We start from the raw sequence: 140,806 nt of genomic DNA, 5'->3' as shown, positions 1-140,806 counted from the left end.
TTATCTGAAATTGCATAAGCTTCTTCCTCAGTTGCTAGGGCAGGTGGGAGTTCTGGGGATAAAGGCAGGGAGAGCAGGCCTGTTCTCTACCTCTGCTCCAGGAAACCACAGCTCTGTAGCTGGCACAGGATGCCCCAGTGCTCCTTTCTCCTCAGCTGCCAGCCCTGTGCCATTCCCAGTCCAAAAGATGAACCCTTGCCCTACACAGTGCCCTGAGAGAAAAGCCAATCTCACCTCAGGGGACCCACAATCAGGTGGATGAAAGGGAATTTCCTTTCTCTTTAAAATTCTACATGGGGTTATATATTACGTTCGGAGCACTCTGTAGGTCGGATTGCTGGTTCCTTAATAGTGTTGCTGCAATTAGCTTTTTCTTAAAAATAAAACAAACACAAATACTTTTTCTTATCAGAATGGCAGAGACAACATTCAAAGGAGTTTTCAGTATTAAAAAGAACTCCCGAACTCCCCAAATCAGTAAGCATCAAAAAGAAGCACTGCATTTCCCTGTGCAGCAAACTCAACCATGAGTGTCAGGGGTCAGGGAGCGCACCCCCTCACCCAGTTGTAGGCAGGCAGCCCCACCCCCACTCCGTCGCAAAACCACAGAGCATCCTGTCAGAACCTATCTAGAAAGGATCCATTCCAGCTAGGCATCTTGAATGCTGAAGAGAATCCTCTCAAAACTAACAATAGATTGAAAGATTGATGGGGCATTCAACTCTTTCACATGTTTGTAAAACCCATTAAAAAATCTCTTCAAAAGTAAGACATATAGCAATAAATACAAAATGGGTTCTTTTAGAACTGATTTGCAGTCATGATTACCGAGACTGCAAACTCAACAGAGAACACAGGAACATTAGTATGGGCACCTTGGCTGGAAAGGAAAGATGGGGGATCCCAGGAGCTTTTGTGTCATTGGGAATCTTCAGAAACCAGGGTGCTCCATCCTCTCTGGGAGAAGATATAATGATGAGGTCAGGTATCAGCTTTCCTTCCAGAACTGCAACTATAAATCTAAATAACTGATTGAAACCTGAACTTCAAGCTAGGCTTCTGAGTTGGTGGCTATAACGAAGGACTCGGTGATGTGGCCCCAGCTTTATTATGCTTCTGGGGGGTATCTGCCTCTAAACTGAGATCCCTCCAGGCACAATCTCCTTCAAAACACACTTTCCATTGCACTTCCTAACTCCCTCCCTGGAGGGAAGAAACTTTGGTGGAGAGGCCTCAGGATCCTTTCCTTCCTGAGTGACTGTTCCAAGTCTCCACAGTCAATTCCGCAAGAACAAATTCTGCGTGGTGGGGTGGGACTTTCTTCCTTAGGGTAAGGGCCTTGGTTATCTGGAGTAAGAATTTGGGAAGCCCTCCCTCATAGTTTTGGGGGGAGTTATTAGGGTGTCTTCCTAGTTCTGATATTTCACAAATGTGAATGAAAATAAAAGCCTGTGGCAGCGATAGGACCTGTGACCGTCAGGGATAGCTGCTTTCTAATTTGCTTTCTAAGCCAGGAAATTGAGAAATGTCAAAACAAGTGTGTTCTGGGAATGGGGTGTCCTCCAATTCCTGGGGTGACTGTAGGGAAAACAGTCAGGGATTTCCAATGCACAGGGGTAGTCTGCAGGCTCTAACCAGAGCACCAATGTGGGAAATGGAATTAAAGCATGTCAGCATCTCTAGTTGTGCTTATGGCAACAGGCTTTAACCCTTTTGGTGCCACTGCCCTCCTCATGAGTCCTCTGTCTATGGAGTGCTTCTTCTGTTAGCTGACTGCTGTTGGTTTGGGGTATTCATAGTGAGGTAATTCTTGCAGCTTCAAGAAGGAGCTTCCGTGTAAACCGCAGCATAGTTCTTTTATAGAGACCGGGATACTTGTGTGTGGTGTAGGACCTGGAGGAGAAGCAGGGTTCTTCCTGACCACCTGCCCTAGCCCCCTCCACTTGCCTTCTGTCAATTACCTCTTCTGTAATCTATAAAGGGTGGTTGAGAAAACGGAATTCCTGGGTCCGGAGGTTTCTTTTCAGTGATGGAAAAGATAAAGTGTTAACCAATGTATGTCAGAAAGCCCTTGGATAACTGATGAGGAGAAAGATAAGGCCACTGCTTCATCATTTTGGTTTTCCAAAGTCCCTTGAAACCATCACATCCTAAAATCACCCAAACAGTCCCCACACAAACCGGGTTGCAGAGGGCTGCGGCGCCCTAGAGAGGGGGTCTGGTCCTGGGGGAGACCTACAGGTGAGGTGCGGGAACCTTCCCTCTCCTGCAGCCCAGTGGACGGCGCGCACCTGGGACTGGCGGCCGGCAGACAGCGCCCCCCGCCGCCCTCGCGCCCCCGCCGGCCTTGGGGAAACGCCTGGGAGCTACTTACCGAGCATGCAAGCCCGAGAACAGGCAGAGGAGAAGCAGCAGCTTTGCAGCCATGGCTCTCCGGGCGCGGGTCCGAGGCCTCTGCCGGGCTTGGTTTCCACTCGCTCGGGCGCTTACTAGACTACCACGGGCTGCAGCGCCCTGGTTCTGCGGACCGAGAGGGACAGGTGTCTGCTCCGAGCGCCGCGCCCCCGACGGTCCGGCTCTGCGGGGCGCACACGAGCTGGGGTGCGTCCACTCTCGGGAGTGATCAGCACCGGGAGGGGGGACAGCAGGTGGCCGGGCGCCCTCCTCCCGAAGCACCAGCCCGCGGGGCGGCCCGGACCGGCTCGGGGCTCTGCACTGGGGCAGCTGCGCTCCGAAGCGGGCGGGAGGTCGCGGCTGCCTCGGTGGTGCCCGCCAGCCGCGGCGGGGAGGAGTTTCCCCAATTAACACGCTTGGCAACGCCAGGCGAAGGCAGCGAGGTTTGAATGGACTCGGAGTTGGGAGGTCGGGAAGGGGGCGGGGCTGGGGGTGGGAAGGAGAGCTTGGGGATCCCACAGGGAGGCGCAGAAGGGGCCTGGGGACTGGCCCGAGTCATGGATGGAGTCATGGGCACTGGTAGTTTTACTGCAGCGCACCCACCCTGCTTGTCCCCTGTGCCTTGTGCCTTCTCTTAGGGACGCCATTGCAAGTAAGTGAGAGGGTTTGCCAAAAGGAGATCTTCTCTAGGGTGGTGCTTGCTTACCTGAACTCCCCCTGGTGCTCGTAACTGTGGCTTGCTGGGGAAGTCCCAACAATGTCCCCTTTTCTCAGAAAAGAAAGACTAAAACATCATCAGTAATTAGTAGAAGTGAAATGTTTGAGTCCAGAGAGAAGGCTCCAGAGCCAGAAAGCAAGGTTGGGTAGGACTGACACTATTTTCATGTTCCAAACCGAAAATTGCCTGTTTTTATATGTATAATCATTTAGAAAGCTAATCTTTTGACATGCAAGTATTAACTTTAAAACAAATAGCAATTTTACTTCCATATTTGAAAAACATTCTAGGAAATACATTTTCAACTACTATTCATAGAAACACGACAACTTCATTAACACTGGCTCTTATAAGTACTAGCCTTGTAGCCAATTTTCGACCATCACTATAAGTAGCTGTGCCTGTTTGCAGGAATCCATCAGTTTTGGGGCTGTGGATTGCTGGCTTTCTTTCAGAGAAGGAGGGGTTGGGAAGGTCATTGGATTCCCCACCTGGCATTCAGACACTTCTCCCAGTCATTTGTTTGCAGTTTTGCTCCCATTGCCAATAGTCTGTGTCTAGGGGAAGGAGGTAGTAGAATTTATTATAGGCTTGGAAAAACTAGAGGAAGGAGATGGGGAAGCCATTAACCATGTTAAGTGACGTTGTGTTGTTTTGTGATCACCCAAGATCCTGTCAGCAACCTCTTACCTCTGTAGGTATGGCCAATAAACTCCGGGTCCACAAGCTGAACTGTGTGGGGGTGAGCTTTGTTTTGTTGTTGGGGCCCAGGAGGAGGGTGTTGACAATGTTCCTTCCCCAAGAGGAGGGATTTTAGCAACACTAACAGTAATTTTTTTTCATAAAATACACAGAAGCAGGATGAAGCTCTTGGGAATTCCCTCCCTTGTCTCTAGATTCACGGGTAAGAAATGTGAACCAGCAGGAGGCTGGAGACTGTTCTTGGTACCAGTATTGCTTTTAACTAAGGATTGTGCTATCTTGGTTAACATGAAGTCACTGCCTTCTTCCTGCCTCAGTTCACCCCAATCAGGAGATTTTCTATCACCCTTCTTTACCTGCACTTATGTAATTAGTTTGAATGCCCGTGTTCTGTGGAGATTCCTAACAGCCAGCATCTACCTTTCTCCTTCAAGTTTCTACCAAACTCTCATTCATCTCTAATTTCTGTACCATACAAGGGGACCCTTCAAAAGCTAGTCAAAGGATAGTGCAGAATTATCTTGAGTCTCTATACACATGCAATCCTGTCTCAAATTTTTACTCCAAGGACTGGTTTCCAGGATCCCTGGGAAGGCCAAATCTGTCATAGAAAATGTATTGCAATTTTCATAGACCTCTGGTATGGTTTAATCCATCTCTAGATTATTTGTAATGCCTACTATGTATAAATGTGATGTAAATAGTTGTTATGATTGTTTAGGGAATAAGATAAATGCCAGTCTGGTAGTGATATACATTTTAAAGACAATATTTTTATTCAAGTTTGTTTGAACCCAGGGATGTAGAATACATAGATATAGGAGAGCCACCTGCATGTTATCATCATGCAAATTTTGAAAATAATCTGTAAGAAAACTAAAGGTATATGTAGGAGTCCCTACATGCTTCCCTTTTTGACAATAGTTATGGGAACATGGATGATAATAATGTCAGGCATGTTTCCATGGGAGCCAAGAGTCAGTGTTGTTGATTCATTTAAATTCTTACCACATAATTCCACTGCACAATTAGGGAAAAGTCCCAGAAGGTTAAATACCACCCCCAAGTTGTGTCCACTGTCTCTTGGAACATGAAGCAGGGCAGAAACTCATGGCTTCTTCCTGTGATACTGTATTCTCATATTTTTTTTTTAATTTTCAGAACATGAGTTGTTTACAATCCATTATACAGTACAGACAGACTGGCATTTGGATGGCTTTGTAAAATGTCAGCATAATGAGAGGTGTCCTGGGATTATATGTGTCTGTGTTTATCACAACCTGTCAGTGGGATAGATGTGAGACCTTTGTACGGCCCCATGCTGGTGGAGTTTATTCTTTTCTTTTCTGCATAGATTTGATGTGCTATTATTATGAATGAGTGCGACCTGACCTCTTCTGAAGTTTGGAATGCTTTGCTCCACTTATTGGACACAATGGGCCGGCTTTACAGAGCTGAATATTTTACTGTAGAAAGCCTCCATGGTACAGCCTGGGGGGAAAATATTTTATGCTAAATGAGTCAGGAGGGATGAGGTATTCAAAGCAAGCTTTCTGAACATAAGTATGAAAGCAAAATGCAAGGTCAAGATTCTTCAAAGCGCCAGCTGTTAGCCTTTGATTTTCCTCCTTTGCCTAAACTGACCAGGCTGGGGTGCTTTGCTGAGCATGCACACTCCACTGCATAGCCTCGCTGCTGGCCAGCCTTTCCGGCTTCAGCACCTGAGAAACTTGACAGCTCCATTTGGGTGAGCAAAATTCACTTTCCTTTTCCTGGGCAGGAAAATAAAGGGGGCGGTGGGAAGAAAAGAAAGAAAATTCTGAAGAAAAACACAGTACTTTCTCCTAACGATCTAAGGCTTGCCAGTCAATATGCAAACCTCAAAAACCAACAGTGCACTTGTTCAGACAGCTACAATGCTGGGGGAAGACCTAGAGGTCTGTTGCAGTTTGTGGGCTCAGCTACAGCTCCTCTAGGCAGGAGGTGGGGATGCTTGAAAACAGAAGCTGGCTGCCTTAGCTTGGAGATCCTCTTGTGGCTTCTTGGAGAAATACCTCTCAGGATTCCCTCTGCAGCCTCACTTCACCTCCTACCAGCGCCAGCCGTACATTCCGGGTACCTAAACCACATCATCTGCTCATCTTTGCTTTGTGGCTTTCTGAGGTCTTCGTTTTAAACAAAACCTCTCTTGTTCCAAAATTATACTTCTAAATTGTATTGTGATGTTTCAGGCTTCATGAACAAATGTTCAACTCAATCAAAAATTACTAGTGAAGATAAGATTCATACCAGAAATGCACTAATATTTATAGCATGCTCCTGTGGCCTTTTAATTCATATTTACACTGTAAGTATAAAAGTACCATCTGCCCATCACCCTCATGGCCCTGTCAGAGTTGACCATCCCAGTTCCTGAGCTCCAAAGACTAACCACTATTCAATCTGCCACAAGGGACTGACTTGCATGCTTTTGCACTTGACATTATACACCCAATAATCATGTTTTAAATAACCTCTCATTTAGTATCCTGTGAGTTGTGCCCATACTATTGAACAGCCAGTCATGATTTTTATCCTTATAAATAGTATTAGTTGACTATGAGAGTATTCTATCCCTTATTTACAAGGATGAAGGACATTCCTGTGTCTGACCTCGAGTGCAAATACATGCTCATTTTTCTTACTTGTTTGACTCAAACAAAATCTCCAGGTTAAAAAGGCATTTGTTTACTGGTAATTAAAACAGTTTTCACCCAAAATGCGTAAGGCGGTATGTCCCTGAACCACCACTTTGTGTCAGTTTTTGAGAAATGTAACCTTGCTATTCTTATTTTTATAATTTTAACTTTTTTTTAAAAGATTTTATTTATTTATTTATTATATATAGGTACATTGTAGCTGTCTTTAGACACACCAGAAGAGGGCATCGGATCTCATTACAGATGGTTGTGAGCCACCATGTGGTTGCTGGGATTTGAACTCAGGACCTCTGGAAGAGCATTCAGTGCTCTTAACCACTGAGCCGTCTCTCCAGCCCCCTAATTTTAACTTTTATTGAAAATAGTTTTTTCATATGGTTTATTCTGATCGTAGTTCTCTCCCAATTCATAATTGCCATTCTTCCAGTGACCCAAATCCACATCCTTTATTCTGTCTCATTAAAATACAAACAGAAATGTAAAAAAATAACAACATGAAAACAAACAAGTATAGGACTAAACAAACAAATTAAAAAAATAAAAAGAGCCAAAAGAAAAGGCATGAGAAACACAGGCACAGAGATGCATACCTTTTCACATATGGAAAAATACTTAAAAATACAAAATAATGGATGGATGGATGGATGGATGGATGGATGGATGGATGGATGGATGGATAAAAATAATACAGTACACATAAACATTAGGCAGAGATTAGGGAATCCCAAGGAAGATGGGAAGAGTGATTGTAGAAGCCAGAGGGGTCAAGGACACCACAAAAACACAGTCCACAGAAACAACGAGGCAGGTCTCATAGGAGCTCACAGAACCGGAAGCAACAATGAGAGTGCCTACATGGGTCTGTCCTCGTACTTTGCATATATGTTATGGTTGGTAAGCTGTGGAAGCTGTCTTTAACTCTTGCCTGAATTTGAGATCCCTTTCCTCCTACTGGGTGGCCTCTTGTCCAGCCTTGATAAGAGTGCATGCCTAGGCTTATTGTAACTTCTTATGCCATGTTTGGTTGCTATCCCTAGGAAGCCTACTGTTTTTTTAAGGGAAAAAATGGGGAGTTGTGGTAGACACACTGGGAGGGGAGGAAGGAAGGGACACTGTGGCCAGGATGTATTCATGAGAGAAGAATTTTTGAAAAAGCTGTATATTTACACAATGGAATATTACTCAGCTGTTAAAAAATGCAATTGTGAAATCACAGGTAAATGGATGGAGCTAGAAAATAATCATCCAGAGTGAAGTAACTGAGACCCCAAAAGACAAATATAGTATGTATTCGTTTATATGTGAATGCTAACTTTTAAGTCTTCAATGAGCAGGCTACAATTTCTATAACCATAGCAGTTAGGGAGTAGGCAGAGGGAAGAATCTCCCTAGGAAAAGGGAGACAAGGCCCCAACTAGACATCTCCCATGACCAAATGAAACTTCCAGTTCTGGAAATGGGTTACATCTAATTGAGCTGTTGGCTGAAAGAGGCCCATGGAAACCCCCAAACAACTTGGGCTATTGTCAAGGGTATTAGTTACTTGCCACAAATTGATGGTAACGCCTTATTTATTGCTGAGGACAATACCTACATATCTCACTGAACATGGAGAAGGTCAACTTGTACCTAGCAAGAGCCTACACCCCTACTAGTGTTCAGTCTACTGGAAGATACTCTACACACTACCAAAGGAGAAAAGACACAAGCTCTTTCTTCTACAATGGTGACCTGACTGTAAGATATGCAGGCACGATAGTAGATTAAAACTTGTAATAATAGTTGGCTACTATCTAATTGGAATTTGGGCCCAATTTATGAGATGGCATCTATCCCTAATACAGCTCAAGTGGCTAAGAATTTGAGACAAGATAAGCCTTAGACCTAGCAGAAAACCTAATAGTACTGTTCTGCTGAAGGAATGTAAAAATAAAATGATTCCAAATGGCGTTTCTTCTATACTCATTGATCGGCCTGTGGCCCAGGTCTTATCAGCAAAGCTTCTTCCGTCAGATGGGGACAAATACAGAGAGCCCCAACTAGACCAAGTGCAGAGGGTGAAAGGCCTCGGAATACTTAGTCTTAAATAGAATGTCTCCCTCAAACCCATCCCCTCAGGGTTCAATGAACTCTTCTCAGAAAAAGAGGGGACAGACTGTAAGAGTCAAATGGGACAGAGTACACCAAGGAGACAAGACCAGCTAGACTCAACAGAACTGACTAATGTATGGACTCATAAGGACTTTGGCAGCATCCATGGGGCATGCACAGGTCCAAGCCAGGTGATTTACCAGGCTGAGAGAAGACATGGACACAAACCCCCATCCCTAAACCAGATGCTATCTCTAAGTGTCCCACAAAAGGAAAATTAAATGTCCTCCAATGGAGTCTCACTGGATAGACACACCACTCTTAAGAGCAGTAGATGGCCTACACTAAATAAGCTCATGTCATTTTGGAGGTTCTTTGTCACCTAAAGCTTTTTCAGGTATACTTTTTTCTTTTCAAATTTTTCTGGTTTTGTTTTTATGGGGTTTCTGTATGTGACTATATGTCGGTTTTTTTTGTTGTTGTTGTTGTTTTGTGCTTCTTTGTCTCTTCTGATTGTTTTGTACTATTCCTGTTTATTTTTACTTTATTTTATTATTCTTTAAGTGTCATTAGTTTTCCTTCTTTTTAATTTTAGATTTATTTATTTTATTTATAAGAGTACACTGTAGCTGTCTTCAGACACACCAGAAAGAGGGCATTGGATCCCACTACAGATGGTTGTGAGCGACCATGTGGTTGCTGGGAATCAAACTCAGGATGTCTGGAAGAGCAGTGAATGTTCTCAACTGCTGAGCCATCTCTCCAGCCCCACCATTAGTTTACAAATTAGAGAGAGAAAGAGGGTATGACTATAGGTCATTGGGAAGCTTAGGAGGAACTGGAAGAAAGTGAAGAAGGGAAAGACATAATCAGAATATATTGTATGAAAAATATCTATTTTCAATTAAAAACTGACCACTCCAAAAACAATAACAATGACAACAAAAACAAAAACAACAAAAGGTTAAAGATACTGGAAGCAAGAAGACAAAGAATAACTTTCAGGGATACATTAGCTTTACTCATTACTTCTCATGCAGCATGTGATATAACACTCCTATTACAATGTATGGCTGCATAATCGAGCACTGCTGTCTAAAGTCTCCAAACAGCCAGTGTGGGTTCAGAACCAGATTTAGATCTTTTTTGTAAATTATTCTTCATGGAAACAAAACAAAGGGATAATTTTTAATTGAAAGAGTTAAAAGAAAGCATGAAGGATCCTGGGAAGTCTTTCAATATAGGACAAAGGAGGAAGACAACTGAAAGTGAACGCCATGTTAGCCAGTTTTGTTGTGGCTGTCATGTGATGGTGTATAGGAATTTCAAGTCACCAGGATTTACGCCCTAGATATGTACATTTTTTTTGTTTGTTGTATCTAAATAAAGTGGGGAAGTGTGTTTAGATTAAAAATAGAGAAGAACATAAATTCTAAAGTCTGTAGTCAGCTTGATGAGGCTCTTGTCTAAATCTTGTATAAGATCAGAATAAAAATAAATAATGACAATTTCTGAATTTGAAACAATAAAGCACAAGTCTAAACTACAGATAATAACAGAGATGAGAGAAAGTACCTCCCAATTATACCATAACCCACTAATAAATACTGAGTAGCATTTGAGCTAGAAGATCGCTGTTTTACAGCCAGCTGCAAGAGTTGCTATTGCATAAAACTAAAGTAGTTAAGTGCTCTCAAATAATTTCCCCAAAGAACAGTTAACATTTAAAGGAATAAAAGAGTAGCTGTATAGTGGAGAAAGCTGGCAGACTGAACCTTAATGCAAAGATCAATGCTATCCAACAGGACATATTTAGCAATGGGCAACACTAAGAAAAGCAATACTGTCCAAAAATACATAACCTGGACCCCTGAGAGTTCTCAGACACTGAGCCACCACCCAGGCAGCATACAGGAGCTGATATGAGGCACCTGACACACATACAGCAGAGGACTACCTGCTCTGTCCTTAGTGGGAGAAGATGCGCTTAACCTTCAAGAGATTTGAGGACCCAAAGAATGGGAAGGACTGGTGGAGGGAGCATCCTGTTGGAGACAGGAGGGAGGAGGGACGGGATGAGGAACTGTGAAAGGGCAGACTGGGAGGGGGACAATGACTGGACTGTAAAAAAAAAAGTAATAATTAACAAAAAAACGACATACTTCTTTCATTTAAGTTGATGAATTGTAGACATTTGTTAGAATGATATAAAGCTGAGCAACATACAAGGCAAATTGCCGGAAGGAAGAGGTTTGCCATCCTGCACTAAAGAAACACTTCAATAACCAAAAAGAGGCCTAGTACAGTAGTGCACACCTTTAATCCCAGCACCCCAGAGCAGAAGCAGGCCGATCTCGGTCAGTTCAAGGTCAATATGGTGGACATAGGAAGTTCTAAGCCAGCTATGTCTACATAATGAAACTCATTCTCAATATCAAATTTGCAAAAGAACCACAAATGCAAAGACAAGCCAGTATGTTTAAAGCTGTGCAGTCTCAGATGACTGATCTCATAGAAGAAAATACTCCAGTTTCTTGCATGAATCTGAAGAGCACTGGATGAAATCAAGACCACAGTTAAATATCAGAATGGCTACAATTTTAAAAGGCAGTAAAGTCACATTTTTTTTTCAGATTGGTAACTGACTTCTTAGTAGGAACATTAAAATCCAGAAGAGCTGGGGACAATGAACTCCAAGTTCTAAAGACTAATGAGGCCATCCTAGACAACAAAACTGTCTACCATAGTTAAAAGAAAAAGAAGACTTTTTATTATTTAACAGGCTAAAAGAATTCATGTTTATTAAACCAGCCGTACACAAAGTACAGGAAGCAATAATCCAAGAGGCTATAGGGGAAAAAAAGCTATAATCTCTGAAATATAAGATAAGACTAAGAACATAAACAATAATAATAAAATAAAATTTATATTCCAATAATAACTCTAGTATTAGTAACTGCAACTCCTCCATCAAAAAGCATGGATTGATTTAATGGATTAAGAAACAAAATCTAACCAGGCATGATGGTATAAACCTTTAACTCAGTACTTCGGAGATAAAGGCCTGAGAATATCTGAGAATTAAAGGCAAGTTTGTTCCACACAGCAAGTTCCAGGATGGCCAGAAATACAGAGAGGCCATGTCTTAAAAATCATTGTTTTGTTGTCCTGAATAAAATCACTTATTAAAAGATTTGTACAACATTGGAGTGAATGGATAGAAAAAGTGTTCCAAGCAAATAGGACCAGGAAGCAAGCCTCTCTTGTTGTCCCAATATCAGATAAAATCGACTTCAAATAAAAACTAATTAGAAGAGATAAATAAAGACACTTCATGCTCATCAAGGGAACAGTTAGCCAAGGAGACATTGCTATCCCAAACATAGGCACCAAATTCTGGCATATCAACTTCATAAAAGGCATGCTATTATACCATTATTAGTCTTTAAAACACACACTAATTACAACTCAGTATTAGTAGCAATTACATCAATCCAATTTCTTCAATAGACATATAGAGAAAAGTAAGCAGAAAAACATTGGAATTAAATAACTTCATACAACAAATGGCCCTAACAGAAGCCTACAAAATATTTCTCACAAACACCAAGGAAAGCTCATTCTACTCAGAAGCCCAACCAAACCTCTCTAAAATAAGCCATATCCTGAGTCAAGAAACCAACTTTAACAAATTCAGAATGCCATGTATTCTATCTGTCCACAGAGCAATAAAACACAAAATCACCAGCAAGAAAAACTCTGGTAATAATGAAAGCTCATTACTGAATGACAAATGAGTCAAAGAAGAAATTAAGGAAGATATCAGAAGCATTTCCAGAGCTAAATGAAAACAGAGCAATACCTCTGGGACACAGTAACAGAAGTCCTATGAGGGAAATGTGTAGCTCTAAATATCTGCACTTGAAAATTAGAAAAAGCTCAAATAAAATGACCTCATGATATGACTCAACAGTTTGGAAAAACAAGAACCAATCAAACCCAAATCTAGTAGACAGAAATAAATACTAAAAATCAGAGCAGGAATTAGTGAAATAGAAACAAGGGGGGATTGAAATCGACTAATTTAAGAACCGACTCTTTTGAGAAGATAAACAAAATTGCCAGACCTTTTGCCCAATTAGCCAAAAGAAAGGTAACTCAAATGAACAGAGTCAGAAATAACTAGGAAAATATTACATTAGCCATGGAAATTCAGTTATAAGGAAATACTTCATACACTCATAATGCTGAAGATGAAAAAGAAATGAATTTCTACATTCATTCCTCCAACCCCTCCCCCCAAATTAGACCAAAATGAGATGAACAATATAAGCCAGCCTGTCTCAAATAAGGAGATCAAAACCAATAAAACGCCTTGCCTGGATAGATTAACAGCAGAATTTTATGATATTTTTCTGTTATATTTTCTTAGTTCTTTGAGACTTATGTACAACGTGCTTTGATAATATTTGCACCTTCCCTCAGTTCTAAGAAAGTCCATCTTCTCTTCCCAACCTGTCAGTGCCTTCATTTGCTTTTAAAACCATCCAGTCTACTTTGTGCTGTCCACATACTCTTGTATATGTGGCTTTCCCTGAAGAGTGGTCAACACATCAGGTAGCACATGTTTAATGAAAACTGGCTCTTCCATTCCTATCAGTGGTCAATTGTCAATAGCTTCTTACCTAGGAGTGGGACTTCAGGGCCAATTCTCATCTCTCTGCTGGAATTTTTCTGGCTTGAGCTTAAATCTCCTTGTGTATGCTGTTTCAATTGCTGTGAAGTCAGATGTGCACTTATCTTACATTGTGCAGTAAAGCACTGTTTTCTTGTAGTCATCTATCACCTCTGGCTTTTACTATGTTTCTACTCTGTTTTCAACAATGATGCATAACCTTGGAAGAAAGGATTGATTGTGATATAAACATCTTCTTTAGGACAGAGCATTCCCTAGTCTCTTATTCTCTGCACATGGACCATTTGTGGGTCTCTGTTAATTGTCATGTACTGCAAAAAGAAGTTTCTCTGGTGAGGGCTATGCTTTGTGACAGACTTCTCCTGGAGAGCTTCAGCACCAATAGTCTATTCACTATAGAAAGGGAACCCACAATACACCAAAGAAATGGAGATGATTGGACAATGTCCAACTTGGTGAGCCAATAGGTTTTATTGGGGTTACTTAAAGGAATATGGGTGAGTGGTTATTTACAAGATCAAAAATGACTGAGAAAGCTGTATCATCAAAGCCCACCACAACCTGAGTGACAGCTCACAAAAGCTGGAAATCTGGAGCACACTGTACAGCCTGAAGGCATTTTAACAGGTTGGAGAGTGTCCTATCTAAGTGGCTTAGTTGTTCTGAGCCTCCTCTGGTAGGTCTGGTGGTTCCTGCTTCTTACAGAGAATCTTCAGAACTTGGCTTGTCTGAGTGTGACTCTTAGTAGTTTTTTCTGTATATACACCATGAGGGGAGGGAGTCTAGTGAATCTGGTTAGCTTCAGGAACTTCCTGAAGGTAATTTGGGATGTTTATATCATGTTTTAACAAGCTTTGGTTCAGGATGTAAGGTTTCAACTTCAGGTTAAAACTGCTATATAACAGATTGTCTTCGTTTACTTTCTGCTACTGGGGTAAAGGGCATGATCAAAAGTGGCTTGGGAAGGAAAAGGTTTATTTCATATTAAAGTTTATAATCCAGGCCAGGAAGTAAAAATTGAAACCTGGAGTCAAGAACTGCAGCAGAGGCTGTACAAGAATGTTGCCTACTGGCTTGGTGTCCATGGCTTGATCCACTTGCTTATTAATAGGCACTTTCTCTCACTTGGTGACATATATATAGGCCAGAATAGGCCAAATTAAAAGTAGATTAAGGCAGGTTTTTTTTTTTAATTTTTTCTCCATCTTTATTAAACTGGGTATTTCTTATTTACATTTCAACTGTTATTACCTTTCCCGGTTTCAAGGCAAACATCCCCGAAACCCCTCCCTTTCCCCTTCTATATGGGTGTTCCCCTCCCCATCCTCCCCTCATTAATGCCCTCCCCCCCTCAACAATCCCTTTCACTGGGGGTTCAGTCTTGGCAAGACCAAGGGCTTCTGCTTCCACTGGAGCCCTTACTAGGCTATTCATTGCTACCTATGAGGTTGGAGCCCAGGGTCACAGTCCATGTATAGTCTTTGGGTAGTGGCTTAGTCCCTGGAAGCTCTGGTTGCTTGGCATTGTTGTTCATATAGCGTCTCAAGCCACTTCAAGTTCATATGGGGTCTCGAGCCCCTTCAAGCTCTTCCAGTCCTTTCTCTGATTCCTTCAACTGGGGTCCCATTCTCAGTTCAGTGGTTTGCTGCTGGCATTCGCCTCTGTATTTGCTGTATTCTGGCTGTGTCTCTCAGGAGAGATCTACATCTGGTTCCTGTCGGCCTGCACTTCTTTGCTTCATCCATCTTGTCTAATTGGGTGGCTGTATATGTATGGGCCACATGTGGGGCAGGCTCTGAATGGGTGTCCTTCTGCCTCTGTTTTAAACTTTGCCTCCCTATTCCCTGTCAAGGGTATTCGTGTTCCCCTTTAAAAGAAGGAGTGAAGCATTCACATTTTGGTCATCCTTGAGTTTCACGTGTTCTTTGCATCTAGGGTAATTAAAGCATTTGGGCTAATATCCACTTATCCCTGAGTGCATACCATGTGTGTTTTTCTGTGATTGAGTTACCTCACATAGGATGATATTTTTCCAGTTCCATCCATTTGCCTATGAATTTCATAAAGTCATTGTTTTTGATAGCTGAGTAGTATTCCATTGTGTAGATGTACCACATTTTCTGTATCCATTCCTCTGTTGAAGGGCATCTGGGTTCTTTCCAGTTTCTGGTTATTATAAATAAGGCTGCTATGAACATAGTGGACCTTGTGTCTTTGTTATATCTTGGAGCATCTTTTGGGTATATGCCCAAGAAAGGTATAGCTGGGTCCTCAGGTAGTGCAATGTCCAATTTTCTGAGGAATCTCCAGACTGATTTCCAGAATGGTTGCACCAGTCTGCAACCCCACCAACAATGGAGGAGTGTTCCTCTTTCTCCACATCCTGGCCAGCATCTGCTGTTGCCGGAGTGTTTGATTTTAGCCATTCTGACTGATGTGAGGTGGAATCTCAGGGTTGTTTTGATTTGCATTTCCCTTATGACTAAAGATGTTGAACATTTCTTTAGGTGCTTTTCAGCCATATGGCATTCCTAAGCTGTGAATTCTTTGTTTAGCTCTGAACCCATTTTTTAATAGGGTTATTTGTCTCCCTGCCATCTAACTTCATGAGTTCCTTGTATATTTTGGATATGAGCCCTCTATCAGTTGTAGGATTGGTAAAGATCTTTTCCCAATCTGTTGGTTGCTGTTTTGTCCTAACAACAGTGTCCTTTGCCTTACAGAAGTTTTGCAGTTTTATGAGATCCCACTTGTTGATTCTTGATCTTAGAGCATAAGCCATTGCACACTTTTTCTTCTATTAGTTTGAGTGTATCTGGTTTGATGTGGAGGTCCTTGAGCCACTTTGGCTTATGCTTTGTACAGGGTGATAAGAATGGATCCATCTGTATTCTTCTACATGCTGACCTCCAGTGGAACCAGCACCATTTGCTAAAAATGCTATCTTTTTTCCATTGGATGGTTTTGGCTCCTTTGTCAAAAATCAAGTGACCATAGGTGTGTGGGTTCATGTCTGGGTCTTCAATTCTATTCCATTGGTCTATCTGCCTGTCTCTGTACCAATAACATACAGTTTTTATCACTATTGCTCTGTAATACTGCTTGGGTTCAGGAATAATGATTCCCCAGGAAGTCCTTTTATTGTTGAGGATAGTTTTAGCTATCCTGGGTTTTTTGTTATTCCAGATGAATTTGGAAATTGTTCTGTCTAACTCTCTGAAGAATTGGATTGGTATTTTGATGGGGATTGCATTGAATCTGTAGATTGCTTTTGGCAAAATGGCCATTTTTACTATACTAATCCTGCCAATCAATGAGCATGGGAGATCTTTCCATCTTCTGAGATCCTCTTCAATTTCTTTCTTCAGAGGCTTGATGTTCTTATCATACAGATCTTTCACTTGCTTGGCTAAAGTCACACCGAGGTATTTTATATTATTTAGGACTATTATGAAGGGTGTTGTTTCCCTAATTTCTTTCTCGGCTCATTTCTCTTTTTTGTAGAGGAAGGCTACTGATTTATTTGAGTTAATTTTATACCCAGCCACTTTGCTGAAGGTGTTTATCAGCTTTAGTAGTTCTCTGGTGGGACATTTGGGATCACTTAAATATACTATCATATCATCTGCAAATAGTGATATTTTAACTTCTTCCTTTCCAATCTGTATCCCTTTGATCTCTTTTTTTTTGTCTGATTGCTCTGGCTAGAACTTCGAGAACTATATTGAATAAGTAGGGAGAGAGTGGGCAGCCTTGTCTAGTCCCTGATTTTAGTGGGATTGCTTCAAGTTTCTCTCCATTTAGTTTAATGTTAGCAACTGGTTTGCTGTATATGGTTTTTACTGTGTTTAGGTATGGACCTTGAATTCCTATTCTTTCCATACTTTTATCATGAAGGGGTGTTGAATTTTGTCAAATGCTTTCTCAGCATCTAATGAAATGATCATGTGGTTTTTATCTTTCAGTTTGTTTATATAGTGGATTATGCTGATGCTTTTCCATATATTAAACAATCCGTACATCCCTGGGATGAAACCTACTTGATCATGGTTAATGATTGTTTTGACGTGCTCTTGGATTCAGTTTGCCAGAATGTTATTGAGTATTTTTGCGTCGATATTCATAAGAGAAATTGGTCTGAAGTTCTCTTTCTTTGCTGGGACTTTGTGTGGTTTAGGTGTAAGAGTAATTGCGGCTTCATAGAAGGAATTCGGTAGCGCTCCATCAGTTTCAATTTTGTGGAATACTTTAGATAGTATTGGTATGAGGTCTTCTATAATGGTCTGATAGAATTCTGCAGTGAACCCATCTGGACCTGGACTCTTTTTGATTGGGAGACTTTTAATGACTGCTTCTATTTCTTTAGGAGTTATGGGGTTGTTTAAATGGTTTATCTGTTCCTGATTTAACTTTGGTACCTGGTATCTGTCTAGGAAATTGTCCATTTCCTTCAGATTTTAAAGTTTTATTGAATATAGGCCTTTGTAGTAGGACCTGATGATTTTTTGTTAATTTCTTCTGATTCTGTAGTTATGTCTCCCTTTTCTTTTCTGATTTTGTTGATTTGGGCACACTCTCTGTGTCCTCTCATTAGTCTGGTTAAGGGTTTATCTATCTTGTTGATTTTCTCAAAGAACCAGCTTTTGGTCCTGTTGATTCTTTGTATGGTCCTTTTTGTTTCTACTTGGTTGATTTCAGCTCTGAGTTTGATTATTTCCTGAAAGACAGGTTTTTTTAAGAGGCAGTTCTCTGGTAGGTTCACTGACCTCACACTTGGAGATCAGAGAAGTCACACATCCAGGCTAAAGCAAGGCAGTTTATGGGTCTCAGGCACAGGGTGAAGACACGTCAGCTAGGAGTTAAGATTGTGTCCATATGACGCTCAACCCTTTGCTGGGCACCCCATGGGTGAGCTGCTGAATATTCCTGGAGTTTTCTTCTTGTGGGCAAAGTTGGGGGAGGAATTGCAATGGCATTTCTTAGCTTGTTCAGGGAATGAGAAGTATCATCTTGTACTATCCAAGTCCACCTGCCCAGTGGTGGCACTGTTCTCAGTGAGTGGGACATTCCACATCAGTCATTAATTAAGAAAGCATCCTACAGACTTGGCTACAGTCTAATCTGATCAAGGTATTTGTTCTGCTGAAGTTTCTCCTAGAAGATGACTTCAGCTTGTGTCAAGTTGACAAAAATGTAAACAGAACAAATGTTGACAGATGGGCTAATCTGTGGGTAAAATGATGAGTCATTAGGAGTTGACTTTATTTTTTTCTTTATGAATCAAGTCCCTGTTCTTTAAGCAGAGATGTTTACATTTTTCAAGGATGGACTAATTCATTGCAGGGTTGGGATCAGTAATTCTTTTTCTTCTGGTGTTTGGGACACACGCTTTATCCAGCTTTTCTGTTTGCTCTAAGTGTGTTACTTTCAGCAGTTTGGTTAAGGAGGCTCGGACGTGTTTTTCATGGCTCTATGGACTAAGTCCAAGGTCCCGAGTCTCAGAATAGATGGGAAAACTGCAATGTTTTAGTCTGGCTACTGTGAGGGTTTTGGCGCTCAGAATTACATGTGCTGGCTAGAGGGTCCCGGCTAGGGATCGAGCTGGTATCTGACCAATCCTATAAGAAAGGAGACAGAAATAGGAAGTAGCTGTTCTTAGTGGGTAGAAGAGACATTTAGGTAACCCAAATAGAAGGGCTAATCTCAGTGGGAACCTCCCTGAGTCGAAGCCTACCTGAGTGGGAATTGGGGAACAAAGGAGGAGTTAGAGGGGAAAGGGAAGTGTGGAAATGATGTAAACACAGTATTAGTTTAGGGTTACTATTGCTGTGATAAAACTCAATAAACAAAGCAACTTGGGGAAGAAAAGGCCTATTTGGCTTATACTTCCATACCCTGTTCATCACTGAACAAAGTTAGGACAAGAAGAACAGGGCAGGAGCCTAGATGCCAGAGCTAATGAAGAAGCAATGGAAGAGTTCTCCTCATGGCTTGCTCATCCTGCTTTCTAATAAAACACAGGACACCCATAATGCGCAATAAAAGCCCAGGGATGGCACCACCCATAATGGGCAATAAAATACACTGATGACCTGCCTACAGCCCAATTTTATGGAGTCATTTCCTAATTTCTTTCTTCTGAATGACTTAGTTTGCATCAGGTTGACACAAAACCAAACTGGCACATGTACTGCTGTACAAAATTATCAGGAAGATTTTTTTTAAATATATCTTTCTAGTCAAATTTATCACCTTCTTATTGCACCTTGATTAAAGACAGAAAAAAACCCCATGCTCCCACATGATAAAAACACATCAGTATTCAATCTGATGTCTATTTAATTTCCCTCTTAATGATTGTGTTTCTGAATTGTGGTTTGGACATAACTATAAGATCCTCGAGTGGCTGCCTATACATCACACAACTCAAAAGTTCCACTTTGTGCTCCTGATTTGAAATGCCACCTTTTCTACTTCTTTCTTGTCTCTGCGCTGTGGCAGAAAGTTCTTGTCTGTGATTCCATGTTGAGTGTGTATTCCTATGCTTAGCTTCAACAATTTCAGTATTTTGGATTTTCAAATAAAATCTTTCATCTACTATACAGAATGACATATAGATAACTATTTTCATTCTTCTACAGAAAACAAAAAACAATTTTAACAGCACTATTTTACTTTTCCCAATGTATGTTTCAGATATCTTCACAGAAATTTTTAGTGAGCATACTCTTTTCGGTTTATGGCAAGGTCCTCTATCCTGTTCTTTGTGTCTATGAGTCTGTTTTCATGGTAATGCCTTCCTGTCTTCATCACTGTACTTCTGTAGTATAATGGGTGACCTGGTGATGTGATGCCTCCTGCTGTGTTACTTGGCTTTAGGATTTTACTTCAGCCATTTGTGTGACTTTTGTGTTTTTAATATGGATTTCTGGATTGAAAATTCTAATTCTCGAAGTGTCATTAAACTATTGACAGAGACTGTACTAAAGCTGTAGATTTCTTTTTTCAGTACAGCTATTTTTACAGTATTGATTTTGTCAGTATAGAAGCATCTTTCCGTCATCTAGTCTCTTTTTTAACTTCTGCTTTTCAGTGTCTTAGAGTTTTCATTGTGAAGGTCTTTCACTTCGCTCATTAGATTTTTCCCTGTAACTTTTAGTTTTGTTTTTTTTTTTTGTTGTTGTTGTTGTTTTGTTTTTTTCTTGAGCTCTTGTGAATGGGATATTTTTCAAAATTATTCCTCATGAAGTTCATTATTTGGATATATGAAGGCTACTGGGTTTTGTATGCTGTTTTTATTCATTTTGTGTTTTTTAACCTTTTAAAAATTAAAATATTCATCTTTCATCATCATCATCATCATCATCATCATCATCATCATCATCACCACCACAGATCCTCTCCCTGTATTCCTTGCAGTTCCCCCCACTCCCTGACACACTTCATCTCCCCTAGATATACTCCCTCTCTCTCGTGTTCCTTCAGGTTCCTTCCTGTTGTCCAAGAGACAACAGGACAAAACAAGAAACAATAAGGCAAAAACCTTCACATGAAGGCTGGGCAGGACAACCGAAGAGGATGAAGAGTCCCAAGAGCAGGTAAAAGAGTGAGAGAACCATCCAGTTCTCCCCCCAAGCCCCCATCCCCACCACGGGTCTCAGCAGTTCGTGTGGTGGGGGTTAGGCAGTGCAGCTCCATGACAGATCGCACGCATCTCCCACCCTGCACCGCCAGGATGCCCAAGAGGAAGGTTAGCACGTTTGGACCGGTGAAGGCGGAGCTCAAGCGCTGCTCTGCGAGGCTGTCGGCCAAGCCTGCCCCTGCCTAGGAGAACGCAAGCCAAAAAAGGCTGCAGAAGATGGCTCAGTGGTTTAAGAGCACTGACTGTTCTTCCAAAGGTCCTGAGTTCAATTCCCAGCAATCACATGGTGGCTCACAACCATCTATAATGAGATCTGGGGTCATCTTCTGGCCTGCAGGCACACTTGCAGACAGAAAGCCATATGATGTATACATAATATATAAATAAATATTTAAACAAAGCATCAGACAAAAAGTGCAGATAAAAGGGAAGAGGGGAGTGAAAAGGAAACATGCTGAAGTGGCTGACCAGCAAATTACAGATCTGCCTGAAGAAAATGAAGAGCGGGAAAACCAGAGCCCAGCCTCTTAAAGAAGAGAAAGAAGCAAAGTCGGACTAGGCATCCATCACGTCTGTCAGTGGTCCCTGCCTCCCTTTTTGTACAATCCAGAGGAATATTTTTATCAACTATTTTGTAAATGCAAGCTTTTTAGTAGCTCTGGAAACATTTTTAAAAGGTGAGGGAATCCCACCCCATCCCATTTTTTAAGTGTAATTTTTTTTAAAGAGGTTAAATCATTTGCTGGTTGTTTATTTTTTGGTAAAACCAGAAAATAGCAGGATACTGAGTCAGGAGAGGCTGTGACTGTCTCGAGGGTCACCATAACATTCCGCAGAGGGGTCTAGTTTTATATCCTACAGTACAAAGCATACTAAATGGCAATTTGGGGTCTCAGTCATGCATTGGTGTCTGGAATATGTTCAGTTATATCTGGTCCAGTGTTTCTAGTAGAACCATTTTGTAAGAAAGTCAATCTTTGGTCCTCGCCCTGTCAGAACTGTGATGTCTGTGGTCATGACAGTTCATTTTCCTAACAGTTGTGATAATGTGCTGTGAAAGATGTAGATTTTGAGTATGTTCTGTGTGTGACATAAAATTGTGAATTGGTGGAACCAAGCATTTGGTTGTTAGGAGAGGTCTTAAGGAAACTTGCCAAGTTTGCGGCTGGAGCATCATGGAATAAGTTCAAAGAAAAACAGTACGCAGCTTTTCCTTTGTGTACATGAACACAGGGTGACTCTTCAGAGTTTGGGTGCATGAGTAAACTCTTCAGAGTTTACGTACCTGTGATAAGAATTGGGATGTCTGTGTACTCTGCTCCTCGACCAATAAAATCTCAGTTGTGAAAGAGTAAAAAAGAAAAAAAAAAGAGTGGGAGATACACTGACATATCCATTCCTATTGTTAGGAGTTCAGAAAAACGCCAAGCTGTCAGCATAGCACATACTCTGGTACAGGCCCCATGTAGGCCCTGTGCTTTCCACCTCAGCCTCTGTAAGCCCATATGAGCCCTGCTTAGTTGATTCAGAAACCATGATCTCCTGGTATCCTCCACCCCCTCTAACTCCTAGAATCTTCCATGGGTTTAAAAGAAAAAGACATTAAGACTAGTTTTTAAATTTTTAAAAGACAGAGAAAACTGTATCATTTCCACATTCTCAAAGAAAGGGTTCTTTTGCTTTGAGACTAGGTCCTATGATAGAGGCTAATGTTGATTGAATGCTCTGTGACATCATTGTTGTTTTCCTTGAGGAAGTTGCTCCTGTAGCATCACCTTAATCATCCACACTAGAGCTCTGGAAAGAACAATCCAATGAAAGACATCAGGTCTCCCATATCTCATTATCTCATTCAGTGAAATTCTCTCCTCTCTCTGTGCACCTCTCTCTCTCTCTCTCTCTCTCTCTCTCTCTCTCTCTCTCTCTCTCTCTCTCTCCCTTCCTTCCTTTTTTTCTCCTTTCAGTACTCTTTGCCTCTCTCTGTTTACTTATGATAGGAGTGCTACACTAAACAGGGCATTAAGTTTGTGACATCGCAGAACCACAGATCTAAGAAAGAAAGTATGACTGGGTATGTTTTCAGTGAGAAAAATATCTAAGGCATATTTAATGTATAATCATTTACCCAGGCCCTGGAATCAATGCTTTCATCTTAGGTCATGTTTGATTCTAAAACATCACCCACATGAAGGAGTTTGAAGGTGTCATGAACTCAGGTTTAGGAACTGTGGGACACAGAAATAGAGGCCCGTGTTAATGCCTCACTGTCTGTAGGCTTTAAGGCAAAGAGTTAATGACTCTGGGTTGCAGTAATACTGTTTATAAGGTAGAATTTTTCTATTTGCTGCTCTTTCTCTTACCTTATCCTGAGCGAGAAATGCAGTGCAATTTCTCAGGTAGAATCAAAACAATGAATGAGTGGTTCACAGCCTCTTTCCTCTCTTCAACAGATTGCATTTGCTGGACAATTTTAGTTACTGCTCAAGCAGGTGAACAAAATCATTAAGAGCAAACGCATACTTTAATGTCAATATCACAGCTAGCTCTAGATAGACCTTTAGACTCATAAGAAAGGACATATGAAGAACTGATTGTGGACTGTTAAGAACATCCTCTTTTATATTGTGGTGATGTAAAAAGAGATGCATTTAAATATTCTTCTCTAAAAGTAGAGCAGTCTAATTTATAATTATCTTCAGAAATGTTATTGCTTGCCTTGTCATCATTCCCCCAAGGTGATTCTTTATTATGTTCTCATTAAAAATAACAAACTCTGTCAATGTCTACAACACAAAATCAGAGAATGGAAAACAATGTGATTATTTTTGTTAAATATTCATCAGATATTCAGCAGCATAAAATGGGCAGTCTCCAAGATGCTCAGCAAGGACTTTTGTGCAAAAGCCACACCTTAAGAAATTCACTACAACCTGGTGAAGAAGGTGTCACTGTCTATTGGGAGTAAGCGGTCCAGGATGGGCATTAACACATGTAAATACTTTAACATTCCTCTTCCAGCTTCTTACAACTGCAGTGTGATGCGGAGCGTTAAGGAGAGGATAACAATCCAGAACGAAAAAAGTAATGAAAATCAGACTCCATCCTGAACCTTAGCTTTGGTTTTCCTGGGGGACTTTCACACTGAGTTGTAATGGAAACATGTCATGCTGCAGATCCCATCGCCATATTTCAGGGAAATGCCTCCGTAGCATTTTAGAGTGGCCTGTCTGTCATTCTTTTTATGAGACACTGAGCATTGTTGTAGAAGGAATAGTAGAGGCGCCGGTGAGATGGTTGTGTCAGGAAAGTGCTTGCTGAACATTATTATTATTTAGTACAGCAGTAAGTATGTGCGCCAGTTGCTCTACTCTGTCTGACTATTGATGAACAATTGAAATCAGGTGCAGAGCTAGGACCAGCATTCACCAGGCCCTTAAAAGAGAATGATGCCATAAGAGAGGTCGTATGGCCAGGTCCTGCAATCATCTGACTGAAAATGAAGGACACAAAGCCAGAAATAGCTGGACCATAAGGGAGTTGTAAGGTCTGGATCTGTAGTCCTAATGTCTATAGAAAACACTAGAAATATGCTGAGGGAAACACATGGAGATCGTGGTAGGAAGACACACTGACTGTATCTGTCTACCCTTGCTATAACTAGAGTATCCTCTCTAAACATTCTTTAGCATAATTATATTGGAAGACTAGGGGGTCTCCCACTAGGTTTAAACTCTCTTTGATTGGGGTTTTTTTCCCCAAGCAAGTTCATATGAGATCATCTTACACCTTTTTTAGTAACTTAGTTAATCGAAAATTGAATCTAAATTATAAATTACATGACATGAGATCAGTGCAGTTTTACATTTTTTTAATGAACATTTAAGATTCATATACAAAAGCTAACAGAGCGATAATCCAATCATGAAATATGTACAGGGAAATAAAACAGAAAATAACTCAATTACAATTTCTCAGCGCTGAAGCGGCAGCAAGAGAACCCAGGGTCCAGAAACAAGGGCCACAGAATACCACCGCCAAAGACCAAGGCCTTGTTGCTTTAAGGTTTTAAGATTTTGCTTTCTTAGTCATTATTAAGGTTGTAGAGGTGTTGGGGGGGTGAGAAATAAATTTATTTTTCACAAAAAAACAACAAAATTAATTTTGAATCAGTTGATTTCTTTTCCTTGGGGAATTATTTGATCTACTAATCTAAGACACTATGGGCTTGTCATTAAATTTGTCTGCATAAATGTTTGCTTATTCTACTTCTTAATGTCAGTTCATGCAGTATTTTTCTAATTTCAGAACAAGAAGAATTGTTAAAGGCAATTCATACTGGACTTAAATGTCCACAGTTTGCTCTTCATGGACTGTGTGTACCCCAGGATCTTTGCTTTTTCACCTGTCAAGTGGTCATCACAGGGATTCCCTAAAATGTTCTGTTGGCTGGGAAAAATGGTACGAAATGGCATTCGAAGTATAAAAACATCATATACTCAGAACAGTTAAAAATATACTTATCTTGTTTGTAAACTATTGATGTTAGGACGCTGAGCATCTGAGAGTCAGTCATTGCCTCCCATTGTTGTAGAAGGCCATTTGCTTGGTTTATTAAGGGGACATCCTTGAAACATTTGAAGTTACACGTAGAAACATCAAGGCAATATTATTTGTACATATTATTAAACATGCAAAATTTCCTGAAAGACAGCGCCCAAATAGTCTCTGTGAGCTTGGCCTCTCCTCAGGTTCCTTTCTGTGAAAGTATGGTTTCCTGTCTTACTTTGGAGAGGTGGCCCCTTTTATCACGGGCTCCCTATTCAAATATGTTGCCCAGTAAACTAGATTGAAAGTGCCAAACAAAATGGGGAACACAATCCGGGACATTTTGTCGATCTTGCTGATGCTGTTGTAGGTCTTTTTACTCTCAGAAGTCTTCTCCTCAGATGCTTTGATTGAGGCTGTACCCACAGCATTCCCAGTCCCGCCTGGAAGCTGCTCCTTTGGGATGTTTGGAGGATGGGTCAACTTCCCAGTAGCAAAAGCATTTGTTGACTTATTTAGTATGAGTTCACGTTCTTTTTTCTGCAAAATATAATAAGGTAAAGACAGGTCATCTTTCAGTTCCTGGTTAAGATCTCACAGCCTTTCTTCAGAAAAGACAATGAACATGAACTCATCGCTGGGAGAAGACAAGGCTCTTGCAAGTCTAGAATCCCAGAGCAGGTAGGTGTGGATGAGCAAGAGTCTTTGATGTTAATATTTGATATTTCTCAGGAACCTATTGTAAACTGAATTAAGATCACAGTAACAATCATCACAGGTATGCCCTTGGGAGTGAATATTGTATGCAGTTTGCTATAAAAAATATTCTAGAGAATGACTGTTAGAGAATAGTTAAAAGGAGAACAATTTAAAATGCTGCCTACAGTAAGTAGTCCTTACTGCAAGGTGTATCTCAAAAAGGGCTGCCGGGAATCAGCCATGTCGCTGTTTCCAACAGCACAATGAAAATATCTTGTATTTTTGAGTGCCATTTCTTTTCAGAATGTATAATTACATTCTTTTGATGGGCATATGTGCAGTCTCCAATTCTGAGATTCTGGATCCAGCCAAATGTCTTGTGCACACTGTCTTGTTTTTTGGTTTGCTGGTTTGTTTGTTTTAATTATATATGGAACTCTAGAACAGTGAATGAACTTTATGTGGAAAACTCAGAAACATAGTAACATTTAGAGAGGTGAGGACAGGAGCTGTTGAGAAAGAGATGTATTAAATTTCCTAATTGTTAATGATATGATAGAAATTTGAGAGGCAAAAGAGTGTGTGCTTGCAGGAACTCAACAAAAACATGCCTAATGCTTGTGTACTTTATGTTGGATAAATTTTCCTCCAAAGGAATAAAAAAAGTAATAAATTACACTGAACTCTGGTGAATGATGTGCATGAAACTTGTTTTGATATGCATAAAATTTAAAATGGGGTTCCACAGTCCTTGAACACAAAACTTGCCTACAGAGAACTGGTCTAACAGGAGGACCCTTTCTCTAAGCCCACAGCCCACAGGTGGGACCCCACTTTTTCTCTGTTGACTGTCCAAAGAGAGACATACAAGGAGCACACAGGTGCAAGAGCCACAGGTCGGCCTAGGACAGGGCCTTTCTGGTCTCCATTTGCAAGCAGAGCTGGGGCTGAGCCACAGCTCTTGGACCCAAAACTTGCCTGAAGAGAGCTGTTCTGCTAAGAGCTCACAAGCCCAGATGAGCAACAACCTCCAGTCAGAAACAGCAAGACCAACTAACATCAGAGATAACCAGATGGTGAGAGGCAAGCACAAGAACGTAAGCAACAGAAACCAAGACTAGTTGGCATCACCAAAACTCAGTTCTCCCACTAAAGCAAATGGATATCCCAAAACACCAGAAAAGCAAGATTTGGATTTAAAATCACATATCATGATGATGATAGAGGACTTTACGAAGGACATAATAACTCCCTTAAAGAAATACAGGACAACACAGGCAAACAAGTAGAAGCCCTTAAAGAAAAAACACAAAAACCCCTTTAAGAGTTATAGGAAAACACAACCAAACAGGTGAAGAAATTGAACAAAATCATCCAGGATCTAAAAATGGAAATAGAAACAATAAAGAAATCACAAAGGAAAAAAAAACCCTGGAGATAGAAAAGCTAAGAAAGAGATAAGGAAACATAGACACAAACATCACCAAGAGAATACAGGAGATTAGAGAGAGAATCTCAGGGGCAGAAGATACCATAGAAAACACACAATAGTCGAAGAAAATGCAAAAGCAAAAAGCTCCTAATCCAAAATATCAGGAAATCCAGACACAATGAGAAGACCAAACCTAAGAATAATATGTTTAGAAGAGCATGAAGAATCCCAACTTAAAGGGCCAGTAAATATCTTCAATAAAACTATAGAAGAAAACTCCCCTAACCTAAAGAAAGAGATGCCCATGAACATACAAGAGGCCTACATAACTCCAAACAGATTGGACCAGAAAAGAAATTCCTCCCATCACATAATAGTCAAAAGACAAAATATACAAAACTAAGAAAGAATATTAAAAGCAGTAAGGGGAAAAGGTCAAGTAATATATACAGGCTGACCTATGATAATTATACTAGACTTCTCAGCACAGACTATGAAAGACAGAAGATTCTGGACAGATTCAAACTCTAAGACAACTGTCATACAAACTCTAAGAAAACATAAATGCCAATCCAGGCTACTATATCCAGCAAAACTATCAATTAACACAGATGGTGAAGTCAAGATATTCCATGACAAAATCAAATTTACACAAAATATTTCCACAAATCCAGCCCTACAAAGAATAATAGATAGAAAACTCCAATACAAGGAGGGAAACTACTCCCTGGAAAAAGCAAGAAAGTAATTCAACAAACCCAAAAGAAGATAGCCACACAAATATAATTCTACCTCTAACGACAAAAAATAACAGAAACAATCACTATTCCTTAATTTCTCTAAACAACAATAGACTCAATTGCCTAATAAAGATACATAAACTAACAGAAACAGGACCCAGCATTTTGCTGCATACAGGATACATACCTCAGTGATAAAGACAGGCACTACCTAAGAATAAAAGGCAGGGAGAAAATTTTTACAAGCAAATGGACCCAAGAAACAAGCTGGGATGGCCATTCCAATATTGAATAAAATTGATTTTCAATCAAAAGTTATCAAAAAAGATAAGGACTGACACTTCATACTCATCAAAGGAAAAATCTACCAAGATGTACTCCCCATTCTGTACATCTATTCACCAAATGCGATTGCAACCACATTAATAAAAAAAGTTCTAAAACTAAAAGCATACATTGAACCATACAAAATTATAGTAGGAGGCTTCAAGACACCACTCTAATCACTCTCATCAATGGACAGATTGGGGAAACAGAAACTAAACAGAGACACAGTAAAACTAGCAGAATTTATGAACTAAATGGAATTAAGAGACATCTATAGAACATTTTATCTTAAAACAAAAGAATAAACCTTCTTCTCAGCACATTATGGAACCTTCTCCAAAATTGACCATATAATTAATTTGTCACAAAACAGACCTCATAGACACAAGAAGTTTGAAATAATCCCATGCATCCTATCAGATCACCATGGACTAAGGCTGATCTTCAAAAACAACAAAAACAACAGAAAGCCCACATACACATGGAAGTTGAACAATGCTCTACTCATGATAACATAGTAAAAGGAGAAGTAATCAAACTTAGATCTAAGATCAATCAAGAGGAAAACAAAAGAACTATGAAAAGAATCAAGAAAACCAGGAGTTTTGAGAAAATCAACAAGATAGATAAACTCTTATCCAGACTAACCAGAGGGTACAGAGACAGTATCCGAATTAATAAAATTAGAAATGAAAAGAGACATAACAACAGTAACTGAGGAATTTAAAAAAATTATCAAATTTTTATCTCTTTGTACAAAGCTCAAGTCAAAGTGGATCAAGGACCTCCACATAAAACCAGATATACTCAAACTAATACAGAAAGTAGGAACGTGCCTTGAACACATGGACACGGGAAAATTTCCTGAATAGAACACCAATGGCTCATGCTCTAAGACCATAGACAAATGGGACCTCATAAAATTGCAAAGCTTCTGTAAGGCAAAGGACATTGTCATGAGGACAAAACAGCAACCAACAGATTGGGAAAAGGTATTTACCAATTGTACATCCAATAGAAGGCTAATATATAGTATATATACAATGAACTGAAGAAGTTAGACTTCAGAGAATCAAATAATCCTATTAAGAAATGGGGTACAGAGCTAAACAAAGAATTGTCAACTGAGAAATACTGAATTGCTGAGAAGCACCTAAAGAAATATTCAACATCCTTAGTCATCAGGGAAATGCAAATCAAAACGACCCTGAGATACCACCTCACACCAGTCAGAATGGTCAATATCAAAAACTCAGGTGAAAGTAGATCCTGGTGGGGATGTGGAGAAATAGGAACACTCCTCCATTGTTAGTGGGATTGTAAGCTGGTACTACCAATGTGGAAATCAGTTTGGCAGTTCCTCAGAAAATTGGACCTAATACTACCTGAGGACCCACCTATACTACTTGTGATGGTTTGCATATGCTTGGCCCAAGGAGTGGCACTCTTAGAAGATGTGGCCTTGTAGGAGGAAGTGTGTCACTGTGGGGGTGAGCTTGGAGACCCTCCTCCTAGCTGCCTTGGTATGCTGAGGATGTTCCTGGCTTCCTCTGGATGAAGATGTAGAACCCAGTTCCTCCTGCACCATGCCTGCCTGGATGCTGCCATTCTACCACCTTGGTGATAATGGACTGAACCTCTGAACCTGTAAGTCAGCCCCAATTAAATGTTGTCCTTTATAAAACTTGCATTGGTCATGGTATCTGTTCACAGCAATAAAACCCCAACTAAGATACCACTCCTGGGCATATACCCAAAGACGGTCCAACATATAGCAAAGACCCATGCTCCACTATGTTCATAGCAGCCTTATTTATAGTAGCCAGAAGCTGGAAAGAAGCCAGATGACCCTCGATAGAGAAATGGAAACAGAAAATATGATACATTTACACAATGGAGTACTACTCAGCTATTAAAAACAATGATTGCATGAAATTCTTAGGTAAGTGGATGGAACTAGGAAATATCTTGAGTGAGGTAACCCAGTCACAAAAGAACACACGTGGTATGCACTCACTAATAAGTGGATTAGCCCAAAAGCTTGGAATACCTAAGAAAAAATTCAGCGATCATATGAAGCTCAAGAAGGAAGACCAAAATGTGAATTCTCCATTCCTTCTTAGTAGGGAGAACAAAATACTCATGAGAGGAAATATAGGGACAGAGTGTTGAGCAGGGACTAAAGAAAAGGTCATTGAGAGACTGCCCCACCTGGGTATCCATGCTGTATGCAGCTATGAAATCCAGTCACTATTACTGGTCACAAGAAGTGCTTGCTGACAAGAGCCAGATATGGGTGTCTCCTAAGAAGCTCTGCCAGAGCCTTAGTGATACAGATGAAGATGGTTGCAGCCAACCATTAGACTGAACAAGGGGACTCCAGTGGGGGAGTTAGAGAAAAGCCTGAAGGAGCTGAAAGGGTTTGCAACCCCATAGGAAGAACAGCAATATCAATCAACAAGACTCAACCAGAGCTCCCAGGGACTAGACCACCAACCAATAAGTACACATGGAGGGAACAAAGGCTCCAGCACATACGTAGCAGAGGATGGCATTGTCCAGTATCAATAGGAGGAGAAGCCCTTGATCCTATGAATGCTCTTTTCTCCAATGTAGAGTAATGCCAGGGCATTGAGGCTAAAGTGGGTGGGTGGGAGTGGGAGCATCCTCAGATAAGTAGGGGTAGGGAGGAGGAGATATAAGAGAGGGGGGAAGGGGATAACATTTGAAATGTAAATACATTAAATATCCAAGAAAAATAAAATTAAAAAAATAAAATGGGTGATTGATGAAAAATAGATCAGTGGAAAGATGATAGTGTATGGATCATAAATGGACACATGGATAATAGATGGTTGGATAGATGACAGATGATAAATAGATTGGTGGATGAGTGGATGGATACTAGGTATAATGATGAATAGTTAGAAATGGTGCATAGATTGTTGTAAAAACCATAGTAAAATATTACCAGCAGAAACATTTTAAACATTACTGTATGCTTGAAAACATACCTAATAAAATATTAGTTTAATTCTCATTTCAATTGCATTATTAATATAATGTCATCCTATTAAATAAAATTTAAATAAAGCAGCATTGCTATTATGGAAAACATGTCAGCCAGGAAAGATATGGAAAGAAAACAAAAAGAGAGCAGAAGGAGGGAGGTGCAAGTGAGAATAAATGAAAATCAGGTGCTGAGCCAGATGCAAGGCGTATGAGACCCCTAGAGACTATGGGAGGGCAGATGGGCAGGAAGCAGTCCATGCTGCAGAAAACCATCATGTAGGCTTCATGGCAGTCTTCCAGAATATTAGTAAGTGTGACTAACTACTCTAAACAATTTTCATCTTTGAGAATCAGGGAAAGAACACAATAGGAAAAAATTCCCTCAATAGGCACACATTTATGAAGATCAGATGTTACCCAAGAATTATATATAAAATAGCTCACTGTTTGTTTGCCCATTGCCTGAGGGCATTCTCCCACATGCTTTAAATTCTTTAAATGACTTCTAATACCTAATGCAAGTTAACATTGTGTAAATACTTGTTCTTTTTGTATTGCTTAGTGAATGACCAAAAATCGAATTCTGTTCTTGTGCAGTACATACCTAATATTTTTCTCAAACATTTTGAACTGCAGTTAGCTGTATCAAAGATTTGGGACCTGCAGACATGGAAAGATGAACATCCTGTCCTTCATGCTGACATGAGCTTTAAACTAGGGGAGATGAGCATGAAGAGAGGGCAGAAACAGCACAAGACACAGTAAGGTTCAGGTGGGAGTGCCTCACATAGAGATCCCCATGGATCCCTCTTCCAGAAAGTGTTTGCTGTCCAGTTATCATCAACAAAAGCCAGCAGTCAGCTCCTTCAAAAACAGCATCAGCCATAGAAAGCTACCTGACCCTCTCTAGCCACAATTGTCCCTAGAATGCAGACCCCTGGCTGTGTAATAGTTTTCTTGAGAGATTTAAAACTTCCATGTTGGAGTTCTCTCATTAAGACAACAGCATGCTTACAGGGAGGGCAAGCCAGAAGTTACTGGAGCTTAGGAAGCAAACAACCCAAAATAACTCCAGCAAGTCCCTGAAGCTGACCAGGTTCACCAGCCCCACCTCTCCCAAGCAGATATAAGGTGGAAATATTGCCAAGAGTCACTCTCAGACAAGACAAGCTGCCTTCTCAAGAATCAGATCACACGAACCACCTAGAACAGTCAGGCTGTTCAGACAAGACTCCAGCAAACTGAGCTAACTGGAATGGACACCCCTCAGGCTGTTGAGGTGTCTGCAGTTTTGTACAGTGTTCTTCAGTTTTGTGATCCATTGGCTTTGGAAATTCAGCTGCATTTGAGTCAGTTGTGCTCCTATAACTCCTCACTTATATTCCTATAACCCCAGTCTAACTCATGAGTTCACTGTGTTGTGTTTTACAGTTATTGGTAGTCAATTCCCTGTCTTGGATGAGTGATGTTTGTTCATGATTCCCCATGAAGAATGTCACTCAGCACTCACATATTAGCCAGTGAGGCAGAAGCATCACTTCTGCAGCAAGTGCTCTGATTGCTTCAGAGTATGGATTATCTGAGGCTCTGCTAAGCCTACACACAGAGTGTCACCATCTCTGTCTTACCTTCTTCCTCCATTCTTGGGGATAGGCATGAAACAATGGAGAATTTTCTGAGTTCTAAAATTTTTCTCAAAAAAAAAAAAAATAAGAAAAGTTTTCTCCACTTCTAGTGATGATCACAATAACAGATTCCCAACAAGATGTTTGTTCTCACTTAGTCAGTGAGTCTGACGGAGTGTGTGATCTGCCAATAGCATTCTAATGGTACCACCACACAAAGAGCCTTTCCAGAATTGGGGTAGGGCACAGCACTGGGGAACAATTCATCATGTTGGCGTCCCATATGGCTGACCAGTGGGTCACACTGTGAGAGTGATTTGTCAAGCTATGATACTTTCTTTTGCCCCACAGACCTAGAAAAGAACAGTTACATGGAACCTGAAACAGTTCAAGAACATCCTGTTTCTACAAGTGTTTCTCCAGCACCCCACAGATCATCCTCAGCAGCCAGATCATTTGTGTCTCCCGAAACCCTGAAAACAAACTCAGATAGGCACTGTGAAGAAACAACAGGCATGGGGAAAAATATGATAGACAGGCAGACTTTAAGTGATGTCACTAAACTTTTAGACTTAGAAGGGGAAGCCAAGGGAGCCAAGGTTTTTTGTGGGGAAGAAACAGATAGTGTAGAAAGATGGGGTTAGCCCCAGCCCTCCTAATATATTACTAGGAGATAGATGCTGTGGTTGCCTGCACTCTAAAAGACCACCTGGTGATAACTTGCAGGAAGAAGCTCAGTGTTAGCCTATTTTCACAAACTTCCTCTTTGAGTAGAGAGAACTTAGCTATTAGGCTGTGCAACCCCTCTAAGCAGGGGTCCTATTGCCAGCCTTCTGTCTCCCAGTTCCTGTCACCCTGTCCTATCATGCAGCCAACTGGACTTGAATGTGTGACTCTGTGAGTAGCATAGGGCATGGGGAATGGACTTGGAAAAGAGGCAGTCCATGGCAAGGTCAGAATGAGATATGCAGTCCCAGACAAGCAAGGGCTGACCCAGACACCGTGGGGTAAAACCAAATAAACTCCATGGGATGGAAGTGCACAGGTTTGCCGTCTGGTGTGGTTCAGCACATCGAACTCTATTCATGGATGACTAGATTTTCCTTGGACTTATTTCACACACAAAGGATAGATTAAGATTTCCTTTCAATCTTTCCCTGAAAGCACTGACCTCACCTCTCAGTTCAAAGGACTTACTTAAACGTCTGTTCTGAGCATAGCGTAACTCATGGGTCATTATCTGTGGTTTTATTTTCTGTGCCTGTACATTTTCTCATCTCTGTGGAAGTGATTCAGCTCGGGACCTTGTGCTGCTTCTTTTCCTCAATTGTTCCTTACATTTGGGTGAAATCATGTATGAAGCATGCAATGGAAGATCACGTGAATGTGTGACATCACACACTACTATGCACGCTCACAGCTGAGTCGGCCGAATCATTCCCTAGAAGCACTGGGTCAGTTTGGCTGATGAGATAACATTCATTTATGCTGTCCACCCTCTCTGAGACATGATGGCTACCTCAAACAAGATATAATGCATGACCTAGGGATAAAAGAACATACTGCAGTGTGAACTGAGGCTAAATCCCAGACACATTATCTCTGGAGAGGATTGTTTCTGCAAAACTGGTCAGTTTGAATATAAGTAAGTTCAAACCATGCAGTGAACACCAGACCTTTTACTTGAACGAAATTGATTTAAAATAACTTAGACCATCTTTAAGACCCTGTAAAGAGCCTTGCAGGTAAGAGGGAAGATCATTCTAGAGGAAGAGACAGAAAGAGAAATGCCCTGTTGAATATTTGGATCCAGAATTAGACCCATTTTCCTCTCAGTGGACCCTAAAAGGAGCATAATAAGCCATCCCTTACCTTGATTTTAGCTGCTTCCAAGGCCTTCTTGCCATCCCAGGCCCATCCTCTCTTTGTAAAGTAGTTGACTGTGGCAAATTCAATCAGGGCAGAGAAGACAAATGCATAGCAGACAGCAATGAACCAGTCCATGGCTGTGGCATAGGCCACTTTGGGCAGCGAATTCCGGGCACTGATGCTGAGGGTTGTCATGGTCAGCACTGTGGTCACTCCTGCTCGACGAGGAGAGGGCAGAACACAACATGAGAAAAGAGATCAGTACCTCTTCCCAGAACTCCCTTCCCAAATATGACAGAACATAGGCCCTTTTCTTTATCCTTATCTAATTCCTTTCTCCCTGAATGTCCCTGTGGTTATCATATTTTCTGCAGTGAAAACATTGCTTATCTAATTTCCCCCACTGTCTTCATCTTCTATAATAAAAATTAAGAAGACCATGGATTGTAGTCTGATTTCTATATAACTATACCTGCTTTCTTTGGACAGGTTGGGAAAATTGTTGGTACCTGTTTGGATGAGTGGTTTGTCTCCGTGGGACTAAGGCAAGAACACATGAAGAGTGTCAGTGACCTTCACACAAGACTTAGCAGGGTGCTTCATAGAGATTTACTGAGTACTTTGTAAGCAGTGGGCTGAGACAGAATGGTGCAGTGTGTTCCTTCCTGGTGCATTGACCATAAAGAGACGTTGGCGATGCCTGAGCAGCAGGATGAGACCTTCTCTTCTAAGCAGGGGCAATATCCTTGAACCTGGTGTGGCTCTAGAGAAGCACTGCAGTTGTTCGGCTGGGAGGATGCATGTCTTTAAATTGGAAGATTTGTGTGTTATCAGCCAAGCTTCAGCCTCTGGTCTACGCTATTTTCTAGAAGACTGTGCTATGTTCACCATGCAGGAGAGCTGGAGATTTATAAGCACTTGCAATGTACTCAACCTCCCCTCGTGTGACGAAATGACCCATCTCTGGAGTCAGGACTGGGGACTCTTGCAGTCTACACAGTGTCTCTTTTTACACACTTCGGTGAACATGGACCTGTGTTTGGGATGTGTCAGGAATGTCCCTGTTATGTCTTGAACTGTGATGTTCGTCAACTTGGCACACTGAAGCCCGAATCTCAACTGTTTAAGATTGTGACCTTAAAAGGACCTAGGCTCTTAAGAAGTAATGACATCAGCAGACAATGTGCTCCTTAATTCATTGTGACTGATAGTCTTTAAAAGAGGAAATTCTCAGTTAACATGCACACACAGGAAACCCAGGAATGTGCAGCCATGAGCCCTAGACCCACCAAAGGCAAGAGTAGACTCCTGGATCAGAGTTTCCTTCACAAGCCTCAGAGATAAACCAATCCTGCCAGCCTCTTAATCTTGGGATCCCACCCTCCTGAGACTGCAACACTGTTTCTAAGCCAGCTGCTGGTAGAACTCTTATAGAGGCCATGGGGAACCAGTAACACATGGAGCACTAGGAGCCAATGGTGGTCCAGCATCTGGGAGACCTACAACTCACAGAACATGGAACTATGTGGAATGAATGCCTAAGGAGTCACTTTGATTTTATATTTTGATTTTTCTAAACAGTCAGTGACTTATGGTGAGTACATAGTTGAGTATAGACACTCAAATAGGCCTCTACTCAGGTCATTTAACATTTGAACATGTGCAGAGAACCTCGAGAGGAAATAGACTATCACAGGCAGTGTTGTCCATACTTTCACTTAACTAACTAATGAATGTCCACTCTCTAGTTCATTAGGCCCATCGACTTGCTGAGTGAGTGCCACCTGGCCATGAGTCAATCTCCACACCTTGATATAAATTCTACATTGAATCATGGTAAGGAACTTAGTTGGGAGTAGAGTGATGAGCAGGGGTGCTCTTGGGCTTCTTACATACTCTCATCAAGATAAGGTGTATGCAAATGCTTTACTATTGTGGAAGGAAAACTGGATGTAGAACTTCTGTGTGAACTGTATTTCACAGCATGCAAAAAATGAGCCTCTGTTGTCACAAAAGATCTGCAAATTGCCCTTAACATCCCTTCTCAACTGGGAGTAGAGTGCTGTGGTTCAGGTAGGTGACAGCCCAAACACCCCTAGTGTTAAAGGTTAGTTCTGCAGCTCCAGGTGGTGGAGAGTGTCATATAGTTTTCCAGTCACAGGGAGGGTCATAACCAAAAAGAGATGTTAGGATCCAGGCTGTGTTTGTCTCTCTCCTTTTTGTCTTCTAGCCTCTCTATGGCTATACCTTCTTCTACCACTGCCTTTGCCTCTGTCTTTGTCTCTACCTCACTTTTTCTCATGTATACTGGCCATGAGGTGAATGCTCATCATGATGTGTTGCTTTACCACAGGCCCAAAACAAACAGACAAATGACTTCACAGTAAAATATCTCTAAAACTCTGAGCCAAAATGGATATTTCTTCTTTTAAGATTGGATAACCCCGGTTAGATCAGTGAGATAGAATTGAAGACTAAGAAGTGAATCCACTTGCCTATGATCACTTGATCTTTGACAAAGGTGCTAAAATCATCCAATGGAAAACAAAAGATGGTGCTGGTTCAACTGGAGGTCAACGTGTAGAAGAATGCAAATCAACTCATTCTTATCACCCTGTACAAAGCTTAAAATTCCAAGTGGATCAAGGACCTCCACATAAAACCTGATACAATCAAACTAATAAAAGAAAAGTGGGGAAGAGTCTTCAATGACATGGGCACTGGGGAAAATTTCCTGAACAAAACACCAATGACTTATGCTCTAAAATCAAGAATCAACAAATGGGATCTCATAAAACTGCAAAGCTTCTGTAAGGCAAAGGACACTGTAATTAGGACAAAACAGCAACCAACAGATTAGAAAAAAATCTTTACCAATCCTACAACAGATAGAGGGCTAATATCCAAAATATACAAAAAAACTAAAGAAGTTAGACTCCAGAGAGCAAAATAATCCTATTAAAAATGGGGTACAGAGCTAAACAAAGAATTCTCAGCTGAGAAATATTGAATGGCTGAGAAGCACCTGAAGAAATGCTCAACATCCTTAGTCATCAGGGAAATGCAAATCAAAACAATCCTGAGATTCCACCTCACACCAGTCAGAATGGCTAAGATCAAAAACTTAAGTGACAACAGATGCTGGTGAGGATGTGGAGAAAGAGGAATACTCCACCATTGTTGGTGGGATTGCAAACTGGTAAAAGCACTCTGGAAATCAGTCTGGAGGTTCCTCAGAAAATTGGACATTGCACTACCTGAGGACCCAGCTATACCTCTCCTGGGCATATACCCAAAAGATGCTCCAACATACAACAAAGACACATGCTCCACTATGTTCATAGCAGCCTTATTTATAACTCAGATGCCCTTCAACAGAGGAATGGATACAGAAAAATTGGTACATCTACCCAATAGAGTGCTACTCAGCTATCAAAAACAATGAGTTCATGAAATTCATAGGCAAATGGGTTGAACTAGAAAATATTATCCTGAGTGAGAAAACCCAATCACATAAAAACACTTATGGTATGTACTCACTGATAAGTGCATATTAGCCCAAAAGCTTGATTTACCCAAGATACAATCCACAGACCACATGAGGCTCAAGAAGGACGACCAAAGCATGGTTGCTTCACTCCTTAAAAGGGGTAACAAAAATATTCATAGGAGGAGATATGGAGGCAAAGTTTGGAGCAGAGACTGAAGGAATGGCCATTCAGAGCCTGCCCCACCTGTGGCTCATATATATACAGCCACCAAAAGTAGATAAGATTGATGAAGCTAAGAAGTGCATGCTGACAGAAACTGGATATAGATCTCTCCTGAGAGACACATCCAAAACATGTCAAATACAGAGGCAAATGCTAGCAGCAAACCAGTGAACTGCAAACGGGACCCCTGTTGGAGGAATTTGAGAAAAGATTGAAAGAGCTGAAGGGGCTTGTAACCCTGTAAGAACAACAATGCCAATCAACAAGAGCTCACAGAGACTAAACTACTACCCAGAGACTATACATGGACTGACTCATGACTTCAGCTGCATATGTAGCAAAGGCTGGCCTTGTTGGGCACCAAAGGAAGGAGAAGCCCTTAGGTCCTGCCAACGTTGGACCCTCACTGTAGGGGAATGTTGGGGAGGTTGGAAGGGGGATGGATGGGGAGGGAAATACCCTTGAAGAAGGGGAGGAGGAGGACAGGAAAAGGGGAAAGGGAATAACATTTGAAATGTAAATAAAAAATATATCCAATAAAATTAAAAAAAAAAAAAGCTGACTAGTGCAGCGAGCTTCAAGATGGGAGACAGTCAAATGCACTAAGGCAAAGAATCTCCTAATTCTGCTGTGTCTTAGGGACACAAATGATGTTTTTTCAGATTGTTCTTCAATAGTATCGATACATAGTTATTTCCTCTGAATTGAAACACTCTCGTTCCTGGGAAGCCCATAAAACTCTGGAAGTTGCCTTGGAAACTTAAGTCTCCGGAAGCTTAAAGGAAGAAAGAGACAGACAAACAATAAGCTTATGAGAGTCCCAAGGCCCTTCCTTGAGGTTATATAAGCAAATGGCAATTGTCAGGAAAGGTAGGCTCAGTATGGAACTTCCTGCATGCTGCCAGGGATGCAGCTCTCCTGTGTCATTAGTGTACTCCTATAAGTAAACCACAACCTATGATCCTATAAGCTACCATGATAAACACATTGGTTTAGCAAGGTAGACTTGGATGGAATAAATTTTTTGGTATCTCAACTGGCATAAACAGACATTTGTCATACCTCCCAGGAAAAGTCATTCACTAGTCACCATTTAGCTTCTGTTAAGGATAGGTTCAGGGACCACATCAGATTCCAAAGCCCATAAACATTTGAGTCGCTTATATAAAAATAGCACAACTGTTGCATAGAATCTTCAGGCTGTCTCTTACATACAATGACCCATAGCTACATGCCTTACAATACCTTATATAATGTGATTGATCATCAAGTAAAGAGTTCCTGTACCGTATTTTCAGGAAATAACAGGAAGACAAATAGTTTGTATATGTTTAGTACAGCATCGATGTTATTTCAAGTATTTTCTACATGTGGTTCTCTGAATCTGAGGATGCAGTGCCTATAGTCACAGAGGGCTGAAAGTCTGTTTTGCTACTACCATGTGGAGTGCAATGCACTAATGTACATACAGTGGAATAACTGTATTTTGTTGAGGATCTTAAAGTAGTATGCATATTGTAAAGGGAACTATGTGAAAATTCGAAAACAAATACCTGATAAGCATGGGGAAAAGACTACTGTGCCCAGCCTAGGAGTGTAGCTTGGTGGTAAACTACTTGCCTGATGGTCCTAAGGATCTCAGTTTGACCTCTAGTGGAACAGAGGGAGAAAGGGAGGGATGCTTACAATTTAAAATCTTCAAAAAATCTTCTAGTGAGGAAAGGTTTTCAAAACTTGAAATAATAATCAAGCACACAGATATTCCCTAAATTCTCATTCAAAGGGAAATCCTATATCTTTTTTTTTTTATTGGGTATGTTTTTTATTTACATTTCGAATCTTATCCCCTTTCCCAGTTTCCCCTCTGGAAACCACCTATCCCATCGCCTCTCCCCTGTTTCCATGAGGGTGCTCCCCTCCCCACCCACCCACCCACTCCCTCCTGCCTCCTACTTCTTAATATTCAAGGCTTAGCTCATTGCTCCATTTATTTCCAAGGTCACAATGAATAAGCAATAATAGAGGCACAGTATATTAATCAGCTTCCGGTTACTGTTACAAAATATGTGAGATAAATAAAAAGAGAAAAGGTTTGCTTTGGTTTACATTTTGGGGATTTTAATTTAAGGCCAGTTGCTTCTGTTGATTTAGAGCCCAAGGTAGAATACCTAGGCATGACAGGAGCACGGAAAGGATCAAAGTGTTTCACTTGGTGGTGGATAAGAAGTAAAGAGTCAGAGTCATTTCCTCTTCAAAGCAAAACCCCTAATGGCCTAACTTACTAGGCTCCATCACCTAAAGCTTCCAGCCTCCAAATACTACCAAGAGAGGAGATGATATCCTAACTGCTCCAATGTCTTAAACCTAAACACCTGGCTCTCAGAACAAGCACAGAGTGTTCTACGAAACAGATGTTTGGAAGAATTAAACACAGCATGGTGCTGTACAGCACATCCTAAGCTCCTGAGACACAACTTAACTGGGAAAAATCCTGTAGCAAAAGAAGAGCTTAGCCAGCTGCTGACCCACATAGCCTTTCTTCCCCCTCTCCTCCTGCTAAATCAGTAAACGACCCCTTAGTCTATAAGAGAGGTTCTCTCACTGCTTGCATGGTGTAAAGCCTTTCTCAGATTTTCCCAAATAAACCTGTCTGCTCTGGTGAGCCCATTCTGACTTCTTTTCTACACTGCTACCCAATAAGGACTTTTAACATGCAGTTCAAATGTATCTATGGAACTGGTCATTGTAAACACCTATGCCAAGGTCAGCCTTGGTTGGAGTTACTCACCAAAAACTGTCCTCGCTGGGACAGATTCTCGATTAAGCCAAAAAGACACCTGGGATAAGATGACAGTCATGATGCAGGGAAGGTAGGTCTGGATGACAAAGTACCCGATCTTCCTCTTCAGGTGAAAATGAGCAGTCATGATTGTATATTCACCTGCAAATGCGCAAATTAGAGAGATCAGTTCTGTCTTCCAGGACCAAGGTTACTGCCCTCCTCAGAAGAGTTCCTAATGCTCCCCATCTTCTGCCTCCAATTTCCTTACTTGTGCTATTTGCTTAGGTAGCTAGTAGTGGGGGGGGGGGCTGATTTGTTTTTGTTTTTGGTTTATTTTTCAATTTCTCTTTTGTTTTTTGCTTATGAATTGTTTTTTATTTTTTATTTTTTTGAGAACTTCATACGTGTACACTGCCTCATTTCTAAACATCTCTTCCCATGTTCTCACCCTAAAGTCATGATACCTTCTTGAATTACTATTGTTACAGTATGAACATATATATGTCAGAGGTGACCGCTGAGATGGACAGCTTACACAGGAACTTGCCCCTGGAGGAAAGTGATTCTGCTGCTTCTCTCAGCTCCCATTGACCACCTGAAGCTCATCACCTAGGGGTGGGAATGTCCTGTTCCACGGTAGTATGTCAACTGGTGTTATCATTTTACTCAGGCAATCAGTCCTGCTGATTGTTCATGGGTGCAGCTTCCTTCTCATATATAGAACACACTTTCTCACAGCAGAGTAGGCATCCTGAACTTGCGGGTCTGCTTCCTCATCCATGATTTTCCCTAGGTGTGGGGGCTGCCTTGGAGATGAATTAGTTGGAGATGGCTATCATGCAAGCTGCTTGGCTTCGTCTTTACCTTCCTTTCTCGCTCTTTCTTGTTTATTTTTCTCTCATTCAATGCATTCCAAATGCAGCCTCCCCTCCCTACTCTCCTTCCCCTCCTTCCAGTTCCTCAGTCCCACCTTTCCCCTCCCCTAGATCCACTGCTGCTCCCCTTCCCTTCAGGAAATAGCAGGCCTCCCAAGGTTATCAAGCAAACACAGCTGAAAAAGATGCAGTAAGTATATGCGCATACAGGGCACAAATCCCCATATCAAGTCTGGATGGATCAACTAAGGTCTCATAGGAGCTCACAGAGACTGAAGTGGCGATCATGGAGCCTGCATGGGCCTGTACTAGGTCCACATGCTGTGGTTGTTTAGCTTGGGGGTTTGTGGGAATTGTTGCCTTGCTTTCTTAAAGGTCATTTCATAAGCAAATGGTGTGAACTCTAGCCTCCGAAGGGCCCTTGCTGGTGCATGGTTTTTTTTTTTAGAGAAAATCAGATTTGTGTGTTTCATTAATCCCCAGTCAATCTGTGTCATGCTCCCTACCCCCCTTACCACTCTGCAGGTTATAGCAATCAGGATCTGAGGATTTAGTCTTTGCAGATAGAAATCTGGCATCCATAGCTCTGCTGTGGATGAACACATCCTTCCTCTTCCCCTGCTGTTGAGCTCCAGGAAGACAGGACCGCTACTGTGTACCAAGGACTGGTGCTTTCCCAACCCAGGTGGAGAGTAAGGAAAAGCCACACAGGCCACAGATCTGGGAAGCGCATTCCTTCCTCTGCCACCCAGAAAAGACACTACTGTGCTCTCTTGCTCTAAACTGGATTTCCTGGGCAATGCCCCAATGCCTTCTCTGGATTTGCCTGGTTGTGTTGGAGGCAAGTGGAGATCTTCCATTTTTTGCTGAAAATGACGCCGTCCTAATGGTTAACTGGTAAGGAGCTAAGATGGGTGGGCTATGGGGCTATGTGAATGAGGCTTTCTGGATGAGTTTGTGTCTCCCTAGAGATGGAAGGGATGCTTGGAGAAGTAAAAAATATTGGATGGTCTGGATACTTCTTCAGGGAGTAGTATCAAGCCGGGATTGGGGATTGGGGTCTGGGCTGCTGGGTACTATGATCACAAGCAGAGTCTTGGAGAGATTCTCAATGCAAACTCCAGTTGGGTTCTTGCCTATGAGGGTAAGTCATCTTCTGGCTGTGCAGACAGGCCATTGGCATGTTGGAGGCTGCTTGAACCAAAGCCCATAGTTTAGCAAGGTTGCTGTAGATGCCCCAAGACATTTATTTATCATATCAGAGAAAATGGAACCTCAGAGACAAAGGGAGGTAAAAGATGTCTTCTAACATACACTAAAGGAGCCAAAGTTCTAAACAATGCCTATATATGATGCAGGGTGGGGTGTAGTATGTTTTTAAATAACTCGAGGCAGCTGAGTGCAGCTGAAAGGCTGAGCAGGCTCTCATGTAAAAGAGAGAAACAGGGATAGAGAGAATGATGGACATATGTCTACTAGCAACATCTTTTGAAATGATTAAATTTTGTCCCTCCATAACACATGAAGACAAGAAATGCCATTCAAAATACAGTAGGATCTAAAATTACTATCTTTTGCATTCTTCCTCCCTTTGTTTGTTTATTGTTTAGTTTTGAGTTATTAGTCACAAAACAGGACACCACTTTTTAAAATGTTATCTTTGTAGAATTCAGATTAGAGCAGAGCCTCTGTTCTAAAATTTCAAGGGATTGTACAAAACTATTCTCAAAGGCAGCACCCTGCATGAGCACCCCAAACACTGCCACATACCTTTCCTTTCATTTCCATGAAACCAGATGTAAAATGTCACTTCCTTTACCCAGGGCATGGTACCTAGCCAGGGACACTCCCTTCTCAGGCTCTCTTTCTCATTCAGGCATGCCTGGTGCACTGTGCTATTGGTAAGTAGGACCCTGCCCTGACCCACACATGCCATAAAAGAAGGGATTGTTCTTGATGTCTTGTGTGTATTCTACTAGCTGCTTGATTGTGACCAAACAGTAAGCTAAGCAAAGGCTTCTTTGAGGCTTAGCCCACATTGCAATCATGGCTTGGACCATCCTATCAGACTTTTCTCTCCTATTATATAAAGAAACAAGCCATGTCCCCCGTTACTCAGTACTGTCATCTGGTGATAGCTTGAGCCATGCTGTCCCCCAGCCAAGAGAAGCTTAGCCAACTTCAAGGTAGTACAGGTTGAGTACGTGGTATTCTTTGGCCTCAACATTCATGTTTTATTAGCTGAAGCCAATATGGACTGCCTACAGAGAGAGTATTGTGTGATTGACTGCATCTTCTTCCTTGTTGGTATCACCTTAGACACTCTTTTCCTACTGCTAGTTTGATTTTCCCGATTCAACCTCAGAGGAATTTCTGAGATGTTCAGGGAAGGAAACAAGAGGACAGTCAGTAGTAGGCAAACCCCGCTTTGAAGAGACCACCTTTTTTCTCAGGTTTGGGGAAGTATATTATAGAAGCTGATAACTGCGACTCCAGACACGACCTACATGTACAGATACCACATGCACTAAAGATCCTTGGTTTCTCCATTCTCAGGTCACTGCAGATGGTGACCCTTTGTCAAGCTGCAAGGGAACCTACAAGAGGCAGAGTAGTTGCATGGAGTCTCTACTCCTGCAGAGTGGAACATGACGCCACAGAGGGTGGGATGCCCCTTAGCTCCAGGCAACAAGTCAGGCATCTTTACCTGTGCTGGTGCTGATGTTCTCAGTGCCTACTGTCTGCCCCATGAGGTGGTACTGGTTGAGTCTGGAGCCATCTTCTGCCACCACCACAGACTTGGTGGAGCCATTGGTCCAAACATAGACAACTTCAGAATTAGGGTAAGCATCTGTGGGGAAAGGGAAAGAAAGTGGAGTAAGGACAGAGTGGTTTCCACTGGAGGAAAGACAAAGATGTTGTTGGAAGGGGGAATGAAGTTGAGAATCGACCTCCAGGGCTTAGAAAGCATGTAGGGCAGCATCCCTTGGGTCAGACCCCCCCACTTCATTAGAACTGATGCACCAAATATGCCACAGATTAAGCCAATTCATACACCTTCTCTTTCCACACATCAAAAGAATAGAGTCAGATATGAAATAAGTGCCTGCCATCCCAGCAGACCTGTGAGTGTAATAGGTCAACTATTCTGTATTGCATTTCCATCATCTGTGGGGTAGGGTGATAGAGGACTCACACTTGAGATTTAGATGGCTGCCTGACTCACACAGTAATACTTATCTGTAGCACACAGATATTCTTCCTATTCCAAACCTTCCCTGTGTACTGACCATACAGTCCAGGAAGGAGGGCTGGTAGGCATCAGCATCTTGGCCCAAGAGTCACGCCTGCCAAATTGTTATTTAGATGGGAAAAGGAACTGTGCAGATGAAATAATAGCAATGGGGTTGAAGTCCAGAGATTATCTCAGATTATCGTATGAGTCAGCCCAATCAAAACTGTTTTCTCAACCTGGAGCCAGAGGAGATTTGCAAATGAAGAAAGGGCTCAGCTGGACTGGCTCTGACACTGGAGGGAGGGACCACACCAAGAAGAAGGAAATGATCCATGTGTAGCAGTTGACAAGAAGAAAAGACCCCTCACCCACAGACACATTTAACTGAATTACACCCCACCTCGAAAACCAGCTGAACCACCCGGAACCCCCAAATGAGGCTCTTCTAACACCATGACTCTGGCCTTATGAGACAAAGACATTTATGAGGGAATGTAGGCTTCTGGTTATGAGACTGTGGGGCAGCACAGCGTTATTTTAATCTGCAGAGTTGGTGATAGTTTGCCACACTAGCAGAAGTAGAAAATTAGCACAGACTGGATGGAAAACAAATCCAAGTACCTCTCTTCAAGAAATTCATGCTTAGAGAAGAGAAAGAGCTCTCACAGGAAAGACACACAGTGTGAGAGGTAGCAGCAAGTGCTGTGAAGGCACGTCTCTGAGAAGAAGGAGACCTGTTAAAGAACGGGACTTAACAAAGCTCCATTTAGCATATTTAAGAGATGTTCCGGAGTGACTGTCTGGGATAAAGGAGGCTGAAGGAACCAAGGTCCAAAAGGGCAATCCTTAGATACCTAAAATAAGATAGTAATATAACAAAGCAGGCCAGGTATGATGATAGGGTCTTGGGACATTGAACTTTTTATCTAAGCCAGGTAAACCTTGGAGAAAGGGGTTTAAAGAAAGTATGTGACCTACTCAAATGTAGGCATTACAAGGTCTGTCAGCCAGAGTGAGACACAGACTATAGGAGGGAAGAGATGAAGAAGTACATTCATCATTAAAATCATCTTGTTCACTAATGGAAGGAAGGAGAGAAATGGGGAATGCATTTTTAGCGGCTAACTGAATCAATGTGATATGGAGAAAGAGTTTTTCTTGTTTCTACTGAGCAGAAAATAGAGGTTCTGGAGTCTTGGGTTCTGGTGAAAGCACTATTCCAGGCTGACTGGGCTGGGGGCAAAGAAAATTGTGAAGGGAAGATCTACTTGGGGTACTGAGAAGACAAGTGTGCACAAGTCCAGAATTCCCAAATATGGTCTGGGTATGCCCAAGGCATGGGCTATGAGATTACCCATGTCATCCCCAGGCACTGCAGGGTCTAGAATCTGCGATAAGTCAACAGCAGCAAGCAACTACCACATTGGGAGGGGCACAAGTGGCTGAAGGTAGCTGAGGGATGCCCAGGGACACAGCAATTTAGGAGCAGTTCCACTCGAGCTTGTGTATCTGAGCTGTCTGTCAGTCCTGCAGTTACAACAGCACGTCTGTCCAAGAGCCCAACACAAAATCTTTCACAGATGCCCCCATGTGGGGAAGTGAGCTATCGTACCTTCAGCTTTCATGCTCCAACTCCTAATTGCAGGTTAAGAAAACCAGTGTCCCATTGCAGGAGGTAAGCTGTCAGGAGCTAGGAATGAGCTGCGGAAATGGGCTACAGGGACAGCCTCCTAGCACTCAGGCTAGTCCACTCCTCCAAGTGTGCCTACAAGCAGCCATTCTCTGGTCTTAACAGGCAAAGCTCCCTGCTTGGCTTCTAGACAAGGCTCAGTAGGGATAAGCCAGAGCAATCTGGTGGTTGACTTACTGAAAAATACCAAATCCCTGTGAAACTACATTGTAACCTTGACTCCTTTTCTTTGTTCAAACAATTATTCACAGTTGTGAGAAAAAACGGTGTACATAAAAAATACCCCTTTTTCTGTTGTGATTCATGAAGCCCCTGTTTTTCTTGCCAAAGCAGTATTGTAAATCTTACATTCTCTGGTTTAATATTCTGAACTTGTATTAGTTTTGGACTTGACTTGTATTCATTTGCCCAGGCACTTAATCTTGACAATATGTGCATGGGCAAGAGACAATCTGCAGGTACATAGGTTGCCTCTCAGATGTCATATCCCTAAAGAAAACTTGACTCTCCCTCCCCCAACACCATCAATTGCCAGTGGGTCTTCTCCATCCATTTGGGGATTTTGGCTGGCTTTGTGTTATACAGATGTGCTTGTAATCACAATCCCTGTGAGTTCCTGTTTGCAATAGCACATCTTTCACAGCATCTTCCACAGCAGTCATCCCACTACCCCTGATTTAGCAAAGAATTAAGCCTTTCTTATTCTTCTTTCAGGATGATTTTGGGAGAAGGATGTGTGAAAGAGATGTCTCATTTAGAGCCAAATATTCTACAGTCTCTTAGACTGTTCACATTGACCAGTTGTGGGTGTCTGTATTAACTGAAATCTTTTGCAAACATATGCTTCTCTGACCAGGATTGGAGGATGCACTAATAGGATATAAAGATTAATAGTTAGGGGGCAGTTTATTACTATGTATATTTAGCAGAATAATAGTATTACATTCTCCCCTTAGGACCTATGACTTAACTGGCCATGGGTTCTTGACCCAGTTAGCAGTACCAGGCATGAATTCTTATGGAACAAATCCATAAATCTAATCACAATTGTAGTTGTTTACCCTGGACACTATTTTACCAGTGGCCATATCTTGTCAGGTCAATAGTTACTGTAGCTCGTAGAGTTCACATCTGGGTAAGATACTCGAGTACTTTTCTCCAACAGTAATGTGCAGAACACCTTCAAGCACTGTGACTCATAGCCAGAGGGATGAAGCTCCCCAGTCTTTACCAGCTTGAATTCTCAATGACTTATGATTCAAGTACGTGACACCTTCAGAAATGGGTCTCACATTAAGTTTTAGAGATTAACCAAGAGCAAAGGCAATAGCTGGTAATGGTGGTCTACTGCATCTCACTGAACACCAAGTCAAACAGAGGTAACCCACTCCTACCCTGGGCTATTTGTCTGGTAGCTTATAATATCTAGGGAGGCACTATCCTCACTTTATAGGATAAATTCATTTAAACTTTAAATATATATGTATATTTTAAGAAGTGTCTACAGCAGTAGTCTTCCACCTTCCATTTTCAAACCTTTATAGTGTTAGTTATTCCCTCCCATCCTCCCTCTACTAACCTGACCTGCCATCCTCTACCACATCTATCTTTTTCTTATCCGTTATGCTGTTCCCCTTCATACCTCCTGTTTTCTATCAGCCATCACTTAAAATTCTGGCCCCATGATCTTTTTCTAGTCTCCTGGCTTTTATGGCTACAATTTAAGCACATATATTTAAAGAGTTAGAGCTGGGATCTATATGTGAAAGAATCTATGTAGTTTGTTGTTTATGATCTATGTTAGTTCATTTTCTTTAAATTTCAAGATTGCATTTTTATGAGTAATATTCTGTTGTATATATGTACGACATTTTCATTATTCATTTACCGTTTGATGGATATGTAGGCTTTTCCCATTTCCTTGTTATTGTAAAAAAGCAACAAGTATGGGTGAGCAAATATCTCTGTAGTAGGATACACGGTCCTTAGGTATAAAGGGAAGAGTGGGACAGCTGAATCATATGGTAGATCTATTTCAAGCTTTCTGAGGAACCTCCTTGTTGATTTCCATAGGGGCAATACCAGATTACATTCCCATTAGCAGTGAATAACTGTTCTACTCACTGATGCCAGGATTTGTTGTAATTTTTCTCACACATTTTAATTGAGGTAGGATGAAAACTCAAAATAGCTTTAATTTGCATTTCCTTAATAGCTAAAAAAAATTGGACATCTTAAAAATACTTCTCTGCCATTTGTCTTCCTTCTTTGAAAAATTTTCTGTTTAGTTCCATGGCATATTTTTAATTGGACTTATTGTTTTCTTGGTGTTTGTGGTGGTTTTCATCATCGTCGGCATTTTTGTTGTTGTTGTCAGATCTATGGCTGGCACATATAGATCTATTCCTAGTTTCATGAGGAACCAAACTACTGATTTCCATAGAGGCTGCACCAGTCTGCATTCCCCCTGTAGTATGTGAGTATTCCCCTTTTCCCACATCCTCACCAACATGAGTTGTCATTTGCTTTATTGGTCTTGGTCATTCTGGCAGGTGTGACATGAGATTTGAAAGTGGCTTTCAAAGTAGAAATTTCTGGTTTCTTAAAAATTTAGTTGTGTCATGTGATGTTTGTCTGGAAGCTGCCTTGTAAGAGGGCATGTGACATTTGCTGAAAACAGACATCTGAGAGGTTGCATCATGTTTAGACGGAATATAATCCCACAAACAGTGAGAAGCTGACACACTTGCATTGCTATGCCATGCAACACTTGGCTTCTCCACTGGTCTTTGCTGGCCTTCATTTCATAGAGAAACACAACAAAGATTCAGGTCAGTTCTGGCTGCTTCCTTTGACTTGTGCTGATTCAGTGGATCCTTCCTGTTTCTGTCGGGTAGAGCTGCCATTTGCTTTTGGAGTGTGCTTTTAAACTGAACTGCTGCTATTCTGAGAATGAAGAGTGGAGTCATCCCAAAGCACTACTACTAAATAGGTCTACAAACCCCTTTTCCTTTTAACCTCTCCCCTAACTCTGGCTAGTGGGCTAGAAGGGAGAATGGAGCATTTGAAAATCCTAAATAAAGTATGTTTTTGAAAAAATCTAAGCCTAGAAGTTTTACTTCTCATTTCCCTGATGTCTAAGGATGTGGGACATTTCTCTAAGCATTTTCAGTCATTTCTATTTCTTTGTTTAAGAAGTCTCTATATTTACTTACTCTATATTTACTTAGCTCTATATTTATTTTTCTTGATGTTCAGTTTTTAGTAGTTTATTCTGTCATAAACTATCAGGTCTATAATTGGCAAAGATCTTTTCCAATTCTGTAACCTGCTACTTTGTCCCAGTAATGGTGCACGTTAGCTCACATCTTTCCAGCTTCATGAGGTTCCATTTACTATTTGTTGGTCTGAATGCCTATGCTATCAGTGTGCTATTCGAAAGTAAGTCCTTTTCTGTGTCAGCGAGTTCAATCCTATTGCCCAGTTTCTCTTTTATCAGGGTACTGGTCTTATATTGAGGTTATTAATCCATTTGGAGTTAGTTTTCTGCAAGATCATAGTATGAATCTATTCTTATTCTTCTACATGTAGATAGACATCCAGTTTGACCAGAACTGTTTGCCAAAAAATGTCTTTTTTCCTGTATGCATTTCTGATTTCTTTGTCAAAAGTCAGGTTTGTAGACTTACGTCTGGGTCTTCACTTTGATTCTATTAATAGACATGTGCGTTTTTATGCCAATGCAACAATATTTTTACTATAATTCTGTAGTACAATTTGAAATCTAGGATGCTGGTAACTCCAGCAGTTCTTTTATTATTTAGGATTGTATTAGACATCTTTGTGTGTGTGTGTGTGTGTGTGTGTGTGTGTGTGTTTCTGTATGTTGAGAGTTATTTTATATTTTGAATTTCTGTGAAGAATTTTGTTGGTATATTGCTAGAGATTGCATTGAATATGTAGACTGATTTTGGTATGACAGTTATTGGCACAATATTATTCGTACTGAGCCATGATCAGGAGAGATCTTTCCATCTTCTGGTATTATCTTTCATGTCTTTTTTCAATATCCTAAGGCTTTTATTATACAAGTCTTCTACTTGTTTGATTACAGTTATCACAAAGTATTTTGTATCTTTGAGGCTACAGTGAAAGGTACCACTCCCTTAAGTTTTTTTCTCAGTGTGTTTCTCATTCGTATATATAAACATTACTGATTTTGTGTGTCAATTTTATACTATGCTATATTGTATATTAGTTACAGAAGTTTCATAGTAGAGTATGATACAAAATAATATCATCTACAAAAACAGATACATCAACTATTTTCTGTCCCAGTTATATACTCTTGATTTCCTTCAATTGTCTTTTTTGTTCTGGCTTAGGTGTTAAGTACTACACTGAATAGGTATGGACAACTTTGTCTTGTTCCTGATTCTGGAGAAAGTGCTTTTCCATCCCTCTCCATTTGGGTTGATATCATTTGTGAGCTTGTTGCATATTGCCATTAATCACAGAGATATGAACACCGTAGAGGACTCAAGCAGAAGTGAAGGTGAAACTAAAAACTCTGTAGCTCAGTTTGAAAACTGAGGCAGGCCTCACAAGTAGAATGAATCGAGCAGAAGAAAGACTAACAAGTCTCACCGATTAAATAGAGGATCTAGATCAGATAAGAACAAAACATTGAAAACGTTTAAAGCACAGAAAACTTGGGATACCGTGAAAAATCCAAAGTTTTTGAGTTATAGGCACATATGAGGGAGAATAATCTCAAGTCAGTGGCATAGACCAAATCTCCCACATGATCACAGAAGAAAACTAATCCAAACTTAGGAAACACACACACATACAAATATAAGAAACACACAGAAAACCAAATAGATGTTACTAGCAAAGGAAATCCTCACAGTGTATGATTGTTACAACACTAGGATATAACAAAGAAAGGTATATCAAAAACTGCAAGAGAAAAAGAACACAAGTCATATAAATGAAAAGCCATCATCATAACACCTTTGAACATGTTTGAAGTGGAAGCTTTGAAAACAAGAAGAGCCTTGAGCAGTGCATCCCAAGTGACAGTCAGCTTAAAATAACTGAGAAAAATATCTACCATGATTGAAAGAGGAAGAAAATTTTTCCATGGAAATAAGCCACATTTATCAATGAGAATAGAATAATAAACAACACCAAACATCATCAACAATTAACACATTTATATTTCAGTAATAACTTCAAATATCAATGGGCTCAATTTCTTTTCAAAATATACTGACTGAATGGATCAAGAGGCAAAATCCATTTATCTTCTACCTCCAAGATACACATTGTGTAGCTGGTGCCACCAGACAGAAGAACTGGTATGGTTGAGTCAGCCCAAACCTCTGGGAATCTCAGAATTGTGAGTGGGAGGCATGGGGCCATCTCCCTGCTAAACTACCTGATCTGGAATGGTAATCCCGACACCCTACTGAGGGAACCATGACAATCAGTCACTTGGCATAAAAACCTGGAGTTCTCCATGCTAATGAGATACCTAGATAAGCCTGGTGTGTTTACTCAGCATCAGTCCCAGAGCCTGCTGTTTCTCACCAGGGGAAACAACATCTGAGATCCCTATTATGGACTGTGTTCTGCCTTCCCAGAATGTCTCACTGCCAGCACTTGGGCACCCCAGAGGCAGACATGCAGCCCAACAACACATCTTAGTTTTAAAGATAAGCATTGCCTTAGACTAAAAAGATAAACAAAAATATTCTAATCAAATAGAACCAGGAAGAAAGCTGCTGTTGGTCTGCTAATATCTGTCAAAATAGACTTCAATTTAAAACTAGACAGAAGAGATAAAGTGACTAACTGCATTCCAATTAAGGTACAGTTAATCAAAAAAAATAGTATTATTCTAAGTGTATATGTACAAAACTCAGGTGTGAGCCAATTCCATAAAGAATCTAATACTATGTTCAAAGACACAGATTAATATTAATCCAGGAATACCCCACTTTCTCAATTAGGCAGATCATCTGGGCAAAAAACAAACAAACAAACAAAAGAATACACAGTCTATGCAGCAGCACATGGAAACTTTCTAAAATATTTTACATCCTGGGACATAAAAGAAATTTTTACAAATTAAAAAGAATTTAAATCATTCCTTGTAGGATTATCTGATCCCAATGCAATACAACTTACCATTTCTTTTTCTTACCCCCCCCCCCAGCTGAGGACCGAACCCAGGGCCTTGCAAGCGGCTCTACCACTGAGCTAAATCCCCAACCCAACTTACCATTTCTTTAGGCGCTTCCAGGTCATTTGATATTTCTCAGTTAAAAATTCTTTGTTTAACAATCTCAACCAACCAGACAACACCAGAGCTCCCAGGGACTAAACCATCAACCATTGAGTACACATGGAGGGAACTATGGCTCCAGCCACATATGTAGCACAGTCTACATAGCATTGTCTAGCATCAATGGGAGGAAATGGGAGGAAATGCATTTGGTCCTGTGAAGGCTCATTTCCCCAATGCAGGGGAATGCCAGGGCGTTGAGATGGGAGTGGATAGGCGGGAATGGGAGCATCCTCATAGAAGCAGGAGGAGGGGGAGGGGTTAAGGAGAGGGGGGGGAAAGGATAACATTTGAAATGTAAATTCATAAAATATCTAAGAAAAAAATTTTAAAAAGAAAAAAAGAATTCGTTGTTTAGCTCTATTCCCCATTTTTAATAGGCTTGTTTGATTCTCTGGAGTCTAACTTCTTGAGTTCTTTGTAAGTATTAGATATTAGCTCTCTATCGAATATAGAATTGGTAAAGATCTTTTCCCAATCTGTTGGTTGCCGTTTTGTCCTATTGACAGTGTCTTTTGCTTTACAGAAGCTTTGAAATTTTATGAGGTTCACTTTGTCTATTGTTGATCTTAGAGAATAAACCATTGCTGTTTTGTCCCCTGTGCCCATGTATTCGAGGCACGTTCCCACTTTTTCTTCTATTAGTTGCAGTGTATCTGGTTTTATGTGGAGGTCCTTGATCCACTTGGACTTGAGCTTTCTAAAAGGAGATAAGAATGGATCAATTTGCATTGTTATACATGCTTACCTCCAGTTGAGCCAGCAACATTTGTTGAAAATGCTATCTTTTTTCCACTTTTAACTCCTTTGTCAAAGATCAAGTGACCATAGCTGTGTGGGTTCATTTCTGGGTCTTCAATTCTATTCCATTGATCTACCTGCCTGTCTCTATACCAATACCATGCAGTTTTTTATAACTATTGCTCTGTAATACAGCTTGAGGTCAGGGATGGTGATTCCCCCAGAAGTTCTTTTATTATTGAGTACAGTTTTTGCTATTCTGGGTTTTTGTTATTCCAGATGAATTTGCAAATTGCTCTTTCTAATTCTGTGAAGAATTGAGTTGAAATTTTAATGGGGATTACATTGAATCTGTAGACTTCTTTGGGCAGGATGGCCATTTTTATTATATTAATCCTGCCAATCCATAAACATAGGAGATCTTTCCATTTTCTGAGATTTTCTTCATTTTCTTTCTTTAGAGCCTTGAAGTTCTGTCATATAGATCTTTCACTTGCTTGGTTAGAGTCACAGCAATATATTTTATGTTATTTGTGATTATTGTGAATGGTGTCATTTCCCTAATTTCTTTCTCAGCCTGTTCATCCTTTGAGTAGAGAAAGACTAGTGATTTTTTTTTTTTAGTTTAATTTATATCCAGCCACTTGGCTGAAGTAGTTTATCAGGTTTGGCAGTTCTGTGGTGGAATTTTTGGGGTCACTTAAGTATGCTACCATGTCATCTGCAAATAGTGATATTTTGACTTCGTCCTTAGTCATCAGGGAAATGCAAATCAAAACAACCTGAGATTCCACCTCACACCAGTCAGAATGGCTAAGATCAAAAACTCAGGGGACAGCAGATGTTAGTGAGGATTTGGAGAAAGAGGAATACTCCTCCATTGTTGGTGGGATTGAAAGCTGGTACAACCACTCTGGAAATCAGTCTGTGGTTCCTCAGAAAATTGGATATAGTCTTACCTGAGGACCCAGCTATACCACTACTGGGCATATACCCAAAATATGCTGCAACATATAACAAAGGCCCATGCTCCACTAGCAGCCTTATTTATAATGGCCAGAAGCTGGAAAGAACTCAAATGGTCCTCAACAGAGAAATGGATACAGAAAATGTGGTACATTTACACAATGGAGTACTACTCATTTATTAAAAACAAAGACCATGAAATTCATAGGCAAATGGATGGAACTAGAAAATATCATTCTGAGTGAGGTAACCCAATCAAAAAAAAAATAAATAAGTAAATAAAATGCACATGGTATGCACTCAATGATAAGTAGATATTAGCCCAAAAGCTCAGATAATCCAAGATACAATCCACATACCTCAAGAAGGATAACAAAAGTGCAGATGCCTCGGTTCTTCTTAGAAGGGGGAACCATAACTATTCAAAGGAGTAAATACAGGGACAAAGTTTGGAGCAGAGACTGAAGGAAAGGCCATCCAGAGATTGTCCTACCTGGGGATCCATCCCATATACATACAGTTACCAAATCCAGACACTATTGCTGATGCCAAGAAGTGCATGCTGACAGGAGTCTGATATAGCTGTCTCTTAAGAGGCTCAGCCAGAGCATGACAAATTCAGAGGCGAATGCTAGCAGCAAACCATTGAACTGAAAAAGAGTTTCCCACTGGAGGACTTAGAGAAAGGACTGAATGAGCTAAAGGGTTTTGCAACACCATAGGAAGGACAACAATCAATCAATCAGACACCCCAGGGCTCCAACCAAAACATACACATGAAGCAACCCTGGGTTCCAGCCACATATGTAGCAGTGGATGGATATTGTTGGGCATCAATGGGAGGAGAGGCCCTTGGTCCTGTGAAGGCTTTATTCCCAGTGTAGAGGAATGCCAGGGTGTAAGTGAGAGGGAGTGGGTGGGTAGATGGGAGATTAGATCTCATAGATTAGATCTCATAGACTCCTCATAGAAGCACGAGGAGGGGGGGTGGGATGGGGGTTTCCAGAAGGGAAACCAGAAAATGTACATTTGAAATGTAAGAAAAGAAAATGTTTAATTAAAAAAAAAAAAAAACCTTAAAATTGACAGTCCAAACAAGCAAAGAAAAAACAAGCAAGCAAAAATCTTCTAATAAATACACAAAACTCATGGTTATTAAACAACTCATTGTAACAGAGCCCCAGGCCTTAGTAGATCCAGAGAACTTAGCACAACTGACTCTGTGATGGAAGTAATATCAGGTTCTAAAACTCAGTGTGTAGACATCACCTGCCAAAACTAAAAGTAATCTATCAAAGTCCATAGTCATGGGAAAGTCTCTATATGTACTAACCTTGCTTGTGGCTTCTGTAAATCTCCTTCTGGATAACTATCCTTGTTATCCAGAAGTATGTCAAACCACAACAACATTGTTGTGCTTAAAATTCACTGGGGGAAAGGCTCAAGGCTACACTGGGATTCCAAATACCCAGTGTAGTTGGCAGACAGCTAATAAAGACTTTCTATTGTCTTATTCCTAAATCTGAACAGTCACCTCTGTTGAATACTCCACAACACTCATTATTAAATGTGGAGCCTCTCAAAGAAGAAACCAAGAAATAAGAAGAAACATCCTGGAACTAAATGAAAATGAAAACACAATTCAACACAACAAAACCTCTGGAACATATTAAAAGTCATTTTATAGCTCTAAGTGTCTATATTAAAAAAAAATCAGAAAGAGCACAAAGAAATGGCTTAATGATACAACTTAAAAAGTTGGAAAAACAAGAACAAATTAAAATCAAACCTTGTATATGTTAAGAAATAATAAAATCCACAGCATAAATCAACGAAATAGAAACAAAGAACAATAAAAGGAATCAACAAATAGAAAAGATGATTCGTTGGGGAGGGCGTGTTGCAGTAAAAATAAAAAAGCAGAGGAATTGTTTCCCATGCATACCCTGGCGGTCGCTAGTTCTGGTTCCAACTAGCCATTGAAACTACCGCTAATCTATCTCAGTGATTCATGCTGCCCCAAGTACTTTCTGACCAGCTGTCTGAGAGTCTTTCTAATGCAGCACCCTGTCAGGCCACCCAGCCCTCATTCCCAGCTCTCTTGGTTGGTTTCCACCATGCCAGGCATACATATCCCAATTCGGTGGTGGGCCCAGTGCATCCTGTCACCATACACTCTCTTGAACTCAAATTAAGTCGCCGCATGAAAGAACACATCACACAATATCTTCTAATACAATTGATGTGATCCAATTTGCCCATCTAGACAACACGAAATCCTGTACACATCTATCCCTTAAAAATGGTCATTAAAATCTGTAACTATGTGCAGAGGAGAATCTTAAGGTCTGTTGCCATGTTTTCTCAGCTGCTTTCCTTGCTCCAGCCTCCTTTGCCTCTCTAAAACTTTTCTCCCACCATCCTTCCTTCTCGTCCAATGACAGGCCTCATTCTATCCTGTACCTGCCTTCACCTGAATAAGGATATCAGCCTACAGGGGGAAAATAAACAATATTGAAATACCTTTGGCCCAATTAATTAGAAGAAGGAAATGACCCAAATTAACAGAATCAGAAATGGACAGGAAACATTACAGCAGACAGCAAAGAAACTTGGAATATTATAAGGAAATATTTTAAAAACATGTACTCCCTAAAGCTTAAAAAGACCAAAAGTAATGGATAAATTCTACCAACTTTAAAGCAAAAAGACATCAATAACTCAAACAGACACATAGCAAATCATGAGTTGAAAGAGTAATAAAAATCCTTCCAGAAAAAATGCTATGACCAAATAGATTCTCAGTAGAATTTGACAAATATCCAAAGAAGGTCTACAGACAGTTCTTCTTAAACTTGGTGAAAAATATAGTAAGAGAAGAAGCAGTGCCAAACACCTTCTATGAAGTTATTATTATTCAAATGTTCAAACAGTTAAGGACACAACAAAAAAAGGAAAACCTGCAGGTCAATATCCCCAGAAAACCTGTACTCAAATATACTCAGAATGCAAACACGTATCAAAAAGAATATACACCATGATGAGGTTGACTTTCTCCTGAAATGCAGTGATGACTTAACATTTAGGTATGCTGTGTTTTCATTTCCACTCATTCTAGTAAGTACTCTACTTCTCCAGTGACTTTCATTTTTCAATAATATGTTGTTAAATCTTAATGATTGTATTTTTGTTTTCTATTGCTGGTGGTTTTTATTTTATTGTGGTCAGAAAAGATGCCAAGAGATAGTACAATTTCTGCATTTGTTAAGAAGTGTTTTCTGTTACTACTGAAAGGTGCATATTGATTTCTGTGGTCTTATTGGTCTTACAGTATTTGTTTTCTTAATCTCCCTTTGTTCAGCCAGTGATCTAACATTGTTATTTTTTTCACTGTCACTTCTTGGATATATTTCTTTCTTTCTTGAGTCTCAAGCATTCCTTCTAGTATCCCCAGCACCCCTAGCTTAATAGACTTTGTCGTCCTATTAGAATAGAGGGTTTTGCTGTGTGTAACAGCCTATGCTTGCATGAATGGTATTTCAAACCTTATATTACATTGACCCAAGCCTTTTCTGGCTTTTAAAATCCTACTTGAAAAATCAGCTGTTCTTCTGACAAATCTGTGCACTTCTTGCAGAAGCCTAAATCATGCAGGACTGTAAGACTTGTGAACAAAGTAGTCCTCTAGATTCTGGTCAAAGGAGGGCAGCAAAGTAGTGTGCTTTTAGGCAGAGAGCAATCTTCTACTTTCTGCTCTTCCCAGGCTGTCTCTGACTGGTTGTGCACCCTTGTCCCAAGCACCTCCTTTGTATTCCTTCCTTGCTGCACTTTTATAAATGCAGGGACTCCGTACCTGGCCACTAAATAGGGATGAACTTACATGGAGGGAGTGGTGCTGTTAATAGACACCCTAACAGGGACTAGGATTCCCACCCCCTGCCCAGAGCCAGGAAAACTAACATAGTTCTACATTTATTGAGAGACTTGAATAAGTTGGGAAATGTGAATCAGAAAGCTCATATAGGACTCAAAACTTGGGGCACTAGAATATTGTGACAGAGAATTACTGAGGGAGATAGAAAGGGTTCTAGTGTTCTAGTTGATTCTCTGTTGCTGTAAGTAAAACCATAACCAAAGCAACTTAGAGAGGAAGGGATAATTTGGCTTACAGTCTTTATTCCATAGGCTAAAGAAGAAAGGGATGGGGAATAGGTGACATGGGGCACAGGAAGTCACACAAGGCATAGGGATGATCCTAAGAGTGGTAAGCTCTAGTAATTCTGGTGCTTCCTAGTATGTAGTTGAGTCATAGAGTCCAGAGCCACACTGGTGGCCCTGACAGCCATCACAGCCTAATCTTCTAAGACATGAAACTCTTCAACATCATCTCCTTTGTCTGCCTTTTGAGAGCAATGTATTGGGGGTGGGGGGGTGACACACAATTGCTGATGTTCCTTTTAGGACTTGGAGATCATTATGTCCAAAGATAGACCCTGGGTTACCAGCTGGGTAGGGTGTGGGGAGGAGCACACGGGATGGAAGCCAGACTGCTCTTTGCTCCTTGATGGGCATGATTTTCTAAGCTCATCTTTGATGTTGTAGGGTAAGATTAGAAATCAGTATTTGCCTTCCAGTAGGGTTTAGCAGAATAGTAATTGTGATTTAAATCACAGAATTAACACATTATAACTTACATGTTCTAACTTTCAAATTGTGAGTATTAAAAGACTTATTCATGTGTCTGGTGTTAGTAAAGTTAAGTATTGAAAACAGCAAAGTGACCATGTGGCCACTAGCCTGTCTGCCTTGTCAGTTCAACATGGCTGAGAGAGTTCAGCTCTCCTGATCATGTTAAGAGTGGAAGAAATGGCTACTCATGTTTATTTCAGCTTGGATGTTAGCATACAACACTAAAATCTCTTTGTTTAGACCTGTAATTTCTGCTGGGACAATATAGTAGACAGTGATTCATAATGAGAGTTTTGTTTTGTTTTGTTTTTTAATCCAGTTATGTTCTGTGAATGTGTTTTTATTTTCTCAGGTATGGGATCAGAGGCTGTTTCACAGTAGGTGATTATGATTTTTCCCTGTGCAGGGGTGTGGTTTTGCCGGCTACATATGATTTATGTTTGGAATTCTGGGAACTTTAGACTGGGTATAAATGCAAGAGCCCCTAGAGGGGAAGGCAGACACTCTGAGAAGGCTGCTGTTTATTCTTGCTGTTATTTTGGTTTATCAAAAGGCCATGAACAATGAGATTCAGAAGAAGAAATTGGATATCATGACAATGACAGAGATTGGACTGTCCCTCAAGGAACTCAACAACCCTAAACAGTAGGAAATAGTCTATAAAAGTCTACATCCCCCTTTTCCCTCTAACTTCCTTTTTCTCCTACCTAGTATTGGAAGATTAAAAGGGATTAGTGTGGAATAAAGGTTGGAAGGGAGGGAGAGATATAAGAACCCAATAAAATAGCTTTAAAATATACCAGCAGCGAGGTCTGCTGAGTGCCATTTGCTGTAACTTAGAGGTTCAGAAAGACTCACACTTTCCTCCTTGGCAGGCACGAGCTGAACTGTGCAGGGAGGTTGCAGGCATCTTCCCTTACAAGTAACTTGCAGAAGATATATTGCTAATTCAGAGGCCACCTTCCCCCAGTGACACTTTTGACTTCATGTAATACCGAAGATGTAAGGGGAGACAAATAGTACAGTCATCCCTTTTTTGACAAGGCCTTTCAGAAATTATGATTTCTAGAGAGCAAAGTCCTGGAAGTGACCAGGAGGAAGCTCTTCCCACTTTAATAGATACTTACCTATCTGAAGTATAGGATAAACAATGTCCACTTCTAATAGGTCAAAATGAGGACAAAACATAGACATACATATTATATATTTAGTAAATGAGTGACTTATGCAGAGTAGGTGTTTAATGATTAATACCTAATATTAATGTAACCAGATATGGAGGATTCTAGAATGCTGTCAAATTTAATCTCATGGAAACCCCTTGTACTTGAATTTATTTTCTCTTTTCTTTACTTTTTCTTCAATTTTCCTTTCTTCTCTCCCTTTCCCCCTTCTCTTCATGAATGCTGTGGATCCAGTCCAGAGCATCAAACCAGCTAAGTGCACACTTCTGAGCTATGACCCAACTTTGACTTTAATTTCTCATTTTAGGTTCAGAGCCTCATACAGCCTGTGAGGACAGTAGTAGCCTTGCCTTCTGGCTATGTAGGGACACTTAGGAGCTTCTGATCAATATATAAGATGTTTATTTTGCTCAGTATTAATTTAATCTGACATTGAACATATTAGAGTTTATCAGAATTGTGATTTTAAATGCATAGGATTTGACTAATGGAAAACTCATATCTCTAGTAGTCCTCTCTATTATAAAACAAGGGTAGAAACACAAGAGTTAAGAGTTAACTACTCAGAGCTTGAAGGGGCTTGAGACCCCATATGAACAACAATGCCAAGCAACCAGAGCTTCCAGGGACTAAGCCACTACCCAAAGACTATACATGGACTGACCCTGGGCTCCAACCGCATAGATAGCAATGAATAGCCTAGTAAGAGCACCGGTAGATGGGGAAGCCCTTGGTCCTGCCAAGACTGAACCCCCAGTGAACGTGATTGTTGGTGGGAGGGCGGTAATGGGGGGAGGATGGGGAGGGGAACACCCATAAAGAAGGGGAGGGGGAGGGGTTAGGGGGATGTTGGCCCGGAAACCGGGAAAGGGAATAACATTCGAAATGTAAATAAGAAATACTCAAGTTAATAAAAAAATATAGAAAAGACAACATTGCAAAGGGTAAATGTCTATCAGTGCAGCATAGCTGTCGTCCTAGAAGATCAGTATCCCTGCTTCAAATCCAGAAGGGAGCATTGGTCCACTGGGTTTTACCCACTGACAAGAATCAGCTAAGAGGTAAGAAAATTATAAAGCAGGAGGGTGAACCAGTAAAGTGTCTCACTTTTACCATCTAAGCTGCAGAGTAGGATCATGGCTGCTAGGACAGAAAGGGAAGCTAGGCCTTGCAAGATGCTTAGAGAACATTGGAGAGTCAGTGATACTCCTCTCCATGAGTATGGGCCTCAGTTAGATCAGATGTGGAGCAAAAGAAATGGACTCTCACCCACCCTATAGAAAGAACGCACCCCCCCCCTCTCTCTCTCTCTCTCTCTCGCTCTCTCTCTCTCTCTCTCTCTCTCTCTCTCTCTCTCTCTCTGTCTCAGAGGAGCAGGAGACTAGGCAATAATGTATGGTGAAGTTAAATGTACAATGTCCTATTGATCATAGAGCAACCAAACCGAAGCTGCTTCTGGTCACTTCAAATATCTCAGGCAAAACTGTTTTCTAAGTACCTGGTGTTTATATCATGCTGTAGTTATTAAACAATGGCCGTTATATATGTTACACATTTGAGTTTCCTTCATGAACACTATTGTTCCAAAATGCTGTACTATCTGGCTGCCTCCTATTTTTGTCTGGGGAATTGCCCCTCCCCCACCCACATCTTTTTTCCATCTCCATGAACAGTCATGGCAATATATGCTTCTTTGACTCAACGGACATCACCAACTCTGCTACCAATGTGCACTTCATATTAGTTGCCCTTCTTGTTGGAGCTGTGGTCTAGCCTTCATTTCCTTAAGTGAACCTTTTCTTTTTAAAACTTTTTTATATATTTTGATCTATGTATATATTAATGACAGATTCAATTAATTAATTTATCTGTTTTACCATAATGTTTATAATTTTTGCAATGTTTAAATATATAAGCTATTATCCACCATGGTCATGTGCTATGTAGTAAATCACTGAATTTCATTTTTGTGGTTGAACTGATTTTGTACCCTTTTCTAACATCCATCACTTGCTAGCTCTAGGCTCTGGCAACAATCCATTCTCCTCTGTTTCTAGAAGCATAGTACTTTTAGACTGAGATCACATGGTCTCCAATTTTTCTGTGATATTTTACTGTAGCTTCTCATATTCTTCGACCTTTTCTGATATTTTGCCCTCATTCCCATTCAGATCTCTTTCCTATGGGTTCTACCAGGTTCACTTCAAAACATGCTCTCCTTTGTGAAACAGCTCTATCATTTGGGAATCCCATTAGCCTTTTCTAACTGCACAAAGGTACATAGTCAATCTCCAATGTGTGTCCTGTCCATAATCAGCTCCTTGAGGAAAGTCTATGGTCATGTATCTAATTTTCTCACTGCATTTAGTACAGTGAAGAGTTTGCCATGCCAGTGACCGCCCACTCCTCTAAAGTTCATACAACCTAGCATTCAGGAGAGGTAGGTTATTAGCACTTGAATAGGCTATGTGATGGAGCCATCAAGATAGGATTTGAGCCCTTACAAAACAGGTACAAGGAGGTCTCTTGTTCCTTCTACTCTTTTTTTTTTTTTTTTTTTTTCGGGGCTGGGGACCGAACCCAGGACCTTGCGCTTCCTAGGCAAGCGCTCTACCACTGAGCCAAATCCCCAACCCCGTTCCTTCTACTCTTATAGCAAAAAGACAGCCCTGGGTAAAGATGAAGCAAGACTGTCCTAGACACAAATTCTGATGGCAACTGGACCTTGGCCTTCCCAGCCTCCAGAAATGTGGGGAATGAATATACTAATCTGTTCATAAACATAAAATTATAAATGCTATTAATGAACAGTGTGACTAAATGATAATCTAACAGCCCAAACAAATTAAGGCCACATACAAAATAATTTTAAGCAGTATTCATTTTAGTCTCTTCAAAAGTATTTCTCTTATTTTCGTGCCATGTCCTCATAGGGCAGAAAGGATAAGAGAAGCTCTTTAGTAAGCAAGTAATCCTACTCCTCAAGGCTTTGTTCTCATGATGTAATCACTCTATCTTTGATGCACTGAGAATTAAGTTTACAAACGTGAATACTAAGTTTAAATCATTCAGGCCACAAAGAAGTTAAAATTAACTACTGTGTCTGCATTCTTATTCAACAAATCTGAACTTCACACACACACACACATAGGTAAGACTTTAATGTGTTTCCTTATGAACTTTGATGTTCATATATACCAGGCTTTTGGAAACTGTAGAGCCACTGTTCCCTGGGCATCTTGGGCACAAGGACAGGCTCATGTACCCATACTTGAGATGCACTGAAAGCTCATAGCATGAAATGTACAACTGATTTTCTCACCAAAGAAGTTTCTAGTTGTAACTTAATAAGTGTTTTCTAGTCTCCAGATATTATCTCTTAATTTAATCCAACACATAATGTACCATTTTAAGAATAAAATGAACAAAAGAATTAGGACCAGGCTTGAGAGATGGCTCAGTGGTTAAGAGGACTGACTGCTCTTCCAAAAGTCCTGAGTTCAAATCCCAGCAACCACATGGTAGCTCACAACCATCTGTAATGATATCTAATGCCTTCTTCTGGTGTGTTTGAAGACAGCTACTGTGCACTTATGTATAATAAATAAATCTTTTTAAAAAAATTAGGACCTTACTTTCTCTTATTCAAATAATGTGGATTGGAATGCAGCATATGGAAGCCATGCCATTATCCCTAAGTAACATCTCTAAAGTCTAGGAAGGCCTGTCTCTAAGCTAGAACTAATTTCAACAGTGAGAGGAGAGGCAGCAATGATAGGTGGCTAGCTCACTCAGGCTCTCACAAACCAGGGAAACCAGAAGAGAGACACTCATTTGCATTCTTTTGTCTTCTAATAGCGAAGAACTGTTGGATTGGGTAATTTAAACTCATTACACTTGCACATTTAGCTTCTGCATGCTCATATGCATAAGTAGCATAAGGGAACATGTTGGAGGAGCTTCTAATGTTTTTCAGCAAATCTACAGATAAAAGACAAATAAAACACATTTAATTGAATAGCATTTCTCCTCTTAAAATGAGTGTGTTTGAATGTGAAGCTTATGAGCTGAGGAAGAATAATTTTTCCAGAGTTTTCTAGCTCTTGGTCAATTTATTTAAACATGTTATGTGATGGTTTGCATAGTGTTATTGACAGACACTGTGAATAAATGATCAACACTGGAATAAAATCAAACCCATCTTCAAAATATCAAGAACATTAAAAGAAATCGAACATGACAATCTCATCAAGGACATTAAAAGAAATTGGACATGACAATCTCAAATTTCTACTGAGGTCAGGAATTGTCCCTGCTGTCTTTGCTTTATGTGTGGTGCTCATACTGTGATGGAAAGAATGAGGAGGCTCCATTAGGTATGTGTGCATCTCTGAGTGTGAGAAGTGATTTCACTGCAGTTGGTTGCCTGACAAGTATGAGATAATTTTAGTGACGAAAAAAATTAGGCTGTCAAATACCTTTCTTTATCCAAAATTGCTTTTGAGCTGTCTGCCCTGCACGTCATTGCCATTAAATCTGGGATCACAGTGGCCTGAATTCATCTAGCCAGTGACCAGAGCAGCCTCATAGGGTGGCAAGAATAGTCTTTGTATTTTGTTTTTGGATTAAATCAAACGATAATCTTCATATATTAAGAGCAGCATAAAATTAAACTACAGTTAATGTTCTAGAGATGAGGCCAATTCCTGTTCCTTCAGGCATGGGACTTAGTGATCTCAGATGACCTACCTGAGGACCTTCAGACTCAATGGCCCCTCATCACAAACACTGGTGTTCACTGCCACCCACAAGGAATTCCAAGAAATTCTGATGAGAGTCCTTTATGCTACCAACCCCCTAAGAACAAAATTGCTCTGGAGCACTTGAAGGTAACAATTTGAAAAATTAAATAAAAGATTTCCTTCCATTTAATGTTTTGCTCATCAGACAAACTAACTTACCTCCTGTAACCAAGCCTCATTTTGGAAGCATAGGGTAATCCATAATGAAGCCCTTTGGGTCAGAAAGCTCACTTCCAGGAACGGCAGATGGTAGAAATCAGGCAACTATTATCTGGATCCCCATACAAAAGGTACTGTGGAGAGCTGACACTAAGAAGTGTCAGCTTCCTGGAAGGAGGAAGCTATAAGTCAGACAGAATTTCTCTGTCCTGTTGATGAACATGAGCCATCACTGCAGCACAGCTGCAAAGGGAGGAACAGGATCTTTCAGAGAACAATCCCAGACAGAAGCTAGAACTGTGCTGTACATACATGCTTACAGTCACCCCAATCCTCCACCTCACCACAACACTGCAGCCAGGAAAAGCTGAGATTGAAGCCCTGTAACTCTATTCAAACATGTGTGTGTGTGTGTGTGTGTGTGTGTGTGTGTGTGTGTGTCTGTGTGTCTGTGTGTCTGTGTGTGTGATATTTTAAATGTAGAGCATATTCTCTTTTAATATAAAGGTAGCAAATACAATATTTAAATATATAACTATTATAAATATCATTTAAATATATAGCTATACATTGTAGTAAAAAATATATAAATTTAACGTAAATTTCATAGCCTCTGCAATGTACCTGGTATGAACTTGGATCCAGACTTTTCTTTTTTTTTAATTTTTTGTATCTTTATTAACTTGAGTATTTCTTATTTACATTTCGATTGTTATTCCCCTTCCTGGTTTCTGGGTCAACATCCCCCTAGCTCCTCCCCCTCCCCATCCTCCCCCCATTACTGCCCTCCCGACAACACTCACATTCACTGGGCATTCAGTCTTGGCGGAACAAAGGGCTTCCCCTTCCACTGGTGATATAACTAGGATATTCATTACTATCTATGAGGTTGGAGCCCAGGGTCAGCCCATGTATAGTCTTTGGGTAGTGGCTTAGTCCCTGGAAGCTCTGGTTGGTTGGCATTGCTGTACATATGGGATCTCAAGTCCCTTCAAGTTCTTTCAGTCCTTTCTCTGATTCCTTCAACAGGGGTCCTGTTCTCAGTTCAGTGGTTTGCTGATGGCATTCGCCTATGTATTTGCTGTATTCTGGCTGTGTCTCTCGGGAGAGATCTACATCCAGTTCCTGTCGGCCTGCACTTATTTGCTTCATCCATCTTGTCTAATTGGGTGGCTGTATATGTATGGGCCACATGTGGGGCAGGCTCTGAATGAGTGTTCCTTCTGCCTCTGTTCTAAACTTTGCCTCCCTATTCCCTGCCAAGGGTATTCTTGTTCCCCTTTTAAAGAAGGAGTGAAGCATTTGCATTTTGGTCATCCTTCTTGAGTTTGATGTGTTCTGTGCATCTAGGGTAATTCAAGCATTTGGGCTAATATCCACTTATCAATGAGTGCATACCATGTGTGTTTTTCTGTGATTGGGTTACCGTACTCAGAGTGATATTTTCCAGTTCCATCCATTTGCCTATGAATTTCATAAAGTCATTGTTTTTGATAGCTGAGTAATATTCCATTGTGTAGATGTACCACATTTTCTGTATCCATTCCTCTGTTGAAGGGCATCTGGGTTCTTTCCAGCTTCTGGCTATTATAAATAAGGCTGCTATGAACATAGTGGAGCACGTGTCTTTTTATATGTTGGGGCATCTTTTTGGGTATCGCCCAAGAGAGGTATAGCTGGATCCTCAGATAGTTCAATGTCCAATTTTTTGAGGAACCTCCAGACTGATTTCCAGAATGGTTGCAACAGTCTGCAATCCCACCAACAATGGAGGAGTGTTCCTCTTTCTCCACATCCTCGCCAGCATTTGCTGTCACCTGAGTTTTTAATCTTAGCCATTCTCACTGGTGTGAGGTGAAATCTCAGGGTTGTTTTGATTTGCATTTCCCTTATGACTAAAGATGTTGAACATTTCTTTAGGTGTTTCTCAGCCATTCGGCATTCCTCAGCTGTGTATTCTTTGTTTAGCTCTGGACGCCATTTTTTAATAGGGTTATTTGTCTCCCTGCAGTCTGACTTCTTGACTTCTTTGTATATTTTGGATATAAGCCCTCTATCAGTTGTAGGATTGGTAAAGATCTTTTCCCAATCTGTTGGTTGCTGTTTTGTCCTAACAACAGTGTCCTTTGCCTTACAGAAGCTTTGCAGTTTTATGAGATCCCATTTGTCGATTCTTGATCGTAGAGCATAAGCCATTAGTGTTTTGTTCAGGAAATTTTCTCCAGTGCCCATGTGTTCAAGATGCTTCCCACTTTTTCTTCTATTAGTTTGAGTGTATCTGGTTTGATGTGGAGGTCCTTGATCCACTTGGACTTAAGCTTTGTACAGGGTGATAAGCATGGATCGATCTGCATTCTTCTACATGTTGACCTCCAGTTGAACCAGCACCATTTGCTGAAAATGCTATCTTTTTTCCATTGGATGGTTTTGGCTACTTTGTCAAAAATCAAGTGTCCATAGGTGTGTGGGTTCATTTCTGGGTCTTCAATTCTATTCCATTGGTCTATCTGTCTGTCTCTGTACCAATACCATGCAGTTTTTATCACTATTGCTCTGTAATCCTGCTTGAGTTCAGGGATAGTGATTCCCCCTGAAGTCCTTTTATTGTTGAGGATAGTTTTAGCTATCCTGGGTTTTTGTTATTCCAGATGAATTTGCAAATTATTCTGTCTAACTCTCTGAAGAATTGGATTGGTATTTTGATGGGGATTGCATTGAATCTGTAGATCACTTTTGGTAAAATGGCCATTTTTACTATATTAATCCTGCCAATCTATGAGCATGGGAGATCTTTCCATCCAGACCTTTCTATGTGCTTCCATAGGGGAAGGTTTCTGTTTCATTTTACATTAAGTGTTGTTGACTGAAGGGATTAGGAAAGCTGCAAGTAGCTAAGAACAAAGGGGCCAGCACTAGGCCAGTAAGCACAGGTACTGCAGCTCAGGCTGGTGGCAGTCATAGCCATGGAGCTTAGTTCAAGATGGCACAAACAACAACTACTACATACACATGAAGAAGCATCTGGAAAGTGGATAAGGTAGGTCAGAGATTCACCATGCTGACTCCTCTAGGGGCTATGGAGGACTATTAAAGAGTCAGTGAGAACCAAAGATTTAGTCTGATGAAACTCACAGTTGGCCAGCAAGATCCATCTCCCACTCATCAGCTTCTTTTGGGGAATAAAAGTGCTGGGTGGAGACTCTAATGATCCAACTTTTTCTGAGGGCTGCTTGAGAAGTAGGCCTTGATCATCCTACTCTTTGAGCACTAAGAGAACTCAGCAAGCACAGGAAACATCACAGAGTTGCTTAAAGTAATGCTGTTAGCTTAGACTAGTTTGATGAGGTTCAGAGTGTCTAACCAGGATACCAAAAGAACATGGACAGGTCATGAAGACTGGAAGACAGTTACACTAAGTTCTTCAACGTCGTCCAAAGGCTTATATGCTAAAGACCTGCTCCCTGAGGTGATACATTGGCAATGTACTTAAGTGAAGTACTTAGGTCAATGAAGGTAACCCCTTGAAAGAAATTTTGGGATCCACCTACTTCCTTTTCTCTTTGCTCTCTATCTTGTGAAGTGGGTATTTTTGTTCTGCCATGGATTCTAGTAGGACATGCCACCTTGCTATAGACCCAAAGAGACTGGAATGATCAGTGGTCACAGACTACAACCTTGAAAATTTTTGATCCAAAAAGTATTTTTTCTTTTTTTTTTCTTCTAAACCATTATTTATTAATGTACCATGAATATTTTTATTTAAAATTTTGTTCGCTATGAAGCATTTTCTTTTTCTTTTTTTTTTTAATTTTTTTTTTTATTATTAACTTGAGTATTTTTTATATACATTTCGAATGTTTTTCCCTTTCCCGGTTTCCGGGCAAACATCCCCCCCCCTCCCCTTCCTTATGGGTGTTCCCTCCCAACCCTCCCCCATTGCTGCCCTCTCCCCAACAGTCTAGTTCACTAGGGGTTCAGTCTTAGCAGGACCCAGGGCTTCCCCTTCCACTGGTGCTCTTACTAGGATATTCATTTGCAACCCCGAGAGGTCAGAGTCCAGGGTCAGTCCATGTATAGTCTTTGGGTAGTGGCTTAGTCCCTGGAAGCTCTGGTTGGTTGGCATTGCTGTACATATGGGGTCTCGAGCTCCTTCAAGCTCTTCCAGTTCTTTCTCTGATTCCTTCAACAGGGGGTCCTGTTCTCAGTTCAGTGGTTTCCTGCCAGCACACGCCTCTGTATTTGCTGTATTCTGGCTGTGTCTCTCAGGAGCGATCTGCATTCACATTTTGATCATCCGTCTTGAGTTTCATTTGTTCTAGGCATCTAGGGTAATTCAAGCATTTGGGGTAATAGCCACTTATCAATGAGTACATACCATGTATGTCTTTCTGTGATTGGGTTAGCTCACTCAGGATGATAGTTTCCACTTCCAACCATTTGCCTACGAATTTCACAAAGTCATTGTTTTTGATAGCTGAGTAATATTCCATTGTGTAGATGTACCACATTTTCTGTATCCATTCCTCTGTTGAAGGGCATCTGGGTTCTTTCCAGCTTCTGGCTATTATGAATAAGGCTGCGATGAACATAGTGGAGCACGTGTCTTTTTTATATGTTGGGGCATCTTTTGGGTATATGGCCAAGAGAGGTATAGCTGGGTCCCCAGGCAATTTAAAGTCCAATTTTTTGGAGAACCTCCCAGCTGAATTCCCAGATGGTTGTAACCATCTGCAACCCCCGCCACAAATGGGGAGTGTTCCCCTTTCTCCACATCCTCGCCAGCATTTGCTGTCACCTGAGTTTTTGATCTTAGCCATTCTCACTGGTGTGAGGTGAAATCTCAGGGTTGTTTTGATTTGCATTTCCTTATGACTAATGATGTTGAACATTTCTTTAGGTGTTTCTCAGCCATTCGACATTCCTCAGCTGTGAATTCTTTGTTTAGCTCTGAACCCCATTTTTTAATAGGGTTATTTGTCTCCCTGCTGTCTAACTTCTTGAGTTCTTTTTATATTTTGGATATAAGCCCTCTATCTGTTGTAGGATTGGTAAAGATCTTTTCCCAATCTGTTGGTTGCCGTTTTGTCCTAACCACAGTGTCCTTTGCCTTACAGAAGCTTTGCAGTTTTATGAGATCCCATTTGTCGATTCTTGATCTTAGAGCATAAGCCATGGGTGTTTTGTTCAGGAAATTTTTTCCAGTGCCCATGTGTTCCAAATGCTTCCTAGTTTTCTTCTATTAGTTTGAGTGTATCTGGTTTGATGTGGAGGTCCTTGATCCACTTGGACTTAAGCTTTGTACAGGGTGATAAGCATGGATCGATCTGCATTCTTCTACATGTTGACCTCCAGTTGAACCAGCACCATTTGCTGAAAATGCTATCTTTTTTCCATTGGATGGTTTTGGCTCCTTTGTCAAAAATCAAGTGTCCATAGGTGTGTGGGTTCATTTCTGGGTCTTCAATTCTGTTCCATTGGTCTATCTGTCTGTCTCTGTACCAATACCATGCAGTTTTTATCACTATTGCTCTGTAATACTGCTTGAGATCTGGGATAGTGATTCCCCCTGAAGTCCTTTTATTGTTGAGGATAGTTTTAGCTATCCTGGGTTTTTTGTTATTCCAGATGAATTTGCAGATTGTTCTGTCTAACTCTTTGAAGAATTGGATTGGTATTTTGATGGGGATTGCATTGAATCTGTAGATCGCTTTTGGTAGAATGGCCATTTTTACTATATTAATCCTGCCAATCCATGAGCATGGGAGATCTTTCCATCTTCTGAGATCTTCTTCAATTTCTTTCTTCAGAGTCTTGAAGTTCTTATTGTACAGATCTTTCCTTTGCTTGGTTAAAGTCACACCGAAGTACTTTATATTATTTGGGTCTATTATGAAGGGTGTCGTTTCCCTAATTTCTTTCTCGGCCTGTTTCTCTTTTGTGTAGAGGAAGGCTACTGATTTATTTGAGTTAATTTTATACCCAGCCACTTTGCTGAAGTTGTTTATCAGCTTTAGTAGTTTTCTTGTGGAACTTTTGGGATCACTTAAATATACTATCATATCATCTGCAAATAGTGATATTTTGACTTCTTCTTTTCCGATCTGTATCCCCTTGACCTCCTTTTGTTGTCTGATTGCTCTGGCTAGAACTTCAAGAACTATATTGAGTAAGTAGGGAGAGAATGGGCAGCCTTGTCTAGTCCCTGATTTTAGTGGGATTGCTTCAAGTTTCTCTCCATTTAGTTTAATGTTAGCGACTGGCTTGCTGTATATGGTTTTTACTATGTTTAGGTATGGGCCTTGAATTCCTATTCTTTCCAGGACTTTTATCATGAAGGGGTGTTGAATTTTGTCAAATGCTTTCTCAGCATCTAATGAAATGATCATGTGGTTTTGTTCTTTCAGTTTGTTTATATAATGGATCACGTTGATGGTTTTCCGTATATTAAACCATCCCTGCATGCCTGGGATGAAGCCTACTTGATCATGGTGAATGATTGTTTTGATGTGCTCTTGGATTCGGTTTGCCAGAATTTTGTTGAGTATTTTTGCGTCAATGTTCATAAGGGAAATTGGTCTGAAGTTCTCTTTCTTTGTTGGGTCTTTGTGTGGTTTAGGTATAAGAGTAATTGTGGCTTCATAGAAGGAATTCGGTAATGCTCCATCTGTTTCAATTTTGTGGAATAGTTTGGATAATATTGGTACGAGGTCTTCTATGAAGGTCTGATAGAATTCTGCACTAAACCCGTCTGGACCTGGGCTCTTTTTGGTTGGGAGACCTTTAATGACTTCTTCTATTTCCTTAGGAGTTATGGGGTTGTTTAACTGGTTTATCTGTTCCTGATTTAACTTCGGGTACCTGGTATCTGTCTAGGAAATTGTCCATTTCTGCAGATTTTCAAGTTTTGTTGAATATAGGCTTTTATAGTAAGATCTGATGATTTTTTGAATTTCCTCTGAATCTGTAGTTATGTCTCCCTTTTCATTTCTGATTTTGTTAATTTGGACACACTCTCTGTGTCCTCTCGTTAGTCTGGCTAAGGGTTTATCTATCTTGTTGATTTTCTCAAAGAACCAACTTTTGGTTCTGTTGATTCTTTCTATGGTCCTTTTTGTTTCTACTTGGTTGATTTCGGCTCTGAGTTTGATTATTTCCTGCCTTCTACTCCTCCTGGGTGTATTTGCTTCTTTTTGTTCTAGAGCTTTTAGGTGTGCTGTCAAGCTGCTGACATATGCTCTTTCCTGTTTCTTTTTGCAGGCACTCAGCGCTATGAGTTTTCCTCTTAGCACAGCTTTCATTGTGTCCCATAAGTTTGGGTATGTTGTATCTTCATTTTCATTAAATTCTAAAAAGTCTTTAATTTCTTTCTTTATTTCTTCCTTGACCAGGTTATCATTGAGTAGAGCATTGTTCAATTTCCACGTATATATGGGCATTCTTCCCTTATTGTTATTGAAGACCAGTTTTAGGCCGTGGTGGTCCGATAGCACGCATGGGATTATTTCTATCTTTCTGTACCTGTTGAGGCCCATTTTTGACCAATTATATGGTCAATTTTGGAGAAAGTACCATGAGGAGCTGAGAAGAAGGTATATCCTTTTGCTTTAGGATAGAATGTTCTATAAATATCTGTTAAGTCCATTTGGCTCATGACTTCTCTTAGTCTGTCTACGTCTCTGTTTAATTTCTGTTTCCATGATCTGTCCATTGATGAGAGTGGGGTGTTGAAATCTCCTACTATTATTGTGTGAGGTGTAATGTGTGTTTTGAGCTTTAGTAAGGTTTCTTTTACGTATGTAGGTGCCCTTGTATTTGGGGCATAGATATTTAGGATTGAGAGTTCATCTTGGTGGATTTTTCCTTTGATGAATATGAAGTGTCCTTCCTTATCTTTTTTGATGACTTTTAGTTGAAAATTGACTTTATTTGATATTAGAATGGCTACTCCAGCTTGCTTCTTCCGACCATTTGCTTGGAAAGTTGTTTCCCAGCCTTTCACTCTGAGGTAGTGTCTGTCTTTGTCACTGAGGTGTGATTCCTGTAGGCAGCAGAATGCAGGGTCCTCGTTGCGTATCCAGTTTGTTAATCTATGTCTTTTTATTGGGGAGTTGAGGCCATTGATGTTGAGAGATATTAAGGAATAGTGATTATTGCTTCCTGTTGTATTCATATTTGGATGTGAGGTTATGTTTGTGTGCTTTTCTTCTCTTTGTTTTGTTGCCAAGACGATTAGTTTCTTGCTTCTTCTAGGGTATAGCTTGCCTCCTTATGTTGGGCTTTACCATTTATTATCCTTTGTAGTGCTGGATTTGTAGAAAGATATTGTGTAAATTTGGTTTTGTCATGGAATATCTTGGTTTCTCCATCTATGTTGATTGAGAGTTTTGCAGGATACAGTAACCTGGTCTGGCATTTGTGTTCTCTTAGGGTCTGTATGACATCAGTCCAGGATCTTCTGGCCTTCATAGTTTCTGGCGAAAAGTCTGATGTGATTCTGATAGGTCTGCCTTTATATGTTACTTGACCTTTTTCCCTTACTGCTTTTAATATTCTTTCTTTATTTTGTGCGTTTGGTGTTTTGACTATTATGTGACGGGAGGTGTTTCTTTTCTGGTCCAATTTATTTGGAGTTCTGTAGGCTTCTTGTATGCCTATGGGTATCTCTTTTTTTAGGTTAGGAAGTTTTCTTCTATGATTTTGTTGAAGATATTTACTGGTCCTTTGAGCTGGGGAGTCTTCACTCTCTTCTATACCTATTATCCTTAGGTTTGATCTTCTCATTGAGTCCTGATTTCTGTATGTTTTGGACCAGTAGCTTTTTCCGCTTTACATTATCTTTGACAGTTGAGTCAATGATTTCTATGGAATCTTCTGCTCCTGAGATTCTCTCTTCCATCTCTTGTATTCTGTTGGTGATGCTTGTATCTACAGCTCCTTGTCTCTTCTTTTGGTTTTCTATATCCAGGGTTGTTTCCATGTGTTCTTTCTTGATTGCTTCTATTTCCATTTTTAATTCCTTCAACTGTTTGATTGTGTTTTCCTGGAATTCTTTCAGGGATTTTTGTGACTCCTCTCTATGGGCTTCTACTTGTTTATTTATGTTTTCCTGGAATTCTTTTAGGAATTTTTGCGATTCCTCTCTGTAGGCTTCTACTTGTTTGTTTATGTTTTCCTGTGTTTCTCTATGGGAGTTCTTCATGTCTTTCTTGAAGTCCTCCAACATCATGATCAAATATGATTTTGAGACTAGATCTTGCTTTTCTGGTGTGTTTGGATATTCTGTGTTTGCTTTGGTGGGAGAATTGGGCTCCGATGATGCCATGTAGTCTTGGTTTCTGTTGCTTGGGTTCCTGCGCTTGCCTCTCGCCATCAGATTATCTCTAGTGTTACTTTGTTCTGCTATTTCTGACAGTGGCTAGACTGTCTTATAAGCCTGTGTTTCAGGAGTGCTGTAGACCTGTTTTCCTGTTTTCTTTCAGCCAGTTATGGGGACAGAGTGTTCTGCTTTTCTGGTGTAGTTTTTCTTCTCTACAGGTCTTCAGCTGTTCCTGTGAGCCTGTGTCTTGAGTTCACCAGGCAAGTCGTTTGTAGCAGAAAAGTTTGTCTTACCTGTGGTCCCCAGGCTCAAGTTTGCTCGTGGGGTGTTGCCTATGAGCTCTCCACGGCCTCAGCAGCCAGGAAGATCTGCGCCGCCCCTTCCGGGAGGTTTCGTGCACCAGGGTTCCAGATAGCTTTTGTTTTCCTCTGGGGTCAGTACTGTGTGCAGCGTGCAGTCTCTTCTGGTTTCCCAGGCGTGTCCGCCTCTCTGAAGGTTTAGCTCTCCCTCCCACGGGATTTGGGTGCAGAGAACTGTTTATCCGGTCGGTCCCTTCAGGTGCGGTGTCTCAGAAGCAGTGGATCTGCTGCTCCTGGGCCCTCCTCTCACGGGTACCCAGAGGCCGATACAGTTTCCTCCTGGGCCAGGGATGTGGGCAGGTGGGCAGCGTTGGTGGTCTCCTCCGGCTCTGCTGCCTCAGGAGAGCCCGCCCACCAGGCGGCAAGAACCCTCCAGGGGCCTGGGAGCAGAGAGCTGCTGAAGGCAGGGATCCTCCGCTGGTCCGGGACTCTGGCCAAACACCGGAAGTGTCCGGCCCCAGAGGAACTCCGCCTCTGTGTGACCAGAGATCACCAGGCAAGTCGTTTGTAGCAGAAAAGTTTGTCTTACCTGTGGTCCCCAGGCTCAAGCTTGCTCGAGGGGTGTTGCCTATGAGCTCTCCACGGCCTCAGCAGCCAGGAAGATTTGCTGTATTTTTTCTTTATAAGTTGATTATGTCAGATATTTTGTTATAGTGACAGAAAACTTAATACAAAAACAACACTTTGTGTAAGGTATTGCCAATATGAATGAATGAATGAATGACTAATAAATAAATAGATGAGAACATAAGAAAATAAATATGTTCAAAAATGAGATGAGAATAAAAACAGACTCAAATAAAATGAAGTTACACGACTTACCTACCAATATCTTCAAAATAACCAATGTAAGCATGTTCACCAAGGTCAGAGAAGTGACACATGAATAAAGTAAAATTTTAACAGAGAAAGAATGTACAAAAAAGTACTACACAGAAACAACAGAGCGGAGGACTATGACATCTGAACTGAAAATTTAAATAAAGTGAATCAACAAAAGACTAGAAAAAGAACAAAAACTAATTGGTAAAATTGAAGATATGTAAGGGGAAATTATTCTACCAAAGCTGAAAAAAGAGGCAAAAGGATGAGAGAAAAAGATATTTAAGAGATTTATAAGACACCATCAAGTGGACCAAAATGATGAAGCTTCAGATGACAGAAGGGACTCTGAAATGTCCAAACATGGCGGAATAGATGAACCAACAGACCCAGGAAGCCAAAACGGTCCGCCAACTCTCAATCCACGAAGTAATTCACACCAATACACACTGTGAGTAAGTTATCAAAGCCAAAGAGCAAAGAGATGGTTGACAGCAGAATGAACAAAAGTGACTTAAGTATACTCAATGTCCAAGTTGTCCGTCCCACGGCAGAATAGTGAATGAATTGATTCTGGGAGCTTAGCAAGTCTGAATGGCCTCTCAGGCGTTTGGCCAAGGGGTAAGGTATCCAAGATTCAATAACCCCTACCTTTCACAATTAATCTCAAAAAGGAGAGTCTGTTTTCAAAAATGGAACCTTGAACAGAGGTCTTACAGAGGTCTGAAATCCCAGCCACTTTGATGACTAAAGCAGGATGATCATAGGGTCAAGGGCAGCCTGTAGAGGAAGTGCATACAAGGCAACCTGGGCTAATTAGTGAGATCTTATATCAAAATAAAAAATAAAATGAAAGCTAGAGATACAGTCCAAAGCAGGGCTCTAGGGTGCAGAAAGAGATTAAATGAAGAGTGTCAGGTCATATGAGCACAGATAAAAAAAAGAAGGCAGGTAGTTAAGTTCCAACCTTACACACACAGGGACTGGAACCTAGTGAGTAGAACCCAAGAATATCCATAAGATTTGAGAAATGTGCACCTAATGTATTTTCATTTGTATTTGTATCTGCATCTGACCAGTTAGTCAAGTAATTATCCTCCTCATGTGGTCTGTACCAGGAGACCTGGTGCTGTGAGCATCCATCATTGATCATGGTAAGCCTGTCATGTGTGAAGATACAACTGACTTACATCTTGAGTATTCTGAATGAGCAGAGACCATATACATGACAGAGAAGACCACTGAACTTACCAGACTCTACAAGATAGTCAATATAGCACTGCAAGAAAATAAATCATTGGCTGCATACTCAAAACTTGGAGGCTTATAATCTAATTTATGAAGAACACAGGGGAGAGAAGTCTTTGCAAAGAAATCCTGGTAAGAGGGGCTACTAGCAAAGATCTTCGAAAATACTTCCATATCAGAGATACACGTTCTAGACTGTTCGGTGTCTTGAAACATGAACAGCTATCTTGATCTATGATGGAGGCTCACAGCACCAGTTTTCATAGTATTGATGTCATGCAGATGGATAATGCACACTCAGGGTCCCCAGATAAATCATATCCCAACACATGCACTCGCAGACTGAGCCCAATTCGGAATAAATGTGGATTTGACCCCAAAACACACCCATGGCTCTTAACAGGTGAAAATAACTTACAACTGCCAAATTTCAGGGGACAAGCATGGGCATCCATTGGGAAGTCCTCAAGCTGCATTGGACACTCAGCAGAGATCGTCAGGCTGAAAAGTAAAAGAAGATGGTTAAAAGGGCCCACCTCCTCCTCCCACAAAGCCATTTGTATTAAAAAAATTGATGAATGTTTTTATGGAATTGTCTAACTGTTCCCACTGAATTACACGTTTGTGCTGAAGAAAGCATCACTGGGAGTAAAGGTGTGACTCCAAAGTACTCAGAACCCGTGTAGCCTGATATGTGTACCTATATACACATCATCACTCATAATGCCATCTAGGGTGCTTTTCCAATAATGATTGCCACGTCCTACCTTTTGTCCATCATTGTCTAACATAGTTTCTTTGACAGGGCTAAATATACATTTATTTTCTTAAATAGTTTATGCTCTTAAAAAAATATAGATGTAAGGTAAATGTCCAATCTCATCTTCACCAGACTCTGCTTTTTTCATTGCTTAATGGTCCAGAAAGGAACTCGTATTGCAATAGCAATTTTCTAGCACAATCTGATTATTAGCCTTTTAATTAAAATCTAGTCTTCTACATTAGAATTCCACAGACCACAAGGTTAATGGATGCAGTTGCTCACGCTATGCCAGGCATTGTGTGAGTGCTCTGGCTACATTAACCCCCATCACCACAGTAGAGTATGGAGGTCTACTGCAGCTACCACATCGTATTACAGATGGAAGCAAGGCCCAGAGTGGAGATCTACTCGGTAGCACAGCCATGAGTGGAGCTCGAGCTGCTGGCCTCAATCTACAGAGAGGTTCCTATAGCACCTAGAACCTGCCCTATGACTGTGGGATCTGCTCTGTGAGATGGTACAGTACTGCCCCACAGGGTGTGGGTGCTGAGGCCCATCCATGGTGGAGTGGAATCCCCAGATGTTTATATGCTAGATGTCTTTAGCATGGTAGTGTACAGTTGGTAGAGCCTTTAAGAGGCGAAACTTTAAGAGGTGATGACTGGTCACTCAGGGAACCACTCTAGAAGGAGCGATTTAATTCTTGAAGAGTTCTAGTCGTTCCTTCAAGAGTGGGTGGCTACAAGTCCCAAACTAGCCTCTGATTTCCTTTGATTTCCCATCTCACCATGGGTTTCTTCCACACATGCTCCAGTCACTGTTATGTCATCACCACAGAGACCATATTTGAGAGGTGACACAAATTACCTAGGATGTTTCAGCTTCCACAGCAAGTGCTAAATAAGCCTCTTTTCTTTGTATATTACTCAGCATCTGTCATTGTGTTCTGTATTGTACAATACAGAACAATAATACACATGCTTTTATGTCTCTACAGAGTTTTCGCTAATTTGGCAAAATTCTAAATTGTACTAATGAGCTTGTTTTTTGTTTTGTGTGCACTTTTCCATTATTTAAAATTAAATTAATTACACAAGATGAAATAAAAATATGAAACATTTGACTTCCTCTATAGTCTACTTTTAAAGCAGAAAAATAAATAGCTAGCCATTGTCCATTGCTTGCTATATTAAGCAGAGATGTTGTTCATGCTCACAGGATGCAAATGAAATGCAAAAACATTTATTTTTGCTTTTACAACCTTCTTTTGTTAAAGCAGATTAGTCTGTTGTTAAATTGGTAACATTAATCACAGGTGACCACTGCAGCCTGAATAGCCAATCTAGCCATTCTACGAATAAATAAAAGTGCATGCCCATCAATACAAGGAAATTCTTGACACCATTTTGCAGGACAGTACCCAGGGAAGGAGTAAGTCACCAACGGCCATGAGTACAGAGTGACCAGTAATGCTACCAGTTCTCATATTCATGTTCAGATGCAGAGATAGCATTGAAAGGGATATACTCTGTTCTATGAGTGTATGCAATATTAAGTAGATGAGACATATAAGAATATATATGACTCATCTACTTAATAAATTATCTGGAACATTTAATTTGGAGTTTTTCTATGTGTGTACCTACTGCCTTCTGACTCAGTATAAAAATGTACCTTCTACACATTCAAGCAGAACTATCACCCACATCACAAAGACTTCACACCTATGTCTTTTAAAAACTGACTTTAAAAATGTGATTTGCATTATGTGTATATCTTTCAGCTTAGCTTGTAACTAAGTTACTTTCCTTAAACTCTTAGTATTTTACAGGGTTGCTAACTGAAATGAATGTCTCCAGCTACAAACTATAAAAGAGAGATATTATCCGAGACTGTGGGATGGCAATGAGATTAACTTATCAGAATTAGGAAAATAAGGACTTAAAAAGCACAGCCTTTGAGAATAGTATCCAGTCATCATAAAGATACTATCTACGATTGTTAGTAACTTAATAAATGTATTGGAGAAAGCAACAATGAGCAGAGAGATTCAATAATGGAACAGAAACCATATGACCAAGGAACATGACAATGGGCATAGGATAGAAGACTATTGGGGGAGTTTCAAGCCTCTGTGGCTTCCACTATACCATACAGCACAAAAAAACTTCAACTAGCAGATTCAGTTCTATGTCATCTCTTAATGACATGAGCAACTTCATGGGCCTCCCTTTCCTTTTCCAACAGGGCAGATCTAGGGATGATGGCAATGACAGGACTCCTCTCTGGCTGTTTCCATGTTGACCAACTCTCTTAACTGGTCCTTACTCCAACAAGATCTCAGCTTCCCATTGGTGTGCAGGCTTCCTAGAAGCTGAGTCTTCAGGTTAATGGCTGGCATGGGGAATATTACAGTCCCATTCTTCACCCCTCAGTGCTGGCTTCATTTTGTTCACATGGCTCCCATGGATCTAACTAAAACTTAGAATCTCTGTCATTTATCTCCAATTGCCAAAATAGACCCCATAGGAACAAGACCCTGAGCTTTGTCACTCTGTCCATTTCTGGTATACACTTCTTCTCCATTGCTGGCCAAGATCAGGCACAGGAGGACCAGAGTGCCCTGGTTACTTTTGTGGGCTTCACTGCAGATGTCTGGCCTTGAGAGCTGTCCACCTCCTTGGAATCACTGTGCCAGACAGTTTAAAGAATTCTGGCAAGAGATGCTCAACAGGAGTCATCTTCTAGCATATTGTGAGAGTGAAAATGTCACGTACATATAGCAGGCTATGGAAAATGTGTGCAGAAACCAGTAGTTCTTATTTAGCTAGGTATGTTTTAAAGACTCTGTAAAAATGGTTCCAGCAAAACTACAAACAACAACGGTTTGTATAATACAGCTATCATCTTAGTAATAGTCATACCTATTTGTATAAAGTGCCTTGTAATCAGTCTGAAGCCTCAGGACAATCACTTCATCAGCAATGGACTGTGCCCTCTTAATAGACATCAACTGTTCTGATGAATCCCTCAAGAGCAAATGCTTCAGTGTTAGTAATAAATTAACATTTCTGCTATCTTTACACATTGCACAAATGGCCTTGGCTTTTGTAGATAGACGAATTCTTCTGGTTTGAGCTTCCAAACACAGAATATACTCTCAAGTAACTAAGCTCCACATGGAATTCAGCTCAAATCCTTTTGTGGAAAGGCTGCCTGTCACAGACCAAAAGAGACACCTAAGTCACATCTTCAAAGTCTTCATGGTTTTAGCTATAGTAAATAAAGCTCAAAGGAATCAGAATTCTTCTATTGACAGAAATTCATGAATTACTAGAAGATACTAATACATGGTATTTGTTTTCCAAAGGTCCAATTTCTGTTTTACTTATACATTCTGCTAAGACAATTCAAGCATTAACACAAAGGACACAACATCTGCACAACTTAATTTATGATATGGAAAAGGACACTTTGCAAGTAGAGATCATTGTTTCTAATTAGTTTCATATCACAAATGAGATCTTAGGACCCCAAGCTCACTAGGGGGCTTCCCGTTTGGCCAGAGGTCCCCTCAAAAGTAGAAGATGCTTTCAAGTAGTCTACACAACCACATCCCAGTAGATACTTTTTATTAGCTGTGTGATATTTATAAAAAGGCCTAACTTCTTTAGTCCAGTCTTCCCATTTTGAAAAGAAAGAAATTAGTTGATTGTACACTCTGAAAAACATAGTTAGGAAACAAAAGGTTTAAAAGGATTGATCAAGGTAGGAAGTTCAGGGACAACAAAGTGACTAAAGATTGAAGACTTTCTTGTTTCCATGGCAATACTACAGCAGAAGGTGTGCTGAGAACAGGCATACTGCATTGTAAACATTAAGAAAATGAACAGCTCTCCAAGACCTAGGACTACTCACTTCATATGGCAAAAGGATTTTTGCCGGTAGTATTAATGTAAGTTTCTCAGAGTGGGGCAGTTGCCCAAGATTAACCAAGTAGAGCAGTATAATCCCAAGGCTTCTTATAGGAGGAATGAAAGAGTGGGAGTCTCAAAAGAGAAGCAGAGACAGAAGCAGACATGAGTGTGATAAACCTAGAGGCCAGAATGCAAGTGTCCCACAGTAACTGGAAGCAGATGTGAGAATGGGGCCAAGCATTCAGAAAGGCAGGTATCTTCCAGGAACTGGATGAGACAAGCGTCTCCTCTGGAACTCCCAGAATTAATGCACCTGGCCAACACCTTGATATATAACCCTATTAGACTTCTGTGGCCTCTGACTTCCAGAACTAGAAGTCAATAGGTTTTGATGTGTTTTAAGAAAATACATTTGTGGCAATTGATTGCAGTACCAGTAAGAAACAAATACAAATTTTGGCATCCAGAAAAGAGCCATTACTGTAACAAAATCTGAAAATATGGAAATGGGTTTAACAATGGGTTGATAGGAAAAGCCTACAATGGAAAGACCATGAGTAACTAACGACTCGTGAAGGTATGATGGTTGAATGAGAATAGCCCCTGTAGGTTCTTATTTGAATACTTGGTATCCAGGTCATAGAAGTGTTTGAGAAAATAATTTTAAGGTATTGTCCTGTGGAGGAGGTGTGTCACTTGAGGAGAGCTTTAAAGTTTCAAAAGCCTCTGCCATTTCCAGTTAGCTATCTTGCCTCCTGATTATGAATTGGATGTAAGCTTTCAGCTGCTGGCCCAGAACCATGCCTGTCTTGATTGTTGCCATAATGCTCATGGCACACCCTTTGAAACTGTAAGCCCCCAATTAACTTTTAGATAAGTTGCCTTGGCCATGTAATTGAAAAGAAAGTAGGACGAATGGTGAGAAGCAGGTGGAGAACTGTCAAAGATCACTGTTAGAAAGAACACAAATATCAAAGGGCAGAATCTGAAGTTACTGGAAACAGATCCTGTCATATGGTAGCAGTACGCTCAGTTGAATGCTATCTATAGTAACAAGGAAGCAGAATGTGCACATGATTTACTAAGCTAAATAGTACTACCATTAATCTCCACAGCATGTAAATATTCCCATGCATAAGAAAGAGTTTTTGAGCCTCAATTAACGCTGGGCTTCCCAATGTCACCCTATCTAGACTCTGCCATTGTTTATTTCTATTTTGAAATATATCTTCCTTTACATCTTTCAACTATTTGACTATGCTTCATAAACCAGAATATAGCACCTTGGTAGTTGTCAGTCTTTCCTTTGTATCTTCAGATGATTTGTGAGTTTGAACTTGGTTTTCAGAACCCCTTTCCTGTCGTAATCATTGCATTGATATATTTGTATATGTCTTTATTATGGACTTAGAAATATTTTTAAAAGCTTGTTATGTTTATTGTGTATGTGTGCACATGCACAATCATGTACCATGGCATGCATGTAAAGGTCAAAAGAAAAAAGGGGGCGTGGGTTGTGGATGTGAATAAGGTATCTTGAGATAGAGAAAACATCAAAGTGTACCCCAGGAAATTATAGGAATTCTTGGGGGAGAGAGGTGGGAAATGAAACGAGACAGAAGAGCAGAGCTGAAAATGGAGGTGTGTGAGCTGTTATGCTGTTAGCTTGAAGATGCAGTCAGGAGTCCTGATAAAGAAAAGCGAAAGACACAGCTCTGAAAAATGATGGTAATACTTACCTGAGCCTCTAGAGAGAATATGGCTCTGCCAACATCTCCATTTTGTACCTATGAAACCAATTTTTGATTCTTGGCTTCTAAAAGTTTAAGAGAATATCCTCGTATTATGTTAAGTATCTAAGTTTGTGGTGACTTGTTAGGGAGCAATCACAGAATGTGAATACCAGGATGAAATTCGGTACTCATGTGGAAGAAGTTACCTTTTTAATTCCCACTTTTCATATTAAATCACAAGGAGAAAAGGGATGGAGGGAAGATTGCTAACAATGGAGTTACATTTGATGACATGATACTTTATAGCTTGTCTCTGCTGTAATTGATATATACCTTACCAGGAGTATACAAGCTCAAGACCAAAGTTGTGATCGAACACACTTTGTCAAGAGCCTCTGAATGATCAGAATAGAAAAGTAGGGCTTAGAGACCAAAAAATTAGAACAAGGAGCAGGGCTTCAAATTCCAAATAATTATTCCAAGGCCAGGGTTGTGAGGGTCTGGGGGTAAAGCTTTCTTTTCTATGGCCTGTCAAATGGGAATGCCTGTGAGTATTTCTCTCTCTGTCCTGCTGTGTGCTGGTCCCAAACTCACCCAAGGAGAGGATAATGCCCGAACAATCATCAATAAAGTGTGCTGTGGATATTGGTTGTGCAAACATCCCTCATCATATAACCGTAGTTCATAATAGTGTGCGGAGGGCTGATGTCCTCAAATCCTCATTAACAATACAAAATTGAACTGTATTGCATATGAAAAGAGGTGAGTTAGGAGTTTGGGTTGGAACATGAAGGTCATTTCCAGCTGGATCAACTCCCCATATGTCACAGCCTGTGTCATCTGAACTGTGTCCATTAAGTGACTATTGTAGATTCACAGTAGCTGTGTCCTATCTAGCACAGATCTGCAGATAGAACTCCTTCCAGAGGCCAGCCATTGTCATATCCTTATTACCTAGATTCAGAGCTAACTGTGTCTCATTCACACTCACAGAAGGGCTTGGCATAATTAAGAAAACCAGTATGGCTACTAGGATAGGGGATCAGAGTTGGAAGAGTGACAGGCACAGTAACCTACTTTAAAAACACTGGAACTTTACTGAATTTAGTGAAAAGCAAAATTTTAAATTTTCACAATAACATTGCATTAAATGCTTTCACTTATACAATTGTAGAATTCTACTCTTTAAAAAGTAATATGCTCGTCTTAAATGGAGAGATGGCTCAGGGGTTAAGAGCACTGACTGCTCTTACAGAAGTCCTGAGTTCAATTCCTAGCAACCACATGGTGGCTTACAACAATCTGTAATGAGATCTGATGACCTCTTCTAGTGTGTCTGAACACAGTGGCAATGTACTTATACATAAAATAAATAAGTAAATCTTTTTAAAAAGCAATATACTCAGAGATAGCACCTGGACAAGCTAGAGCGAGATGGGCACTGGGCAACTCTTTGCCTCTCAGAGGAAAATCAACTAAACATGGGGAAAGGAGATCCTAAGAAGCAGAGGGACAAAATGCCCTCACATGCATTCTTTGTGCAAACCTGCCGGGAGGAGACCAACAAGAAGCATTCACATGCTTCTGTCAATTCAGAATTCTCCAAGAAGTGCTCAGAGAGGTGGAAGACCACATCTGCTAAAGAAAAGGAGAAATGTGAAGATAAGGCAAAAGCTGACAAGGCTCGTTATGAAAGAGAAGTGAAAACCTACATCCTCCAAAGGGAAGATCAAAGAGAAGTTCAACGACCCCAGTGCACCCAAGAGGCCTCCTTCGTCTTTCCTCTTGTTCTGTTCTGAGTACCGCCCAAAAATCAAAGGCAAGCCTGGCTTATCCATGGGTGATGTCGCAAAGAAACTAGGAGAGATGTGGAACAACACTGCTGCGGATGACAAGAAGCCCCATGAGAAGAAGGTTGCCAAGCTGAAAGGAGAAATACGAGAAGGGTATTACTGCCTGCAGAGCTAAAGGAAAACCTGATGCAGCGAAAAGGGGGGGTGGTCAAGACTGAGAAGAGCAAGAAAAAGAAGGAAGAGGAAGATGAGGAGGAAGAGAAGGAAGAAGAGGAAGACAAAGATGAAGAGGAAGATGATGAATAAGTTGGTTCTAGCGCAGTTTTTTTTTTTCTTGGCAATAAAGCATTTAATCCCCCTGTACACAATTCACTCCTTTGAAAGAAAACAATCAAAAAGCAAGGCTGTGTAAAACTTGTTTTTAAACTGTAGAGTGTCTCTTTTTTGTATAGTTAACACACTACCGAATGTGTCATTAGATAGCCCTGTCTTGGTGGTATTTTCAGTAGCCACTAACTGCCCGGTACAGTCTGAGGGGTGTAAATTGGCATGGAAATTTAAAGCAGGTTCTTGGTGCACAGCACAAATTAGTTATATGTGGGGACAGTAGTTTGGTGTTTGTTTTTGTTTTATTGTTTTTGTTTTTTCTTTTGGCTTTATTTTTGTTTTGTTTTGTTTTGTTTTCATCTTTAGCTGTCTCTGATGCAGCACATACGAAGGTAATTGTTATTCTATTAACTGAATACCACTCTGTAATTGAAAAGAATGCAGCTGTTTTGTTGACATTTTTAATTTAAAAAAAAAAAGTACTATACTCAGTACAAGTCTGTAGTTTCAGCACTCTAGAAGTTGAGGCAGGAAGATTCGGAGGTCATTGCTACCTTGGACTAAATAGCAAGATCCTGATTCCGAAATCTCTTCTCCTCCCCAACATTTACTATTGCTATAGCATAGCTTACATTCTTCTTAGAAATGAACACACACAAATTCTACAACTTACTTCAAGCTTCAGTTACGGAGTTCAAGGGTTGTTCTAAGGATAACTGACTCATTTTATACGCTTGCGTATAACTGGAATGTACATGCGTCCAACCACCAGAATTACACTGAGCTAAAAATGCCCATGGAGATGTGCACCATTTATTTGTATTTTTGTTCCTCTTCAGCTGTTGGGGAGAAGATGTCAGCAATTCCTGTTTATGTTAGGAAAATCAGCATAGATGTAATCGTCTCAAAAAGCTGATGTGTTGCTGAACCAAAAGGGACACGGCTATTGTGGGTCTATTTCAATTAATGACTTTCTTTTGTTAAAAAATATTCTGTAGAAGCCATTTCAATAATGAATGGAGGAGTAGAGACATTTAATTTTATGTGTATTATATACCCCAAAATAAATGTACTATAATAGATCAAATGTGGGGGAATAAAGAGAATCCTGAACAGTAAATAATTGTTACAAAATAGAAAAGCAAAACCATGCAAATGAGCTTCTTTCTGTAAGGCAAACTAAAAGTTCAACTTTGGAAACTGCATTTCTTTAAGTATAGAGCACAGACAACCAAAAGCACACCATAGTGAAAAAAGCTTTCACTACTCAAAGATCTGGAGCTCAAATCCCTATGGAGATTATACAGCCTAGTGTACAGTATTCTTTAAAATGTCTGAATATGAGATGAGGAGCACTATGTGTGACACGTAATGGATGTTTCTAAAACTCTAGGGAAGGAGCTGGAGACATGGATCGGTAGTAAAGCTCACTCACTTCTCTAACAAAAGATCTAGATTTAGTTTCCAAGTTCTGTGGAGACTAACATAAGTTAGTCCAATTTCAGGGTATCTGACACCCTCTTCTGATCTCTTGCATACATGTACATCATGCACTTACATACACTCAGCCATGAACACATACACATCAAGTAAAAATTGGAAAAAACAGAAACTCTAGGGATTAAATGGCACCACCAAAACTTGTCCATTCAGAATTCCAATAGTCCAGGAAGACAATGATGTATCAAAATTACCAGCAAGACTTTTCCTTTAAAAATAATCCATAATCTATTAAGAACTCTACAACCCATGGTGAGATGCTTGGTGAATGAAAAAGACTTAGACCACAGTAAGCAAGACCTGTGGCCTTTAAATATTTCTTGATCACACCCTCTTCTGCAGTTCTGCTACACTATCAGCCAGTGACTATGTGTTCAAGGCTCTTCCCCCACATTTTCTTCTATTAGTTTCAGTGTGTCTGGTTTGATGTGGAGGTCCTTGATCCATTTGTACTGAGCTTTGTACAGGGCAATAACAATGGGTCAATTTGCATTCTTCTACATACTGACCTCCAGTTGAACCAGCAACATTTGTTGAAATGGTGTCTTTTTTTCCACTGGATGGTATTAGTTCCTTTGTCAAAAATCAAGTGACCATAAATGTGTGGGCTCATTTGTGGGTCTTCAATTCTATTCCATTGATCTACCTGCCTGTCTCTGTACCAATACCATACAGTTTTTATCACTATTGCTCTGTAATACAGCTTGAGGTCAGAGATGGTGATTCCCCCAGAAGTCCTTTTATTGCTGAGGATAGTTTTTCCTATCCAGGGTTTTTTGTTATTCAAAATGAATTTGCAAATTGCAAAATGAATAGAAATTGCTCTTTCTAATTCTATGAAGAATTAATTGCATTGGGACGTTGATGGGGATTTCATTGAATCTGTAGATTTCTTTTGACAGGATGACTATTTTTACAATATTAATCCTGCCAATCCATGAGCATGGGAGATCTTTCCATTTTCTGAGACCTTTTTCAATTTCTTTCTTCAAACACTTGAAGACCTTGTCATACAGATCTTTCACTTGCTTGGTTAGGGTCACACTGAGGTATTTTCTATTATTTTTAACTATTATGAAGGGTGTCATTTCCCTAATTTCTTTTTCAGACTGCTGTTCTTTGAGTAGAGGAAGGCTAATGATTTGAGTTAATTTTATATCCAGCCCAGCTACTTTGCTGAAGTTGTTTATCAGCTGTATGAGTTCTCCAGTGTAATTTTTGGGAGTCACTTAACTATACTATCATATCATCTGAAAATAGTGATATTTTGATTTCTTCCTTTCCACTTTGTACCCTTTGACCTTCTTTTGTTGTGTGATTACTCGGGCTAGGACTTCGAGTACTGTACTGAATAAGTAGGGAGAAAGTGGGCAGCCTTGTCTAGTCCCTGATTTTAGTGAGATTTCTTCAAGTTTCTCTCCATTTAGTTTGATGTTGGCTACTGGTTTCTGTATATTGTTTTTAGTATGTTTAGATATTGGCCCTGAATTCCTGATCTTTCCAAGACTTTTCACATGAAGGGGTGTTGAATTTTGTCAAATGCACCATCATGGTGCATCATGGACAGACCCATGGTTCCAACTATATATGTAGCAGAGAATGGCCTTGTTTTGGCACCAATGGGAGGAAAAGCCCTTGGCCCTGCCAAGGCTCAACCCCCCACCCCTCTATGTAGGGAATGTCAGGGCAGAGAGGAGGAATAGAAGAAGGGGAGGGGATGAAATAGATGGGTTATGGTTGAGAAACTGGGAAAGGGGATAACATTTGAAATGTAAATAAATTTTTAAAAAATCCAATAAATAAAAGAAAAAGAAAAAAAGCATCCTCAGTTATGTAAACCAAACCCAGAAAGACAAACAATAAATAAAATAAAATAAAATGACTCCTTATGATTATTGTGCTATCAATAGACTGGTTCTTCTCTCAATCCTCACCAGAGAAATTTTTTATGTAATAGTTGACAATGAGTACAGAGACTCCTAAGTGGGTTAAATATTGGGAATCAAAAATTGTTAGAATGCTCAGCCATAAACAGAGAATCTATATCACACACACCCTCATCAAGTCTCAGAAATCTTCACATAGAGGGGATGCAAAGGCAGTAAAAGCCAGAGGTAGTGGATGACCACAGGGAAAATGTTTCCTTGACATAACAAGGCAGTTGACTCTATGAACTCTCACCAGTTATGACAGTATCCACAAGACGTATACGAGAACATCCATGGAATGGGAGGTATAAAGTCCTACTTTTAGCAGAGGTGTTATTGGTAATATATCTGCTGAATTGAGAAAATTAGTTTTCACTTAAGGGTATGGGCCCTGATAAATTCACCATGCTCCAGTGGAAGACTAAATACTCAAGAACAGTAGCACAAATTGAGCTTCATGATTTTTTTTATCAATAGTATCCCAAAGTTGGTGAATATGAAAGGGAAGTTAGATCTGGGAAGAAGTGAATATAGTCAAACTACAAGAATTAATGAAAAAAGTTAAAACAAAAACAAGCAAATTTAAGGAGACAATAAAAATTACACAATTGTCAGAAACCAAGGGGAGGGATATATATATATATATATATATATATATATACACATACATACATACATCAGATATTTAGGGTATGAGATTTCTGTGTGATATCATTTGGCTATGTGTTATTACACCTTTGGCCAAACTCATGAACTAGACAGTACAAAGTATGAACTCTGATAAACCATGGACCTGGGGATAAAACACGAACATTACTACAGTGGTACTGGGGCAGGGAAGGCTGTGGATGGATGGGTCAAGGCAGCATGGGAAATTCACTGCATGTCTCTTTCAATTCTGAAACTGCTCTGAAAGGTGAATTTCTTTTGTAGTTATTAACAGAAGTTGAGAGGAGTAAGTTTGGATGTGGGATGAACAAAGGCAGCCTGTAGTTAATCAGTGAATGTGGTATGCATATGTATAAATCCCAAACTGAAATGTATTATTATATACAATTAAAATGTCAAAATAGAAATAACTATAAAAATTTAAAAATATATGGGTAAATAAATACATTTATTTTTTTAAAAAATATTAAGTTCACGACTTTGCTGTTTTATTCAGTTTTTATTAGAAAACATTGGAGAAAAAGAATTTCTCTGTGTTTCACAGTTTCTGAGCATTGAGCCCATGTTAGATGTCTTGTTTGCTTTGGTCCTGAAGTTGAAGGGCTTGACAAAATAAATGTTCACTTCAGGATAGATATGAAGCCTGATGAATCAGAGAGGAAGGGTCCAGGAACAAGATGTAGCCTTCAAGGACACATCCTTGTAACCTACTCCAATCCAGGCCTTCTAAGAAATCATCCAGCTATGGTTGCATTAAACAATATATGTGTTGTAAAGGGACTGTGGTCGTGGCAGGGACCATGACAGCAGGCATTTGACTCAGCTACTTATCAGTAAAAGAAACATGGAGTTGGGAAGCCTGGAAGTCTATCCCAGCACTGAAAAAAACCATACCACTTCTTCCTGAAAAGGACTCTTAGATTCTACAACTGTAGCCATTAGTAACCTATCCTTCTGTGTAGTAGGTAAAGAAATGGAAATTTTCATGGTGCACATGGAGATAGCTTACCCTACTATTGCCCCAGTCCTCAAGGTCATAGCACAACAGTTTTTCCCAGAGTTGGCATTTACATTAGTCAGCTCGTGTTGCCATAACAACACAATATATTCTTATCATTCTCAAGGCTGGGAGTCTGGGTTGAATAAATCATACATTTGGCTTCTTGTGAAGCTGCTCCCCTTGGCTTGGAGACAGCAGCCTTCGCCTGTGTCCTTACAGGCTCTTTCCTTTGTGTCTGGCTATGTCCTTTTCTTTTCAAACAAGGACACCAGCCAGATTGGATAAAGGCTCACTGGTCAAGACCCCATTTTAACTTTCATTTTCTCTTCAAATATCCTGTTTCCAAATATAGTCATATTCTAAGGTACCAGGGGGTTTGAGACTTTAATGTAAAAGTTTTAGATTAATAAAATTTAGTTCACACATTTTCACTTCACCCATGGCACTACTTGCTTTCTGACATGACACATGATGGTGCCAAGAAAGAAGCAATGAATAAGTAGACTTAAACCAGTTCAACTGCAATTGTTGAATAGTAACATTTTTAAAGGGTAAAAGCTTAATTCATGCGAGGAATGGTTCCTATTCATATTGCTCTTATGAGGTTATTTACTGAGATCTTTTGGCTTTCTTTACAGAGACACCAATGGATTCTTTGATTCTTTGAGGGTGACATTGACACCCATACACAAAAAATACTCTAAAGGAAGGAATGGGAACAATGGACAAGGATGACCTAAGGGGACAACAATAGGGATATGGTGCAGGAGAAAGAGTGTATGTGACCTTTTACCCAGTGTGGCAAAGAAGGACAAGTACACATCTTGTCAGAACTATGAACTCTAAAATACTCCTTTCACTTGTATTTATCACTTAAGCAAACAAAAATTCTTTTGATTTCTTTAAGAGTTGGTATAATGGCCAATGTTGTCAGTGTGATAAAATGTGAAATGACTTTGAAGATGAGCTGCTGAGCATGCTGTGAAATATTTTCTTGATAACATTAACTGAAGTGGGAAGACCCACCCACTGTGAGTGACACCATTCCCTAGGCACTATATATCATAGTGAAGAATGTAGTGCTGAGCCTTGGTGTATGTGTGCATGCATTGATTGTATATTTTGTGTGCAGACAGAATGTGCCCGACACTCCTATTCCTGATGCTGTGATATCCTTTACATAGGGTACTGCAACCAAAAACTTCCGACATAAACTCTCACCCCAATGTAGTGTTTGTCACAGTGTTTTGTCACAGCCACAGAGAATAAATTAAGAGAAATGCAGAAGTTAATTAGTGGCAGACTGAGGTTTCAATTCATGTAGAATAGGTTCAGATCCTGGGCAGCAAATAGAGTTGGATAAAAGTATGTAAGTTAGTTGGCTAGAAGTAAGCCCTAAACATGTCAAGTGTTTTGTAAGGATCCCAGTGGTCTTTGCCAACTGGCTTGGCATCTATATATTCAGAAAGAATCTGAGAGAAACTGAAAAGAGGGTGTCAGCCAAGCAAAAGTAGAACCATCTAAAATCTGAGGACAGGAGCCCACGTGGGTAACAGGTGTCCATGGATGTAGGCCAGGAGTAAGAGTGGCCTCTGGGAGATGGCAGCAGGAAAAGAAAGTCATGAATGCCATGGCATAGAAAAAGAGTGCAAAGGGCTGGAAGCAAACAAAACTGGCTGGTTAATGTAAACCTCAGCCAGCAGCTACTGCAGGAGAGGGACTCTGGACTGTTTTGAGGAGTCTACAGGCAATCCATGGGGAGTAGCATGCATAATCCACTAGACCTCAACTAGAGTTTAGGTTGGTTTCTATGCTTGGTGGTGGCAGCAGAAGTTGGACGTCTGGGGACAAATGATTGTTGAAGAGATCTTGACTGAGCTTGGGTGGGTGATGGAGGGATACAGCATCCAGACCCGGTAACTAGAACTTTGACAAAGGCCAAATCACAGTTCAGTTTACTACAAAATGGTGCAAAAATATACACTCATGGACCTTACAGTGAAGCATAGAGCACACTGACAGAGGCTAGAAACAACACCAAGAAAGGTACAGAGAAGGGAGGACATGGCACTGGTAATGAAGGCACAGGTTTAATCAACCTATGATGAGGAGAACCAAGGATTTGAGTCAAGTAAACAGAAGGGAAACTAGATTTAAGCAGGAGATACTTAGCCTGACTAGGCTAGCACCTGCAGGGGATGGCAAATGAAGCATAGGAGGCAAGGCTCTGAGAAAACCGTGTGCTGTTGGGCATACCAGAGAAGAATGGAATTTCGTCACATAGGAGGCATCTAGAAGTTACTCTAGACATATCTATGCCATCTCACTAATGGTCCATTGTCAGCCTAATCTTATGGATGGAAATGGTGACAAGGGCTCATATCACCTGTGTGTTGGTGAGACAAAGATACCACTGCCTAGGCTGTTGGGAGAGGTGAATGTTCCGAACACTTTCTAGATTCTCTATAAAAAGACCAATATTAAGGGCTGGAGAGATGCCAGGGTAAAGCAATTGCTTGAATGCCTGTGACCCTAGGTTCCATCCTGAATACCACAAATAAAGAAGTAAAACCATCCATACATTGAGAGAAAAGTGTATATCATTATCCCGGTAGATTTTGTTTTGATATTTTTCCCAACAGCATGGACTGTTGTATAGTACATGTGCCTCCAGATAAAGGGAGCTTTTGAAAAGTCTAAGTCCGCTTACAGTTGTGGCTACTCCCCAGAATTCCGAGGAAAAGGAGTTGAACATGAGGACATGTCTGGCTTAGCAGGAGTCCTTTTATCGTATGATGTATCTTATGATCAACCTGCACAGAGTTCTCTGGGTTGTTTTTTTTGTTTGTTTGTTTATTACCTACTGTCACTTTGCACACAGGGTTCCCTGTGTTGATTTTTACTACTTATTGTCACCTGTATATAGACCCCCTGAATTACTTTTTATATACTATGTCTCATTTTTGACTAATTCTTATCAATTCTTAGCAACACTCTCAGGTAAACACTTTATGTGACTTCATATTCATTCCTTAGGTTGTATGTATTTCTGAACTTGCTGGTCCCTATGTCTAGAACACCCTGGTAGCTGTATCCTCAGGCCATTGTTCATTCCAGCCTAGCCGTCTCTGTATGAACTCACACTGCCCCTCATTCATTACTGCATCCTCAGCATGCCCCACCATCACTGTGACCTGACAGCTGGGCAGGCAGCTGCTCTCAGACAGGCTCAGGGTAAGAAACTGTGATGTGACTAAATGGATGGAGTAAGGACTAGGGAGCAAGGAAAGGGTGGATGTAAAGGGCCGAGGCAGCAACTACAGGGTAGAGAGGCAGCTAAACCAGTGTCCCAGGGAAACACTACTTTTTTAACATGAATTGACAGTTAGGCAGATCAATACACACACACACACACACACACACAGAGAGAGAGAGAGAGAGAGAGAGAGAAAGAGAGAGAGAGAGAGAGAGAGAGAGAGAGAGATTTTTACAAAGTTGTAGACTTTACCATATATCCATATACGGTGGTTTGAATAGGTTTGGCACCTATAAATTCATGTACTTGAATTCTTGACCTATAGAGAATGGCACTATTATGAGGTGGGGTCTTGTTGGAACAAGTGTGTCACTGTGGGGGTGGGCTTTGAGTTCTGCTCTGTCTAACCACCTCCCAGTGTGGAATTAGACTCTCTTCCTGGCTGCCAGCAGAACAGTTTCCTTCTGCTGTCTTCGGATAAAGACATAGAACTCTGGTTTCTCCAACTCCATGTCTGCCTGCACACTGCCATACTTCTTACCAAAAATATACCATATTCCATACACCAAACGCTCATATATGATACTACTCACTCTCCTATGTACCTTGCATACCCGTTCATACTCATCTATCTACCTGTATACTCACACACTCACCAGCTCCTATTATAGCCATCCTCAGTGATATGTTCTCAAGCTTAATGGTGCACCATCAAAGAACAGAACAGGGAAAGTTAACAAAAGGGCTTTCTTCCAGTATTCTGAGCATGTTAGGTTTCACAGCTGGGTAGAACAGGATGTGTACTTTGAGCTGATGGCACACAGTGGACACAGGTGTACTCCTGAGATGCGTTGCTCAGAATGGCTAGCACTTGTCACTTATTACATGTACCTACCCAAAGGGCCTATGACCCCCTCCCCATTTCTAGGGCTCAGTCTCTGTAGGTCAGTACCCAGGGAAATATATCTTACAGTGCTCTCTCTGTAAAGTCAAACACAAATGTTACTTGGGATGTTCTTTTCTCAGACAGTTTCATTTAGCTGTCTCGAAGAAAATCTTCGTAAAATTTAGAACAGAATTCATTTCTGTCACTCACTGTGAAACCCTGGCAGCTTTCAAATGTCCCTGCTTATTCCTTTTCCCCTTTCCAGGCACTACCTAGGGGGAATGACAACATTTTAAAGCCAGAATTATTTTTAACACCTCCAATACACTGACTGCTTCCCATCTTGACCAATCTTGTTAGCTCCTCACCCTTTCTCCTACACCCATGGAGTCTGCCCTCTTCTCTTGTCTGGAAGCATAGTCTCCAATGACTGACTCTTGGATGGTGATCACACCGTCCATTATCTTCACAAAACAGCAGGTTCTTTGCTTCAAACACAGCGAGTGTTAATGCTCTCCCTCACCAGCCTAGCCTGCACATATCTCAATGGTGCAGAGTTCCCAACAACCATGATTAGTCTTCTCTTATGTATTCAAGGCCATGTTTTCTCTTGGGCCTGATAACAGACAGTTCATTCCAGGAAGCTGTTGCTGGCCTCGGCTAACTCTAAGGACATCTCCTGTTCCCCTATTGTGTTTGAGTACTGTCAGTCGGAAACAACCCATGATCATTGACCAGCTTTACTAACACTGTGTAGGGTACTGTGGAAGAATTTAGCTTATGCTGGAAAGAAATCAAATTTCAATAATAGAAATTAGCCATGTATTATTTTTCTGTTAGCTGTCTATGAATGTACTCAGAGTTTGTTTGGCCATACTCATGTTTGAAATGCTTCAGAAAATCTTTTCATGCTAACAGAAGCTTTAATGTTCCTCAAATACTCTAAGATGCCACCAAAGCCTAAAACGTCCCTTGATTCTCAGCTGTATGGCTTTTTGTATGCTCACATGACTAGCACAAAGCCACTGATAGGTATACCGCCTGTGATAGGTATGTATGGTCATGATCAGAGCTTGATTCTCAAATCTGCCTGAATTTCCAAAAGATCATGGTGGACTGAAATGAATTACCCTGAATGATCTGCCTAATACCGCTCACATCTAGCTACTGGCTGCTTGAAATACAGTGTCTTAATTAGAGTCTCATTGCTATGAGTAGACACCATGACCAAGGCAACTTTTATAAGGACAACAATTAATTGGGGCTGGCTCAGAGTTCCAAAGGCCCAGCCCATGAGCATCATGCTGGGAAGCATAGAAGTATGCAGGCCGACATGATGCTGGTGGAGCCAAGAGTTACACACATTGATCCAAAGGCAACCAGGAAAGAAACTGTCTCTTCCACACTAGGAAGGGCTTGAGCAGAGAAGCTCAAAGTCCACTCCCACAGTGACACAGTTTCTCCAATAAGCCCATGCCAACTCTAACAAGGCCACACTTCCTAATAGTGCCACTCCCAGGGCCAAACATAGTCAAACCATCACGTGTGGTAAATACCCTGGAGAGCAGAACCACTGATTTCATCTCTCTTTAGTTTCTAAAGATTTATGATTTGATTTTACTCTTTAAAAAAAAAAGTGTGCTGGTGGGGAGGGGCTGGAGTGAACTATGGGTATGTACCTCTGAGTGCAAGCACTTGCATAGACTAAAAGAGGGCCTCAGATTCTCCAAAGTTTCAAAGGCTGGGGCTACATGAGGTTGTCATTTGTCTACTGTAGATCCTACGAGCCAACTCAGGTTCTCAGCCAGAGTACAGCACCCTGTTAACCACCAAGCCATCTAACCGCATCTTTACTTTTTGCTATAGAAGACTGGTCTGTACTGCATCTAGAAAAACCATTAAAAAAACTTACTATTTGAAATTTTTTTGAGAAATGGGACGCATGTCAGACTCTGTAACATATCCCTTCATCAGCATCAGGGACATACTTAGTCATTTTCAGGTAAATTTCAAAATCTCACAGCCACTCCACCCCCCATCGATCATTGGGCTGACATTTATAGGTCATCTCAGGCTCAGGAGGCATGGACGGAGTGCAGACAGGGCTATGTATGACATATACTCATCAATTTCTAACTACTAAAAGCCTAGCCACGTCCTTAGTTCGGTAAATTCATGAGGCCCGATTACTCGTTTTTTTCAACAGGATGGGAAGTTAGGATATTTTAGCAACCTTTGACCTTGGCCCAGAACTCTGGTGTTGCCACTGTCTGGGAAGCAGGCACAGTCCAGCCACACATGAGTGATGACTACAGCTGGCTCCCTCAGGAGCTCTCCAGACAGCCAGCATCTTATTTCCCCTGAAAGCCCTGCCTGGATGCTTGCTCAGCGGCAGGTTCCCTTCTCTGGCCTACTTTCCCCTCCATGTATGTACTCATAGCCCCATCTAGTGGCTGTGATTTTCAGCCCTGTTGTCTAACTAACGTTCACTACCCAAGTTTCTTGGGGTTTCTGCAGAACAGGGGCCTACTGTCTTTCCCAGATAGATGTATGCCTACAGTTTACATGATCTGTTGATCCTTGGATATAGACAATGCTGTCACAAATTCCACCGTGAGTTTGTATTTGTTGTAACATCCCGTGCAAAACAAAACTATATAAGGTCTTGTAATTAGCAAGAGACCAGGTCCAATGGTTCCGTTCATTCAGACAGAACTGTTTGCCAGGTCATTTTCTTCTGAAGCTTGGAATGAAAGATTGAAGCAGAAACTCTCACAAGCTGGGACTCAGCACGAAGCCCACCATCTTCTCTCCCACTAGACATTCCCCAGAACCTTGTGGGGGTTGCAGCCCTATATAATAAGTGGCTCTGTTTAAGAAGATCCTCAATAAGCAGGGGATGACATGATGACACCAGGCAAGAGCAGCACATTAGGACTGAGATGACCCATAGCGTTGGAGAGGGGCCTGGTATAGGGAGACAAACAAGGAGGAGCAGTCCATTTGTGCATCCTTCCAAATGCCAAGAGCACTCATGGGCTACACTGAACGGATGCACTGACTATGGAATCACAACACACCCAGAAGAATTCTAGTCATATTTTTCAGAGCAACAAATATGTGTGTGTGTGTGGGGGTGTATTCTTAGAATTTCCTTGTTTGCATATTTTTTATCAAATATAAGCTCAAATCTTCACATAATTAGAAGAAATTCATTATTCATCAGATTTGTGAATGAAATAAGAATCACGTTTGTGTTCTGTATGGTTTTGTGTTTGTGTATATTGTATGTTTGTATTTTTGTATGTCTGTGTGTCTTTATGCATTTGTATATTTTTATATGTGTATATATTTGCCTGCCTACTTATGTGTGCTATCAGAAACTATATGACTACTTACAGATTCAGTATTACACTGTTTGGTGAAATGTGACTCATAGAAGTCAAGAAATAAATGAAAAACTTCCTAGAATTAAATTTAAGTGAAAGTACACTTATTAGAACTTTTTAATAGCAAATTAGAGTGACTCTTAAGAGAAAAATTTATAGCTATGAATGCCTACAATAAAAATCATGTGTCAAGGGGAACATGGTGTTCCAGTTCTGTGCTTATAATTCTAGCAGTAGAGAGGCTGAGCCAGGAAGGTTGTCATTAATTTAAACATGGACTGCATACACAGTGAGAACCTGTTTAAAAATAAAGCAAAATAAAAGCCAGGAAGATCATGAGTAAATATTTATAATGCACTTCAAGGTAGTGTAAAAAATATAAGCCGATTGATGGAGCTCGAGACTCCATATGAACAACAATGCCAAGCAATAAAAACAAATTAACTGTAGGGAGCGGCTAAAGATGGCGCTGACATCCGGTGGTCGTTTGTGGTAAACACCTACAGCGCATGTGTTGGCATGCCCCCAGCATCTACAAGGCCAGGGTGATATTCATGCTAAATAGGTTATTTCATACTCCACCAATCCCCAGTGGACAAATTTACAGCCACAGTCTGTTTTGTATATAAGGCAACTGCCTTTGTTCCTCGGGGTCCCCGTACTATCAATGAGGTGTCCTGCAATAAAGGCTGATTGAGAAGGATCCAACGGTGTTGCGTCTTCCTTGCCGGTTGAGGTGGGCGCGACAACTGGTGGCCCGTACGGGGACCCGAGAAAATCTTTTCTCGTCTGGATCCAGAACTTTTTCAGCCACAGGACGGTCGGCGTCGGTAAGTTCCCAAGGGGTGGCAGTTAATTGCCGGAATTGGGACAATAGAGTTCCTAGAAGTGGAACGGTAAAGTTCCTGAAATTGGGACTATAAAGCTCTGGGATAAAGGGATTGTAAAACTTCCCTGGTAGGACAATAAAGTTCTCTGGAAAAGCAGAGACAATGATAGCCTTGGTTTAGAGGCAAAAAGGGGTTTGTGGAGCAAGGTAATGTTGTCTTTTCCATTTGATCCTTTGTGGGTTGGACTAGCACTTTTGCCTTATACTCTTTTTGTGTTGTGGTGTTGCTACTGTTAATTGCCACAGTCCAGGGCACGAATGCATTTGTTGGGAAGAGTCCACTGATGAGCCACAAGATCGTGTGTAAATAAACACGCCAGCTCGCCAACTCGCCCTGCTCGTAAATCGATCGTAAATAAGGTCGTAAAAGCATGGGAAGCTCACACTCCACCCCGCTCCTGTCAGCTCTTCAGGAGCTTCTTGGTCAGCGTAAGCTTAAAATTGAAAAGAAAATCCTGCTGAATTTTCTTGATGAGTGTAACCGTTGTGCCCCGTGGTTTATAGTGTCAGGATCGCTTACTTTGAGAGCATGGGAGAAGCTGGGAAAAGATCTGGATAAAGAGACTACAGTGGGCAAGCTTAAACCAGGGACAAGGCCACTTTGGCGTATGATCCGTGCCTGCTTGGAAGATAAACGGTGTAAGGAAGCTGTTAGGACAGGTCAGAGAATCCTTACAGAACAACAGGAGAGTATGTCAGAAGGAGAGAAAGTTTTGAAGGAAAGAAAGAAAAAAAAAGGAAGAAAAGAGGTAAAAGAAAAGGCAAAAAAGATCAAAGAGAGGACAGACAAAGGCGGGAAAAGTAATCAGGATCAAGGAACAAAGAAAATTTATCCCTCATTAAAGGAATTGACCTTGGAGATGTCTAGTGATTCAGAGTTTAGTGATAGTGACTTAGCTGACCTTGAGGAGGAGGTAGCTCATTATGAGAAAGAGATTTATCACTCTGACAGGCCAAACACTTATGCTGTGCAGAAACAAGCCAAGGACTTAAATAAGAAGACAATTATCCCAACAGCACCTCCTGCACCATCGTATAACTTTCAAAGGAAAACAATGGTGAAGTCTGCAAGAGGTACTTCTTTTTGCCCAGAAGTGTGGAAAGAGTTAGGATTGAGTTTTCCAGTTTTTCTGGATGCAAATGGGCAGCAACATCATGAACCTGTTGACTTTAAGACAATAAAACAATTAACAGAGTCAGTCAAAACCTATGGAGTCAACTCAGCTTTTGTTATCGCTCAAATTGAGGCTCTTGGCAGATATTGTCTCACCCCTGGAGACTGGGGGAGTTTAACCAGAGCCTGCCTCTCTTCGGCTATGGAGCAGGTGTAGTGAAAGGAAACTTAATTTTATAGACCCCGCTCTAGTGGCGGTGTGTTGGTTGATAGCCAACGTTAATTTTTGAAGCATAGTGTTTTATCTGTGCTGGTGCTCCCAGCCCACACAGTAGTGGGGAGCGAAACTAGCTGCAGAGCTGCTACAGCGAGCATGGAGACTTCTCAGTCTCATCCAATTTTTCTGGCTCTTCAGGAGCTGTTTGAAAGAAAAAGGCTTAGGATAAAAAGAAACACTGTAGAGAGATTTCTTAGTGAATGCGATGCTATTGCACCTTGGTTCACAGTCTCTGGGAATCTCAGGTAGACAGCTGAGATAAGCTGGGAAAGATTTACATTTTGCTTGGGAACAAGGAACCTTAAAGGGACAGGCTGCGTTAGAAATGCTATAGGAAGAATGATCTGAAAAGGCTGAGAGTGAGGTGGGGGAGGACTCTAAAGAAAACAAGAACAAGAAAGAAATTTCTGCCAGTTGAAGGCCTGACCTTCAACTTTTGCTCACAGAAAGAGAGTGCTCATTAAGAGAAGCTCTTTAAGGGAGCCTACCTTATCTGTTGGTTTTATTCCAAGAGAGGAGTCAGTCTCCAACATTAAGTTATTTTTCTCGTTAGTCATCATTAACATGGAGAGTGCCTTTGATCCTATCCCCACAGCAGCCAATTCCTGCCCCTATGGTCAAAATGCCCCAGGTTGGGGGACAGAGAAGCCCCACGGACTGAAAAACTGCCAACAGCCAAAGGTGAAAGTTATAACAGAGAGCATTCCAGGAAACCGGTTGGCCCAAGCCTAACCAGATGTGTTTCAAATACAGATGCTTCATCAACTCTGACAAACTTTTACTCCGACAGGACGAGATAAAAATAAAGAGGACCTGAAGATCCGATCCTTCTCCTGATTTAGTAGCTCTGTTCCAAGAACCAGGGGCCATAAAACCTTTTGGCATCCCTTATCTCCTGGAGCCATAAAACAGAGACATATTGGGGTAAGATGGGCTAAAAAAGGCCTCGATGATTTGGGCTAGTGTGAGTAAAACTTATAATAAAAAAGAGACAAGGTAATGGTAAAGTGTTTTTGTGTATACATTCTTTTAGAGTTATGTTTTAATCTTTGGACCCTGATTAGAGATAGTTTACACCCTAGACATGAGAGAGAATGGGTTTGGGAAAAACAGTCCTCCCAGACTCTCCACAGATGCTTTGGAGAAAGAGAAAAACTTTCAGAGCTCTCCTGGGAACAGAAGAAAGGCAGGAGACGTCCTGCCTCTCTGCTGGCTCCTATTGGAGAAATGCTTATTTCTGGTTCTGGGTTCCATAGGCAGGATATCTGGGTCCTTTCAGTGGGACACCATCTAGTTTTTTCCCTTTATGTCTATTGTCTGTCCTTGGTGCACCAAGCTGTCCATGTCTGTCAGTTTATGTCTGTGGTTTTTGTTTCTCGTTGTTTAAATGTTTTATGTTTCATGTTCAAAAGAAAAAATGGTAAAAACTTTATCTGCCGGTCATTCACACCTTGATTTGGTCTTAACTCGTTTCTAAAAAGGGAACAAATGAATAAAAAACAGTTTCAATCGGCCTTTGGAGCCCTGTACCTACAGTAAGGAGCCTAGGTCAGCTAGAGAAGCTGCCCGGGGGCGGAACATCTACAGGAGCTGATCTTAAAGGCGCCAACAGCTCCTCAGCTTCTTGGTATGGGAGCTGATGGCTGTTTCTCTTAGAAAAATCCCTGACTTGTTATTAGACTTAACAGGTGACAAGGTGCTTCTTTTTAAATCACAGCTAGAAAAACAAAAATGGTGCTTGATCTAAATATTAAAGACATGTGTAACCACTTCAATTTTGTTTCTGACTGGTTTTAAATGTATAAATATGCTCTACATGCCTTGGTCATAGATTATTGGCCTTTAAGTTATTGGATATGGTTAAAAAATTATAACATCTATAACAAGAAGTTGACATAAAACTGATAATTTAGATAGAGTCATTCTAGACAATATGTGACATAAGCCAACCTAGAGAAACAGGTCTAAATTGAGATAATATTTTTATAGAACTCTTATCCTAGGAGCCAGGCACCCCCAAATTACAGAATGTAAAATTGTGTTAAAAGTTTTTAAAAGATTTCATGATTCTTTCAATTTAATTTCTGATTCTGCTTATATAGTTAACGCTGTGCGCTCACTTGAAATTACAGGGCCAATTAGGTCGACTAGTACTATATGTCAAATTCTTTTAGAATTGCCAAAATTAATTTGGGCCAGGAAAAATAAGTTTTTCATACAACATATTCGAGCTCATACTAATTTACCTGGTCCCATGGCCAGTAATAACGCTCTGGTGGATGCTAGTACTCGTAGAGAATTTATTTTTCATGCAGCCCCAGTTGATCTCGCCAGAGAATTTCATCAAAAGTTTCATGTTCCTGCTTTCACTCTTCAACAAAAATTTAAAATCTCTAGAGCTACAGCTCGTGATGTAGTGTTACGTTGCCAGAATTGTGTTCAGTTTCACCACCCTCCTCAGGTGGGAATTAACCTTCGTGGCCTGATTCCATTAAAGCTCTGACAGATGGATGTTACACACATATCTCAATTTGGAAATTTAAAATATATACACATGTTTTCTTTTGATACCTGTTCTGGCATTATACATGCCACACTGATGACTGGTGAAAAGGCTCGTAATGCCATTAGTCATTGCTTAGAGGCGTGGACAGCCTGGGGAAAGCCTGACAGTCTCAAGACAGACAACGGACCTGCCTACACTACAAAGTCTTTTCAGGCATTTTGCCAAACAATGCAGGTCAAACATACTACAGGATTGCCATACAATCCCCAAGGTCAAGAAATTGTAAAAAGAACACATCATACTTTAAAAGAGCTCTTACAAAAACAAAAAGGGGGAATTGCCTATGGCAAAACACCAAGAGTACAGTTGTCTTTAGCTCTTTTTACTCTAAATTTCTTAATTTTGGATACGCATGGCCGCTCTGCTGCGGATCGCCATGCCCCTACTAAACCTATGATTAATCAGGTACAGACAGCAGAGACTATCAATCAGATTGTGGAAAGAACCACAGTGGCATTGGAGATACAAGAAAAATTTAATGCCCACTTGGCATCTGGCTTTCTATTAGCTAACCAATGAATAGATTTGCTTCAAGAACAAATTGAGGCGTTATATCATATGACGCAGCTGTCTTGCGTTTCCTCTCTTAGAGGCTTATGTGTTACTCCATTGCAAGCTAACCTTTCTCAGTATTCTCAACAGAGCAAAGAGATCTCGAATTATTTGAAAAGAAACTGGTCCATAGAAGCAGAACAATTATCGAGACAATTGCTGATGCAGATTGCTGCCCTTAACAACACTAGATTGGAACCCATCATGTTTGGAGATTTCACCTCGTGGATCACCAATGCTTTCTCATTTTTCAAAGAATGGGCTGGCATGTTTGCCTGGGGGACCATTGTCCTCTTGGGATGTGGAGTATGTCTATGGCTTTTTTGCCATTTACAACGAGAGCATGCCAGACACAAAGCGATTGTTTACCAGGCTATGGCGGCCATTGAAAGCGGTGCTTCTCCCAGGGTATGGCTGGCCTCTCTGATAGATTGAGAGTTCGCCCTAGATCATATTTTGTCACTGTCATGTGAAGTCATTGTATCCAGAGACGGGCAACTTTCCTCAGGCTCGGACCAACCTAAGACAGGAGCCCGGTGGCGATAGGGTTAATTTCCAGTGACGGGTAAGGCCGAGTTTTTGAGAGGAACGACCTAAGACAGGAGCAATGACGTGTATTGACGTGACACCCAGATCTAGACCAGTCATGGACAGAGGTGGCCCTGCCCTGTTTGTACATTCGGGCTGGTCCCATGCCCCTCTGCTCTGTCTCTCCCCTAATATTAAGCACACACCAATAGCCCAGAACGGTGTGTTATACATTTCAGTCATCTCTAGCCATTGGGGTGCAGTCCTAACTGCAAGAGTGGCTTGCCATGGCCGAGCTGGGCACTCTGTGAGGCATGTCTGACCTCTCTCAGACCACTACCTCCACCTAATGGGTTCATTTTAAATAAAAAAAAAAAAGGGAGATGTAGGGAGCGGCTAAAGATGGCGTGACATCCGGTGGTCGTTTGTGGTAAACACCTACAGCGCATGTGTTGGCATGCCCCCAGCATCTACAAGGCCAGGGTGATATTCATGCTAAATAGGTTATTTCATACTCCACCAATCCCCAGTGGACAAATTTACAGCCACAGTCTGTTTTGTATATAAGGCAACTGCCTTTGTTCCTAAAGGCTGATTGAGAAGGGGGTCCCCCGGTTGAGGTACTATCAAAATGAGGTGTCCTGCAATGAAAAAGGATCATTGATTGAAGTTCCACAACTCACAGCAAAGGTTGCAGACCTAAGCAAGAAGCCTTAACTAACAAGGCAATACCTGGTATCCAATGAAAGACCCCAGATAGAAACTCTAGCCCCAAACACCAACTCCTCGGAGAGAAACAAACCATCCACCCTACCAGGAATTCTTCTCACACTGAATACTGCAAAGCCCACCACTGAAAGCAAAAACAGGACTTACCATTTCCAAATTAAAATCTAAAAGAAAAGCTCAACCGATGAACTAACTCTATATTTGCAAGTTCTAGTACAGATGAGAAACATCCCAAGAAATAAAGACACCATATCTCCTTCACAAATCATTAATTCCAAAATGATAGTACCTAATGAAAAGTCCTTAGAAGAAATAGCAAACAAAGAGAATGTTTCAAGTATGTTCTAACAATTCAATGAACAATGAATATATTCAAAAGGGACAGAGAAAAGAGAAAGGAGGGTGTGGAGAACAGAAAGATAGAACAAAAGGAAATAAAATAGTCTACAACATAAAACTAGAGTTCCAATTGTCAAAACGAAATAATCGATTTTTCTTTGCATGCTGAACATACTTATTTGTATGTGATGTTTAGGTTTGTTCCTTTGCTGTGTTGTAATGCCAAATATTGCCCCCGCCCCACCCCAAGGCCTGATTGAGGCAAAGAACAAGAGAATTTGCAGGTAGACCCAAGTGACTCTGGGACCTTGCTCACCAAGTTATCCCTGATTGGTAATAAAGATGCCTGCCACCTATAGCTGGGCAAAATTGAGATGGGCCAGGATTAAGGTTCCCTGCGTTTGGGGTCTGAGAACCACAAAGAAGAGAAGAAGATGCTATGGATTCATTGAGGCATGAAAGCAAGACCATGAGAGCTGGCCAATTGAAGTTAAGAGCAGCCAATTATCATTTGGGGTTATTGGTGGGGAAATAGATTCTAATATCTTCAAGGGAAAATATCTGCCCAGCTCTAGTGCTGATGAAGGCTTATTAATCAACGTTGAATGGCTTTTATTTAGGAACTTATTGATCAAATGTTAGGTAGAAGCCTCCAATTGAGATTAAATATTTCCACAAAGAATGTTCAGATGTGAGAACTGAAATTGAGCTCGTGTGTAAGATTACAGTTTATTTTGTCGTCACTGGCCATGGGGCCTCCTCATGTTCAGCATGAGCTCTGTCTCTGATCTATGCTGCCTCTACAGCGTAAAGCTTCACTAATGAAATGGATCATGTGGGGGTTGGGGATTTAGCTCAGTGGTAGAGCTCTTGCCTAGGGAGCGCAAGGCCCTGGGTTCGGTCCCCAGCTCCGAAAAAATAAAAATAAAAAAAAAAATAAATAAGAAATGGATCATGTGGAAATCAGTGAATCAGAGACAGAAGACAAGATAGAGGAATTGGATCACTCATTAAAGGTATAGAAGAATTTCTAAAAGAAATATGAACATGGAGTGGCACAGCTTTAGGACACCATAAAAAGACATAGATGTCAGTTGCAGATAAAAGGAGAAAAATATCATAGTGAAGGGATAGAGAATATTTTCATGAAAATCATAGGAGAAAATTTCCCAAACTTAGAGGAAAACAATGCCCATGCAGGTGCAAGATATCTACAGAACTTCAAAGAGATGGGGGCAAAAGAGAAAATCTTTATAACATATTGTTAAAACATTAAAAAACAAATAAAGGGTCTTAAAGGTTTTGAGACAGAAAAGTCAAGGTACTTTATAAGGGAGAGTCACCAGAGTAACAGCTGATTATTAGACAAAAAGTACAAAACTAAAAAGACCTGAAAGGATGTATTCCAAGTTCTGAAAGACCACAGTTATGAACTCAGTTATTGTGCTCAGCAAAACTAACTGTTAAAATTAAAGGTAAAATCAAAACATTTCATAATGACAATAGATAAAGAAACTTATGACTACTTGGATCTGAAGACAAGCACAAACAGATCACACACATAAATTAGTAATTCCAGAAGAGTTCAAGAGAAAAGATCTAAGAAACACCACAAGACAATAAGATTACACAAATTAAGAGACATCATTCAAAATAAATCTTAAAATTAACAGTCTCAGTTCCTCAATAAAAAAAGACACAGACCAGCAGACTACATTATAGAACAGGATCCATCTTTTTCTTGCCACCAACAAATTTACCTCACCATACATGGTAGGCACCACTTTAAGGTTAAAGCATTGGAAAAGTGCTTTTTCAAGCATATGAAACCAAGAAATAGCAGGCATAGCTATTCTTGTATGGGACAAAAAAGACTTCAAAGAAGGCTCAATTCATACTCACTGAGGGAATGAATCAATGAAGAGCATATTACAGTCCTAAACATATATGTACCAAACACAGGTGGACCTAATTCCATACAAGCAAAGCTAACAAATGTAAAAGCACAGAGTATATCCAACATGGTGATAATGAGTGACTTCAATACCTGAGGCTCACCAATACACATGACATCTACAAAAATAAATAAATAAAAACAAACAGAGATTCTCTGGAGTTAAATTACATCATAAATCAAATGGACCTAACAGACTTTTTACAGAACACCTCATCCAAACACTAAATACACTAATTTCTTCTCAGCAGCCCATGGAATTTTCCTTGACATCAATTACATATTATGACACAAAACAACTCTTAACAAAAATAGGAAACCAAAATAGCATCCTTTATCTTATCTGACCACAATGGAACAAATTTGGATCTCAACAATAGTAACTACAGAAAGTAGATAAACTCATGAAAGCTAAACATTATGACTGATCATTGGGTCAGGAAATAAATCAAAAAGGAAGTTTGAAATCTTGTAGAACTGAATGAAAATGAATCCAGAAAATATGAAAATTCATGGGAAAGAGTGAAGATAGTCCTAAGAGGAAATGTTATAGCAAAATTTTTTAAGATATATCAAATTTAAAACTTTATGATTCACCTGAAGACCTTTTCAAAACCAAGAACAAATCGCACCCCCCCCAAAAAAATAGAAAGTAAGACACAATGAAGGTCAGGGATTAATAAAATAGATTTTTTTTTAACAAAACAGTGAAATAAAGATAAAGTTCTTTGACAAGATTGACAGAACTTTAGCCAAATTAACCAGATAGGGGGAGAGGGGAGGTAAAGAGAGGACAGGTAGGCCCCAAATTGGAGATAAGAAGGAAGACACTACAATAGACACTAAATCAGAGAATCAATCATAAGAACATACTTTAAAATTTATTGGAAAATCTAAAAGAAATGATTGAACTTTCAAATGCATGTAACATATGAATATTAAATTAAGATGAGGTAGATAATTCAAACAGACATATATCAAAAAATGAGACCGAAGCAATATTTAAAAATATCCCAGCTAATCTATATGTATGTAATGTAAAACAGCCCTCTTAAAAGCTAGTGCAGTATAATATGATCTTGACTTTAACAACCTAAATTATATGCAGTTGTTATATTTTATTTTACTAATACTATGTGGTGACAACTTGAAAAAAAATTCTCCCAGTTAAAACAGCCCAGATGGATTCAATCCACAATTCTATATACTCCTCAAAGAAGAACTGACATTAATCTCAACGTATTTATAAAATAGAAATAGAAAGGAAGTCTTTCAATTTCTTTAAGAAGTCAGTATTACCCTGGTACCTAAAACAAAGACTCAATAAAAAAATATAATTATAAGTCAATATCATAGCTGAACCCTGGGCAGAAAAATTCTCAATAAAATATTTGGAAGCTGAAATCAAGTATACCATAAATATCATCTTCTGTGAACAAGTTGGCTTCATATCGGAAACACAAGATTGGTCTGCCTTGGGAATAGGGAGGCAAAGTTTAGAACAGAGGCAGAAGGAACACCCATTCAGAGCCTGCCCCACATGTGGCCCATACATATACAGCCACCCAATTAGATAAGATGGATGAAGCAAAGAAATGCAGGCTGACAGGAACCGGATGTAGATCTCTCCTGAAAGACACACCCAGAATACAACAAATACATAGGCAAATGCCAGCAGCAATCCACTGAACTGAGATCGGGAGCCCTGTTGAAGGAATCAGAGAAAGGTCTGGAAGAGCTTGAAGGGGCTGGAGACCTCATATGAACAATAATGCCAAGCAACCAGAGCTTCCAAGGACTAAGCCACTACCCGAAGACTATACATAGACTGACCTTGGACTCCAACCTCATAGGTAGTAATGAGTAGCCTAGTAAGAGCACCAGTGGAGGGGAAGCCCTTGGTCCTGCCAAGACTGAACCCCCAGTGAACGTGATTGTTGGGGGAGGCAGTAATGGGGAAGGATGAGGAGGGAAGCCCATGTAGAAGGGGAGGGGAGGGGTTAGGGGATGTTGACGGGAAACTGGGAAGAGGAATAATAATCAAAATGTAAATAAGAAATACTCAAGTTAATAAAGATAAAAAAAATTGGTCTGCCTTATCTAAATCAATAAATTTAACCTATCACATGAATAGATTCATTGACATAAATCATATAATAGTCTCAAATAAAAAGTCTTTTAACAAAATGCAACACTGCAGCATGCTAAAAGTCCTAGGGAAACTAGAGATAAAGGAAACTCATCTCAACATAATAAAGACGCTATACAGCAATTTAATGTCCATCGTCTGGTTAAATGAAGAAAAAACTCAAAGCATTTCCATTAAAATCAGGAACAAACACAGGGTGGCCACTCTCCCTCACCCTGTTTAATATGATTCTTGAAATCTTCACTAGAAGCACTAGTCTCAGTTATCACTGATACACAGAATTTAACTTTTGAGTTATGTCCATGTATAGTTCAGCAAACATCTATAAGAAGTAAGCTATGGGATCAGATGTTGATGTAATTATAATTTCATGTGTCTCAGAAATTCATGGTATTATCTAATAAAGTATCCTATGCAATTGTTCTTGCTGTAAGATACCTAAATAATCTGAGGTAGAAAGTCTGCTGTCAATAAAATAAAATGATTATCGTTGGAAATGTCCAGATATTGGGAAGAAAAACATGATTGAGAAACTTTAAGTTCTTGAAAGAAAAACAAATGGCTGAGAAAGATTTTTAAGTGTTCAACATTCTCAGCTATTATGAAAATGCAAATTAGAACAACTTTGAGATTTCATTTTATATCAGGTAGAGAAGCTAATATTAAACAAACAAGCAAACAAAAAAGTCAATATATGCTGACATGGATTCTGGGAAAGGGGAACACTTTTTTATGGCTGTTGATATTGCCAACAGGTACAGCAACTATGAGATTCCAGGGGGATTCCTCCAAAAGCTAGACATTGATCTACCACACGCTCCAGCTTTACCACCCCTGAGCATACATCTAAGAGCATCTTCATATCCTCCTGTAGCTATACTTGCTGATTCTTGCTCATCTCTGCTCCATTCACAGTAGGCACAAAATGCAGACTTAACATCTTCCAATTAGTAAATGGATAATGAAGATTACTACAGTGAAAAGTTGGTACATATACACAACAGACCATCATTCAACTGTAAAGAAAAGCAAAACACTGAAATCTGCAGGTAAACAGATGAAGCTGGAAATCATCACTTCAAGTGAAGCAACCCTGACCCAGAGTTCCAAATGCTGATTGCTTTGGTTATTTGGATAAATGTGTCTAAACTGGCACACCCATAGGACACAGAAAACAGTACAAGGCTACTGGTGGACATTAAAGTAAAGGAAATAAAACCCAGGTGGTATATAGAGAGAAGGATGCATGATGGCATAGGAAGAGTTAAATGGGTTGCAGGATGGATGGCGAGAGGAGAAGAAGGTGTAGGGGGAAGAATGACTAACACTAAAGACCATTGAATATGCCATATGGAAACCTATTACAATGAAAGCTTCCTAAAATATGTCTAAATATATATAAAAGAAATTTAGCTGGAGTTAGCCTATAATGAAGGGTGGTGGTAGTGCCTTTTAGAAGCTATAGACTGTGAAGTAAAAAGCTAAGTGCCAAGTACCTCTGAGTTGTCTGTCAGGTGGTTCTCACAGACCCTCCCCAAACCTTCTGCTATTGCTCTTGGCTGTGAATTAAGCGGGAAGACTCTATTACTCCAAGGAGGAATCCATGCCCAGATCTGTAAAACTGGTACAAAATCCATGGCTATGGGCATCATAGGCCCTATGGGAAAACCTACTGCTGTCTTGCTGTATGGGCATGGTGTCAAACAGCCGTCTAAATGTTCATGTTTACATTACTTATGCATAGTGTTGGTTAAAGAAGCATATTCTCGAAGTGGGCAATGGTGAGCGCAGAGATTCCTGACAGATGAGAGCGCTGAGAAAAAGTGACTATGGCGTGCTCAACCCTAAATTGAACGTCTAGAGTACCCCTCCAATGCTCAAGAAACACTGCTAAGGAGAAGTTAGAAATAAGGCAAAAAGACAGAGGATGGGAAGGAGTGTTTGCAAAACTATCTTTTGGCTATGACATAGGTATTGAATCCATGAATTCACAACAGTAGACTGGGCTCATCCTCATCCACATTCTAACATAGATCAAGGGAAAATTCATAAACCCTGGTCCTCCCTGAGGCAGTTCATGGTTGATGGAGGTGGGGGAGTCATATTCTTCATTTGTGTAGCTTAAGCAAGTAACACCCTACCACCCTACCCACGCTCAAGAAAGAAACCCTAACTACAGTAGGCCACAGACATGGAAGTAGCAGGGGCTTCTTGGCAATAAGGGATCTGATTGGAGGCAGAAGTGAATAAGAAAGAATAATGGAGGAGAGTATAACCAAACTATATTACACATAGATGCTATGGAATCATGAAAATAAAGTTTATAAGATAAATTGGGTAAATGAATTGAATAAATAGCATTCACAGGAAGCAATACAAATGCACACAGAATATTTGAAGAAAAAATGTTGAAAATTCTCAGTCTCTAGGGCAATACAAATTTAATATATTCTAGAATTTCATCACACACCAGCCATGGGGCTATGAAAAAAACAAATTATAAGAAATACTTATAAATCTGCAAGGAAAGATGATACAGTCACTGCTAGTAAGGGTGTAAATTTGCGCACCACTATGGAAATCAGTGAGGAAGGTGCTCAGGGAACTAAAAGTGGAATATACCCAAGGAATTCTAAGTCCACAGACCACATTCATATGGTCACATCCATTTTTATTGAAGTACTATTCACAATGCCCAAGATACGGCACCAGTCTAGATGTACACTGACAGGTGAATGGATCAATAAAATGGTTTATAGATATATACTGGACTTTTTATTTCTTCATCAAGAAGAATGAAATGACATCATTTGCAGGAAAATTAGATCAAAGTAAGTTAAACTCAAAAAGACAACTGCTACAGGTATTCTTTTATGTGTGTTGTGTAGTAATACATGTTGTTACTAGAAAAGGAACTATGAAATAAAAAACTTCAAAAAGGGTAGTTAGGGAGGGGAACAAGAAAGAACGTGGGTGTGGTAGAGAGAGAGAGAGACAAAATAGCATAAGTTGTCTTACACGTGTTAGGCTCAGATTCACCCATCTGTACATGCACACAGGTCACATGAAGGCAGAACGGGGAATATTTGTGGGGAGGAAGAGGACAAGTGAGGGTGGAGTGGGAGGAGAGTTGGTGACAAGTATGGGAAATAAGTACCATGATGTATGTATGAAAGTGTCATAATGAAACACATTATCTTGTGAGCTAAAAACAACAAGAAGAGAAACTTCAAGACACACTTTCACATCTTCCTGGTAGACTTTATCTCACCCACAGGTGACTTCTCATACAAAGTGCAATGTGAAACTAGATAAATAACTATGTTACGTTGTGTTGAGTAGAAAAGTTGTCATGTTTGGTGCAGGTGTTCTTGTTTGTGTTTTTTTGTTTGTTTGCTTGTTTGCTTTTGTTTTGGTTTTGGTTTTTTTTTTTTTTACTATGTGAGAGCTGGGACTGTGTGATAGGCCCCTTTCAAAGGTCTTAAACATGGAACACTGTCTAATCTAACAGTGTGCTACTCAGCATGTTGAAAGCCCAGAGTACAAAAAGATGAGGTTGTTGGAGCAGGCTAGACAGAGGAGCAAACTTCAGAGTCATGTCTAGGAGGGCCAGGAGCCAATGAATGGGAAGCTGAGTAATGATGGGTGCATGACTACAGTGAACTTGTCGAGAACAAGCAAATGAGAGCAAAGAGATGCAAGTCAGGCTCCAGCCTCCAGGCTCCAAAATGAGTGCGTTGAAATCAGGCAGTGAAAAAGGAGGCTTCTCTGAACCTTATAGGAGAAAAGGTTAGAAGAGATCTGATGTTATTAGACTGTGTAAAATGAGTGACAGCTATGCAAGTTTTTTTAAAAAGCAGGCTGGTTGCTAGTGCATCTTATAGAAGGACTGCCACTTCACCCTCACGTATAAAGTATGGGAGGAAGTAATTAAAGAAATCTCTACCTTTAATGTTGGTGGGAATGATGATGGCAGACTCTCTAGAGAACAACTTCAAAATATCTGCTTGTTTTTTTTCCAGTTCCTGGAACTAATCCACAGTATATCTTATCATAATTAGAAATCTGAAGTAGCATGACCTTTGTACAGACTCATGAAGGTGAAATACCTACATAATGGAAGACAATGTGTCAGAGTTTCAAATTTTTATTCTGAAACATTTAAGATACATGAAAGGTTTTCAATGTCTGTTCCATAATAGACAAACTAGATTTTGAAGAAATAAGCCATTTAAAATCTTTGAGAGACTCGTGTGTGTGTGTGTGTGTGTGTGTGTGTGTGTAAACATACAGTATATGTTAGACACACAGACATGATAATATGCTACCCTCTTAAATATTAATTTAGACTCTTGATCTACTACTATGCTTTGTGCTTCTCAAATTTTAAAATCAAATGTAAGATTCAGCTAATGCATCTGTTAGTTCACAGTTTTTATATTATGTGTACGAACAGTTTACCTGCATGTATGTCTGTGCACTACATATATGCCTGGTGTCCAAGGAGGTCAGATGAAGGTGGAGTTACAGATGGATGTGAGTTCTGTGAATTGAACTCAGGTCCTCTGGAAGAACAAGTACCTTTAAACACTGTTCCAATTCTACAGACCCTAGTTTATAAGTTGATTTTTCTTTGCTTTAGTTTGGTTTGGTTTAGGTAGGTGTGTGTGTGTGTGTGTGTGTGTGTGTGTGTGTGTGTGTGTGTGTGTGTGTGTGTGTGTGTGTGTGTGTGTGTGTGTGTAGGCCAGAGATATGTGTCAATCACTCCCCATCACTCCTTTTATACAGGGTCTCTCAACTGAATCTAGAGTTCACTAATTGGCTACCCTGTCTCGCAATTGAGCTCTGAGTCTTGCTGTCTTTGCTTTGCAGTGCTGGGATTGGATGTGAGACAAGGCCTTCACATATGAGCTTTCTTTGTGCATGTTAGGATCTGAATTCAAGTCCTCATTCTTGTAGAACAAGCACTGCTCTCAGTCCCATAACTAGACACTGGGGTATATTATGTGTAGATGTTTACATGTGTGTATGCATACACACATGTAACTGTCCAGTTAAAATTTTGTGGTTATAAATGTATGGTACTCTTCAAATACATTACCTATACATCAGATATTTATAACATATGTAGCTCCCTTAGGTTACACTTTAACCAGAAGGATGATGCCAATCTTTGAGTTGAACTATGGATATACTGCCCTCCAGTGGGCATTGGGCGAATGTGCATATTTACTCTACCGTGTTCTCAGCAAAAAGTCTTAAGACCTAATGTTCTTACTGTAATAGAAGAGATAAAAACAGACAGTGACAGATGTGCGCATGATCAAAATACATTATATGCGTTATGAAAATGTGGAAACGAAAGCCATTATCTTACACAATTAATATACGCTACTAGATTTTTTTTTAAAGGCAATAATTTTGGTTTTGTTTTTAATATGCTTTCTTCAAAGTAGAATAGCAGAAGGCAAACTCACTGGGCAGGAGAGAAACTGGAGTGACACTTGATGCAGACAATGCTGGCAGCTGCCATTCTGCCATGTGCATTGATACAATGGTAAAACTGTCAACACTCCAGTGTTCCTGCTCAGATCTTGAAGGGATCTCAGGTGAAAGAGCTGCTGGTTCCTGATAGGCAGGACTCTGGTGGTGCAAGCCTATTCCCATAACTCATTTCTTGCCTCTAGTGGTTTTCTGCCCAACAGACTAACAACTTCAGCCAGGAGCCCATAATTCAATGTTATGTTCCCTACGGTGGTGCTTACAGCATTATCTTACAGAGCATGCATGTACAGGGGTTGCAGCAGAAGGGAAAAGGAAAAGCAGCAATTGATAGCCAAGTGAGCTGCTTAAAGGATACATCAAATCACAGCTTGATGCCCAGCTCTGAGGCCTACCAGAGGTCCTCCAAGCTCACCTTCCATGCATGATGTCAGAAAATTCCATCGAGAAAAGAAAAAGCAATTACATGGCCTGGTCATAGCAGCGCTCTTGGAGAGATGAGCAGGTCTTTGGAGAAATTACCCCTCCATTCCATGACCCAGGTAGAAAGGCCTTGGGCTTCTCTGTGGAAATATCCTCAGAAGTGACCTATCCACCAGTGGGCACACAACTATAGGTAGGGTGTGTGCTGGAGGTGTCCTATCAGAAATCACTGGTCACAATCTCTAACTTCCCATGTCGGATTTCACAGGACGTGAAAATAAGACACAAAGGAACAACAATATTTTGAATTGCCTATTAGTCCTTTCTGGCTTAGAATACTGCAGTCTGAACTTCTTAGACCATGATTATGTAGAGATGTCTATATTTGCATATGTACACACATTCAGTGTCTGGTTAATTTTTTCTAGCTATAAATGTATTGTATAAATCTATAATAAATGCATAATATAAAATATAATACAAATCTCCGGAGTGACAGAGAACCATGTTCCCAGAAGCCTTGTGCTTGTGGGAAAACATCAAAAACTTGCAAGATGCTACTACTAATCTTGTCTACCAGTCTGAAGGAATAAAAGGCATCTTCAACTCAGGATACTTTTCATTTACAATGGGTCTACTAAAATGTAACCCTTAAAACAACATTGTAAGTCTCTGAATCTATCATTGTGTTTCTTGTGTGTTTCATTGGTCCCTGCTGAGAATGGAGCCTGGGATCTCATACATGCTAAACTAACACATTTTCCTCTGAGATACACTCTCAGCCAAAAGTAACTTTTTTAAAGACAATGGGAACCATCAGGGGTTCTCCTTAGGCTTACTAGAGCTGCTGGTAAAGTTTGTCTTTAGATCATGGAAACAAGGGCCCATAGGTGCAACGCTAAAATGTTTTCAGATACTCCATTCACTGTTGGCTCCTTATAAATGTGTCAGGTAACAGGCACTTGAAGAACTCGCATCAGCAAAGGCTAGAAAGATCCCAGTGGTGCGGTAGGGATTGTAAGTAAAATCTTATCCAAGCACAGGCACTTCTTTGGTTCACATTGAGTTTTACTGTACTTGGTGGAGCTTCACTTTATAAGACAGTGGCTACTGCTTAAGTATTTCTAGGTCCACCTTTAGGTAAAAGGACACCATGCCTTTACTACACTACATCTTTTAAGTTAGATACACAGTCTTACAGAAGAATGGGGACAAATTTTACTTTACATTTGTGCCCATTGCATGTTTCTTCTACTGTTGGGTGTCATGAGCAATGTCATAATACACATCTGTACAGATGTTCACAGCCTGTTTCTTATGACATCACCAAGGTGCATACTTCATAAGAATCGCTGCACTAGGGGAAAACCACTAGTTTTGTATGGTGTGTGTTAATTTGTTATCTGTTTCTGTAAGAAATGCTTACAAAATACCAATTGACAGAGAGAAAAGGGTCTTCGTGTGTGACAGTTTGGAGATTGCAGGAATGACTTGGTGTCTTCATTGTTGTGGTCTTGTTGCAATACACATAACACACTCCTGCACATAATGGCAGGAGTGTATGGCAGGACCACACCACAGGTCTTGTGCTAGGAAGCTGAAGGGAGGAAGAGGGAAGTTACTCCTTGACTTAAAGAATATTCTACATCTCTTGAAGACTTCACCCCTGCCCAATATTGCTGCTTGGAGGGTAAATTCTTTAGCATACTGGTCAAGGAAGGAAATTCAAGATCTGAGCTACAATGTCAGGCCCCCTGAGTAACCTCAGTACTGAACACAAAAGCTGCTCCCCCAAATGCCCATGTTAGTTGGTTACCAGCACGTGCTCTGTGAATTGACAGTGATTTGTACGGTCATTTTACCCTCTTTCTAAATCAGTCACCTGCTCGTTAGCTTTTGTAATCTTAACACAAACTTAGACATATCTGGGAAGAAGGAGTCTAAAATGAGAAGATACCACTGTAAGACTGTTTTGTAGGCAAGTCTTTGGGGGTAATGTTTTGATTTGTGATTGGTATGGGAAGGCTCAGCCCACCCTTGGGGTGCCACCCCAGAAAGGTGGCCAGAGCTTATATGAGAAAACAGAGTGAGAAGGTTATGAACAGTAAGCCAGTGAGTGCACTCCTTCTGGTGTCTGACTCAGTTCTTGCCTCCCAGGTCTTGTCTTGAGTTCCTGTCCTGACTTCCCTCAGTGGAAATATAAGCTGAAATGAGCCCCTTTCTCCTCACCTTGCTGTTGGTCATGGTGTTTATCACTGCAGTGGAAACCCATCCCGGACAGCTTTAGCATACTAAGATGCACAGCAGTTCCAAGAGCTATTCCCCTTCTCAAATGTTGTAGACCGAGAGAAAGAAAACTCATTATCAACTTTGCAGCTCATTAGCAGCCTCACTCTGCATAAACAACCACTCATTACTGCCGCAAGCAGCTCTGTCATCACGCCTCCCTTTCTTCTGGACGTGGTACTCGAAAGATACACTAATAGGACGCTCCTGGATCCAGTAAGAATGTGGCTGTGTTCCAGTGGTCAATTGTGATGAATCCAGCAAGGATATTGTTTAAATTGTGGCTGGCCCTTTGATGGCTCTGTGACCCTGAGGTGATTACCAAGCTCCTCTGGCCTCATTTACTCTGAGCATTAGATGTGAAGGTGTTTGCCTGCACCTGGCTAGCAGAACTCATTGAGAGTGGAAGGATTTGTTGTCTCTACTCTGAAAATGAGACGCAGTGAGGGACTCCCTATTCTGTCTGTTCTCGCTGTCTGTAGTATACCTAATTCCACTCCGCACATAGGCAATTTGCACCAGAGCTGTGAGTAAAGCTGCCCATTTTATGATGTACGGCTTATGTTTTATATCCTTAGATATTCTCTCAGAGATGAGACTCAAGGACAATAATCTAATGAGATGGTAGATGTCTCTATTATATGGAAAAATGTCACTCCCACAATAATCTCATTCAATCCTTCGCCCCAAAGCTAAGTACCCCGTAGCCTGCTGCCTGAGCTCCTTCTCTATCTTGCACCTTTCCCTGCTGTATTGAGTTCCCTTGCAGACTGTATTCCATAGGCTGCTGACCCAGGATTTGTTCTCAGTCTTGTCGCTGTTCCTCAACTTCTCCACAGACTTCTTTGCATGGAGAATGTACTGTTCAGAGACACATACTCTCACGTGCTATGTCCATTGACAGGCACAAGTTCAAGAGCAGTATGAGGAAAAGTGGAAAGTTGGACAGAAAATGAGATGCCAAGATGTGTGGCACAGGCTTGCTTGCTACCACTCCTTGCTACAAGTCAAGTGTTGCTATAAGATAGGTGCAGGACCATATGCCCACGTTCTTGACTGCCTATAATTCAAAACACAGCCTCCATGAGAATAGCTATATTATTTTCCAATATGTTTACAAATTAAAGTTATTTTTGAAAAAAGTTTCCACAGATACCCAGACTTTTGGGAGGGTGTATGTGTAAGAAATGCAGCCTTCTGGTTTTTATTTTGTTTTGTTTTCTATAATTTTGAAAGCATTTCTTGAAACCTACTTAGTTTTGCCATGGAAACCGAAAACCTATGAAGGACTCTTGCTTATTGGCCAATTCACTGATTAACTGGTCTGTGAATGATTAAGAATAAGAGCGACAAATATTTAAAATTATAAATTCTACAACTTATTCTTAGTATTTGAATCTTATCAAAACATAAGAAATGGGTTTTCAAACCCTGAAAAACCTGTACAACTACAACAAAAAAAAAATGGGCTCATTTTAGTTTCTTAGTAAAATTTTTATAAAATACAATTTCCTTCTTTCATTATCTGAGTTGCAACTTCAAAAGATGCTCTTGAACACATACCAAAAATAAAATTGAGTTAAGATGTTGATGGCCATGAACCTCTGTGGCCCAGGAAAACAATCTGATCTAGCCTTAGTATCTGTAGTTCTTAAAGCATAAGTGCTCACTGTGCCTATACGTCACACCTCTGCATCCCGTGCAACCTTCAAATCATCTACATACGCATTAGCCACTGAGCTTGGTCCAGATATGTCCAGGACAGCATCAGCTGACCTGACCTGCCACCCAGGGCTAGGCAACTGCTCACCGCATGGTGTAGAGAAGTGTGCCATCATCCTCCAGCCTCAGCAGCTTGTTGGGTGTCGTCATGTTGTGCGCAATGGACTTCTTCCCATTGTGGAAGAATGTGTCTGGGGTCCAGATTTTGCTGGCAAGAAGGTTGTTGAGAGGGAGACGTTGCATAGGCCCCTTAAACCGCAGCCTTTCATCTTTCCAGCTTTGTCGGAAAAACACATCTATGGTATATTCCTAATGCACAAGAAGACATCAGGGTGACATCTCAGCGAGAGAGGTCCTTACCACAGTTAATTCAATATAGAAATTGTCTGTGTTAAACAGGCTTTGGTACCTACCATTTCCGTGTCAGACACTGGGCCAAAGCTGGTAACATAGATGTCTGTTCGCACCTGCGTGATTCGCTCTGAAACACAGACACAGGTTGCTTTGCAACTGCCTTACCAAGAGCCTCCTCTGTAGTGTGTTGTTGTTCTCAGTGTAGTGCCCAACTTCATTCTTTGCAACCATAACACACTTTTGTGTTTTGTAAACCTAGAAGACTGAAGTAATATTCATTGGACCTAGACTGCTTCAAACTACAGATCCAATAGTGTATCTATCCATCATTAGCAAAATGGCCTAGGTCTCATGGTACCTCTGTCCCTGGGGAGTCGTCCTCAGTACATGTGGACTGAGATGGAAGGTAATGAGTGGTGACACTCCTAAACCTGGAGCTCTAAGGCCATCCTGCTGTGCATACTGACTTGAGTGATCTCTCAATAAAGCTGGAAGCACTAGGTGGCCTCAAGAAAGGGGTAATGAGAAAGGGTTTTGGAGCACACCAACACAAGTGCGGCTAGAAAACAAGAACCACTCCTCCTTATATGACATTGTGAATTGTTTGAAACCCCCATCACAGGGTCCTATTATATTACTAAAGTAATGAATATACAGAATTGATCAAAATTATCAATAATACTGGGGTAGGGACAAATGTTTTCCATGGGTCATGAGTAGATACTCTATCCAGAATCCACCGCCTCCCATGTTAATGCACTCCAAGCTGCCTGACGGCATAGTGGGCTCAGATAGTTTCCTTAAAGTTTCTCTCACGGTGATAATCAACTCATTTGCCATGTCTGTGTAGTCTGACTGTGGGGCCTGCCTTCTGGATAAGGTACAGGTCTATGGCCCTCTGAGCCAGCGTGTCCCATTAGGTTCTCTGCTGAATGAGAGTGCCTGAATAAAGTTCCAGAGTTGATGGCAGCTCAACAGTCCTCCCTATACTTTGGCCCTTTCAATGTGCAAACGAAGATGGGACCATTGGGCACTGAACCTAATAATGTCTTTCAGTGGCACAGAGAGATGTGGCCTAACCTATGAGGACCTTTCTTACACTAGAACCTTTGAATACAAAACTTTGCTTTCTGTAAATCTTCATTAATAATACAAATACTGAAGAACTCATTTTACTTTAAGAATGCTTCTGGCAAAGGGTCTAAACCTCAGTTTCTATGTATTAGGAGCAAAGATAGTAGCTACAGAGTTTGGAAGTATTTGCTATTTCAGACCTTCACTGGGGTTCAGGAGAATTTCCCCTTTAGATAAACAGGGATATTATAAATACCTTAACTATGGTCTCAGTGAGAAATCATACACTCAGAATGTAAAGACACAAAGAAAAACTGCAGTGGACCATTAAGTTCTGACAAGCATTTACAGATAAGAGAGGGACAGTTTTTTTAAATTATTTTTTGGGTGCTCAGTTTTAACAGAACATAAGAACTAAAATGGACCGGGGTTCTTTCCTAAGGAACTAAAATGGACTGTCCCATTATCCAGTAAACAGGGAGTCTTAAGACTTTGATAAAGAGTCCAGCTTCATGAATCTGAAAAACGATAACAGGACATGATATAGATTGGTTTTCAACTCAGAATCCTGACAAAGTAGTTCTCTCATAAGTTATCTGGACTTGAGTCAGCACAGCTTTATGGCTGAGGGTAATTTCTCCCTGAATCTTCATCAGCCTCATCTGGAACTCACCTCCCAGTCCAGGTCGCAGTCTGTTGTCATAGCCATCCAAGAGCCCGTCCAAGATCCTGGTGAATATTGTGATGTTGTCATTGGTCTCGTCTTGTACAGAACTAGTTGGCATTTGTGAAAAGCTTTTCAACAGAGAAAGGAAAGAAAGAGAAAATTACAATTGCTTTGTATAAATATTTTTTTCCAAGACAGGAACACAATACTCATATGGCATCTGACCTTGGAGGACTGGCATCTGTGAAACATACCGCCCACACTGCCTTGGCTGACAACTGGATTCCTTTAATGAGCTCTGGAGCTTGACTATTCTTTCTTCTGCTCTAGGCCAAGTTATTGCTAACTTAACATCATGTTCCAGGTTCCCCTCTCCTTTGTTTGAAGAGCTGAAGGTCCGTGTTTCTTTTCTAAATGCCAGGCTACTCTTAAAGAGAGTACACTATGACTGTGATATGTTGTATCACAGAGCGTGGTTATCAATGCTATAGCCACCTTTGAAAAAAAGAACCTCTGTACATGGGCTAGGAGGATGATAAAAATCACATGGGATTTTGGAATTTTTATTTAAAAAAATGAATTTGCAAGTCATCAGGGAGAACACAGGGAGGCTGAAAATTTCAACCCAAGTATGGTGTGGTACCACACAACTTCAATCCCAGAGCTCGGGCTGCAGAGGCAAGCGGATCTCTGTGAGTTCAAAAGACCATCCTGGTCTATATAGTGAGTTCTAAGCCAACAAAAGCTACATGGTGAGAGCCTATCTCAAAAATGTATATAAAAATTGTACCCAAGTTGGAAGACAAGATAATGAACACAAATCTCACTGCACCCTTCCTAGCAGACTACCCTTCAGAAAAGGGATTCTAAGAATATTCTGGTTTTATTCAATGGTGTAAAGTTTTGAAGACTGCAAAAGAAGGTGGAACTGGAGATGGACACTAGAAACGACCCATTTCAATGTAATCAATGAAAATGCATGGTTTTCAAGAGCCGAGTGGGGGAAGGGCATGTGCATTCTGACCTCAGCTTCTCACAAAGAGATGGCAACTCTGATTTCAACAACTGCATGAAAGAAAGTGCTTATGCAGACCTGGCATCCCACAGCCAAGTTCCATGAACGTGGGGCGGCAGACACACAGCAGTTCTGACCTCAGTATCTACCTGGAGGAATGCTAAACAAGCCAAGGAGACTACCTGGGGGACAGAGGGTCTACATGCCCAGGAGACGGAAATGTGCCTGAAGATTAACAGAGCCTCCTCCATTTATTTCCGTTGCTTTCAGATGTGCAATCAGCACTTGACGTGCGAGATGGTCTTGGCTCCACACACTCGAGGCGGATTACTGGATGGAATTCAGTACTCTTGGCATTCAAAAAAAAGAGCACATGATTCCTGGCTCTTCCCCCAGAAGCCTGGCTGTGGGATGGCAGATCTGCATAAGCACTTTCTTTCATGCCTTTGTTGGAATCCGAGTTGCCATCTCCCTATAAGAAGCTGAGGTCAGAATGCACATGCCCTTTCCCCACTCAGCTCTTGAAAACCATGCATCTTCATTGATTGCATCTAAGCAGATCAATCCTTTACCGGCCCCAAAGGGAGTCCCTTTAGAATAAGCATAAAATTTCCTTGGTCTAAATTTCACATCGCCACTAAAATGAGTACAGCTGTAGCTCGTACAAACTGAAATTCAGTCCTGTTAGAACAGAACCCATAAATGTGAATATTTTCTTCTTTTATTTTAAAATACTTTGAGCTTTTCTCCTCCACCCCACCTCTCATTTGTTGAGACATGGTCTTCTTCTATAGCTTTGGTTATACAAGGTTATCCTGGAACTTTGTAGACTAGACCTTGAACTCACAGAGATCTACCTGCCTCTGCCTCTGCCTCCTGAGTGTTAGAATTAAAGACAAGTGCTATCACCTGGAGGTCCCATGTGTCTCTCAATTCTAATACTCATGATAATTTCATACTTCAGAAGATACAATAGAGCCACCATAGCTACTAGTGGAATGAAAAGCCTTGAGGTATTTGAGCTGTGTAAGAAGAATATTGTCCTCTGGTCTTGCCTGGTTGTCTAAAAACTGGTCCCAAAAAGTCTGGCCTCATAGTCTGCTTCTCATGACATTCAAAGATTGTCAGTCTGGTTTCTCAGTTTAAGGCAATGTCCAGATGCCTAACACTGGAAGGGCCTCACTATTTCTTCAATTTAAAAAGTAATATGTGAGAAAATACAACTGTAGGAAACAACAACAGCATTGTCTCTCCTCACACATAAGTCTATTTTCTGCCATTTAAAGTACCCAAGGTCTACTTCAGACAAAAGTCTTAAGCATAAAAATGACATAGCAGGTAGCTCAGAATTTATAAATTGTATATTATTCTAAAAATTGTAGTTTTGAGTATCCACGCTGTATATGCTACCTGCGAGTTAGTCGTTTGATAGTTGTCTCGGTTGAAGTGAGTTGCTTCAGCTGCTCTGTCAAAATCACTGTAATGCACAGTGTCAAGTAAAATTTAGTTTACTTCATAAGTGGTCCTAAGTACAAGGGTAATGATGTTGGCAATCTCATTACAGTATATAACATTTAAATTTTACTTAAATTGTTGTCCTTCATATCTTAGTAAGCTAATTTATAGACTGTACTTTACCACAGTGTTCGGTATAGAAAAGAAATTAAAAGATGGGGGATTTAATACTATCCCAAGCTTTAGGCATGCACCAAAGGTTTGGAATATATCCCCACAATCAAGGAACAATTATTTTATCTTTCAAGGACTTTTCTAAGCTTGTCCATATCAGTTGTAAAATGTTCTTCAATCATATTGGATAAGAATGTCCCTGGCCATCAAGAAAAAAAATGATCAGATGGTATTACTGGCTATTTTCATGACAGTGAGCCACAGTGTTGTTTAGCATTCTATCTATCTATCTATCTATCTATCTATCTATCTATCTATCTATCTATCTATCTATCTATCTATCTATCTATCTATCTCTGTATATGATATGTGTTATGCCCACTGCTTCATTGTTTTAGACCACTTGCATATGTTCCTTGGATTTGAATCTCACTTTATTCATATCCAAATTCTCATCACTTCCAGGGATAGATAGAGTACTTATAAATTCCAGAGCTGTTTACATTTATTGGACACATATTTTAATGTATTACTTTTTATTTTATGTAAATGGCTCTTTTGCCTGCATGTGGGTTTCTGTAACAAGTACATGGCTGGTGCCCACAGAAACCAAAAGGTGGTATTAGATCATTTGAAACTGGAGTTATGAATGGTTGTGAAACCCCATGCGGGAGCTAGGGATTGAATCTAGGTCTTCTGGAAGAACAGTCAGTGCTCTTAACTTCTGAGACGCCTCTCCAGCTAGACACAATTCTTAAGATACAGTTTTAAATGTCTACTCACACTACTTATCCATAATGACACTTCTCTTGGAGAAATTTCAATATCTTCCCTGTCTTACCATTATTTCCTCCTGTACTGATCTTTATTTAGTTCTTCACATAGCAGCATTCAGGGCTGGGGGGTCTGGAATATTTTCTATTCTACATTAAGTAGTCATATACCAAGAAGAGTAGAAAAAAAGACATCAAGAAATAAAGATCTTCTGAAATGCCTCTTAGGGCAGAAGCAGGGTTTGCATTCTGCTCGTGTTGTTTTGGGCATTTTGTTTGTTTGTTTTCCACAATCAACCTGAAAAACAAATCAACTGTAATACATGGCCATGCAATGTCCTATTCTCCCAGTACTGAGGAGATTGCAAGTACTGTTTGCCACCCTGGCACGCTGCCTCCTTCACCCACAGATATCTGAGGACTTGGTTATGCTTCCATGAGGCTGCAAGGTCTTTAAGAACTACTTAGGCAAAAAGAAACTCTCATTTGGCTCAACAAAAGCCCTTGAAAAAGAAAACAGCTGGGACATACTAGTATCTGTGTACAGTGAGAAACAGTGTGACTGAAGAGCATCAGGTGAAGTGATGGTGGCTTCACCAGGCAGGCCTAGCCACCGTCTTAACACTGCTGAGAGTGTTCTATGAGGTCAACTCCTAGCACAATTGTGGGTGAACTGCTTCAGCAGCAAAATAAAGATCTGTGAAGGACTAGATTTTTTTGTCAAGTGAAACTAAATCTCTGGGCTGGAGAGACAGCTCAGTGGTTAAGGACACTGAATGCTCTGAGGTCAAATCCCAGCACATGGTGGCTCACAACCATCTGTAATGAGATCTGATGCCCTCTTCTGGTGTGTCTGAAGACAGCTACATTGTACTTATACATGATAAATAAATAAATCTTTTTAAAAAGAAACAAAATCTGCTATTTTGTTTTGACAAGTATTTTCAACATAAAAGAAATAATTGTAAATGTTGGTAGCTTACTTCAATTATAATCAAGGCTAAAATAGCCAAATTCTCTTAAAATGTGGAAGTTTCTTTAGAGTTCATCAATATTGCTTAGTAGAACATGCTACACATACCCAGTGCTCCAGTTATAGCCTCTTCACATTTATTGATCTTTCAGAAAATTGATTATTTTGTTATGTTTGTTAAACTGCATTTTAAGTTTTAGTTAGTTAGTTAGTTAGTTAAATTTACATCTGGCCACAGTTTCCCTTCCTCTCCTCCTCCCACACCTTCTTCACCCCATCCACCCTCCCCCATTTCTCTTCAGAAAAGGAGAGGCCCCATGAATATCAACCAGCCTTAGCATATCAAGTTGCAATAAGACTAGGTGCATCTTCTCCTAAAGAAGCAAGATGAAACAGCCCAGTTAGGGGAAAGGATCCAAACACAAAGGGAGGGAACAGAGTCAGATACAGCCTCTTCTCCTGCTATTAGAGTCGCACATGAAGAGCAAGCTATACAACTGTTACATATGTGCAGATGGCCTAGGTATATCCTATGCATGCTCCTTGATTGGCAGTTCAGTCTTTGTGAAACCCTATTAGCCCAAGTTAGTTGATTTTGTAAATTTTCTGTGGTATCCTTGACCCCTCAGGCTCCTACCATCCTTGCTCTCCAACTTCTACAGGATTCTGCAGCTCTACCTAATCTTTGGTTGTGTGTCTCCTCAGTTTCTGGGTGAAGCTTCTCTGATGCTAGTTATGCTAGACTCTTCTCTGCAAGTATAGAAGAATATCACAGTGTCATGGGTGGGACCCCTCTCTTGGCATGGGTTTCAAGATGGACCAGTCATTGCTTAGCCATTTTCTTAATTTCTGTTCCAACTTTACCCTTTGCACATCCTGTAGGCCAGGCAAATTGTAGGTCAAAGGTTACAACTCAAGTGACAGATCATGCTGTCGAGGATATGCAGGAAAGGGAAAAGTCCTTCCTGGCTGGTGAGAGTGCAGACGTGTATAGCCAATTTGGAAATCAATTTGGTGGTTTCTCAAAAAATTGAGAATAGATCTACCTCAAGATCCAGCTATACCACTTTTGGGCATATACTGAATGTTCCACCGTACCACAAGGACACTTCTCAACTATGTTCATAGCAGTTGTTTGTAATAGCCAGACACTGCAAACAATCTAGATGACCCTCAACTGAAGAATAAATAAAGAGAATGGAATTTAGTGGAATACTACTCAGCTACTAAAAACAATGGCATCATGAAATTTGAAGGCAAATAGATGGAGCTAGAAAAGATCATCTTGAGTGAGGTAACCCAGACCCAGAAAGGAAAACATGCCATATACTCACTTATAGGTGGGTATTAGCCATAAAGTGAAGGATAACTATGCCACAAGCCACAAATCCAAAGAAGCTTAGTAACAAGGAGGGCTCTAGGAGAGCCACATGAATCTCACCGAGAAGGGGGAGTAGAATAAATAGAGTATGCAGGAGGGGGGATGGATAGAGAGAATGTGGGTTCAGGAGGGATCAGGTCAGAGTACGATGGAGGGAGAGAATACTTAGAAAGACAACTAGAATAGGAGGTCATCTTTGGGATGAGCTAAAAACCTAGGACAATGGAAACTCCTAGGAACCTATGAGGGTGACCCCAGTAAAGACTCCTAGCAATGGAGCATATGTAGTCTGAACCTGCCTTTTTCCTGAACCAGGCAAGACTTCCAGTGGAGAGATTGGAGCATGAACCAAGGCAGAAAAGTGATTCTTAAGACTACAGAAATGCCTTTCAATATAGAACCCAAACCTGTGGGTGCTCAGGTCTCTTTCATAATTTGTGGGTTTCCACAGCATCTCCACACAGCCTCCCTTATACTTAAATGATCTCTAGACCTAGTTGTTCTGATGTTATTAAAGCATGTTATTTAGGGAATAGCAAAAAGAAAAGAGTTTATATGTTCTCAGTTACAGAGGCGACTTTTAATCAAATATGGAAAATATGTGGTCAAATCCACAGATGCAGAATTTGCAGGTATGTTGAGCCTGTATAGAACCAACCCAACTTGCTTTTAAAAACCACTCCCTTTTACATTTCCTTTCTAGTTTATATAGAAGGCACAAAGATTTGACCTGGTGATTCTGATGAGTTGAGTTTGACAAATAAATGACATAAATGAGCCTCGTTTTCTAGGCTGGTGAAAGCAGTGACACAGGACGGGGCAGGGGCTGGAGGGACACTGGTGAGTACTGCAGAGCTCTGAATGTACTGGAATCCCCATCATGGTGATCTAACTTCTGATTCTGATAAACTGAATTTAGGAACCACCATCTCGTGAAATCTGATCCACCAGCAGGCAGGCTTTCCAGGCAGTCTGTAAGTGAAATAAATTGTGCATGCCTTCAGCAAGAGTGAAATCTTCCAAGTACAGGAATCTTTCTCACTCAATGTCTCATTCCTGGCCTTTTCCAGGCATTAGCATCTCAGTTTCTGGCTCCTGGAGACGCGGGTTTAACTGATCACAGAGGGAAAAGGAAACAGTATTTTCGGAGCCTGACTCCTATCTGGAGATCTTCCTATGTGGTTCTGGTGGAAAGTGTGTGTTTTGGGTGTAAGATGCAGGCAAATCGACTGCCCCAGGGCCAGTAACATGGGCCCCTGCAGCCCTTGAGTCTTCAAATACTTCCTGGACAATGCCAGCAATGGGTTTCAATGAATGGTGTTTGAACCTGTGTCTCACTCTGGTGAGATCTAAGCACAGGTAGAAGGCAGAGTTGTCCCTGACATATTATGAACAATTTTCATACTAGAGAATTTCATAGAGTACGTGAAGGGCAGGAATCTAGTGTCACTTCACAAAGTATGAATGACAAGATAGGAACATAAGGGGGAGGGAGAACATGGACTCTGTCTAGGTTTGGAATGAAATGGCAACTGTCGTTTGCAGAAGAAGAGTAGGAGACCTCTGATACAAGCCAGCACTAGGGTGGCACTGCTCCTCAGTAAGAGAGTACTGTAAGTGGCCAGACACTCGGTAACAGACCACTGCAAGGGGCTAGCCTCTGAGTAACCAAAACAGCAAGGGGCTAGCATCTGGGTAACAAAGCATTGCAAACACCAGGCAGTGGATAATGAGGCACTGTTAGCACCAGGCAGTGGGTAACAGGGCACTGTAAGCACCAGGTGCTGGAAGGGGCCAGGCTCTAAGTTCACTCATCAATACCACAGAACTTTTAAAACTCAAAATTGTAACCTGAACCTAAGGAAACTAATCACATACAAGTCTATAAAACACTTTGAATGCCACGCTATACTTTTAAAATCTTCTTCAAGATAATGGAAACCTGCAGGGGTTTTTTTTTGTTTTGTTTTGTTTTGTTTTGTTTTTTTGTCTGAAGGGGACTGGTAGAACTACTATATGCAGTTACTCTGCTAATTAACCTTCAACTATTTGTATAGCACATAAGAAATAACACTGCTCACATATTCAAAAGAAAACCTGCAGTTTTTATTGACCAAGATCATGGTCTGCTTATAAATTACAGACTTGGGAGAAGTAAGATGGGAAAATAACTCAGGAGACAACAATGGTGACAAGAGATGGACACTCAAATGTCATTAGGTAGTTGTATTTCTTCTGGCCTTAAAAAAATTTTTGGGTTTTCCTCATGCTCACAGAGCTTCACCATGCTGCCCTTCAGTTACCCAAATCAAAGTCGTCTTCCTCAGGACCCTTTCTGCAGGTGCTCTGCTGCCTGGCTCATAATCCCAATGCTCATAACTGGAACTCTACAGGCTACAGCACCTACAAATTACCGTGCCCTTTGTTCCTCTTCTCAGAAAATTCACTGGAAAAACCGTATACATCACACACACACACACACACACACACACACACACACACACACCTCCCTTCCCTTCTCTTGCAGCCGCTCCTATCTAGATCCTGCCACCTATCACCTATAACTTTTGCTAAAGGCCAAGATGAAACTCTGAATGGGCAGATCCAAAAGTCAAGACCCATCACCCACCTTCATGGGCCCAGTAGTTACATTCAGCAGAAATGACTGTCTCCCTTCCTACAGAGCTTTCTCCTCTTGGTTTCTGAAAACTCTTTTCTTCAGGTTCTGGCTGTTGTGTGCATATTTGATGGTTTTGGTTGGTTGGTTGGTTGTTGTTTTGGTTTTTGAGACAAGGTTTCTCGTATAATAGCCTGATTCATTTTGTAGACCAGAGTGGCCTCCAACTCATAGAGATCCGCCTGTCTCTGCCTCCCAAGTGCTGGAATTAATGGTTTATTTTTATGACAGGGTTATGTTGTGCAGCTTGAACCTAAAATCTTGCTTGAATCCCTAAGTACTGCTGTGTCCTGCTGCACTCTTCTTTTTCCTCTTCTCTGAACCTCTCAGTCTTGTTTATACCCTCTTAAACTCATTAATGTCTATGCTCAGTTTCTATCAGTTCTCATGCCCAGTGTCTTTAAATCATGATGCAGCCCAGTCCTTTTCTGGCCTCTAGCTCCCCATCTCCAAAGGCCTGTCCTAGCTACTTGGATATGGATATGGCTTCTTCAAGGACTTATAAAGCACAAACGTCTTCTATCTTCTTCTCCATCTCAGTGATAAAAGAAAGAGTTGATGGAGTATCCTTGACCCTTAATCTTTCCGCGTGCCTATGTCATACTATCCACACATCCCACTCGTCAAAACAGATGTGTCCTGATGTGAATACCTCTTAACTGACCGCATACCACTTTCATCTCTCCTCTTCTTATCCCGGATTCCACTTAATTCTTTTTACTCTGCTCTAACAGGGGATGCAATGCTAAGGTCACTTCATTGCGACATCTAAATAGGACCATGTTTACTTAAAGCTACTCAATGAGGCCACTTGGTACAGTCTATGGTAGGAGGATTACATAACATCAACCATTCTCATGTCCAAAACAGTAAAATGGCTGTAGTTCAGTTGGTAAAGCGCTCACCTAACCTGCACAAAGCCCTAAGCTTGAACCTAGTCCTGCATAAACTGGACACCATGATACATGCAATCATCTCCCAAGTCAGGGATGGAGGTAAAATGATCAGAATTCCAAGTCCTTCCTTGGCTTCATAGAGAGTTCTTAACTAACATGGGCTATATGAGACCCTATCTTAAACCAATAATAAAACAAAAATACTAACAAACATAAAAATTCCACTCCCTCCATGTTACTCTCCAGGTAAAATTACCCAACATGGCAGGTTGTCCAAGATCTAAACCAGTTATTTCCATTACACTGTGATTATACCTCCTATGGATCTCTACCACCAATGCCAAGCTAGCTTCTGACTGCTTCCAATTCCTTGTATGGTGTTCTGCCATTATCACTGTTCCCCAACACTGGTTTGGTCTTCTCAACCATTAAAGCTGTTACTAAACCCCACTTCCCTCAGGTTCCTGCAGTAGCATCTGCTTCCATCGCATTCACTATCTCTTTCTGAATTGCTCTTTTAGTAACCACCATCGCTTCCCTGTTGCTTGTTCATTGCCTGACGTTTTCAAGTCTGAACACACTCTCATTGAAGCTAGGCCCTTAGCATCCATAATGGTGCCTAGCACACGGAAGGGGACACATTCATACTACTGTCAAAGCAGGGTGATAACTTCTACCACACTCAGGCAAGGGAGGCTGCTTGGCTCTACCCAAGTGATGGTCTTAATTGTGCTCAGGCCATGCCCAGGAACACTGCTTACCATCTGGATCACTAACCTGGTCTAGCATTTTGTATATCAATCAGTCTTGTGATGAAGGGTCCGTTATTATCCCCAGGTATAACATTCAGAAACTGAGCTGCAGGATGGTTAAGGAACTTCTGGCTCCATAGCAGGACCCACTATCAGCAAGACTCTGTATTTATCATTAGTGATCTTGGGGCAGAACCAAACTGATTGTGAACTGATGGAAAAATTCTTTTTTAAACTGAAAATCAATGCCTTATGTTGCTCTGACTTTTACATTCTGTCTGTTTTGGAAACAGCTTGTAAATATAGATAAGGTGGGGCTTTTCTACTCCCCACATGTGATGCTTCTCTATGCATTACCTGCCAGAAACTCACATCGTAGTGAGCTTGGCCTGGGCTGCTCAGGAGTGATCCGATTCATCTACTAGTTTAGGATATTCTTTTGTTTCTGACATATAAATTGCCTCTCTTGCCCTCTTCTTTTCTGCAGAGCCATAAATATTAGGACACGGTGAAGAGGCCTTTCTAATGGGAACTCTTACCCTGGCAGGCATCTAGGAGGCAAGGGGTGATTCCACCACTTTCATCAGCAAAAAGTGTGGACACAATTCAATAAGTTCTATAGCTGGGACTCTCCTTATGCACCAAGTGAGGACTTGGTGAGCATTGAACAGCATGGTTTAACAACATCATTCTGAAATTCATGCAATGCACCTATATGCCTGTTGGTAATTCTTGCTACTAGGAGAGTGAGCTTTGCTTTTTGTTTTAATTCTAATACGTCCCTTTGAAATCCACGACAATTAAAATGGGGGTTTTGTGCCATTGAATCTTCATGAACATCCAGATACACACAATCTGCGTGCACACACACACACACACACACACACACACACACACATACACACTCCCCTCTACCCAGAATCCAGCTAGTGAATCATCCTGGAGCTTAGGGCTATCTGTGCTCTCTGCTGTCCTGAGTGCTGTTTACTGAGCACGGGTGCATCAAACATCCTTAAAGTCAGCTTTATAAAGTCAAGAGTCTGGAAATAGGCCCTGCTTTCTGTCTTGTAAAACAAAGTTTGAGATGGCTTTCTAACTCCACTAAGGCGCTGTGCAGTTTCGCCTTCCTCCTCTCTGCCTGTCCCTCTCTGCAGCTTCCACGCAGAGCCATCAGAGCAGTTCTGTCCCTCCTAATTGGTTTGACTGCACTGCTACGGTGCTCTTACAAACATTATACTGACTGTGTGCCCTGAGCCTCGGGAACCTGCCACTCTGGAAAAGGATGAGTCTGTTATCTGAGGGTACGCAAGCCACCTTCGAGCTTCAAAAGATGTGATTCAGACATGCCTACGGCTCCAGTGAGAAGCAGCAACTGCCCTTGAGTATAGGAAGGAGGATGAAAAGGACCCTCTTTGTGGGACACAAGGCCAAGCTGGTGCACATGTACACAGAGAAAGATCTTTCTTCTTGTTTGTAAGAGCTTGCTTTTCATTGCCAATTTAAACATATTGTTTTCCAACATGTATTTGAATTGCAGCTCCACTGTAATAAAAATTAAAATACATTTTCCTTCCAATAAACAAATCTCTACTCTAATACCAGTAAGTGAATGGGATCTGGCATAACCTATTGAGCTGATAACCCTCAAATGTGCTTTGCAATTGTCACTGGCCTATCAAGTCTGATAAAGTATGATTTTCAATGTTGATAAGTTAATTCTAGTTTAAACTAATTTGGCAGCAATTAGATCCCGTAGTGTTTCAGTGCTAATTTTTCAATACTGTGCTGGTTTCATTAAAATAGCTGTAATGGCTTCAATAAGTCCATCTATTTGGATGGACCATAGCAAAGGCTGACTATAAGGCCTTGGTTCAGTTGTATGCTCTATCATTCACAATGTATAATAAAATTTAGAAAACTATTGAAAATGAACTCTTGGTGATTAAATTTGGAAAAAGATGTGGAGAAAGGCAAATAATTCTCTTGCTATTTTCAAAGCAAGTTTGCTTGAACTATCTTATGTAATCACCAAATACACTTCCCTCTTCACAAGTGCATCTTTTGTTGCTGAATGTGCAGGTTTTTACAAATGTGTTGTGTCAACTTGTACCTGTGCAGAACCTTGCATGTTGTTTCTTTCTCATTCTCTCCTGCCCTTTGCATAGAACTCCTTACTCCTGCCAGCTCTCAAGTCTCCTGGGCATACTTCGGAGCATCAGCAGTTCCGTGACTAAGTAGTGATCAAACCAGGACCTTTGTAACTTCCCTTTTCAACTTCCTTTGAAGTTCAATCACAGAAATCCTTTCTTTGGTGGAGGGAGGATAGGACAGAGAATTTGTTCAACTTGTTCTTTTCCCCAATTTCAGAGTACAGAAAAAGCCCAAAGTGGACAATACATTTCAGGTCCATATCCTCCCAGCTTCTAGATTGCTTTGACATATTTCAAAATTGTAGTCAGAGAAAAAAAAAAGCACAGGGTGAAACTGAGCAAAATGACACAGAGCGGTGCAGAGTGAGAAATGCCAGCAGGTGCTGAATGGGTAGAGCTCCCTGCTTAGATACGTATCCATCCCACTTTGCCAACTGCAGAATGGGGCTAATGACACTGAGCTCATAAGGAGGCTCCTGGGATTGACTTAAAACGTTATAATATTGGGTACTTTGCATTCTGTCAAGACCTAAAGTCAAGGAAATGTTATGAAATTGCCTGGGTTTCAACACAATTATTCCTACCTACAATTAATCTGAAAGCAAGCAGAACCTCATTTAAGAAGAAATAAGTGGGGGATTGATATGTCTTATGATGTGTTCAGTGTGCAGTGTGTTTTGCTGGTCTCCACAGTACTTGGTGTATAATTCCAATCATAAGATTATCTTCTTTTTATTAATTATGTTATTTATTTACATTCCATGCATCACTCCCCCTCAATGAGCCTCCCTATCACAGTTCCTCATCACATCCCCCCTCCATTGCCTCTGAGAAGGTGCTCCTCTTCTCCCCAAACCCCAGGCATCCCCCTTCCCTGGAGCCTCAAATCTCTGGATGATTGGGCTCATCTTCTCCCACTGAGGCCAGACAAGGCAGTCCTCTGCTATGCTTGGACCAGTCTGTGTGTCTTCTAATAGAAACAAGTTCAAATTCTTAAGAAATTTCCAAACCGAATGTGTTCTCTACAAGAGAATCTAGAGCCAGAAAATGAGAAATGATGTAAATGTCCCAAAGTAGGGAAATAGCTAATGTTGGCCCACTTTGCTCTGCTACAGTATCTATCCATGTTAAATTTCACACAGCCTAAAGAATTTGTAATTGGGGAAGGATAGGGCCAAAAATCAATAAAAAGCTGAATATGCAGAAGACAATACAGATATATACAGATGTATGCAGATATATACAATACACAGGAGAGCAGGCAGTGGTAGGAACCAGAAGGGAAAGTATGATAACCTGGGAGTTGGTACAAGTTCATAAACTAGTCTGCACCTCACACATTTCCTGCAGTTTGTAGGTATTGCTTTATAATAGACTCTAAAACAATGAAAATCTTTCTATCTGAAAGACTGATACCTTCTTCAACAGTTAATGCTTTTGAGAGATTGAGGGCTATCCTCAGACTTAGAATTTCCTTCCAGAAACTGACAAGCTCAATCTGCATTTTGTAGAAGACCTTGTAAAATCACACAAATAAGAAACTAACTAAACTCATACACATAACTTTCTACTTCAAACTTGTATCTACCAGAAAGTGTGATAGCTTTTCCTGCCTTATTCTATTCACAGTCAGAATTATTGTGCTAATCCTACAAACTGTACGTTACCAAGATAGCACAGCTCAGCATGGGCATCACTTTTAAAATGTCTCCCAGTATACATAGAATATCAGAAAACAAGCCAACTATTTTAATGTATTAATTTGCAGTGATGAATATTCATGAGACTTCATGCACAGACACCTTCCATTCAGAAAAGCAGTGGAGAAACTACAATTTATAGGATTTAATTAAAAAAAAAACTTGCAAGGAAAAGCCCTCATATAGTAGATTAAGAATCAAAGGTTCAGGGATAGGGAACATGTTTCCCCCACTTTAAGCAAGGCAAGAATAGCACCTAATAAGTAGGCCCTCACACATTGTTTATGGTGTGTCTTATAATCAATGGAACATACAACCTGCTAGACAGGCTTGGTTTCAGAACCAAAATCCCCAAGCATTTGACCTGAAAAACAAAAATGGACTCTAGAGCATATTCTGCACATGTGTATATGATAAATGCACAGGACTGGGAAACAGCCCACAAAGACACTTTTTTTTTCCTGGCAAGAAAAGATGTCCTTGCTGGGGAATGACATTTTCTGCCTGTTCTCTCGACATTCTCTGCCTTTCTGACCCTTCCAATTTGAACAGAGGAAGAGAGACAAAGAACAAGAGACGATGAGAGAAAACAGACAGAGACAGAAGCATACACATAGTGGCAACAGAGATAGATAGGAGGAAGATGAGGCAAGAGAGGAAAGAAGAAAGACACGAGAGGTATGAGAGAAGATGAGAGGAGATAGGAAAGACAGACTGACAAGACTTTCTCAGATACTCAGAATATATTGTAACTGCCCCAGGCACAAGTCAGAGCCCTCGAGGAGATTTTGTTCAGCAGAGTGGACCTGTGAACGCCTGCCAAGTAGCCTGTACACTGGCCATACGAATGGAAACAGGTGACTGTGCGCTGCGGTCCTTTTAAGTATCCCAAGTGTTCCCTTGGGAAAGAGCATTGGTAAACAGGAAGTCAAGCAGCACACTGTGTTCAGTGGGAGTACTTCAACCTGCAATCCTTTTGATTAGCCAGGACAATTTGGGGCAGCGAGGGACAGAGGAGAGAAGAGGGACATTGGTTGCCTTCTAACAGCATGCATCTTGAATGAGAGGGATTACTAGTGTGTTAAGGAAGGCTAGTATTAGTACAGAGACACTGAAGGCTCAAATGAGAGAGGTCGGGGAAACGACATTTCCAAAACCTCAGGCATGAGCCAGTCATAGTTTGTGATCTCTGTACTTGGCCCAGGCCAAGACTATTGTGGATCCCTTTCCATGACACATATACAGCACTAGCCTGGCTTGAAAAATAAAAAATAAAAAATCAGTGTCATAATGGACCCAAGGAGAGAATCAAAGTGTGGCACACTTGTCTAACACCAGCAGATGTCCTTAACACAAATGAACTTCTGAATCTCTTCCAACCCGAGTAGGAGGAAACAGCTTCCTTTAAACCATCTTCCGCTTCCACTTGCAAAACCCTCTTTCCTTTTGTCTAACTCATTTCCGAGACCCTGCACCAGGAACAGCTTTGTTCGGGAAGAGAGCATGGGTCAGGACATATTCACCACAAACCAGAAGGTGCAGGACTGCAGAGGTGGCAACCAGGGGCTGTCCTGTTCTACGGGCTTCACAACAGCACAGGTCCCCAACACCTCACAATAAAAGCACAGGGGACAACTTACCCAAAGTGACTGGATAAGGTCATGGAAATGCAGAAGACGAGGAGGGTTTTGGTCATGATAAATCTAGAGAGCATTCCATTGTCCATTCCCAGTAAGAATAATAGTTGAAGCAGATGAATTTGGAAGAAAAACCGTCCTTTCCTCCAACTTGATCTTGAAGCTGAAAGTGCACCAAGGGGAGAAGCACATGAACATGGATGTTCCCATCACTACAGCGAATCCAATCATGCTGCTGCCACAGTGAAGCCGACAAAGCCTGGAGCCTGGCCCTTGTTACCAGCAGACTGTGCCAGCACAGTTTGCACCACCTTCTCTGGGCAGCAAGGCGGTGTAAAAAGGTGACAGGACAGCTTTAGTCCACTTTTACAGAGTGCGCAGTCGTCCTAACAGACTGCTTGCATCCCTCGATAGTGTACTGTTTTAGCATGGCATAAATGACCCAGTTATTAACATAGGGCTTAAAGTTATCAATTGCATTTTGCATCTATCAAATCCACAAGTGAGATAGATTTACCTTTCTGAAATATTTGCCACACGTTCAAAGCCAGCAAGCTGCTTCTGGTTCTGCAAGGTGCTGAAAGTGTGTGGGAAGAGGGGGGAAAGGCACATGTCAGAAACACATCTACAGGATCGCAATGGTAGACTTGCCTGTGAGGGTCAGACTTTCTGGGTTGGCAACCTGCCCCCAGGACTACATGGCTTAATAATCACGACGCTTGGAAAATAATCTCTGTTCTTAGCTAGACTCTGGTTAGCGCAGTGGAAATCGAAGCAAGCACTGCCCCTGGGCCAGCAACAACCTTAGGGAAGGCACATAATATCTCAACATGCGCATAACGCAAATAGATGCTCAATGTACACTAGCAAGCCAGAGTTCCAAAAGAAACGCCTTTCTAAGGAGACCCCTCTTCCCCCCCCCAAAAAAAAGTCTAGAACTGAAGAAAGCACACAACAGGTACTTCCATCTCAGAGGAGAAGGCCCTCTGAGATTCCATTCAAGAAATAGAAAGCTGGCATGAGGTGGTCGCCTGGGCGAATCCTAGGGCTAGGCGCCCGTAGCCTGGCGAGTCTAGGAGGCGAGCACGCGGCGCCGCATGCGGGGGAAACCCGGGCGGTTCCTTTTGCCTCCCCTGAGCCCCCCGACTTCCCGATCCCCACCGCGAGACTGCTCTTCTGGGGGACCCCAGATCCCCGCGCGAGCTCACCAGTGCTGGCGCACAGCGCAGGTGGGATAAGGGGTGGCACTGCGGAGCCGCAGCCTCCGCCACCCCGCACCTGCTGCCGCTCCGCAGCGCCACCGGATACCTCTGGTGGTCCGGCCCTCAGGCTCTCGCCGAGCCCTCCAGACCTCCTTAGCCCCCTGAGCGGGCTGGCTGAGCGCTCGCCAGGCAGCGCCTTCCTCCTCTGCTGCGCGCGGTGCAGTGGCAGCGCAGCCAGAGCCCGGCCTCGAGCAACCCGCGCGACAGGCGCGCGACACCAAGTGGGGCCCGCGCCCACCGCGCGCCCCTGCTATCGGGCGGGAGCCTCCTTCCAGGCGGGCGAGCTCCGCGACGGTGGCAGGCAGCCGCTATCTGCTGTCTACCGCGAACCGGGAGGCGCTGCGCCCGGAGCCCCGTCCAGCCGCGCCACCGGATCCCCTGCCCTCCGTGCTGGTGGCCTCCGCAGTCTCCGGGCAAAGTTTGCGCTGCGGGATCCGCGAGCGCCCAACTGCTCTGCGCTCCTCCGGGTCCTGAGGCCCGGGTGCCCGCAACGGTGGCCGCCGCAGCTCCTTACCCTACGCCGGCTAGCGAGCCGTCGGCGAGGGCGCATCCTGCTTCGCCGCCGCCCGCTGTCCCTGCGGCGGGCGCGGTGGGCCGGTGCGGCGTCACCGCCCCATACTGCCGGCGTGAACTTGCCCGGCGCTCGGCGCCGTGCAGTCCGGGAGCCCCGCGCTCCCGCCGCCGCCCTGCGGCTCTGCTTCGCGCCGGGCCTGAGGCCGCGCGCTGCCCGGCTGCAGATTCCCCCAGCGCCCCCGGCGGACTCGCGCTCGCTCTCACCTCTCCAAAGCGCCACATGTCGTCTCTGGGTTTTAGGAACGTCCCTCTGCCTAGGCGCCCGGTAGAGGCCGCCAGACTCTCACCAAATGCCCGGCCCCCGGCCCCCGCTCAGTCCAGGGAGGGCATGGGAGCTACTGTCTGACCCGCTTCGGGGAAGACCATGTTTCTGCTGAAGTTGCTTGTGGGCATTGGAAGCATATTTGGTCCCCCCCCCCTTAGAATAACCGCTAGTCACCTTTTAGGACAGAGGAGAAAAGGTGTGGAGACTGGCAGCAGCGTCTGTAACCTAGGTGGATGCTTATGTCAGGTAGGATGGCCAGCACTTTCTGTTCTTCCTCAGTCCTCAGGAGCAACCTTGGATTTACCCAGCCATTCTATTCAGAAGGAAACTGGTGCAAGAGAAGCTGGTCATTTAATTCACGGATAGTAATCATTGCTGGAGCTTATAATGAAACCCTTTCACAATAGCAGGGCATGTTTAAGGGGTTACTGAAGACTCATTCCTTGACAAGCTATAGAATCCTTAGTGCAGAGACAGGGTATGGGGTCACAGATTTAAAAGTAGGTCACAGGCAATGCAAGGCTTTCCGGTGACCCTCTCGGCCTGGAAGGAAGACATCACCTCTGCGGGCACATGCGGTTGATCAACGTGTTGGTCCAATGTCAGTAGCATAATTTCTGCGAGGCAAGGGCAGCCAGGACCAATTAGCACTGGGCAGAAAGAGGCCCTTGCAAATGCTACACAAACTGGACGCTGAGGCTCCTTGACTGCAG

The 140,806-nt window shown here is 41.0% G+C and overlaps 2 protein-coding genes, 1 non-coding gene and 2 pseudogenes across 7 annotated transcripts in view; 2 read left to right on the top strand and 3 right to left on the bottom strand.

Moving 5' to 3' along the window:
* The window catches only part of Gabrg3 (gamma-aminobutyric acid type A receptor subunit gamma3), a 599,492-nt gene extending 596,647 nt beyond the window's left edge, over positions 1–2,845 (bottom strand). The window contains exon 1 of the mRNA XM_032893505.1: positions 2,375–2,845. Coding sequence (XP_032749396.1) covers positions 2,375–2,427 — 53 coding nt within the window. The 5' untranslated portion in view covers positions 2,428–2,845. The remainder of the gene's footprint in view (positions 1–2,374) is intronic.
* An 18,190-nt stretch (positions 2,846–21,035) lies between these two features.
* On the top strand, positions 21,036–21,501 carry LOC116892039 (annotated as a pseudogene).
* Positions 21,502–24,793: 3,292 nt separating this feature from the next.
* Positions 24,794–140,082, bottom strand: Gabra5 (gamma-aminobutyric acid type A receptor subunit alpha5). Of its 5 annotated transcripts, XM_032893504.1 has the most exons (11): positions 139,202–139,426; positions 138,511–138,570; positions 137,997–138,156; positions 122,417–122,538; positions 120,729–120,796; positions 120,404–120,624; positions 78,543–78,625; positions 45,269–45,412; positions 41,693–41,845; positions 35,195–35,406; positions 24,794–26,027 (listed from the first exon to the last, which is right to left on the bottom strand). In XM_032893504.1, the coding sequence occupies exons 3-11, from the start codon at positions 138,080–138,082 to the stop codon at positions 25,722–25,724; spliced, it is 1,395 nt and encodes a 464-aa protein (XP_032749395.1). In that variant the 5' UTR covers positions 138,083–138,156; positions 138,511–138,570; positions 139,202–139,426; the 3' UTR covers positions 24,794–25,721. The 5 variants fall into 5 exon arrangements, with proteins under 5 accessions (XP_032749395.1, XP_032749393.1, XP_032749391.1 ...); XM_032893502.1 differs by lacking the exons at positions 122,417–122,538; positions 139,202–139,426 and adding an exon at positions 140,033–140,082; XM_032893500.1 differs by lacking the exons at positions 122,417–122,538; positions 139,202–139,426 and adding an exon at positions 139,770–139,896.
* LOC116894749 lies at positions 86,019–86,548 on the top strand (annotated as a pseudogene).
* On the bottom strand, positions 130,166–130,298 carry LOC116894989. Its single transcript, XR_004387180.1, has one exon. It is a non-coding gene; the product is annotated as a small nucleolar RNA SNORA19 (small nucleolar RNA).
* Positions 140,083–140,806: the final 724 nt, after the last annotated feature.

Source organism: Rattus rattus, chromosome 2 (genome assembly GCF_011064425.1).
Source record: "Rattus rattus isolate New Zealand chromosome 2, Rrattus_CSIRO_v1, whole genome shotgun sequence".
Classification (NCBI taxonomy): Eukaryota; Metazoa; Chordata; class Mammalia; order Rodentia; family Muridae; genus Rattus; species Rattus rattus.
Note: the sequence above shows the minus strand (reverse complement) of the source record. Positions and strands in the feature narration are given on the sequence as shown.

Bases quoted from the DNA above. Each gene is read 5' to 3' on its own strand.
- Gabra5 (XM_032893504.1), bottom strand. From the start codon at position 138,082: ATGGACAATGGAATGCTCTCTAGATTTATCATGACCAAAACCCTCCTC. The intron at 120,625-120,728 runs GTAGGTACCAAA...CTTGTGCATTAG, and splicing joins CAGTGTCTGACACGGAAATG to GAATATACCATAGATGTGTT. The intron at 78,626-120,403 runs GTGAGCAGTTGC...TTTACTTTTCAG, and splicing joins ACACTTCTCTACACCATGCG to CCTGACGATCTCTGCTGAGT.